Source organism: Microplitis mediator, chromosome 10 (assembly GCF_029852145.1).
Source record: "Microplitis mediator isolate UGA2020A chromosome 10, iyMicMedi2.1, whole genome shotgun sequence".
Classification (NCBI taxonomy): domain Eukaryota; kingdom Metazoa; phylum Arthropoda; class Insecta; order Hymenoptera; family Braconidae; genus Microplitis; species Microplitis mediator.
In genome coordinates, this window is record NC_079978.1 from 16,602,209 (window position 1) to 16,743,415 (window position 141,207).

The following is a 141,207-nucleotide window of genomic DNA, read 5'->3' on the forward strand; positions in this document are numbered from 1 at the left end:
ACAGATAAACATATCGCGATGCTGGGATTCGCATTTAAAAAAAATACTGGAGACACCAGAGAAAGTCCTGCTATCGCTGTGGCCAAAAATCTACTTGACGAAGGTGCCGTTCTTCATATTTACGATCCTAAGGTATTTCATTTACGTAATTTATAATTATTAAAAATTCCAACAACTTTAGAATAGAAAAGATATATCTTAATAAATTTTGTTTTTATGGTTCCACAGGTAGAAGAAACTCAAAATTTAAGTCCGGCAAATTGCTTGACTGGGACATGTTGAGAGTAATGCACAACCTCAAACGCTTCGCGTTATGAGGCGTGCAATAATTGATAATTTATCAGCTGTAGATATCGATGACGTTAAAAATCGCGTTAATATTTTTGACAATGCGTACAGTGCTACCAAGAACACTCATGCCATTGTCGTATGTACAGAGTGGGATGAATTTATTGTAAGTACACCTCATCAAGTGTACAAAAGCGTATTCTTCTATTGTCTAACATTTATTTATTTCCAGGAACTGGATTTCGAACGTATCTATGCAGAAATGACCAAACTGGCGTACATATTCGATGGTCGTAAAATTCTAGACCATGAAAAATTACAAAAGATTGGTTTCAATGTCCAAACGATTGGCAAACGTGTATCGCGGATCGCCACTTCTAGGACTTGGGGCAGCCCCACACAGATGTGAATTTTTTATAACTGATAATAATTTCAAGTATTAATCGCATTTAAATTCAGTATTCATTGGTAAACTACTGATGACGCAAGTCAATAAAAAGCAATATTTAATGCAATTTTGCAGCAGTATTTTGAATTGTGATGTATATTTTTGTTATTTTTATCAGTATGTTAGTATTTGATCAACTAATCACTATTATTGTAATTAAACATTTGTAATATTTTTATAATATAAATTAATTGATTGGTATTGAATAAACAATCAAATATTTTATTTTTAATTCACATATTTTTTTTATTTAAATTTCATTAGAGCGGCGTTTCATATTACCACCAGAATCACTGGCGCCAAAATTCGAAATATGAAACATTTTCTTTCTTTGAACTAAACGAATTTTCAGGCTTTCAGGCAAAATCCCCACATCACATTCTGACCAGTGTATATTTTGCCTCAATAAGTTTCCATGAAGCAACAAAATGCCCAAATCACAAATAGCCAAAGTGACAAAATGTTGAAATCACAAAATGCAAATGTTTCAATACGTTGGAATAAAAACACGCCCAAGTAACAATTCGACCAATTGAAAAAATGTCAAAGTTAAAAAATCCTGAAATCATACATCGCAGAATTCACGATTCGTCCAAGTGACAATTCGTCAAAATTATAAAATGCCCAGAAAAAAAAGGGAGGATAACCTCAGTCAATAATCTAGAATTCTACAGTACAATGAGTATTATCATAACAGTAACCAGATAATAGATAAAAAAAATCAGCGGTTAGTGTAAATACAAGATAATTGTATATCATAATAATGAATAGTTTTTTTTGGAATTAAACAAGAAGTAAATTTATTATCTTTTATATTTAATAAAAAATAAATAAATTAAAACTGATTATAGTTATTTAAGTAAAAATAATCATTAAAAAAACAAAAAAAAATTTTCTTTGAAATTAGAAACGAATTACTTAAAGTAATTACTAACTCCAAATAAGACATTAATATAGAATATACATATAATTACAACTTGACTAATTTCTATACATTATTTTTACGTACATGTAAATTTTCAAGTCATAAATATATCGTTAAAATTATTTTTTTATTGTTCGTAAATCAATCAATTTTAAAAAATATTAATTCTAAAGATAACTACACTTATCCAAAAAATTAAAGGAACAAAATAATTTTATAAATTTTTTAGTGATTTTTGGAAGGCTGTATTTCCGTAACAAATAATCGTATCGAAAAAACAAATAAAAAGGCCATTCGGCAGCCGAAATGGAAGTAGATTTCTCATTGTTTAATTTTTTTCACTGTTCAAATAAAAGTTAATAATGAAATAAAATTTTTTTTTACATTTTCTTAAAAATTCTCGAGATAATAAAACAAAAAAAATCCAAAAATTGTGAGTATAATGCCAAAAATTGAAGCTAACTAAATGATTTTCAGAAGAATTTTTGATGATAATACACTATATTCTTTGATTTGACGTTATTTAAAGATACGTATGCATATATTCAAACTATCGGACCAATGGTATTCCGGACCCTATTCGAAAAATTATGATAGATTATGGTTTTAATGTTCGAGAATTCTACCATAAGGACAAAGGCGATAATTGGCTTTCAATAAAATCTACTAATAAAATATTCTAAAATTAAAAATTGATTGCGATACATCAAAGTGTCATACTTGAAATTAGTACTAATATTTAAAATAAATAGCCTATTAGAATATTAAACGACGAGTAGATATAGAGAAGATTATCATCATAACTAATGTTAATCTTGTTATTGATATATCATATCATTTATACACTGTCGATAAAACAAAATTGTATATACCCACTAAATTGAGATGTATGGATTTTATAAGTGTCACACTGCGATAATATGAATTTAAGTAGCTCCATGAATGTACTAAAATGTAGGAGAACTAATGCAATAGCAAAATTTCATTGAATGAATGGTAAAATAAGTGATTTCAGTGGACTAGGCATATATATAGGCATAAAAATTAAAGCTTATTCGAAGACCTTTCCGATGAATTTGATATAAAGTCGATAAGTTATCACATTCAAAAGATATTGAAGGAAGAATAAGTAAAAATATATGAATTTTGGACATTTTGAAAATTTGGAAATGCTATAACTTCTAAACTAATCGATCGATTGAGCTCATTTTCAAACTTGAACAAGGTAGTCACCCACAAAATACGTATACTAAGTTTCAAGGTTATCGGTGTGAAATTGTGGCTATAATCAAAGTGAAAACCCGCATAAAATTAGTTTTTATAATATTTTGTAAATGTTCAAAACCATTTATCTACTAGAAAAAATGGTCAAATTAATGAGCTGTATAGTCAAAATTGTAGGCAATCGGACGAGCTTTCACATAGAACAAACGAAAATAAGCTATCTCTTTCCGTTTAGAAGTTACATCCAGTTAAAGCAGCAAACAAATTTTTTTTGAAAATTTTGCAAAATTTCAATTAACCATAACTTCTAAACTTATTGGCCGAATTGGCTCATCTTCGAACTCATCCAAGGTAATCGTCCATAGAATAAGTATACTGTTTCATTAAGATCGGTGTAGAATTGCGGACGCTATCGTTGGAGAACGGCGCGTTATATTATATATATATATATATATATATATATATATATATATATATATATATAAATACATATATAAACTTTTGAACTGAATGTATTTCCTGACTCAGCTCGTCGAGCTGAGTTTAGGGGTAGCAAAATTTTTCCAAAATTCCATCATGAGGACAAATACAATAGTTAGATTGTTATGAAATCTACTAAAAAAAGAAAATTGAAGCATGTAATCTCTAGTTTGAAGATATTCCAGCAAAATATTTATTCGAGCCACGGTTTTTGCGGAATTATAAGAAACAGGTCGAGACAAAATTTTTGTAAATTTTTTAGTTTTGTTTTTAAGGTCTACGGGGCCGGGAAAAATTTTTTCCGAAAAACGAAAAAAAAAATAATAAATAAAACTCAATAAAATGTGAAAAAAAAATTTTTAAAAATCTTGTTTTTCGGAAAAATTTTTTTTTTTTCTCTGTACCTCACATTTACTGAATAACTAACACAAAAATGAAAGGAAATCCGAAAAAAATTGATTTTTTCATTTTGATAACGATTAGACAATTTACGGAACAAAACTTGTTCCTTTAATTGTTTTGCACAACTTTGAGCAATCGGACCAGACAAACGGTTCAATGGATCAATCTGAAAATTTCCAGAGTTTTTAAGGATACATTAAGCTGTAAAATTACCTGGCAACATTATTTTTTTTATCAATATTTGCAGAGTAGCGATGAATCGATTAAAAAACCAGAAAATGGCCATTTTTTAAGGATTATTCAAATGGATATCACGGATAAAAAAAAATTTTTTTTGGAAAAAATCGAAAATGGAGCTTGTAGGGCATTTATTTAAGTTTCTTAAACTGCTCTTTAAATCACAGTGCGGTCTTTATTTGCTGAGATATCAATAATCAAAGTGAAAAGGATACTTTTTCATTTGAAGGCTGATATCTCAGCAGAAAATTGACGTACAGAGAAACAAAAAATTGCAGATTGTAGCTGAATAAATTTCTTAAACGAGTCATGAATTCGTTTTTTTGAAAAATTTTTCCCGGCCCCGTAGACCTTAAAAACAAAACCAAAAAATTAACAAAAATTTTGTCTCGACCTGTTTCTTATAATTCCGCAAAAACCGTGGCACGAAAAAATATTTTGCTGGAATATCTTCAAACTAGAGATTTCAAGCTTCAATTTGCTTTTTTTTTGTTTTTTTGATACGATTATTTTTCACGAAAATACAGCTTTCCAAAAATCACTAAAAAATTTATAAAATTATTTTGTTCCTTTAATTTTTTGGATAAGTGTAATTATCTTTAAAATTAATATTTTTGAAAATTGATTGATTTACGAAAAATAAAAAAATAATTTTAACGATATATTTATGACTTGAAAATTTACATGTACGTAAAAATAATGTATAGAAATTAGTCAAGTTGTAATTATATTTATATTCTATATTAATGTCTTATTTTGACTTGGTAATTACTTTAAGTAATTCGTTTCAAATTTCAAAGAAAATTTTTTTTTGTTTTTTTAATAATTATTTTTATTTAAATTACTATAATTAGTTTTAATTTATTTATTTTTTATTAAATATAAAAGATAATAAATTTACTTCTCGTTCAATTCCAAAAAGTACTATTTATTATTATGATATACAATTATCTTGTTTTTAAATTTACCGCTGATTTTTTTTATCTATTATCTGGTTACTGTTATGATAATACTAATTTTACTGTAGAATTCAAGATTATTGACTGAAGTTATCCTCCCTTTTTTTTCTGGGCATTTTATAATTTTGACGAATTGTCACTTGGACGAATCGTAAATTCTGCGATGTATGATTTCAGGATTTTTTAACTTTGACATTTTTTCAATTGGTTGAATTGTTACTTGGGCGTGTTTTTGTTCCAACGTATTGGAACATTTGCATTTTGTGACTTCAACATTTTGTCACTTTGGCTATTTGTGATTTGGGCATTTTGTTGCTTCATGGAAACTTATTTAGGCGAAATATACACTGGTCAGAATGTGATGTGGGGATTTTGCCTGCAAGCCGATCAAAGACTAACATACTGATAAAAATAACAAAAATATACATCAAAAGTCAAAATACTGCTGCAAAATTGCATTTAATATTGCTTTTTAATGACTTGCGTCATCAGTAGTTTATCAATGAATACTGCATTTAAATGCGATTAATACTTGAAATTATTATTAGTTATAAAAAATTCACATCTGTGTGAGGCTGCCCCAAGTCCTAGAAATGGCGATCCGCGACACACGTTTACCAATCGTTTGGACATTGAAACCAATCTTTTGTAATTTTTCATGGTCTAGAATTTTACGACCATCGAATATATACGCCGGCTTGGTCATTTCTGCATAGATACGTTCGAAATCCAATTCCTGGAAATAAATGAATGTTAGACAATAGAAGAATACGTTTTTGTACACTTGATGAGGTGTACTTACAATAAATTCATCCCACTCTGTACATACGACAATGGCATGAGTGTTCTTGGTAGCACTGTACGCATTGTCAAAAATATTAACGCGATTTTTAACGTCATCGATATCTACAGCTGATAAATTATCAATTATTTGAGTTTCTTCTACCTGTGGAACCATAAAAACAAAATTTATTAAGATCTATCTTTTCTATTCTAAAGTTGTTGGAATTTTTAATAATTATAAATTACGTAAATGAAATACCTTGGGATCGTAAATATGAAGAACGGCCCCTTCGTCAAGTAGATTTTTGGCCACAGCGATAGCAGGACTTTCTATGGTGTCTCCAGTATTTTTTTTAAATGCGAATCCTAGCATCGCGATATGTTTATCTGTGACAGTATTGAAAAGACTCTCAATGATCTTGTTCAAGAATCTAGACTTCTGGTACTCATTCATATCAATCACTTGTTGCCAATAAGCAGCGACTTCTGGTAAAATGAGACACTCGCATATGTATACAAGATTGAGTAGATCTTTTTGGAAGCAAGAGCCACCGAAACCCACTGAGGCTTGAAGGAATTTTGAACCAAGTCGCGAGTCCAAACCAACGGCTCTTGCGACTTCAGATACATCAGCTCCAGTAGCTTCACATACTGCCGACAGCGAATTGCTACTGGATATTCGCTGAGCCAAAATTGCATTAGCCGCTAGCTTAGACAGTTCGGAACTCCACGTGTTGGTGGTGAAGATTTTTTCACGTGGAATCCAGTGCTCGTACATATTACAGAGCTTTTCGATAGCTTCGCGTCCCTTCGGAGAATCTTCACCTCCAATTAAAACACGATCTGGATTCACTAAATTATCAATTGCTGTTCCTTCAGCTAGAAACTCAGGATTTGAATAAATCTACAACGACAACAAAGAAATTAATGATAAGTTTAACAATTATTATTTTTATTAACAATAAACTAAACAAAACAATAAGCAATACCTGATGAGAAACGCCTGGTTTATGATTAGCTCGTAAAATATTCATGATACTTTCAGCAGCTCTAACAGGCACCGTGCTCTTTTCAACGACAATTTTATCATCAGTTGCCACCTCAGCAATCATTCTCGCTGTGTTTTCAACGTACGTTAAATCAGCGGCACGGCCTTTACCATTTCCAAATGTCTTGGTCGGTGTATTTACAGACAAATTTACAGAAAAATTAAATCAGCCTCCTGTATCGCAGCTTCAATGTCCGTAGAGAAGAATAAATTCTTTCCTCGGCATTTCTTGAGCACTTCATCCAAACCCGGCTCATGAATCCGCAGTTTCTCTGAGTTCCACTGAGCTATCTTCTCATTACTCTTATCAACAACCGTCACACGGATATCCGGACACTTCAGTGCTATTACACTACATGTTGGACCACCTACATACCCACCACCAATGCCACTAATTTTTTTGATTGTCATTTTCAAGTCTGAAACATCAAATCGATTATTAAATACCTTCAATTAAAACATTTAGAATTAAAATCATTAAAAAAAAATTAACATTTAAATAAAATATAATTATTTAAATAATTATGTATTTACTCAGGTCAGATCCAACGTCGTTTTTAAAATTGTTTAATTATAAATTCAATGATCAGCCCAGTTAGCTGATAAATTCGAGAATGTCTCCAACTGACAGTACCCGATAATTTATAACAATGAATGCACCAACTACTTGGTTAATATGATTTTAAAGTCTGGCGTTTCAGAAATAATATTCTTCGAATTACAGTTTAATTTAACTTGTATTTTATCACAGATACCTCATAAATTTCAGCTCTTCATAAATAAACACTAGCGCATATTAATTACAATCAAGTTCCGCTCGCAATCCAATAAGAAATGCTCTTAATCCGACTAGTTGGAGTAAAGTTAAAATTAATTTAAAAAAATTATATATAAATAATTCGAGATGAATTATTTACGAACACGATTAGTTATTAATTTGTTACTGCAAAAGCACGATTACAAATTTATTGATTCATAAATAATTGCAATTAATGGACACGTGTTTTAAAAACCCGGGAAAAAATGATTTTGTCTGATCAGACATGATCATATATAATTATACATCAGATTATATATAATCATATATGATTATATATGCGATTATATATAGTTATGCATGAACAGATATAGGATTATATATAATCATACATGATTATATATGGACCTGTATGAGTATGTATATAGATATAGATATAGTTAGATCTGATCGGACATGAGTAACATACGTTCATGTCTAATCATATATAGGTCTATATATAATCAGACCTGATCATATATAACTGTATATGCCCATGTCTAATCATATATGAGATATTATATATAATCAGGTCTGATCAGACATAATTGATTCTAAGTCCATATATAATCAGACCTGACCATATATAACTGTATATGCCCATGTCTAATCATACATAAGATATTATATATAATCAGATCTGATCAGTCATAATTGATTATAAGTCCATGTCTAATCTCATATAGGTCCATATATAATCAGACCTGACCATATATAACTGTATATGCCTATGTCTAATCATATATAGTCAAATCTGACTAAGACATAACTGCGGTACAAGTTTATATCTGATCATATATAGATCTACATATAATTAGATCTGGTCAGACCTGACGTTTGTATGAGAGCCTGTAGTTTGTTATTTATAGATATTTGTTTAAATTTATTTATAAAAAGCTTAATTAAAATAATCAAAGGTTCATTAACAAAAGATTTATTAATAGTTTCAATATATTTTTCACAAATTATAACTATTATTATTATTATTATTATTATTATTATTATTATTATTATTGTTATTATTATTATTATTATTATTATTAATTGTTTTAATGTAAGTTGTCAAAAGTCATAGCAATTTATTACCAAACTTTTTTTATATTGTTTGGTGTTTTACATAAATAATTACCGACCCTTACAAGTTGCATTATCAATTTAATATTATTATATTTGATAAGCAATAGATTATTGGTCAATGATTGGATCTGACCATATATACTTACCTATACATAATCATGTATGATCAGATCTGACCATATCTATTTATATATAATCATATATGATTAGATCTGGCCAATTTTTGGATCTGACCATATATAACTAATTATATATGATCATGTCTGATCAGACAAAATCATTTTTTCCCGGGAAGAAAGAGACTAACCAGGGGCCAGTTCATTCAATGCAAGACAATGAAAATGATAGTTGATATTTATAGTTCATACTACAACATACAGAAGTATACGGCTTGCAGGGAAAATCCCCACATCACATTCTGACCAGTCTATATTTCGCCTAAATACGTTTCCATGAAGCAACAAAATGCCCAAATCACAAAAGTAACAATTCGACCAATTGAAAAAATGTCAAAGTTAAAAAATCCTGAAATCATACATGGCAGAATTCACGATTCGTCCAAGTGACAGTTCGTCAAAATTATAAAATGCCCAGAAATAAAAGGGAGGATAACTTCAGTCAATAATCTAGAATTCTAGGCTTGCAGGTAAAATCCCCACATCACATTCTGACCAGTGTATATTTCGCCTAAATAAGTTTCCATGAAGCAACAAAATGCCCAAATCACAAATAGCCAAAGTGACAAAATGTTGAAATCACAAAAATGCAAATGTTTCAATACGTTGGAATAAAAACACGCCCAAGTAACAATTCGACCAATTGAAAAAATGTCAAAGTTAAAAAATCCTGAAATCATGCATGGCAGAATTCACGATTCGTCCAAGTGACAGTTCGTCAAAATTATAAAATGCCTAGAAAAAAAAGGAAGGATAACTTCAGTCAATAATCTAGAATTCTACAGTAAAATGAGTATTATCATAATCGTAACCAGATAATAGATAAAAAAAATCAGCGGTAAATTTAAAAACAAGATAATTGTATGTCATAATAATAAATAGTAGTTTTTGGAATTGAACAACAAGTAAATTTATTATCTTTTATATTTAATAAAAAACAAATAAATTAAAACTAATTATAGTAATTTAAATAAAAATAATTATTAAAAAAACAAAAAAAAATTTCTTTGAAATTTGAAACGAATTACTTAAAGTAATTACCAAGTTCAAATAAGACATTGATATAGAATATAAATATAATTACAACTTGACTAATTTCTATTCATTATTTTTACGTACATGTAAATTTTCAAGTCATAAATATATCGTTAAAATTATTTTTTTATTTTTCGTAAATCAATCAATTTCAAAAAATATTAATTTTAAAGATAACTACACTTATCCAAAAAATTAAAGGAACAAAAAAATTTTATAAATTTGTTATTGATTTTTGGAAGGCTGTATTTTCATGAAAAATGATCGTATCGAAGAAACAAAAGAGCAAATTGAAGCTTGAAATCTCTAATTCGAAGATATTCCAGCAAAATATTTTTTCGAGCCACGGTTTTTGCGGGATCATAAGAAAAAGGTCGAGACAAAATTTTTCTTAATTTTTTGGTTTTGTTTTTAAGGTCTACGGGGCCGGGAAAATTTTTTTAAAAAAACCAATTCATGACTCGCTTAGGAAATTTATTCAGCTACAATCTGCATTTTTTTTTCTCTGTAAATCAATTTGCTGCTGAGATATCAGCCTTCAAATGAAAAAGGATCCTTTTGTCTTTGATTATTGATATCTCAGCAAATAATGGCCGCACAGTAATTAAAAGGGCAGTTTAAGAAACTTAAATAAAGTCCCTACAAGCTCCATTTTCGATTTTTTCCAAAACAAATTTTTTTTTATCCGTGATATCCATTTGAAAAATCCTTAATAAATGGCCATTATCTGGTTTTTTAGTCGACTCATCGCTACTCTGCAAATATTAATAAAAAAAATAATGTTGCCAGGTAATTTTACAGCTAAATGTATCTCCAAAAACTCTGGAAACTTTCAGATTGATCCATTGAACCGTTTGTCTGGTCCGATTGCTCAAAGTTTTGCAAAACAATTAAAAGAACAAGTTTTGTTCCTTAAATTGTCTAATCGTTATCAAAATAAAAAAATCAATTTTTTCGGATTTCCTTTCATTTTTGTGTTGGTTATTCAGTAAATGTAAGGTGAAGAGAAAAAAAAAAATTTTTTCTAAAAAACGAGATAAAACAAGAATTTTTTTACGTTTTATTCAGTTTTATTAGTAGATTTCATGAAAATCTAACTATTGTATTTGTCCTCATGATGGAATTTTTGAAAAATTTTGCTACCTCTAAACTCAGCTCGACGAGGTGAGTCAGGAAATACATTCAGTTCAAAAGTTTATATATGTATTATATATATATATATATATATATATATATATATATATATATATATATATATATATATATATATATATATAATATAACGCGCCGTTCTCCAACGATAGCGTCCGGAATTCTACACCGATCTTAATGAAACAGTATACTTATTCTATGGACGATTACCTTGGATGAGTTCGAAGATGAGCCAATTCGGCCAATAAGTTTAGAAGTTATGGTTAATTGAAATTTTGCAAAATTTTCAAAAAAAATTTGTTTGCTGCTTTAACTGGATGTAACTTCTAAACGGAAAGAGATAGCTTATTTTCGTTTGTTCTATGTGAAAGCTCGTCCGATTGCCTACAATTTTGACTATACAGCTCATTAATTTGACCATTTTTTCTAGTAGATAAATGGTTTTGAACATTTACAAAATATTATAAAAACTAATTTTATGCGGGTTTTCACTTTGATTATAGCCACAATTTCACACCGATAACCTTGAAACTTAGTATACGTATTTTGTGGGTGACTACCTTGTTCAAGTTTGAAAATGAGCTCAATCGATCGATTAGTTTAGAAGTTATAGCATTTCTAAATTTTCAAAATGTCCAAAACTCATATATTTTTACTTATTCTTCCTTCAATATCTTTTGAATGTGATAACTTATCGACTTTATATCGAATTCATCGGAAACGTCTTCGAATAAGCTTTAATTTCCATACCTATATATATGCCTAGACCACTGAAATCACTTATTTTACCATTCATTCAATGAAATTTTGCTATTGCATTAGTTCTCCTACTTCTCAGTACATTCATGAAGCTACTTAAATTCATATTATCGCAGTGTGACACTTATTAAATCCATACATCTCAATTCAGTGGGTATATACAATTTTGTTTTATCGACAGTGTATAAATGATATGATATATCAATAACAAGATTAACATTAGTTATGATGATAATATTCTCTATATCTACTCGTCGTTTGATATTCTAATAGGCTATTTATTTCAAATATTAGTACTAATTCCAAGTATGACACTTTGATGTATCGCCATCAATTTTTAATTTTAGAATATTTTATTAGTAGATTTTATTGAAAGCCAATTATCGCCTTTGTCCTTATGGTAGAATTCTCGAGCATTAAAACCATAATCTATCATAATTTTTCGAATAGGGTCCGGAATACCATTGGTCCGATAGTTTGAATATATGCATACGTATCTTTAAATAACGTCAAATCAAAACATATAGTGTACTATCATCAAAAATTCTTCTGAAAATCATTTAGTTAGCTTCAATTTTTGGCATTATACTTATAATTTTTGGATTTTTTTTGTTTTATTATCTCGAGAATTTTTAACAAAATGTAAAAAAAAATTTTATTTCATTATTAACTTTTATTTGAACAGTGAAAAAAATTAAACAATGAGAAATCTACTTCCATTTCGGCTGCCGAATGGCCTTTTTTTTTTTTTTTTTTTTCGTTTTTCGGAAAAAAATTTTTTTTTCTCTTTACCTCAAATTTACTGAATAACTAACACAAAAATGAAAGAAAATCCGAAAAAAATTGATTTTTTCATTTTGATAACGATTAGACAATTTACGGAACAAAACTTGTTCCTTTAATTGTTTTGCACAACTTTGAGCAATCGGACCAGACAAACGGTTCAATGGATCAATCTGAAAATTCCCAGAGTTTTTGAGGATACATTAAGCTGTAAAATTACCTGGCAACATTATTTTTTTTATCTATATTTGCAGAGTAGCGATGAGTCTACTAAAAAACCAGAAAATGGCCATTTTTTAAGGATTATTCGAATGGATATCACGGATGAAAAAAATTTTTTTTTGGAAAAAATCGAAAATGGAGCTTGTAGGGACTTTATTTAAGTTTCCTCAACTGCCCTTTAAATTACTGTGCGGTCAATATTTGCTGAGATATCAATAATCAAAGACAAAAGGATCCTTTTTCATTTGAAGGCTGATATCTCAGCAGAAAATTGACGTACAGAGAACCAAAAAAATGCAGATTGTAGCTGAATAAATTTCCTAAGAGTCATGAATTCGTTTTCTTGAAAAAATTTTCCCGGCCCCGTAGACCTTAAAAACAAAACCAAAAAATTTACAAAAATTTTGTCTCGACCTGTTTCTTATAATTCCGCAAAAACCGTGGCTCGAAAAAATATTTTGCTGGAATATCTTCAAACTAGACATTTCAAGCTTCAATTTGCTTTGCTTTGTTTTTTCGATACGATCATTTTTCACGAAAATACAGCCTTCCAAAAATCACTAAAAAATTTATAAATTTATTTTGTTCCTTTAATTTTTTGGATAAGTGTAGTTATCTTTAAAATTAATATTTTTGAAAATTGATTGATTTACGAAAAATAAAAAAATAATTTTAACGATATATTTATGACTTGAAAATTTACATGTACGTAAAAATAATGTATAGAAATTAGTCAAGTTGTAATTATATTTATATTCTATATTGATGTCTTTTGTCTTGGTTTGAAATTATTTTGACTTGGTAATTTCTTTAAGTAATTCGTTTCAAATTTCGAAGAAAATTTTTTTTTGTTTTTCCAATAATTATTTATATTTAAATTACTATAATTAGTTTTAATTTATTTATTTTTTATTAAATATAAAAGATAATAAATTTACTTGTTGTTCAATTTCAAAAAGTACTATTTATTATTATGATATACAATTATCTTGTTTTTAAATTTACCGCTGATTTTTTTTATCTATTATCTGGTTACTGTTATGATAATACTCATTTTACTGTAGAATTCTATATTATTGACTGAAGTTATCCTCCCTTTTATTTATGGGCATTTTATAATTTTGACGAACTGTCACTTGGACGAATCGTGAATTCTGCCATGTATGATTTCAGGATTTTTTAACTTTGACATTTTTTCAATTGGTCGAATTGTTACTTTTGTGATTTGGGCATTTTGTTGCTTCATGGAAACGTATTTAGGCGAAATATACACTGGTCAGAATGTGATGGGGGGATTTTCCCTGCAAGCCGTATACTTCTGTATGTTGTAGTATGAACTATTAATATCAACTATCATTTTCATTGTCTTGCATTGAATGAACTGGCCCCTGGTTAGTCTCTTTCTTTTTAAAACACGTATCCATTAATTGCAATTATTTATGAATCAATAAATTTGTAATCGTGCTTTTGCAGTAATAAATTAATAACTAATCGTGTTCGTAAATAATTCATCTCGAATTATTTGTATATAATTTTTTTAAATTAATTTTAACTTTACTCCAACTAGTCGGATCAAGAGAATTTCTTATTGGATTGCGAGCGGAACTTGATTGTAATTAATATGCGCTAGTGTTTATTTATGAAGAGCTGAAATTTATGAGGTATCTGTGATAAAATACAAGTTAAATTAAACTGTAATTCGAAGAATATTATTTCTGAAACGCCAGACTTTGAACCAATTAGTTGGTGCATTCATTGTTATAAATTATTGGGTACTGTCAGTTGGAGACATTCTCGAATTTTTTAGCTAACTGGGCTGATCATTGAATTTATAATTAAACAATTTTAAAAACGACGTCGGATCTGACCTGAGTAAATACATAATTATTTAAATAATTATATTTTATTTAAATGTTAATTTTTTTTTAATGATTTTAATTCTAAATGTTTTAATTGGAGGTATTTAATAATCGATTTGATGTTTCAGACTTGAAAATGACAATCAAAAAAATTAGTGGCATTGGTGGTGGGTATGTAGGTGGTCCAACACGTAGTGTAATAGCACTGAAGCGTCCGGATATCCGTGTGACGGTTGTTGATAAGAGTAATGAGAAGATAACTAAGTGGAACTCTTAGAAACTGCCGATTTATGAGCCGGGTTTGGATGAAGTGGTCAAGAAATGCCGAGGAAAGAATTCATTATTCTCTACGGACATTGAAGCTGCGATACAGGAGGTTGATTTAATTTTTATTTCTGTAAATACACCGACCAAGACATTTGGAAATGGTAAAGGCCGTGCCGCTGATTTAACGTACGTTGAAAACACAGCGAGAATGATTGCTGAGGTGGCAACTGATGATAAAATTGTCGTTGAAAAGAGCACGGTGCCTGTTAGAGCTGCTGAAAGTATCATGAATATTTTACGAGCTAATCATAAACCAGGCGTTTCTCATCAGGTATTGCTTATTGTTTTGTTTAGTTTATTGTTAATAAAAATAATAATTGTTAAACTTATCATTAATTTCTTTGTTGTCGTTGTAGATTTATTCAAATCCTGAGTTTCTAGCTGAAGGAACAGCAATTGATAATTTAGTGAATCCAGATCGTGTTTTAATTGGAGGTGAAGATTCTCCGAAGGGACGCGAAGCTATCGAAAAGCTCTGTAATATGTACGAGCACTGGATTCCACGTGAAAAAATCTTCACCACCAACACGTGGAGTTCCGAACTGTCTAAGCTAGCGGCTAATGCAATTTTGGCTCAGCGAATATCCAGTATCAATTCGCTGTCGGCAGTATGTGAAGCTACTGGAGCTGATGTATCTGAAGTCGCAAGAGCCGTTGGTTTGGACTCGCGACTTGGTTCAAAATTCCTTCAAGCCTCAGTGGGTTTCGGTGGCTCTTGCTTCCGAAAAGATCTACTCAATCTTGTATACATATGCGAGTATCTCAATTTACCAGAAGTCGATGCTTATTGGCAACAAGTGATTGATATGAATGAGTACCAGAAGTCTAGATTCTCAAACAAGATCATTGAGAGTCTTTTCAATACTGTCACAGATAAACATATCGCGATGCTAGGATTCGCATTTAAAAAAAATACTGGAGACACCAGAGAAAGTCCTGCTATCGCTGTGGCCAAAAATCTACTTGACGAAGGGGCCGTTCTTCATATTTACGATCCCAAGGTATTCCATTTACGTAATTTATAATTATTAAAAATTCCAACAACTTTAGAATAGAAAAGATATATCTTAATAAATTTTGTTTTTATGGTTCCACAGGTAGAAGAAACTCAAATAATTGATAATTTATCAGCTGTAGATGTCGATGACGTTACAAATCGCATTAATATTTTTGACAATGCGTACAGTGCTACCAAGAACACTCATGCCATTGTCGTATGTACAGAGTGGGATGAATTTATTGTAAGTACACCTCATCAAGTGTACAAAAACGTATTCTTCTATTGTCTAACATTCATTTATTTCCAGGAATTGGATTTCGAACGTATCTATGCAGAAATGACCAAGCCGGCGTATATATTCGATGGTCGTAAAATTCTAGACCATGAAAAATTACAAAAGATTGGTTTGAATGTCCAAACGATTGGTAAACGTGTGTCGCGGATCGCCATTTCTAGGACTTGGGGCAGCCTCACACAGATGTGAATTATTTATAACTAATAATAATTTCAAGTATTAATTGAATTTAAATGCAGTATTCATTGTTAAACTACTGATGACGCAAGTCATTAAAAAGCAATATTTAATGCAATTTAGCAGCAGTATTTTGAATTTTGATGTATATTTTTGTTATTTTTATCAGTATGTTAGTCTTTGATCAACTAATCACTATTATTGTAATTAAACATTTGTAATATTTTTATAATATAAATTTATTAATTAGTATTGAATAAACAATCAAATATTTTATTTTTAATTCACATATTTTTTTTATTTGAATTTCATAAGAGCGGCGTTTCATATCACCACCGGAATCACTGGCGCCAAAATTCGAAATATAAAACATTTTCTTTCTTTGAACTAAACGAATTTTCATAATTAATTTAAATTTCTCACTTTATTTAATAAAACTTCTCCGCGGGAAACGTATTTTTAGAATGGCCGCCTAGAGCGCATCACTCTGTGGCCCAGGAATTTACGGCTTGCAGGCAAAATCCTCACATCACATTCTGACCAGTGTACATTTCGCCTATGGAGACTATATACAGGAGACCGAACTCGTATGGCTCTGGTAGCTCGAATCCGAGACAGAAACGGTCATTGTCGCTTATTCGTCCAGTGGCCTGAAGATGTCTCTCACGTTTGCTTTTATTTAGAAAAATATTTAAAAGAGAGAGAGAGGTAAAATTTCATCATAAGGAGTAAATATCTAAACCTTTGAAAGTGGTGCCCTCAGCAGAAGCCTTGTGAACTTTTTCGAAATAACTTTCACATATAATTCACAAGATATATTTTAATATTAGTTTATTTGTCTTTTTTCCATGTGAACTAATAGAGAAAAAGTATTCTTAATCGTATTTTGGTTGAATAACAAGTTTGATGGTTTATTAATTTTTTTTCAGGCTCACTTGTTGAAATAATCCCAAATTATTGATTAAATTAAACTTAATTAATTTAACATCGCAGTTTTTTCGAATTTTTGTTTAAACTACATTAAGGAAAAAAAAAAAATTATGTTCTGCCTTTATAATAATTGAAAACTTTATTGATAACAGTGATATATAAATATATTGTTTTTTTTTAACATGTGAATTTTATACATATATACATATATATTACATACAGCGATTATCTTATGATCTATTGCATCTTTGCCATCTTGCGATACTTTCTCGATTCATTACTTGACACTCTATTTTCGGTATTGAATCGTTTCGCAATGAAATGCATGCGGATTATAAAGAAATAATCGATTATCGATTTAGTGAATTCTTTTTGATGTTTTTGGCATCCAACTACCTGTATCGCTTCTTTGCTATCAAGAACGGTATAACAACTTTGAAATAATGTATCCTTATTAATTTTATTACTCTGCGTCACTTGCCGAATCTCTTGCTCAATGCAATCTAATAAATTTATTAGTTTGAGTATATAGTTGTGGAGTATATAGTCTCCATAATTTCGGCTAAATAAGTTTCCATGAAGCAACAAAATGCCCAAATCACAAATAGCCAAAGTGACAAAATGTTGAAATCACAAAATGCAAATGTTTCAATACGTTGGAATAAAAACACGCCCAAGTAACAATTCGACCAATTGAAAAAATGTCAAAGTTAAAAAATCCTGAAATCATGCATACATCGCAGAATTCACGATTCGTCCAAGTGACAATTCGTCAAAATTATAAAATGCCCAGAAAAAAAAGGGAGGATAACTTCAGTCAATAATCTAGAATTCTACAGTAAAATTAGTATTATCATAACAGTAACCAGATAATAGATAAAAAAAATCAGCGGTAAATTTAAAAACAAGAGAATTGTATATCATAATGATAAATAGTACTTTTTGGAATTGATCAAGAAGTAAATTTATTATCTTTTATATTTAATAAAAAATAAATAAATTAAAACTAATTATAGTAATTAAAATAAAAATAATTATCGAAAAAACAAAAAAAAATTTTCTTCGAAATTTGAAACGAATTACTTAAAGAAATTACCAAGTCAAAATAAGACATTAATATAGAATATAAATATAATTACAACTTGACTAATTTCTATACATTATTTTTACGTACATGTAAATTTTCAAGTCATAAATATATCGTTAAAATTATTTTTTTATTTTTCGTAAATCAATTAATTTTAAAAAATATTAATTTTAAAGATAACTACACGTATCCAAAAAATTAAAGGAACGAAATAATTTTATAAATTTTTTATTGATTTTTGGAAGGCTGTATTTTCGTGAAAAAAAATCCTATCGAAAAAACAAAAAAAAGCAAATTGAAGCTTGAAATGTCTAGTTTGAAGATATTCCAGCAAAATATTTTTTCGAGCCACGGTTTTTGCGGAATTATAAGAAACAGGTCGAGACAAAATTTTTGTAAATTTTTTGGTTTTGTTTTTAAGGTCTACGGGGCCGGGAAAAATTTTTTAAAAAAAACGAATTCATGACTCTTAGGAAATTTATTCAGCTACAATCTGCATTTTTTTGTTTCTCTGTACGTCAATTTTCTGCTGAGATATCAGCCTTCAAATGAAAAAGGACCCTTTTGTCTTTGATTATTGATATTTCAGCAAATAAAGACCGCACAGTAATTTAAAGGGCAGTTTAAGAAACTAAAATAAATGCCCTACAAGCTCCATTTTCGATTTTTTCCAAAAAAAAATTTTTTTCATCTGTGATATCCATTTGAATAATCCTTAAAAAATGGCCATTTTCTGGTTTTTTAGTCGATTCATCGCTACTCTCCAAATATTGATAACAAAAAATAATGTTGCCAGGTAATTTTACAGCTTAATGTACCCTTAAAAACTCTGAAAATTTTCAGATTGATCCATTGAACCGTTTGTCTGGTCCGATTGCTCAAAGTTTTGCAAAACAATTAAAGGAACAAGTTTTGTTCCTTAAATTGTCTAATGGTTATCTAAATGAAAAAATCAATTTTTTTCGGATTTCCTTTCATTTTTGTGTTAGTTATTCAGTAAATGTGAGGTACAGAGAAAAAAAAAAAATTTTTCCGAAAAACAAGATTTTTAAAAATTTTTTTTTCACATTTTATTGAGTTTTATTTATTTTTTTTTTTTTTTCGTTTTTCGGAAAAAATTTTCCCCGTAGACCTTAAAAACAAAACCATAAAATTTACAAAAATTTTGTCTCGACCTGTTTCTTATAATTCCGCAAAAACCGTGGCTCGAATAAATATTTTGCTGGAATATCTTCAAACTAGAGATTTCAAGCTTCAATTTTCTTTTTTTTGTTTTTTCGATACGATTATTTGTTACGGAAATACAGCCTTCCAAAAATCTCTAAAAAATTTATGAAATTATTTTGTTCCTTTAATTTTTTGGATAAGTGAAGTTATCTTTAGAATTAATATTTTTGAGAATTGATTGATTTACGAACAATAAAAAAATAATTTTAACGATATATTTATGACTTGAAAATTTACATGTACGTGAAAATAATGTATAGAAATTAGTCAAGTTGTAATTATATGTATATTCTATATTAATGTCTTATTTGGAGTTGGTAATTACTTTAAGTAATTCGTTTCTAATTTCAAAGAAAATTTTTTTTTGTTTTTTTAATGATTATTTTTACTTAAATAACTATAATCAGTTTTAATTTATTTATTTTTTATTAAATATAAAAGATAATAAATTTACTTCTTGTTTAATTCCAAAAAAAACTATTCATTATTATGATATACAATTATCTTGTATTTACACTAACCGCTGATTTTTTTTAATCTATTATCTGGTTACTGTTATGATAATACTCATTGTACTGTAGAATTCTAGATTATTGACTGAGGTTATCCTCCCTTTTTTTTCTGGGCATTTTATAATTTTGACGAATTGTCGCTTGGACGAATCGTGAATTCTGCGATGTATGATTTCAGGATTTTTTAACTTTGACATTTTTTCAATTGGTCGAATCATTACTTGGGGGATTTCAACATTTTGTCACTTTGGCTATTTGTGATTTGGGCATTTTGTTGCTTCATGGAAACTTATTGAGGCAAAATATACACTGGTCAGAATGTGATGTGGGGATTTTGCCTGAAAGCCTGAAAATTCGTTTAGTTCAAAGAAAGAAAATGTTTTATATTTCGAATTTTGGCACCAGTGATTCCGGTGGTAATATGAAACGCCGCTCTAATGAAATTTAAATAAAAACAATATGTGAATTAAAAATAAAATATTTGATTGTTTATTCAATACCAATCAATTAATTTATATTATAAAAATATTACAAATGTTTAATTACAATCATAGTGATTAGTTGATTAAAGACTAACATACTGATACAAATAACAAAAATATACATCAAAATTCAAAATACTGCTGCAAAATTGCATTAAATATTGCTTTTCAATGACTTACGTCATCAGTGGTTTACCAATGAATACTGCATTTAAATGCGATTAATACTTGAAATTATTATTAGTTATAAAAAATTCACATCTGTGTGGGGCTGCCCCAAGTCCTAGAAGTGGCGATCCGCGATACACGTTTACCAATCGTTTGGACATTGAAACCAATCTTTTGTAATTTTTCATGGTCTAGAATTTTACGACCATCGAATATGTACACCGGTTTGGTCATTTCTGCATAGATACGTTCGAAATCCAGTTCCTGGAAATAAACAAATGTTAGACAATAGAAGAATACGTTTTTGTACACTTGATGAGGTGTACTTACAATAAATTCATCCCACTCTGTACATACGACAATGGCATGAGTGTTCTTGGTAGCACTGTACGCATTGTCAAAAATATTAATGCGATTTGTAACGTCATCGATATCTACAGCTGATAAATTATCAATTATTTGAGTTTCTTCTACCTGTGGAACCATAAAAACAAAATTTATTAAGATATATCTTTTCTATTCTAAAGTTGTTGGAATTTTTAATAATTATAAATTACGTAAATGGAATACCTTGGGATCGTAAATATGAAGAACGGCCCCTTCGTCAAGTAGATTTTTGGCCACAGCGATAGCAGGACTTTCTCTGGTGTCTCCAGTATTTTTTTTAAATGCGAATCCTAGCATCGCGATATGTTTATCTGTGACAGTATTGAAAAGACTCTCAATGATCTTGTTCGAGAATCTAGACTTCTGGTACTCATTCATATCAATTACTTGTTGCCAATAAGCAGCGACTTCTGGTAAATTGAGATACTCGCATATGTATACAAGATTGAGTAGATCTTTTCGGAAGCAAGAGCCACCGAAACCCACTGAGGCTTGAAGGAATTTTGAACCAAGTCGCGAGTCCAAACCAACGGCTCTTGCGACTTCAGATACATCAGCTCCAGTAGCTTCACATACTGCCGACAGCGAATTGATACTGGATATTCGCTGAGCCAAAAATGCATTAGCCGCTAGCTTAGACAGTTCGGAACTCCACGTGTTGGTGGTAAAGATTTTTTCACGTGGAATCCAGTGATCGTACATATTACAGAGCTTTTCGATAGCTTCGCGTCCCTTCGGAAAATCTTCACCTCCAATTAAAACACGATCTGGATTCACTAAATTATCAATTGCTGTTCCTTCAGCTAAAAACTCAGGATTTGAAAAAATCTACAACGACAACAAACAAATTAATGATAAGTTTAACAATTATTATTTTTATTAACAATAAACTAAACAAAACAATAAGCAATACCTGATAAGAAACGCCTGGTTTATGATTAGCTCGTAAAATATTCATGATACTTTCAGCAGCTCTAACAGGCACCGTGCTCTTTTCAACGACAATTTTATCATCAGTTGCCACCTCAGCAATCATTCTCGCTGTGTTTTCAACGTACGTTAAATCAGCGGCACGTCCTTTACCATTTCCAAATGTCTTGGTCGGTGTAATTACAGAAATAAAAATTAAATCAGCCTCCTGTATCGCAGCTTCAATGTCCGTAGAGAAAAATAAATTCTTTCCTCGGCATTTCTTGAGCACTTCATCCAAACCCGGCTCATGAATCCGCAGTTTCTCTGAGTTCCACTGAGCTATCTTCTCATTACTCTTATCAACAACCGTCACACGGATATCCGGACACTTCAGTGCTATTACACTACATGTTGGACCACCTACATACCCACCACCAATGCCACTAATTTTTTTGATTGTCATTTTCAAGTCTGAAACATCAAATCGATTATTAAATACCTCCAATTAAAACATTTAGAATTAAAATCATTAAAAAAAAATTAACATTTAAATAAAATATAATTATTTAAATAATTATGTATTTACTCAGGTCAGATCCAACGTCGTTTTTAAAATTGTTTAATTATAAATTCAATGATCAGCCCAGTTAGCTGATAAATTCGAGAATGTCTCCAACTGACAGTACCCGATAATTTATAACAATGAATGCACCAACTAATTGTTTGATATGATTTTAAAGTCTGGCGTTTCAGAAATAATATTCTTCGAATTACAGTTTAATTTAACTTGTATTTTATCACAGATACCTCATAAATTTTAGCTCTTCATAAATAAACACTAGCGCATATTAATTACAATCAAATTCCGCTCGTAATCCAATAAGAAATTCTCTTGATCCGACTAGTTGGAGTAAAGTTTAAAATTAATTTTAAAAAATTATCTATAAATAATTCGAGATGAATTATTTACGAACACGATTAGTTATTAATTTATTACTACAAAAGCACGATTACAAATTTATTGATTCATAAATAATTGCAATCAATGGACACGTGTTTTAAAAAGAAAGAGACTAACCAGGGGCCAGTTCATTCAATGCAAGACAATGAAAATGATAGTTGATATTATTAGTTCATACTACAACATACAGAAGTATACGGCTTGCAGGGAAAATCCCCCCATCACATTCTGACCAGTGTATATTTCGCCTCAATACGTTTCCGTGAAGCAACAAAATGCCCAAATCACAAAAGTAACAATTCGACCAATTGAAAAAATGTCAAAGTTAAAAAATCCTGAAATCATACATGGCAGAATTCACGATTCGTCCAAGTGACAGTGCGTCAAAATTATAAAATGCCCAGAAATAAAAGGGAGGATAACTTCAGTCAATAATCTAGAATTCTACAGTAAACCTAGTATTATCATAACAGTAACCAGATAATAAATAAAAAAAATCAGCGGTAAATTTAAAAACAAGATAATTGTATATCATAATAATAAATAGTACTTTTTGGAATTGAACAACAAGTAAATTTATTATCTTTTATATTTAATAAAAAACAAATAAATTAAAACTAATTATAGTAATTTAAATAAAAATAATTATTAAAAAAACAAAAAAAAATTTTCTTTGAAATTTGAATCGAATTACTTAAAGTAATTACCAAGTTAAAATAAGACATTGATATAGAATATAAATATAATTACAACTTGACTAATTTCTATACATTATTTTTACGTACATGTAAATTTTCAAGTCATAAATATATCGTTAAAATTATTTTTTTATTTTTCGTAAATCAATCAATTTTAAAAAATATTAATTTTAAAGATAACTACACTTATCCAAAAAATTAAAGGAACAAAAAAATTTTATAAATTTGTTATTGATTTTTGGAAGGCTGTATTTTCGTGAAAAATGATCGTATCGAAGAAACAAAAGAGCAAATTGAAGTTTGAAATCTCTAATTCGAAGATATTCCAGCAAAATATTTTTTCGAGCCACGGTTTTTGCGGGATCATAAGAAAAAGGTCGAGACAAAATTTTTCTTAATTTTTTGGTTTTGTTTTTAAGGTCTACGGGGCCGGGAAAATTTTTTTAAAAAAACCAATTCATGACTCGCTTAGGAAATTTATTCAGCTACAATCTGCATTTTTTTGTTTCTCTGTACGTCAATTTTCTGCTGAGATATCAGCCTTCAAATGAAAAAGGATCCTTTTGTCTTTGATTATTGATATTTCAGCAAATAAAGACTGCACAGTAATTTAAAGGGCAGTTTAAGAAACTTAAATAAATGCCCTACAAGCTCCATTTTCGATTTTTTCCAAAAAAAATTTTTTTTCATCTGTGATATCCATTTGAATAATCCTTAATAAATGGCCATTTTCTGGTTTTTTAGTCGACTCATCGCTACTCTGCAAATATTAATAAAAAAAATAATGTTGCCAGGTAATTTTACAGCTAAATGTATCTTCAAAAACTCTGGAAATTTTCAGATTGATCCATTGAACCGTTTGTCTGGTCCGATTGCTCAAAGTTTTGCAAAACAATTAAAAGAACAAGTTTTGTTCCTTAAATTGTCTAATCGTTATCAAAATAAAAAAATCAATTTTTTCGGATTTCCTTTCATTTTTGTGTTGGTTATTCAGTAAATGTAAGGTGAAGAGAAAAAAAAAAATTTTTCCGAAAAACGAGATAAAACAAGAATTTTTTTACTTTTTTTTTTAACGTTTTATTCAGTTTTTTTTTTTTTTTTTTTTTCGTTTTTCGGAAAAAAATTTTTTTTTTCTCTTTACCTCAAATTTACTGAATAACTAACACAAAAATGAAAGAAAATCCGAAAAAATTGATTTTTTCATTTTGATAACGATTAGACAATTTACGGAACAAAACTTGTTCCTTTAATTGTTTTGCACAACTTTGAGCAATCGGACCAGACAAACGGTTCAATGGATCAATCTGAAAATTTCCAGAGTTTTTAAGGATACATTAAGCTGTAAAATTACCTGGCAACATTATTTTTTTTATCAATATTTGCAGAGTAGCGATGAGTCGACTAAAAAACCAGAAAATGGCCATTTTTTAAGGATTATTCGAATGGATATCACGGATGAAAAAAAATTTTTTTTGGGAAAAATCGAAAATGGAGCTTGTAGGGCATTTATTTAAGTTTCCTAAACTGCCCTTTAAATTACTGTGCGGTCATTATTTGCTGAGATATCAATAATCAAAGACAAAAGGATCCTTTTTCATTTGAAAGCTGATATCTCAGCAGAAAATTGACGTACAGAGAACCAAAAAAATGCAGATTGTAGCTGAATAAATTTCCTAAGAGTCATGAATTCGTTTTTTTGAAAAAATTTTCCCGGCCCCGTAGACCTTAAAAACAAAACCAAAAAATTTACAAAAATTTTGTCTTGACCTGTTTCTTATAATTCCGCAAAAACCCTGGCTCGAAAAAATATTTTGCTGGAATATCTTCAAACTAGACATTTCAAGCTTCAATTTGCTTTTTTTTGTTTATTCGATACGATTATTTTTCACGAAAATACAGCCTTCCAAAAATCACTAAAAAATTTATAAAATTATTTTGTTCCTTTAATTTTTTGGATAAGTGTAGTTATCTTTAAAATTAATATTTTTTAAAATTGATTGATTTACGAAAAATAAAAAAATAATTTTAACGATATATTTATGACTTGAAAATTTACATGTACGTAAAAATAATGTATAGAAATTAGTCAAGTTGTAATTATATTTATATTCTATATTAATGTCTTATTTGGAGTTGGTAATTACTTTAAGTAATTCGTTTCAAATTTCAAAAAAAATTTTTTTTTGTTCGTTTAATAATTATTTTTATTTAAATTACTATAATTAGTTTTAATTTATTTATTTTTTATTAAATATAAAAGATAATAAATTTACTTCTTGTTCAATTCCAAAAAGTACTATTTATTATTATGATATACAATTATCTTGTTTTTAAATTTACTGCTGATTTTTTTTATTTATTATCTGGTTACTGTTATGATCATACTAATTGTACTGTAGAATTCTAGATTATTGACTGAGGTTATCCTCCCTTTTTATTTCTGGGCATTTTATAATTTTGACGAATTGTCACTTGGACGAATCGTGAATTCTGCGATGTATGCATAATTTCAGGATTTTTTAACTTTGACCTTTTTTCAATTGGTCGAATTGTTACTTGGGCGTGTTTTTATTCCAACGTATTGAAACATTTGCATTTTGTGATTTCAACATTTTGTCACTTTGGCTATTTGTGATTTGGGCATTTTGTTGCTTCATGGAAACTTATTTGGGCGAAATATATACCGGTCAGAATGTGATGTGGGGATTTTGCCTGCAAGCCGTTAAAATTTGTTGACAGTCGAACGTGAAAGTAAGACCTTGACAATTTTTCTGGAACTGTCATCTAGTGTAGTCGAGAAGTGAGTTTTCTGCGAAAAATTGTAAAAACACTCTTAAAAATATGGCGATTGGTGCATTGGATTCAGAATTTAATGCTGAGAAATGGGAATTTTTTAATTTATCCGCCATTAAAAATTTCATTTGTTATAAACAAAAAGGCCATTCGGCAGCCGAAATGGAAGGTAGATTTTCCAATTAATCTATATAAAAAGTTTCATACATACATATCTTGTGATTCATGTTAGTGTATAGTCATGATATGAAATTAGGCTTGTTTTCTAAGAGTGAGGGTAAAAAAAAGACAACGACTATTTCCGATACAGAACTTCAGATAGTTGATTTGACAAAACATTATATAGGTAATGTACCAAACTAACCTTCACGTAAACAAAGTATATAGAAAATTTACTTAATATGATCATAATTGTAATCGCTATTACGATGGCAAGACCAGTTATAATTATAGGACGCACAGGTACGTTTGAAACAACATAAGTGATAAAAGAAATCCTTTTAAAATATAAAATAGCTGTGAAATTTACAGGTTATTTTCTTCACAATAAAATACAACTGACGAAATTGAATTATGATGGGAAATGCTTAAGTTATGTGGAATAAGAAACCATATTCCCAACATTTTTAGATTTCATTAAAAATTTCAAGGCTATCAAATTATTGGAAGAAATAGTCAAAACATAAAGCTTAAGGTTATAAATTAAAGATTATTAGACAAGCTTTCAGATAACTTCTATAGAAATTTTCTATGAGTTTTAGTTTTAAAGTTATATGAACTTTAATAGTGATTAAAAACTAATTTTTTAAAATAATCGAGGAAATTTCAAACATCCACAACTTCTAAACTAATCTACCACTTTAGCCCATCTTTGAACTTGATCAAGATAATTACCTATAACATAAGAAAAAAAAATTTTATCAAGATCTGATAAGAACTATGGGCGCTATCATAATGACAAGACCAGTGATAATCATAGGTCGTGGAGGTACATTTGATACATCATAAATAATAAAAGAAATACTTTTAAAATATAAAATAGCTGTGAAATTTACAGATTATTTTGTGCACAATATAATACAACTGACAAAACTGGATTATAATGGGACAAGCATAAGTTATGTGGAATGAAAACCATATTTTCAACATTTCTTAGTTCCATTAAAATTTTCAAGGCTATCAAATTATTGGAAGAAATGGTCAAAATATAAACTTTTAGGTCATAAATTAAAGCTTATTAGTCAAGCTTTCAAATCCTTTTTACGGAAATTATCTATGAGTTGTAGTTTTAAAGTTAAATGAACTTGAAAGTGGATAAAAATTTTTTTTTTTGAAAAATCGTGGAAATTTGAAACAGCCATATCTTCTAAACTAATCGAACGATTTAGCCCATCTTCGAACTTGACCGTGATAATCGCAAGTAGAATAAGTGTGAAAAATTTCATTAAGATCCGATAAGGACTCTAGGCGCAATCGTGTTCTCAAAACTTGGTTCTATTGCATATATATATATATATATATATATATATATATATATATATATATATATATATATATATATATATATATATATATATTAGGGTGGTCCGTTTGGAACGACTATTTTTTTTTTTTTCGCCCCCACTGAAAAATATTGTTGTAGACATTGAAAAAAAAATTCTCTGAAAGTTTTAGCTCTTAATTTTAATTCTAAGTACTTTACATTTGATTTTGAAATTTTCCCATTTAAAATACATAGGAAAGTTGGGATTTTTTTTTTAATTCTCTATAACTCAGCCGCATTTTAAGTTATCGAGTCGCCGTTTGCGGCATTTTTTAGGTAATTTGATACTCTTCAAAAGTCTCCTTAATAGTTTTACTCGGACTCTAATTGTTTTTTCTGTATTGGTTCTGAAAATAATTTTTTTAATAATAATTCGGGTTTTTAGTTGATATTAACTAAATAACGAAATTTGAAGAAAAAGTGCAGATAACGATTCTTTAGGAAATTTTATTCGCTACAAAAAAGGTCCTTTTAGTTAAGTGGCTCAAGTTCTTCGTTCACGTGATATAGAGATTTCAGTATTTTTGTAAATAAAATATTTGTCAAAAAATTCCACCAAATGCTATTTCATTTCAATTTTAAATCAGTAAATAATTTTCCTTTCATTAATTTAATCCAGTCATTAAAATCAGAAGGGGTCAAATTGATGAACTTCGGAAAAATTTTTGACAAATATTTTATTTACAAAATTACTAAAATCCCTATATCACGTGAACGGAGAACTTAAGCTACTTAACTAAGAGGACCTTTTTTGTAGCGAATAAAATTTCCTAAAAAATCGTTATCTGCACTTTTTCTGTAAATTTCGTTATTTAGTTAATATCAACTAAAAACCCAAATTATTATTAAAAAAATTATTTTCATTACCAATACAGAAAAAACAATTAGAGTCCGAGTAAAACTATTAAGGAGACTTTTGAAGAGTATCAAATTACCTAAAAAATGCCGCAAACGGCGACCCGATAACTTAAAATGCGGCTGAGTTATAGAGAATTAAAAAAAAAATCCCAACTTTCCCATGTATTTTAAATGAGACAATTTCAAAATCAAATGTAAAGTACTTAGAATTAAAATTAAGAGCTAAAACTTTCAGAGAATTTTTTTTTCAATGTCTACAACAATATTTTTCAGTGGGAGCGAAAAAAAAAAAATAGTCGTTCCAAACGGACCACCCTAATATATATACATACATATATAAATTTTTCAACGAATGGTATTTTCGGACTCTACTCAACTAATTATGATCGGTTGTGACAAAATTCCTTGAAAAATCGACCATGAGGACAAATACAATACCTAGATTTTTAAAAAAATCTACCTAAAAAACGAAGAGACAAAAAGGGAGTCTCCGTTTTGTAGCTATAACTTAAAAAATATTAAAGATATCTGAAATTTAAAAAAAGATTCTAAAAGATGAGAAAATTTTAGTTAAGTAAGCCTCGACTCCCCGAGTTGTAGCTCCATTATTTATAATTTTAATTTAACGCCGCAATGCAAAGTATGCAACACAAAACTCAAGTCTCCGAAAAATTTGTTAATTAACAATTAAATAACGTAATCAAAAATCTAGCTAAAAAATTATTCTTTTGCGGGGCTATATTCCTTCAAGTGTCTAGATGACACTATAATTTATTCAGATTTTTAAATTAATATTGAATGTTATAAAAAAATTATTTTGTGTTGCATACTTTGCTTTGCGGCGACGCCTAGGCACCGAAACGGCCGCGCGGAGCCCAACTTTCAACGTTTAATTAAAATAATAAATAATGGAGCTACAACTCGGGGAGTCAAGACTTATTTTACTAAAATTTTCTCCTCTTTTAGAATCTTTTTTTTAAATTTCAGATATCTTTAATATTTTTGAAGTTATAGCTACAAAACGGAGACTCCATTTTTGTCTCTTCGTTTTTTGTTTGTAACAAATGAAATTTGTAATGGCGGATAAATAAAAAACCACCCATTTCCCAGAATTAAATTCTGAATCCAATGCACCAACCGCCATATTTTTAAGAGTGTCTTAACGATTTTTCGCAGAAAACTCACTTCTCGACTAGCCTATTTGTCTATCTGACATTTTTAAGAGGGATAGCCACTGTGAGATTTCAAAAAAAAAAATTTTTTTTTTTTTTATTAAATCAAAGTGTATATTCTTAAATAATCTAAATTTTGTTGCTTAAAATTAATTATATTAAATTTTCAATTAATTGCGAATAACTTACGACTTGTGAGAAATATCAAACATTTTCTCTGAGATAAGTTGTAGGAAATAAAAGGCTCTGCAAAAAATGTCCTCTAAAATTTTCGGATAAAGTTAATGGTTGCGTCAAAAAATTTAAAAAATGTAGAAATTTATCTTCAATATAACTTAAACTTTGAATAACTTTTGAAGAAATAAAAATATCGAAAAATTATAAGAGACCTTTTTTGTAGAGCGTCAAATTTCCTGCAAGAATATGTCTCGAACATTTGAAAGTATTGGTCCCACCGAGAGCTACAAAATTCCAAAGCTTGAAAAATAAATTTTCCCATGTTATTTAAACGGGAAATAGAAAATTGCGATGCGGCAGTTGTTAATATTAATATTAAGAGCTCAAACTTTCACAGTTTTTTTTTCGTCATTTCCAACAATATTTTCGATATAATGCAGAAAAAAAAAATCGGACCGAAACCAATAACTTCCCGAATTTTTGAAAATTTACAATTTTCTTAGCGGGAAGTTAAAAATTAGTCGATTTTTTTGAATCAGTCTAGTGTCTATATTCAAAAATATGTATCTAGAGTTTTATATGAAAATTCCGAATATTTTCCAAGTTATAGTCATTTTTGTGACAGTGCGTCAACTGACCGTTGCATCGACTAAAAACTTTAAACGCGTTTTTCTCGAAACTACTCTTTTTGAACTGGTGGCATCTGTAATTTGCATAAATATGAACCGATTCGCAACTTTTTTTTATGCCGTATTCGTCTATTCAGTAGCTAAAGTTGCACGTGAATTTTGAAAATTTTGATTTTTAAGATTTTTTAGGGCTGTTTGAATCCAAAAAAATGAGAAAAAAAAAAACGAAAAAATTTTTAATATGTCGCCATTATTTTTCAAATCTAAATTTTCAAAATCCCCTACGTGGAACGATAACCACATGCATACACATTACAACGCCGTTTGGTTTTTTTGTTTCTGATAATCCGTTTTTGGGTTAGAGATTTCGACGTGGTGGGGAAAATTTTTTTGTTGCTCCACAAAAATGCTTATAACTTTGTAACAACATATTATTTTTTGATGAAAATTTAGGAGAATTATCTTCAATGTATACATTATAAAACAAGAAAAAAACCCGATCCCCGAATTCCTTTATTATTCCAGTCAAAAAAATTTTCGAAAATCATCTATTTTTTCGATCCTCACAGTGGTTATCTCCCTTAATATTTATATTTTAACAAAGTTCAATAGTTTGTAGTTTTTAAATAAATAAATGCATGCCTTTAAACTTAATTACTTTCACAGTCATTCAATTTTTCGTGCTTAGTAAATTATTTTACTAAAAAAATATGATATCATCAAAATGATTGCAAAAGCTATAATTTTACTAGATGTTTTCTATTTACACTCTGTATTAAAATAATTTTTTTTCTCTCAATTATTTTTGAGTCATATTATAATCGTATTGAAATTTTTCAACTTCGGCTATCGGTAATCTAGAATTTTGAGTTAATCGGTAAAAAAAATTTCCTACTTAGCCTATATCAACGTGTCGCATTGAATCGCATTGATTCGGATTGACAAGACGGCCATTGCAAAAACAGGATTGAATCGGATAGAAAACTGAATGCGATTCAATGCGATCCCGTTTGCTGGGATATACTTATATAAATGATTATAAATTTACTGTTTTATAAAAAAATCAATTACTACTATTGAAACATCGTTTTTAAAAATGTTTTTTTTCAAACGTTTATGTTCAAATTCAATATTTCTTTAATAACTCTTCAATCCTCTATATAATTTTAGTTATTTTCAATGATAATTTTATAGATCACTTCAATTCGTTGTGATTTAATAATAATGAAGACATGTTAGATTACATTTACAAGTAAATAATAACTTTTAATTTAATTTTAAAATAATTATGATCATTCTTCTGCATACCGGTCGTTCACTGGTGAGTGGTCACAGACCGGACTAGTTACCCTATATATATAGAGAGAGATTGACTTACTTGTGTCTTGCATGAGCTTTGTTGCTTTCTTGATGTTATTTTGTTTTTTTTTTTAGATTCAACTTGTACATTAACTACCGCATTTTTTCAACTTAAATGAATTTTTTTTATTTTATTTCACACGTATTAAGTGGCTACCAGCCTACACTAATTTGAACCTGATTTTAACTTATTATTATTAGGTGGCTACCAGCCTACACTAATTTGAAGCTGATTAAAACATTATTATTAGGTGGCTAACAGCCTACGCTAAGTTTTAACTTTATTTTAAAATTGTGACCACTTACTCGAGAATCTTCCACATACTAACACTAATCTAACTTAGGTATAAGTTTGCGGGTGTATAAGATGTGACTCTACCTGATGAGAGTAGTGGGGGTCGTGCCGTAACTGCGTACATATATCTTCGTTGTTCTCTAGCCCCACTATTCCAGCTGGTCTATGGGGGTGCGATTGACGTCACTCTGACGTCAGAGATATGAGTCCCAAGTACCTGAAACTACGAGCCTGGGCTATGAGGATTGTCACTGCTTACAACATATTCTATTTTAACAATCCTCAAAAATAATATTTTTACCTGCATGTTCAAATCTGTTATACTTGGTTTAAAATTTGATTTAAATATTTTGGTATAATTATGATTCTAGTAATGGATATATATGCAAGTTCAGATTTAAACTCTGTACTTTTTATGTTTCTTTTGCCATTTAAATTTGTTATTTTAACATTTAAAATGGTCGTGTTAAAATTTTAGTTTTATAATTTTTGTATTTGTTACTTGAACTGAATATTCCAAATTATAGTAAGTAAATTTTATTTTTCATATGGCGTTCAGTAAAAGTTGGAAATATCTGGTTTGGTTTTATTTTCCGAAAGAAACTTCTATCGCCAAAGAGTGACTCACGCTTAATATACTTAAAATAGTTGCCGAAGTGAGGTAAAACAAATTTTTCGATCGTAAAGCACACTCTGATGCTTCGCATCATGAGTCGTGCAATATTTCTATTACTATTTGCTAAGGCCCGGTTGCATGCAGCCTCATAGCGTGTCGGCTGCACTCCAACCTTGAACAGGTTTTAACTTATCCCCTTTAATTGCTTTTGAAGTACTTTTAACCGACTGGCAAACAAATATGTTCGTTTAAAATAATTTTAAAATAATATTTGGAAGAGAATTAATAAAAGAATATGTTCAAATTTTCAGACATAACATTAATATTTCTTCTTCATTACGGTCACATTTTTTTTCAACAATAATAAAGCATTGTATTATGTATTATGAGTTGATATTCGAAATGTTTAAAAGGGGGGGGGGGGGGTAGGGTTTTAAAATTATTATTTTTTTATTTTTTTTCTGAATGAGCAATCCTACCAAAAACAGATTCTCTGTATAAAATCGCGCCAAGTACACGTTTAAAATTTTTTACAATTAAGACAAGATTTTTTTTTTTAAAAAATGAATCAAATCGAAAAAATACTAAGTACCTAATATAATTCGAAATCATGGAAAACATTTTCATAGAATTGAACAAAAAATTGAAAAAAAAAAAAATTTCAATGTACTTGGTGTGCGTTACTAAATTTATTCAAGCAAAATTTTTAGAATTGATTTCGCATATAAATTATTTTCCAATTAAATTGAATGATATTCTTTTTTTCCAGTTTATAGGCACACCAAGTACATTGAAATTTTTTTTTTTCAATTTTTTGTTCAATTCTATGAAAATGTTTTCCATGATTTCGAATTATATTAGGTACTTGGTATTTTTTCGATTTGATTCATTTTTTTGTAAAAAGAATCTTGTCTTAATTGTAAAAAATTTTAAACGTGTACTTGGCGCGATTTTATACAGAGAATCTGTTTTTGGTAGGATTTGTCTTTTTTTTGTCGTGTTGATTGAGAATGATTTTAATCTACACTATTAGAAATCGAGTTATAATTTAAGTATAGAGGGTAGAGGTAAGGAGCACTCTCTCTGTATATTAAAAGTGTCCATAAAATCAGAGAAATTTATGGTGGCGCTGCTTAAGAGAATGACTTAATTTAAAAGAAAGCGCCTAAAACTGTTAGAGTAGGACAGAATTAAACGAAGAAAGATGTAAATCCGGTTCGCAAGCGCGCGACTTTCAAAAAATTATAATATCAAATTTTAGAATATCAAGAAAATAATATTATTTCTGTCGTTGATTCAATATATAACAATGATATTTAAAATTTTAATACTCTTTTCAGTAAAAAGAACTCAAATACAATGTATAAAAACTAATAAATCAGAAAAAAAAATTTTTTTGCGGAGAGTTTGATTGCTAGGAATAATTAAAATTACAATCGAGTACATAAATTTATTTCGAAACATTGTTATAAATTTTGAACAATGATATAACGTATAAGAAGCATATGAAACGAAACAAATAATATAGCTTAAATAAACTTAAAGAAAAAATAATAATTATGTAAAAGAATAATGACAAGCTTTTAACCTATTAACTTAAAAGTTATTTGTTAATCTAAGTATCGCTTTGTATAAGATTTGCAGCACTTTTCACTGATTCATTTCAACAGAGCAGCGAAACTATCAGACTGATCACAAAATGTTAGAAGATCTTTTTTGTAGACAATTTTATTTCCTACAAATTATCTCTGACAAAATTTTTTTAAATTCCGCATTGTTTTATAGTTATTACCATTTTAATATCAATATCTTAAAAAAAATATAGTATTCGGATCAATTGGAAGATCTTGATATTAAAATGATAATAACTAGAAAACAATGCAGAATTTTAAAAAATTTTATCTAAGATAATTTGTAGGAAATTAAATTGTCTACAATAAAGATTTTCTAACATTTTGTAATAAGTCTGGTAGTTTCGATGGAAAAGGAAAAAGATCTTGATATTTACTATAAATTTGACTTCAATCTCAAATAACTTTTAAACAGATGGATTTATCAAAAAATCATAAGAGTCCTTTTTTATAGAACATTAAATTTTCTAGTAAAATATATCCTGGGCTTATTTGTACAATAAGCCATTATCGAGGTATACAATTCCGAACTTAAAAAATTTTTTTCCCATGTTATTCAAATGGGAAATAAAAAATCACAATCAGCGAGTACTTAATATTAATGTTAAGGGCTCAAATTTTAACTGGTGACTTCTTTTACCCTATTGAAACTTCGGAGTCTGTGTCCTTGATAAAAAAAAATAGTTGATTTTTTTAAATCAGTCTATTGTTTATATATAATTTAAGACTTAAATTGACATGTTGAGAGTAATGCACTACCTCAAACGCAAAAAAAATTAATTTAAAAAATAATTTAAATTGTTCTTAAAAATATTTAGAATTTTCACTTGACTATATTATCAATTGAATATTCATTTATATTACTTTTATCAACTACTCTATTCAGTACAACTACTTCTGTACTCTACTATTGACCTGTGGCATACTTCACTTCATCAATAATCGCCACGTTCCCATCTAACCATTCTTCGCATCAGCGCCTTTGTAGTTGGTTTCAGAACTATACGTTTCCAGCTTTTCGTGGACACTTTTGAGAGTGAAGCCCCATATGAGAGAGTGCTCCTTACCTCTACCCTCCATTGAGGTGACTATCAGGGTAAATTTCATATCAAACTATAGTAAAAAATATAGTAAGACATAAAAAATAGAAACACAGTAAAAAGGAAAGGTAGACAAGCTGCTAGGGAAAAACCCATGGGTTTGGGAAAAACCCATGGGTCGGAGGGAAAAAACTCGGGGTTACAATATTTACAAAATGTTTACAACTGAATCCTACCTAAATAGATTTCTTAATAAAAACTAAAAATACTTTACAACAATATTTCCTACGTCTACTGTTACTATAAAATAAATGCTAAAAAATATTACATGTACTTATGTTAGACTATTTTTTACTGCTTTAAAATATAAATGATTTTAGAAAATAAAATATTAAGAAAAAACTACAATCAATAATTATTAACTAATTAATTATTTACGTGACCGCCACAAATTTATCATTTTTTGGAAAGGGGCCTTCTTGCCCAGAGAATAAAATTTTTTGTTTCAAAGTTTCGGCGAAATATACATGAATTTGATCGAATTATGACAGAACTCAAGACACATGAACTCTTTTAGGTAACACAAAGATATCCTGCATTTAATATCCGCGGAGCAAAAATTATAAACAATAGTTTACCTGAACAGGTTAACAAAAAAAAACAAAATTTTCAAAGTTTTTTCAGTCTAGTGACCGGTAGCATGCTCGGAAAATTATGAAATTTGCTACAGGACCTTCCTAGGATATTTCAAAGATATTCTGTATTTAATATAGGCGGAGCAAAAATTATAAACAGTAGTATACCTGAACTGGTCAACAAAGAAAACGAAATTTTCAAACTTCAAACATTTTTCGCATATTTTTCGAACACATTTCGTACATGAAATTTCTTGGATTTCGAGTCTATTTTTTCTCAAGATACTAAAGAAACTTTTCGAACATTTTTCGCATATTTTTCAAACAGATTTCGCATATAAAAGTACTCGGTTTTAAGTTAATTTTTTCTCAAAACACTAAGGAAACTTTTCGAATGAATTGCGAACAGATTTCGTACATGAAATTTCTCTGATTTTGAGTCTATATTTTTTCAAAACACTAAGGGAACTTTTCGAACAAATTTCGAATATTTTTCGAACACATTTCTTACATAAAGTTTCTTGGAATTCGAGTCTATTTTTTCTCGAAATACTAAGGAAACTTTTCGATTATTCTACGAACATATATCGTACATGAAGTTTCCATAGTATTTTGAGGAAAAATAGACACAAAATCATAGAAATTTCATGTACGAAATTTGTTCGAAAAGTTTCCTTAGTGTTTTGAGAAAAAATTGACTCAAAAACCAGTACTTTTATATGCGAAATCTGTTTAAAAAATATGCGAAAAATGCTCAAAGTTTGTTCAAAAATTTTAGTAAGATTTTTAAGTGAAACTTTCAAAATCTCAGAAATTAAAAATTATAAAAATTTTCTTACTTATCTAGATTGAAAGAATTCAAAAATTTGAAAAACTACATGTCCGAAAAAAAAATACAAATAATATTTCATAAAAAATTTTTTGAACGAAAAACTCAAATCATTGAATGTTCGAAAAATATGCAAAATTGTGTCACGTTTCGATGTTCGAGCTTCGAACATTTTTCGTATATTTTTCGAACATTTTTTTTTTCACACTGGTTGGTATAAGAATTTCAAAATGATTTTATAAACTGTAATAATTAATTCCATAACAAAAAATATTAATACATTCACGCGTACCTTGTGATTTTTCTAAGCATATTTTCAATTTTGATATTAAAAGGACAGATGTTAGAATGCACCTTTTTGACTGCAGCATTTTTTTTTTTTTATTTTTAGACTTCAGATAAGCTTTTTAGTAAATTTTTCAGAAAAAAATTTATACGCCTTTTTAGTTTTTGGTCACAAAGTTTTCAAATTCCTAAAGCTGAAAGGGTGCATAATTAAAGACATACGCCCTTTTAGCTTTGGGAAAACAATGTTTGATTTTCAAGCATAGAAAATGTTTACTAATCAATTGGCGATGAAAAAAAAAATTTATGCGCCCTTTTACCTTTATGATATACTCTATTACATATGTTTTCACATATGAAGTTTTTTCATGCGGGCAACCATTAATTTTTAAATAAAGCGAGAATTCAAAATAACAAGTAAATAATATTTTGAAGATTTATTTAACTAAAATTACATTATTAACCGTTACAGTTGCTACTTAAAATTGTATTTACATTATTACTATAACAAATTTCTATAATTACAGATAAAGAATTAATTTAAAAATTTTTTTAATTATTGTCTGATTTGACACACATTTATTTCTCAATATTTTGTAAAACAATCAGTGGTGAACATTATTTAAGCACCAACAAAGGGCACAAGAATAATTCCTGACTAAGAAAAACGATACAAAATGGTTGGTCATGTTAATGACCCATACGAAGGGTGATTCCAAATTATTCAGAAGCATCAAAATCTATTTAAAATTTTGTCTTTTTCTTATTCGTTTTGAATTGATTCTCCGAATAAGCCAGTAAATTTGTGATCAAAACAAGAATCACCCAGCGATGAATCAGGAGCGAATAAAAATTCAACCTTTACATTAAAATTCGCATCTTGAAACACTGGTACTGGAAGATCCATCGCTTGCCTTTGAGAGTCCACTTCAGATAATCTTCTATCCCGCTGAAGGTATTCCGGTAAAGGCGTTGGCTCAAGACCCAGTAATTTATAACTAAGGCCAAGAATTTGGTTTTTTTAAAAGGGAGAGATAAAAGATGGGAGGAGCTAAATTTCTGATTGGTTGAATTTTTATAGATTTGTATTTGTTTATTTGAATGGAGTGAAAAGAGCGATGGGACAAAAATAAGTTTAATCAATGCAAAATTAATGTACTAGTCACATACCCATGTATATTTGTAATCTTGATGTGGAATTTTGTTGGTTGAAACTCTTAAATATGCAGTCAACTATATTTTGAATGAATAGAAGCTGTCCAGCGTGCAAATCATGTTTCAATTAAACAAAAATTTTGTAATCCGACGGATAAAGTAATATCATCTAAAATATTTGCAAAATAATACCCTTAGTTTAAATTCATTCAAAATATAGTTGGGTACATATTTTAGAATTTCAACCAATAAAGTTCCACATCAAGATTACAAATATACATGGTTATGTGACTAATATATTTGTTTTGCATTGGTTAAACTTATTTGTGTTTCATCGCTCTTTTGAGTCCATTCAAATAAGCAAATACAAATCTATAAAAATTCAACCAATCAGAAATTCAGCTCCTCCCATCTTTTATCTCTCCCTTTTAAAAAAAACAAAATCCTTCGCCTTATTTATCACATTTTAAGTCAATATGTGATATGTAGGGAAAAATAAACCACTTGAAAAAAAAAAGTTGTAACGAAAAAATTGTTTTTTTTTTATTTTCGGTCAAGTTAATTTTTTCGTTACAATTTTTTTTTTTTTGAGTGGTCCATTTTACCCCACACATCACATATTGGCCTAAAATGTGAGAAAAACATTAGAGAGGTCATAACTTGACGGAAAAAAAAACAAAATTTTTTTTATAATTTTTTGGGGAAGGGGCCTTTGTGTCCCAGAGAAAAAAAATTTTTGTTTTCGATTTTTTGCAAAATTTCGACTGATTTTTTCGAAATAGACGGAATATAAACGAATTTGATGGTCAAGCCACAAGAAGAAAAAACCGGCTTAAGGGGGCCTTCGTGCCCCGGCCCCCCCTATATTGTTCCTTAAAATTCAGGGGTGCTGAACAAAAGTTTTACTCAAATTCATTTTTATTCATTGAACTAAATAGTTGGCTCTATGTTAGCAACGACTTTGAACTGAATTATACTGTAGGCGCCAGACGAACTATAGAACCGAATTGAGTATAATGTATAGCTAGAAAACTACCTGGGCTCTGATCCTAAAATCCACAAACTTAAATACTTAACTATATGAGTGAACTGACCAAAGCTTCGAAGACACCGCTCTATTCATGAATACTATACCTAGCATCTACGCTGTTCACACTATATACAATTCAAAAACTCTTGAGGCCTACTCTTGAACAAAACCTCAGTGATTTAAACTCTTGAACAAAACTGTCTGAATAATACTGCCACTCATACCATTGAATCATTCAACTCCATGAAATGTAGTCCCACTAGATGGTGCTACTAGTAATATCATATTTTAATATATGTCACCAGAAAAATTCATACAACCGTACATGAGTCGATATAATTAATTCTCAATTTCTTAGAACTCTTTGAATTTTATAATATTTGGCATTATTGATTTGTTTTCAAACTACTTTTTTGACTCTCTTTTCTTTTGGATTTCATAGAAAAATAAAATATGGTAAATTCAGCTTAAAGGAATGCTGAGGTAGAAAAATTTGGAACGTTTTGAAATTTTAATTAATTTAATATTAATAACGAAAAAAAAGTTATCTACAGAAAACCCTGCACGACTATTTTTTATAAACGAATAGTGCATTTCGTAAACGGATATACATATTTTTTTTTGGAAAATACTAAAAAAAAAAATAAGGAAAAAAGTTGACATAAATTTGGAGGGTGATCATTTTTTTTTTATACGAAAATTAGATGTAAAATGAAATATTTCATAAACTATTGAGAAGTTATCGGGACAAACTAGTAACATTGTTTTTTAGATTTAATAACGAACAAAATGAATTCTGAACGAAGTCTCTACGACGAATAGTTGCTGTGATAAAAATTATTAAAGCGCGAAAGCCGAAAAAGCGCGTCATTTTGTCCGCGCCCGGATAAACAAAAGAGTGTAACTCGGCCACAAATCGATGATTTTACAAATTTTTTTTTTATTCCCTTAGTAAATAATATATCAACCATAAAAAAAATTGGTAACTTCCAAAATAATTTTTTCGAATTTTAAATTTAAAAAAAGTGAAAATCACTTTTTGTTAAATAAAAAATAGAAAAAATGAAAAATAAATAAAATGAGCTAATAGATAACTTTCTTTGAACCATTACCCAAACAATTACGGGTCAGTACAGTTAAAAAAATTTTTTTTTTCATAAAAAAACACGACTTGAAAAGTTTTCGAAACGTATCAACAATTAAAAAAAAATTTATATACTTTTTTTTGATACGACAGAAATTCATCTCGCGAAATTCTGAATCGAATGGTATATAGGAATTTTGGACGTTTTTTTGAAATTTTTGTTTTATAATTTTCAGTACAAGAACTTATAAAAATTTCTTGCCGTGGAACTTAGAAAAAATTCGACTTCGGATATCTTCGGGAATTGCTAGAGAGAGAAAGTGGTCAAAAGACGTAGTGTCTTTCTCTAAAGGATTAAGTCCGTGCGTATCCCCACGGACAGATTGTGATCTTTTTTTTTTTTTTTTTTTCGTCACCAACGACTGAAATTCTCTTTTTCATCAATTCTCATTTCTCAATTTGTTATAAACAATGTCATCGAAACTTAAAAAAAACAACGTTTCTACGATATAGGTATCAAAAGATTGCAAATTTTCTGAATCGGAAAAATAACTCATCGTGTAGAGAACTTTTTTACAAATTTGTTAACTAATTTATTATAAATAATGACGAAAACTTTTTTAAAAAAAGTCCTCTACACGATAAGTTATTTTTCCGATTCAGAAAATTTGCCATCTTTTCATACCTATATTGTACGAACGATTTTTTTTAATTTGTTAATTAATTTTTTATAAACAAAAAAAAAGAAAAAAACATTGGAATTTGTCCGCGGGGATACGCACGGTCGTAATCCCTTACAGGGAGACACTTCGTCTTATGCCCACTTTCTCTGTCTAACAATTCCCAAAGATATCCGAAGTCGAATTTTTTCCAAGTCCCGCAGCAAGAAATTTTTTCAAGTCCTCATACTGAAAATTAGAAAGGAAAATTCAATTCCGAATTTCGCGAGATGAATTTCTGTCGTATCACAAAATTTTTTTTTTTTTTTTTAATTGTCGATAAATTTCGAAAAATTTCAAAACGCGTTTCTTTATGAAAACCAATTTTTTTTCTATCTGTCATTACTCGTAATTTTTTGGGTTATGGTTCAAACAAAATTATCAATTAGGTTATTCTATTTATTTTTTATTTTCTCTTATGTTTATTTAACAAAAAGTGATTTCTACTTTTTTAAAATTTATAATTTGAAAATATTTTTTTGGAAGTTACCAAACTTTTTTATGATTGATATAAGATTTACTAAGAGTATATAAAAAAAACTTGTTAAAATATCGATTTACTGCCAAATTACACTCTTTTGTTTATCCGCGCGCGGACAAAATGACGCGCTTTTTCGTTTTTCGCGCTTTAATAATTTTTATCTCAGCAACTATTCGTCGTAGAGACGTCATTCAGAATTCATTTTGTTCGTTATTAAACCTCAAAAGTGCATTTTACAGCAATTAAAAATTTGTTATACAAAACGAGTTTTTTCTTTCAAATCATTATCTTTATCAAAAATAAGATTCCTAAAATTTTTTTTTTTAATCTTATTAACAATGCATTTGTTTGTAACAATTAAAGTAAAAAATTTTTAAAACATATTGTTATGTAGCTTTTAATAATAAAAAAAAAACAATAACAACGACGAACAACCTGCAGTTACTACGTGACTGCCCAAATATCACTACTAAATTTATAAAATACTCAGAAAAAAATTATTTTTTGCGGCAAAAAATTTTAATTTGCACCAAGAAATTTTATGCATCATCAATGAGATACAAGAATTGTCTTGGGGCGAGAAAAGATTTTTTTGGTTAAGAAATAATTCCTTGCACCGAATAATTTTTTCTAGTTCTAAATAAATTTTTGTTTTCAATTGACAATGCAAAAAATTTCTTGGGGTAAGTAAAAATTTTTTTTAGGCGAGTAAAGATTTTTTGTGTCAATGATTCCTTTTTTTTCTATACACACTTTTTTGGCTTTGAGAAGCGTAATCACAAAAAATAGCTTGAGAAAAAAATTTTCTTAATTTTTTGGTTTTGTTTTTTGGGTCTACGGGCCCGGTAAATTTTTTTTTCAAGCAAACGAATGCATAGGTTACTTAGGAAATTTATTCAGCTACAATTATCTTCTTTGGTTGTATCTGTACGACGATTTGTTGCTAAGATATCAGCCTTCAAATGAAAAAGGATACTTTTGTCTTCTATTATTGATATCTTAGCGACTGATAGTTGCACGGTAATTTTAAGGGCAGTATTAAAAAAAATTAAATAGAAAAAATAAAAAATAAATAAAATGACCAAATGGATAATTTTGTTTGAACCATTACCCAAACAATTACGAGTAATGACAAATAAAAAAATTTTTTTTTCATAAAAAAACGCGTTTTGAAATTTTTCGAAATTTATCAACAATTAAAAAAAAAAAATACTTTTTTTTATACGACAGAAATTCATCTCGCGAAATTCTGAATCGAATGGTATATAGGAATTTTGGTCGTTTTTTCGAAATTTTTGCTTTATAATTTTCAGTACAAGAACTTATAAAAATTTCTTGCTGCGGGACTTAGAAGAAATTCAACTTCAGATATCTTCGGGAATCGCTAGAGAATTAAAGTGGGCAAAAGACGTAGTGTCTTTCTCCAAAGGAGTAAGTCCGTGCGTATCCCCACGGATAGATTGTGATCTTTTTTTTTGTTTTTTTCGTCTCCAACTACTGAATTTCTCTTTTTCATCAATTCTCATTTCTCATTTTGTTGTAAACAATGTCATCAAATTTAAAAAAAAAACGTTCTTACAATATAGGTATCAAAAGATTGCAAATTTACTGAATCGGAAAAATACCTTGTTCTGTAAAGAACTTTTTTAAAAAAAGTTTATCATTGTTTGTAAAGAAATTACTTAACAAATTTGAAAAAAAAAACTCAAATGATACGTACAGTGAGCATTATTATTTTGTATTCTCAAGTGTTTTTTTTTTATTTTAAGCTACACCAGATTTCATATTCTTGTTAGGTATTATATGATTACTTTTCAAATTTTTTCATGCCGTTTTATAAACTTTATAATCTTTTTATAAACAAATAAATTAATTAAATATTTTTGAAAAATTTTTTTTCACCATATTGTTAGCGTAAGGAAATAAAAATTAAAAAAAAAATTATTTTTCTTAAAAACGCATTTATAATTTTTATAAATAAATGCGTGTTGTCAGAGAACTATAACAGATAAACGTTAGGTTTAAAATTTTTAAGAAAGCTTAACTCATACTGTATAAAAACGACTTAAAGGTCGAAAACTGTATCTACAATAGTTGCAAAGTTACAGCAATTTGTTTGTTGACAAATTGAGTCAGTGCTTGGACTTTGTCGTACTCTAAAATCCAGATGTTTTTTTAAAAATAGAAAAAACATTTTTTTGCCATGTTGTTGCAGGTTACTGGTTTGGTAATTTTTTATGTTCTAGAAAAATATAAAAATAAATAACAAAATTGTTTATAACAAATTGTTCAACAAGTAAATGAATTAATTGTCGACAAAAAAAATTTTTTTTTTGCCATTATATTTATAAATGCAAATTATGATTAAAAAAAAACGATTCCTTCATTATTTATTCAAATAATCAAAATATGAAAAAAAACGATTATAAACAATAATATATTGTTTTTAAGAAAAATTTTTTTTTTAAATCACCATTTCTTTACGTTAACAATATGGTGAAAAAAAAATTTTCAAAAATACTTTATTAATCCATTTGTTTATAAAAAATTTCTACACGAATGGAAAGAAAAAATTTGAAAAGTAATCATATAATGCCTAACAAGAATATGAAATAAGTAATATCTTAAAATTGAAAAAAAAAAAAATGATTTAACATACATTATTAAAATTTTTAATTTTTTTGTTACTTCAAAAATTAATAATTAATGAAATAAAAATATTTTATAAGCTTTTATACCCATCTCGTTGAGTATGTTTACAAAAAGGGCTCCAAGAACCAACAAATTTATAGATAAATTATTTAAAGTTTTAGACGCCTTTTATGACAACATAAACCCGTAAAAAAAATGTTGATTAACAATTGAATAACTTTTTGAAAAATGATGATACAACTTTTATTACCGTGGAATCATATTTTTTGAAGTGTTTAGATGACACCAGAACGTTTTCAAATTTTTTTATTGATATTTAATTGCATGAAAAAATTATTTAAAAATTACACTCCCTAGAGTGGCGGCGCGTGCATGTCGAAACTGCCGCGCAATAGCCGATTTTCAATGTTAAATTAAAATTATAAACATTGGAGCTACAATTCGGGGAGTTAAGAACTTTTTTACTAAAATTTTCTGCTCTTTCCGAAACTTTTTTCATATTTGAGCTATCACTTATACTTTTTGAGATTTTGCCAAAAAACTGGACGGCTAATTTTTCTAACGGTTTTTTGTTAATAACAATTGTAATTTTATTTTTCCACCTAAAATCCAAAAAACGTCTTTCTCTAGACGCCATTCCGAATCATTCGAGCCATCAAGCATATTTTTAAGAGACCTGTAACTATTTTTTGCAGGAAATCAACTTCTCGACTAGTCTAAAATAGAATAAAAAGACATTATTTAGGTATCTTCATTGATTCGTTTATTTACCATTTGATATGGTATTAGTCTTTTTCTTAGACTAGTACTTAAGCCTTTTTTAGGTCTATTTAGACAGTCGATCTGGAGGAGTAAACTCCGATCGTGGTCGGAGCTGACACACACACTTCTTTTTTAAAAGTTTTTTTTTGTTTATAAAAAATTAATTAACAAATTAAAAAAAATCGTTCGTACAATATAGGTATGAAAAGATTGCAAATTTTCTGAATCGGAAAAATAACTTATCGTGTAGAGGACTTTTTTTAAAAAAGTTTTCGTCATTATTTATAATAAATTAGTTAACAAATTTGTAAAAAAGTTCTCTACATGATGAGTTATTTTTCCTATTCAGAAAATTTGCAATCTTTTGATACCTATATTGTAGAAACGTTGTTTTTTTTAAGTTTCGATGACATTGTTTATAACAAATTGAAAAATGAGAATTGATGAAAAAGAGAATTTCAGTCGTTGGTGACGAAAAAAAAAAAAAAAAAAAAAGATCACAATCTGTCCGTGGGGATACGCACGGACTTAATCCTTTAGAGAAAGACACTACGTCTTTTGACCACTTTCTCTCTCTAGCAATTCCCGAAGATATCCGAAGTCGAATTTTTTGTAAGTTTCACGGCAAGAAATTTTTATAAGTTCTTGTACTGAAAATTATAAAACAAAAATTTCAAAAAAACGTCCAAAATTCCTATATACCCTTCGATTCAGAATTTCGCGAAATGAATTTCTGTCGTATCGAAAAAAAAGCATATAAATTTTGTTTTAATTGTTGATACGTTTCGAAAACTTTTCAAGTCGTGTTTTTTTATGAAAAAAAAAATTTTTTCAACTGTACTGACCCGTAATTGTTCGGGTAATGGTTCAAAGAAAGTTATCTATTAGCTCATTTTATTTATTTTTCATTTTTTCTATTTTTTATTTAACAAAAAGTGATTTTCACTTTTTATAAATTTAAAATTCGAAAAAATTATTTTGGAAGTTACCAATTTTTTTTATAAATATACTTGTGCTGAAGTATAATAAGATTTTACTAAAATTTTATAAAATTGTATACAATAATTTTCTTACGGGCAATTTCAACTAGTTTGTATTTTTAACTTTACAAATAGCTTAAATTACCCCCCCCCCCCATCTTAAGCGTCTCCTCCCAATGTCTCTTACTCAATAATATTCAGAAGCTTCATAAGCATATTTTATTGAATGGTCATTTTTTGAATAACACTATTCATGTCAATATTATTATTAGCACCATCTAGCGGAATACTGGCTCGTGCAGTTGAATGATTCAAACGCTGTGAACTAAACGTTTTACTCACGAGGTTTTGTTCAGAAGTTTAATTCAAAGGTTGTTTTGAGTTATTCCTAACATAAGTATTTCGTTCAGTTCAAGTCATGATGTGGTGGGGATAAAATTCACACCTTTCCACTCACGTCTTTTCGTTGACCCGATTGAACACGAAGATTTTTACTCATCGGCTTAAAACAACAGACTGAATTTTTTTAAGATCGGAACGAAAAGATAGTGTCCTAAGCCGATTACGTATAGTATCGTCATACGGTCGGTCTTCACAAAAGGTTTTCTTCAACTGTCTAAGTTTTGGTCAGTGAACTAAATGTATTTTGTTCATGAATTTTACTTGATTGAATCACAGCCGTGATTCAATCAGCACCCCTGAGTGTATTTTAAATTACCTGATTTACGGATTCTATCATAACCTTATTCACTAAATTTTACATAAATAACATAGCAAATATTGCTAGGTAAAATTGTAATCTCGTCCATTTACATAGTCCGCTCGTCAATGTAAAATGGTAATCATTCCTATGCTAGCATAGCCAACGTTACCATTTAGAATGGGCGGGATTACTTTGCCACTTGACTCTCATCGCTAAAAAATCCTCGTTCCTATGTAACATAGGAATTATTACCATTCTACATTGGAATCAGATCTATTCTTTTCTCTCCGTGTAGTCACGGATGCGCCTGTCTATTTATTTATCATATCATAACCATAAATTTAATTGAAATTTGAAAAGTCTTGAGACTGAAACTTTGTTATCAGTAAAGAAAATAACGCATGAAGTAAGAGAAAAAGTAAGAAAATATACGAGAGATGATAATACATTCTTACTATTGTGTATTGTTGTAGTTAGTGTTTGGGCTTATAAAAAAGTCTAAAATATATTACTAAAGAGAGAAATAAAATACCTAGTTTCAACTAAAATTGAATCGATAATTTTCTTTTTCAATCATTTAATGTTTTTGATGCCCGCCCCGACCAGCAAAAACTTCGGCTTCGCCTCAGTTCTGCAAAAGTCGGGTAGGCCCAACCCCCCTTTACCGCTCGGCTTCGCCTCGCAATGTTAATTAATTCAACGTACTTTCGACTGGGGAACAAGAAAAATAGTATTCGACCCCCGGTCAGAATGCTGAATTCTCTGACGTATGTGATATCAAATTCAACTTTCTGACCTAGTGTCGTAATGTACTATTTGATACCCCCGAGGCCTCGAAACCCTAACGGACGTCTTAGTTTTGGTCGAGATCGTCGTCTAAGAAATTCTACAAAGGAATTCTATATAGAAAATCGATCGAAAATCTAGACTCAGCTTTCTGAGCTCGATAATAGCGGGAAGTTTTAGGGTTTTCCCGGAGAGTCAACGGTTTTCCAGATTTTTTTTGTCTGATCCTTGGTATTTTACGTCAGAATCTCGTTCTGTATGAGTCTGCATATTCAAAAGATTAACAAAAAAGTCTTTGAAGGCATTGAAAATTTCGTAATAAAGTAAATTAATTATTTATCGATATGTATTACAAACAAAAAAGAAGATGAATAATAATGTTTATATTAATTTTTTACATCGACGTAATCTTGACGAAATTCTTGATGGATCATTTCAATTACTCAAAAATTCAGGCCGTTTGAGTAAACTCGAATAATATTCATCCCTAAACAATAAATAAAATAACGTAAATATGCTAAGTTTATTTATCCATGAAGATTTTATAAATAAAAGATCATCAGTCTAAATTTGATGTGTCATTGAATTTTATAATTTATAAACTTGTAGATAGATTTACCTAAAAGTTTCTTGTAACGCCTCCTTTGAACATTCTGACCAATCGTATGAGTTTGAATTACGATATCCGGTTTCACTCATGATATACCCGTCTTGACATTTTGAAGAATTATCATGACCGATATTGAGCCTATAAACATAAATAAATTACATTCAGAAAAAAATGATTTTTGATTCTTCCCGACTAGAATTTTTCATAAGGGTCTGACGAGGTCCTTATCGGGTTAACCTTATTTCAAATAAGATCCCGATCAGGGTATCCTGACGAGGATCCTGGTATGGATGTAACGCTTAAGACCCATGAGGTCCTTATCAGGATTACATTATTAGTAATTATTTTTAAAAAAATATTAAATTGCAAAAAAAAAAAATAATAGAATTTGAAATCGATCGAGAATGTTATCTATTCCCGGGAAAAAATGTTCAGGCCTGATCAGACATGAGTAGGCATGAGTCTTCAGGCCTGATCAGACATGAAAAATGACCATGCCTGACCAGGCCTGGTCAGGCATGTTCAGGTCTGATCAGGTCTGTTCATGCCTGTTCATGCCCATTCTGGTAAAACAATTATATATAAAAAATGGTCCTATATAATTATATATAATTATGCATATCTATATACAATTATATGTAATTATTTCTATAAAAATGAAAAAAAAAATAAAAAATATGGGAGTGTCTAGGATTCGAACCGTGGACCTTACGCTTGAAAGTTCGCCTCGTTACCTGTTGACCTGAGAGATTGAGTTGAAAAGTAGGTCTCGTACAAACTTCAAGTACTGAAAGTCTTAAGATTCATGCCTGTTCATGTCTGATCAGGTCTGATCCTTTTTTCCCGGGTTATACATGATAGAATCTTGGTCAAAAAAATTTTATATCTATGAACAGACATGAACAGACATAACCAGGCATGAACAGGCCTGATCAGGCCTGAGCTTATTCAACGCTTCAGACATGAACAGACATGAACAGACATGGACAGGCATGGACAGGTATGATCAGGCCTGAACGCATATAACGCTTCAGACATGAACAGACATGGTCAGGCAGGAACAGCCATGAACAGGCCTGAGTGTATTTAACGCCTCAGACATGAACAGGCATGGACAGGTATGATCAGGCCTGATCATGTCTAATTTCAGGCCTGATCATACATGAACAGGCATGATCAGGTCTAATTTCAGGCCTGATCATACATGAACAGGCATGGTCAGGCCTGATCATTTTTTCCCGGGTTGTATTGAGAGCATTAATTAGAGGAAGTAAACTATATTTTTTATTGATGAAAAAATCCCGATAACTGCTGGGCTTGAACCTGCGTCTTTTCGATTCAAAGTCCTCGATGCTATCCACTGGGCTAACATACACATGTGATCCTGAAAGTGTAAATATAATATTCAATATGATGTCAAAGAATAACTGATGAAGAAGTAAAAAATCTGTGCTACAATAATTGACGTGATTTTTATATAATATTCTTTTGTACTTTTTTTAATTTTTAGCCTGTAAATGAAATATTTAAAAGGATAGGATAACTTTTTTTGAATAAGGATATCCAGATAAGGTCCTGATCAGGAACTCGTCAGGTTGACCCGATGGCAAATAACTTTTTTTTTTAATAGAGATATCCTGGCGAGGTCCTGATCAGGAACTTGTCAGGTTGACCCGATGGCAAATAACTTTTTTTTGAATCAGGATATCCTGACGAGGTCCTGATCAAGAACTTGTTCGGTTGACTCGATGGCAAATAACTTTTTTTTGAATAAGGATAACCTGACGAGGTCCTGATCAGGAACTCGTCAGGTTGACCTGATGGCAAATAACTTTTTTTTGAATAAGGATATCCTGATGAGGTCCTGACAAGGAATTTGTCAGGTTTGCCCTAATAAGGCAAACCTTATATTAACCTGATAAGGTCCTTATGGTACTTCAGGCAAATCAGGAAGAAATTCTAGTCGGGTTAATATAAACGATAAGTTTACACACATATGAGCAGTTTCGTGGGCACCTGTATCTTGATAAATGTCTAGTGGTTCATCAACAATTGCTCCAAGTGGAATTTTTGATGGTTTTCTATGTTCTAAAAAAATGGATGCAAAATCCGTCATACCGAGCACTCTGCTCAAATAAGGCGGTCTCCCAGTATATAAGTGTCGACTATTGTATAAAAAGCAATGATTTTGATGTCAAATATATATTTAGAGTCTCATAAATTATATATATCACTTACGATGCCAAGATTAAATAACGATCATATTCGCTATGATTAAAAATGTTTCTATATTGAAATAAAAATCCGTTCATTTTGTGCAATACTTCGTCAGCATGAAAACTATCTAATGGGATAACATCAACAAATTGTTCAAATGTAGTAGCTGAATATTCCATTACTTTTAGACTCGCGTCATCAGATAACTTCAATGGTTTCAGAAATTTAATTGCATCTGGATGCTACAGAGTGACAAAATAAATAAATATATAAGTATGAAGAAAACGTAGATCCTACCATAATAGGCGCGGAAAGTTCAAATTCTTGTCTTGTTTGAGGGGAAAAAATGGATACCCGGGTCAAAAATAAAACTTGATTTAGACTTGGTTTACCAAGTCGAAATTGGGAGCCGTTTTTCACAAGACAAACTCGACTTTTTTTACGGAGGTATGAAATAAATTGAGTTTTCGCCTTGGTTTAGACTTAACTGGCTTACTTAGTCACGATTTAAGACGAAAAAGTTGAAATCAAGTCGAAATTGACTTGGTTTAGACTTATTTGACTTAAATTATAAGACGAAAAGGTCAAAACTAAGGTAAAATAATTTTTGCACATAAAGGCGGAAGTAAGGCGAATAAATAACTTTTTTTCGACTTGGTTCAGCAAGTCAAATGTAAGGTGAATGTGTTATGACCAGAGTAGAGATCACAAAAAAATTAATAATAATAATGATAATGAGATAAAGACGAAATTATTCATAAATATAAAAGAACGTAGAAACAACTAATAAAAATACTGAGATCCCTCGGATAAAGATATGTATATGTATATATATATATATATATATATATATATATATATATATATTTATTGGTTGACAATTCGTACAACAAGTAACTTAAAAACAATAAATTAAAACAGTATGCCTGTATATATGTGTATGCGTATTAAGGCTTATCATGTTATGACCAGAGATGGAGAACACAGAAGTCTTAATATCAAATTTCATCGTACTCCGATATAAGAAACAATCGCGGCACATAAGCAGTGGTATTGTCACCACAGTAGCCCACTCCTGGAAGGAGGACAATACGCGAAACGATGAGATCTAGAGCGGTGAGAGCTGTGTGTGTTCTTCTATATTCAAATGTAATTTGTTTATTGAGAGTAACGATACGGTATTATTATTACAGTAACAAACACAGCGAACACATCAAAATTACAATTATAACTTGTATCACGTAACGAGGTAAACTCTGAAAACACTTCACACAAAAACCGATTCCCCATAAATACATTCATCACGTTTAATAAAACACTAAACCGTAGTCGCAACTGAGCTAAGGTTCTGATAATTAAATACTACTAATATACTAAATCTATCGGTAGGAAACTATATATATCAATAAGAACCAGTGCCCGAGTGCCTGCATATACACATAAAAGAAACACATACACATGTTCTCTTGACTATCTGAAAAACAATTTCATAAAGATATAATATAATAGTTAACTCAACATGCACATGTATATTCATATATATGCATGCTTAATTGAGATTATCAAAAACCCTAGAGAAAAGGACCTTTAAACGGTTATTATACTACAAATTGCATTTATCATTAGAGGATCATTATTATTAATAATATAATAGTAAGAATAACTTAACAAGTAAATTCTTTTAAAAAAATATATAATAAATTAAATAAGGATAGTTTGAATAATAACTCGATAAGAGAAAAATAAATTCATATACATCTATTGATATGTGCAAGTGTGCTCCATGTCGGCACTTCCGTTTGCAGAAGGGGAAAGGGGGCAAGAGTCCCAAGTCAACGAGTAAGATTAATAAACATCAGTATTAGTTCTTGATTTCTTATTTCTTTATTACCGCAGCCGAGTGATTCATAAGCTTAAACCTTCGGTTCTGACATCGCGCTTGTTTATTTTACCAAGCGACTCCCCTACCACCTCTGGTGATAAGTAGTACTCCTCAAGGTGTCACCCTTCCATCCGTGACCCAAGGGTCAAGCTTCAATGACGCGTGCCGTGGTACCAGTACGGATGAGGCTATTACTTGACCAATCAAGTGCCCTCATTTTAATCACCAACGACTCTTTTTCTTTTTCTGCTCCCGACCACGATCGGTGGTCGCCCTACCACCTAGAACTCTTTTCCTTCTTTTCTTTTTCACGATATTACTCCTCGGACCCACTATTTTGGGTACTCTCGTAGGGGTCTAATAATTCTTTTACCACCTTTGGTACCAAGCGGTGTCTCCTAGATGACACCCTTTCATCTATCAATTTGGAAGTTAAACCAAGATAACTTATGTCATCAAGGACAAATCTATATTTAATTGACCAAGGTGATCGTTTCCAGAACCTTCTTACGCCAAATTATACAATTTCTCACTTCTCAGAGGGATGTCAATTCCTTCAAGTAACTGTTATTCAAATTAGAGATATGAAAAGGACAACTCGAATTTAAATAATTAAAAGGATAAATTAAATATCAATTATACTTCTTTTTCTGTTTTTTTTTCTCCTTGAGTTAATCTCTATTTATCCTTGGCTACTGTACGTACAGGAAATGAATCACTAGCGGAGAAGTGCTCAGAAGTCACCAGAGACCCAAAAAGAAAACTAAATGCTGATAAGACTTGCAGTTTCTTTTATTACAAGAGCAGAGGGGGCAGTCACAGCGTATGACATTTCCCCTCGATTTTAGTCTATATAAACTCGCGGTTTTTCAGTCCAGCGGGTGTTGTTCTCGGTTCGGTCCAGTCGAGTCTAAGCTTCTGTCGCGATTTAATATCTTCGCTCGCCTCTTTTAAAATGTTATTCTGTAAACCCCTCAACGATTTAAATATTATTAATCCACGCAATCAACCAAGAGGTACTAATCAAACAGAATTTAAACGTGGAATCTCTATCTCGGTTTTCATACGGTCGGCAATAACTGAACGCTCTTCCAACCAACAACAACTTAATTGTACAACAGAATCTGAATAAACTTCATATAATCAACTGTAAGTTCTCAAGCTTGTTTATTATTTTTAAAACAATTCTTCATACTGATTACTATTTCATACTCATTACCGTAACGACGAGGTCTCCGTCGCCCGAGTAAAGGACTTAAGTGTCTTGACTCAAAATAAGAGACTGTGTTGTATGTTAGACGTAACATAAACAATAAATTTTGGTGTCAGAAGTGGGATTTCAATTATGAAACGCCCGCGGTAATCGAGTATGTCCGGAAAAAGAAATAACGATAATAAAAAAGGTAATCCAGGTAATAATAAACTTGAATGGGAGAATTTGCCTTCCAATCCAAATTTACTAACGCCTGAACAAAAGGCACATTTGTTGGGAGTTGTTCCTAGGAATCTACATCGAGAAAATCATCCTGTCAACCAAGAAGCTGAGGGAGAACGACTACATCGGGAGACTGAGGACCGCAGACGTCAAGAAGCTGAGAGAGAACGGATACAACGGGAGAACGAGGACCGCATTCGCCAGGAAGCCGAAAGGGAAAGAATACAACGGGAGACTGAAGATCGCATACATCAGGAAGCTGAGAGAGAACGGCTACAACGGGAGAACGAGGAACGCATACGCCAAGAAGCTGAGCGAGACAGAGTACAACGAGAAAACGAGGAACTTCGTGTACAGGAAGAGTTACGCCGTCAACAATTATTGAGAACAGGGCAAATCAACGCTGCAGGTGGGGCCGACGGTCAACTTCAGGTACGTGGTTTGCACATAAATCAACCTAACGTTATAATGTCTACCCCAATTAAGTATGCATTGGAAGCAGTTCCTTATTTCAATGGGAGCAATATTCCACTTGCTCATTTTATTGATGGATGTAGAGAAGCACAAGCTATGGTGCCGGCGGATCATAATCAAAATTTGGTAATGCTGTTGAGAAACAGATTAAGAGGGGAGGCACGACGAACAATACAAGGTACGGTTTTTGCAAATGTTGATGAATTTGTTAATCATTTAAAGGAATTGTACGAGCCAACAAAATCGATATATCAACTCCAAGGCGAAATGGGAAGAATTTTCCAACGTGACGATGAATCTGCATTGTCATACACAAACCGTGCTCGCGAACTCAGTAACCAAATTTTAGATCTGATTGAAGCCCAGAACAACGTAGCACTTACACCAGCCGAGAAGACCAGGTATGGAAACGAATTCCGAGACTGCCTTATACGAGGATTCAAACCAGAGATCGAGCAGAAAATCCGAAGAGATGACACGTTCCAGAACACTCTGCTTGAAGCGGTAATAATAGAAAAAGAATTAAAAGCCAAGGAATTACTAAGAGGTAAGATCTCAACAAGAAGAGATTTTAATTATCCGAATCAACCTTATAATTACGACATGCCACATAAAGATGGTAAACGGGTAACATTTGTAAAAGGGCAACCAATAATTTGTCAAATTTGTAATAAAACCGGGCACAGCGCTGTTGATTGTTTCCAACGAAACCCGAGCCGCAATAATAATAACTATAACAACTATAATAATAGTAATTATAACACAAATTCAAATAGCGATAGATTCAGAAATAATTTTAACCGCCCATCGTCATCCAACGAATCACCGTTACAAAGAAATAATAATAATTACAACAACCATAATAATAGTAATTATAACACAAATTCAAATAACGATAGATTCAGAAGCAATTTTAACCGCCCATCATTATCCAGCGAACCACCGTTTCAAGGAAATAATAATAATTATAACAATCGTAATAATAATAATTATAATGCAAATTCAAATAACGATAGATTCAGAAGCAACTTTAACCGCCCACTGTCATCCAGCGAACCTCCGGCTCCAAGAAATAATTTGACATCTGAAAAGGTTTGTTATTATTGTAAGGCACCTGGTCATTTTATGTCAGATTGCAGGAAAAGAATGGAAAATAATCGAGGAAATTACACGGAATGGCCTCAACCAGGTTCTGCAGGTGCGAATCAAGAATTGGCGAAGGAAAACCGGACGGGAAACTACCAACAACCTCCACGACAGGGTGCGACGCGGGAGGTTGTCAGGACCGAGCGCCCAGTAATGCAGGTACAAGCGGAGGAGGAGGACGAAGAGTATCAGGAAGAAGCACTCGAGTGGCCATAGTGGAACTCAACCACGATTGTGAAGCTCCGACCATCAAACTATCTTCAATGGAGCTCTTGGACCCGGTAATTTTAATGATCGACACGGGTTGTGAGTTGAATCTTTTAAAATATAACATGGTTGGTACAGATATTTGGATTGATCGTACTGATATTTTAAAATTAAAAGGTATCACTAAAGAATATGTATTTACATTGGGAAAAATTTATACAAAATTTTATGGCTTCCCGATAACATTTCACTTAGTTCCGAATGACTTTCCGATTAAGAGAAATGGTATTTTGGGGTCCAAATTTTTAAAAGACAATTGTATTGATGTACTGTATTCTCAGGGATGTTTGAAACTACACGACAAGGTGATAAAATTTGAGCATGAAGAAACTATTATGGTGCCGGCACGGACCAAGACAGGATTTTACGTTCGTAATGCGAACACAGAGATGCAAACGGGGTATGTACGACGCCTCAAGATGGGCAAGGGGATTTATTTGGGAGACGCACTGGTTACAAACTGTAACGGAAAGGCGCATTTATTTATTATCAACACCACTCGAGAAGAAGTGGAAATTGCAGTACCAGTAGTTACGCTGGAACCCTATGAGGTATGTTCAGATAATTTTTATAATATGTGTGTTGACAAGAAGTTCAACAATAATTCAGAGGTTGGCGAGAGTGCCGACGGAAGCCAAGTTTTCAGTTTTATGCATGAAGATTTTGTGATAAATAATTTTGATAATAAGGTTGATAAAAAATTCAATAATAGTCCGAGACTTGGCGAAAACGCCGATGAAAGTCAAGTTATAAGTTTCTTGCATGAAGATTGTACGAGAAATAATGTTGATAAAAGGTTCATTAATAATCCGAGAATTGACGAGAATGCCGACGGATGTCAAGTTTCAAGTTTGGTGCATGAAGATTCCATGACAAATGATGTTTATAATAAGTGTGTTGACGAAAGATTTGACAACAATTCAAGAATTAGCGAGAATGCCGACGGAAGTCCAGTTTCAAATTGTGACATAAAGATTTCATTGCAAATGGTGTTTATCATATGTCTGTTGACGAAAAATTCAGCAATAACTCAAGAATTGGTGAAGATACCGTCCACGGTTTTATTGGCGGCGAGAATGCCGTTCATAGTTTTATTGGCGGTGAAGATACCGTTCATGGTTTTATTGGCGGTGAGAATGCCGTTCATGGTTTTATTGGCAGCAAGGATGCCAATTGTGTTTTGAAAGGCGGTGAAGATACCGTCCTTGGTTTTATTGGCGGCGAAGATGCCGTTCATGGTTTTATTGGCGGCGACAATGCCGTTCATGGTTTTATTGGCGGCGAGGATGCCGTTCATGGTTTTATTGGCAGCGAGGATGCCATTCATGGTTTTATTAGCAACGAGGATGCCGTTCATGGTTTTATTGGCAGCGAGGATGCCATTCATGGTTTTATTAGCAGCGAGGATGCCATTCATGGTTTTATTGGCAACGAGGATGCCGTTCGTGTTTTGAAAGGCGGTGAAGATACCGTTCTTGGTTTTATTGGCGGCGAGGATGCCGTTCATGGTTTTATTGGCAGCGAGGATGCCATTCATGGTTTTATTAGCGGCGAGGATGCCGATCGTGTTTTTATTGGCAACGAGGATGCCGTTCGTGTTTTGAAGGGCGGTGAAGATACCGTTTTTGGTTTTATTGGCGGCGAGGATGCCGATCGTGTTTTGAAAGGCGGTGAAGATACTGTTTTTGGTTTTATTGGCGGCGAGGATGCCGTTCATGGTTTTATTGGTGGCAAAAATGCCGTTCGTGTTTTTAATGGCGGTGAAGATACCGTTTTTGGTTTCATTGGCGGCGAGGATGCCGTTCGTGTTTTGAAAGGCGGTGAAGATAGCGTTTTTTGTTTTATTGGCGGCGAGGATGCCGTTCATGGTTTTATTGGTGGCAAAAATGCCGTTCGTGTTTTTAATGGCGGTGAAGATACCGTTTTTGGTTTTATTGGCGGCGAGGATGCCATTCATGGTTTTATTAGCGGCGAGGATGCCGATCGTGTTTTTATTGGCGGCGAGGATGCCGTTCGTATTTTTAATGGCGGCGAGGTTGCCGTTCATAGTTTTACCGGTGGCAAGCAGGCCCGGCCCGTTGAAAACTTCAAAATTATTAATGATACTCGAAGCAAAAGGAAATGCCTGTTCGATTCAAACAGCGACGGGGATAGTGGTTGGGATTCTGAAGAAAATGGTAATGATGTTGTTATTTTAAATAAGGATGGGAATAACGAAAAAAATTTGAGAAATAACAAAAAGGTTCGTATTCGAGATCCGAAAAATATTCAGAATACTCTTATGACTTCGGATAGCGACGGAGAGATCAATCAAGTGTTAAAGGAGAATAAAAATATTACGGACAGTAGTAGAAATGTTGATCAAGTTTTTAACAATATCGAAAAGATGAACCAGTATATCAGTGACCACAAAAGTACCATTAGAAATTTTGCGAAGAAAGAAAATATTTTCATAAGTGGTGGAGAAACCGTTCGTGATTTTGAAGAATTTATAAACAATGAGGAGGCCGTCGAGAATGCAAGTTTCAATATGAGTAATAATTGCGATAAAGGAATCGCTCGTGAGTTACAAGAGAGCAAAAATATTTGTGATTTTCAAGATGTTTCATGGGCCTCAATTAGCAGAAGAAGTACAATTCAAGATCTGGAAAGAACTAATAGTGGCAAGAACGATTTTCAAGAATATAAAAATGTTTCCGATAGCCTAAGGGACTACAAAAATTCAGAAATCGAAGAAATGATTGATATTCCAAATGAAGAAGCTTTCAAAGATGATTGGTGTGTCTTTAATAATAAAACTGATTACCTCAATCCTAAGATAAACGGTCTGGGGTCTCATGGTGGATACCGAGGAAAAAAAAAAAAAAATGTAAACTTAAATGCAAGAAGGGAAGTATGAATTATGGGAACAATAACGATACAAATAACAATAATTCTAAAATGAATAATGGACTGAATAAAATAAAAAGTAATGACCACTATAATAACAGAAATACTGTCGTGGAAATAAAGGTGAGTGAATATTATACAAAGAACATGCAACTCTGGAATAACCATATTGATAAAAGCGGAATCAATAATCCGATGAGTCGAATATTAACGGGTATAAATATAATCTTGTCAGGTTTTCAAGAAATGGGAGCTTTTGTCCATGGGGACAATGTGATGACATGTATGAGTTCATTGGCAGAATATGCTTTAAAATTTGAATGCTTAGTGAATCAGTTTATAAATACAACTTTTAAGCTTCGGTCAGATAATTATAATTTTTTTTCTCGTAGGAGACACTGCAATATGAACGCCATGAATTGGATGGTCACCCTACTCATCAGCTATCTGGTAACAAATATTGACAGTAGTGCAGTTAACATTGAACAATTCAACGTAAGGGCTGGACTTTACTACGAACCCTTAGGAAAGGTACGTTTTACACAAGAGGAATGGAAACTGGTAACTAGAATCGACCTCAACACCATTCAGCTTCGGCGACCATCCATTCATGAGCTGGAAATCGAAGAAGTTCATAAGGAATGCCATGGAATAATAAACGCAGCTGATTGTCAACTTCATATAAAAATAGATGTCTATCGACGAATGAGTCAAGAAATAGAAGACCTCCTTCAAGTACTTCATCAGATGCTCAATCTAGGACCAATCGTCATTGACCAATTCAAACCAAGTTCCTCCAACAATAAAGGACTACTTGACCACTACATAAAAAGGTTTAAGGATTTCGAAGCTGCACCGTGGTTATCCACCATGCAGTTAAGAAACAACACTCAGATAGTTAATTCTGATCTGCATGCGGTTCGACATCAATCAAAGAGACAAGTCAGCTTACAATTAAAGAGTAGGGGCCCAAAGCAAAATTTTACGGGTCCTATATTGAAAGGTAATATGACCTATTTAATATACCTCGAACAATCAAACGCTTGTAATAACATTACACAGTCTTTTTTTTGGAAATTTTATATCTCACTTAAGAACTGTTACAAGTACAATAAACTTAGCACTTTTAGGACAGCTATCGCCAAATCTTCTTGGATTCAGAACCATACGAAGAGCAGCTTTGGACTACGCAGCTAATAATCAAAAATATTTAATACCATTGAAAACCAGGGAGATATATTCCGGAGAAATATATAGAATTTTACACGTTCATCTTACACGTTCCACTAGTTCAGCAAGATATCTACAGCCTTTATAAAATGAGTCCATATCCGGTTGAACAACACATCGGGGATGCCTTGGTGGGATCTGCATACATCCAGCCCAAAGAGGACTACTTGTTAATTTCACAGGACACGAGGCGGTACTCTCTATGGAACCAAAAAGGATTAACTCAGTGCAAAAAGATGAATAGCCTATTCATTTGTCCACCAATCTCCGTCGTCTACAATAGGAGCCTTCAATCATCATGTGAATCTGACCTGCTTATCTATTCGGATTCCACTGCTTTCAAAAATTGCAACGTTAAATTAAGTAAAGTTCACAATGTATATTGGAAACCACTTGAAGCAACGAAAGGGTGGTTGTATTCCCTACTTCACCCAAAACAGCCACAAGCTAGATGGAGGACGAAGCCATTAGAAAGCATGAAAATATCAGGAGCAGGGATATTCACTCTCGAATTAAGATATACAGCGCGGATCAACGACATCAACTTGATCGGTTATTACAACGCGAAACAATCCGATCAGTCTTATCATCGACCGAACGTAACCTTGAATGTTACAAATATCTTACCAGGAATTATTAACTTTAAATCTCTGTACTCTTCTAAAAATGCAAATTATTCCCGTCAACCAGCAGCATTTACTTGTAATTATGGTCATTTAATTTACGATTTCACCTTGCGTTTAATTGAAGAAGAACTCAAGAAAGTTGAACCTGTTGACATGGAAGACACGAAGATTCAGCCCATATTGTAAGCGAAAAAGACCTTCTCGACTGACTCCCGAAATAAAATTAATTTAATAAAGGCTGGTATATCACATTCGCAAGAGAAACAACTGTACAAGAACGAAGACCTCTACTATCCAAATTAATTGATAAAAAAAGGGGGAAAAAATGATTTCATTCATAACTATAAAATCCAAGGATCATGCAGTCACTGTGGTAAGAAGTAAGGAGAATCAAGCATCACGGGCCCGAAGAAGATCTCCCTTATCTCCTTTTCCCTAGTATTCAAGGTCGTATATAACTTTCTTTATAATTATGCTTATCACTCATATCTCAAATTTCTGGTCTATGAAATTTTTTTTTAATTAGTGTTTACAATAACTTATTCATATGACGAAAAAAATAATTTTTTTTATTTTTTAGAGTGCAACCAATGAATAAGCTAGATCTCAAAACTTGTGATTTTTTTTTATTTACTAAGATTTTTCTATTTATAAAAAAAAACAATAATAATTAATTTCTTTTATTATTATGATCACAGGTATACAAAAATAAAAAAAAATATATAATAACCTGATGACTAGTAAATCAGGCTACGATATTAAAGGTCTTACTTGTGTCCAACCATTACTGCTAGAATTTTAATAATTATCGGGAATTTCAATTGGGTAGTAGCAAGTTCATTGGGGTTTCGCTATAAAATTTCTTGGAAAAGAAAATGTTATACGAAAAAGATAAGGAAAAATTCAAACTTCAATAATGATGTTATAAACAAAAAAAAATCTTTTCGGCTTTGCTGATCTATTGCTTCAACGCTGTAATTTGTTTTATTTTTGTTTTTAGTTATAAATGTCACTTCGTAATCATAAACTGATTACGTCATCAGATTCTGCAAATTTTTCAAAATTCAAAAGGGCTTTACAATTTTTTTTTGTTTTTTTGAACAATTGATGATAAAAACATATTATCTTATATTAATTATGCATCAATTATAACAAGATCGAAAAGTTTTCTAAACTGTCAAAAATTACCAATTTCATATACATGTAATAATAATGAATGTATTATTAGTAGAGTTAGATGACAAAATTTTATTCTCATCAGTTACGCATAATTATATTTCTGAAAGACAAATTGTAATCAGAATTTAAGTTTATAACAATTTCGTAATAAATTATGACTCTTTTTCGGCAAAACAATAGCTACTTCTAATACAAAAAAAAAAATACAAAAGATTTAGTTATAAGGAACTGAAAATAACGCATAATGTAATGTTGGTTGGAAAAGTCATACGTAAATACACGAGTTGCAACTTGTGTACTCGCGTCGCGATCATTTGACCCCGACGCTCGTTTTTAACGAGGGAGGTATGTTATGACCAGAGTAGAGATCACAAAAAAATTAATAATAATAATGATAATGAGATAAAGACGAAATTATTCATAAATATAAAAGAACGTAGAAACAACTAATAAAAATACTGAGATCCCTCGGATAAAGATATGTATATGTATATATATATATATATATATATATATATATATATATATTTATTGGTTGACAATTCGTACAACAAGTAACTTAAAAACAATAAATTAAAACAGTATGCCTGTATATATGTGTATGCGTATTAAGGCTTATCATGTTATGACCAGAGATGGAGAACACAGAAGTCTTAATATCAAATTTCATCGTACTCCGATATAAGAAACAATCGCGGCACATAAGCAGTGGTATTGTCACCACAGTAGCCCACTCCTGGAAGGAGGACAATACGCGAAACGATGAGATCTAGAGCGGTGAGAGCTGTGTGTGTTCTTCTATATTCAAATGTAATTTGTTTATTGAGAGTAACGATACGGTATTATTATTACAGTAACAAACACAGCGAACACATCAAAATTACAATTATAACTTGTATCACGTAACGAGGTAAACTCTGAAAACACTTCACACAAAAACCGATTCCCCATAAATACATTCATCACGTTTAATAAAACACTAAACCGTAGTCGCAACTGAGCTAAGGTTCTGATAATTAAATACTACTAATATACTAAATCTATCGGTAGGAAACTATATATATCAATAAGAACCAGTGCCCGAGTGCCTGCATATACACATAAAAGAAACACATACACATGTTCTCTTGACTATCTGAAAAACAATTTCATAAAGATATAATATAATAGTTAACTCAACATGCACATGTATATTCATATATATGCATGCTTAATTGAGATTATCAAAAACCCTAGAGAAAAGGACCTTTAAACGGTTATTATACTACAAATTGCATTTATCATTAGAGGATCATTATTATTAATAATATAATAGTAAGAATAACTTAACAAGTAAATTCTTTTAAAAAAATATATAATAAATTAAATAAGGATAGTTTGAATAATAACTCGATAAGAGAAAAATAAATTCATATACATCTATTGATATGTGCAAGTGTGCTCCATGTCGGCACTTCCGTTTGCAGAAGGGGAAAGGGGGCAAGAGTCCCAAGTCAACGAGTAAGATTAATAAACATCAGTATTAGTTCTTGATTTCTTATTTCTTTATTACCGCAGCCGAGTGATTCATAAGCTTAAACCTTCGGTTCTGACATCGCGCTTGTTTATTTTACCAAGCGACTCCCCTACCACCTCTGGTGATAAGTAGTACTCCTCAAGGTGTCACCCTTCCATCCGTGACCCAAGGGTCAAGCTTCAATGACGCGTGCCGTGGTACCAGTACGGATGAGGCTATTACTTGACCAATCAAGTGCCCTCATTTTAATCACCAACGACTCTTTTTCTTTTTCTGCTCCCGACCACGATCGGTGGTCGCCCTACCACCTAGAACTCTTTTCCTTCTTTTCTTTTTCACGATATTACTCCTCGGACCCACTATTTTGGGTACTCTCGTAGGGGTCTAATAATTCTTTTACCACCTTTGGTACCAAGCGGTGTCTCCTAGATGACACCCTTTCATCTATCAATTTGGAAGTTAAACCAAGATAACTTATGTCATCAAGGACAAATCTATATTTAATTGACCAAGGTGATCGTTTCCAGAACCTTCTTACGCCAAATTATACAATTTCTCACTTCTCAGAGGGATGTCAATTCCTTCAAGTAACTGTTATTCAAATTAGAGATATGAAAAGGACAACTCGAATTTAAATAATTAAAAGGATAAATTAAATATCAATTATACTTCTTTTTCTGTTTTTTTTTCTCCTTGAGTTAATCTCTATTTATCCTTGGCTACTGTACGTACAGGAAATGAATCACTAGCGGAGAAGTGCTCAGAAGTCACCAGAGACCCAAAAAGAAAACTAAATGCTGATAAGACTTGCAGTTTCTTTTATTACAAGAGCAGAGGGGGCAGTCACAGCGTATGACATTTCCCCTCGATTTTAGTCTATATAAACTCGCGGTTTTTCAGTCCAGCGGGTGTTGTTCTCGGTTCGGTCCAGTCGAGTCTAAGCTTCTGTCGCGATTTAATATCTTCGCTCGCCTCTTTTAAAATGTTATTCTGTAAACCCCTCAACGATTTAAATATTATTAATCCACGCAATCAACCAAGAGGTACTAATCAAACAGAATTTAAACGTGGAATCTCTATCTCGGTTTTCATACGGTCGGCAATAACTGAACGCTCTTCCAACCAACAACAACTTAATTGTACAACAGAATCTGAATAAACTTCATATAATCAACTGTAAGTTCTCAAGCTTGTTTATTATTTTTAAAACAATTCTTCATACTGATTACTATTTCATACTCATTACCGTAACGACGAGGTCTCCGTCGCCCGAGTAAAGGACTTAAGTGTCTTGACTCAAAATAAGAGACTGTGTTGTATGTTAGACGTAACAGAATGACTATCGTGCTCGAAGCAAAGGCGAATAAGTTCAAACTAAGATCAAAAAATCTGTCTATCCGTTGACCCTGCAGGCCAGCCCCAAAACGTCCCGCTGTTTTCGAGCTCCTTGAAATCGAAAACATTGTCGTGAGTACATTTTTGAGCTCTTCGAGCTCGAAAATACTATTGTATCCCATTCTTTTCGAAAAAAACCGTTTTTAGCATTTCTTTCTCCCACGATATCTCACGAACGAATCGACCGATTTCAATGGTTGAGGCGGCAATCGACGTGTTTTATTGAGTTCTAGAGCTGATCAAATTTTGAAATTGTTTGGTAAAGTCGTTTCAAAGATATTCGCAAAAAACCGTTTTTTGGCATTTCTTTTGCCCACGATATCTCACGAACGAATGAACCGATTTTGATAGTTGAGGCGGCAATCGACGCGTTTTATTGAGTTTTAGAGCTGATTAGATTTTGAAGTCAATCGTTCGAGTCGTTTCTGAGAAATCAATAAAAAACTGAAAAAAAAAAAAAATTTGTTTTACGTAATTCGCCAATATTTTCGAATCTACTTGATCAAATGATCTGAAATTTTCAGAAAAGTTGATGGCCAACAAGCTCTTTCGATTGCCGCCTTAACCATCCAAATCGGTTCATTAGTTAAAAAGTTATAAGCCGGTCACACACACACACACACACACACACACACACACACACACACGCACGCACGCACGCACACACACACACACACACACACGCACACACACACGCACGCACACACACACACACACACACACACACACACACACACACACACACACACACACACACACACACACACACACACACACACACACACACACACATACATACAGGCACTCGGACATCATTCTAAAAATAGTCAGAATAGCTTCCTAGGACCTCAGAACGTCGACATCTGATGAAATTTTGATTTTCGCAAATCGGGGTGAAAACAATAACTTCCCAATTTTTCGAAAATCGTCGATTTTTTTAGCGGGAAGTTAAAAATATGAATAAGTTGCAATAAGTTGAAACTAAGATGAAAAAAGTTCAAAAAGTTGAAAAAAATTAAATTTAAGTCGAAAAAGTCGAGATCTTATCGAAAAATTGTCAGCAAATCGATAACTTCAAAAGAAAATAAGGTGAAGCGAGCCTGAATCAAGTTTTAGTTTTGACCCGGGTATTCTTCTCCTTTATGGAGTAACAGATAATAAATGTGCGCATACGTATATTTTCCCTCGGAAAATCACAGAAATTTGTACTTTCCGTTGCAGGATATTATAAAACTTTACTGTAGCTATGACTATTCCTGCTAGAACTATTTTAACTGACGGATAATCAAATGGCAAGAAATACTCGTCGACTCCACTCATGTACTTTACTACGTAATCAATTATTCCTTGCTCTTCATTTTTACGGTATAATTCATAATCGACAATAACTAGAATCCTTAAAAACATTGTATCTGAAACGATAATTAAGTTTTGGTTTATACCATATTTATTTCTTCTTTAGAATTAAATTCAAATTCACAAAAACTTACTATTATTAAAATTGTAAGGACTTTTGTAATAACTGACGGAACGTGAAACTTTCAATACCTAAGCAGTAACATCATGTATATAAGATTAAGATAAAAATAGTTGAGATTGGAAACTATGCAAAAGTTTTTTACTTACATCTGTTTTCTTCTCAATTGTCAAATTTTCGTGTCCATTTCTAAGATAGTAAACAGGAGTATTTGGGCCTACTAGTACACCTTTTCTGGCTGCATCAATAGGCATTTTTCCTGAACTCTATTATAAAATTATAAATAATTACCATAGGGAACCGTTTATTTTTATTTTTTCTTTCACTTACCGAACAAGAAGTTCCCAGAGAAACGGCGTTAAAAATTACAAAAATTAATATCAACTTCATGGTAAAGTTCTTTGAGAACAAGTAAAGAAATAAAAGACTATTTGAACTCTTTGACGAACAAATTATTATTTGATTACATTTAATGTGGTCGACGTGTCAAATCACCAGTATATAATTAGCTTTAAATTCAATTATCTTATCATCAAAAAATCTCACTAAAAGTCTATTTAAAAGCTAATTAAATTTATCTAATGTCTTCGACGATTTATTTTATTTTTAGAAGACAATGAACGTCAGTAGCCAAATTTTTTACGTAATATTTCAATTAAAACCCAAAGAAAGTTTGGTAAATCCAAAAGTGCACGGCTCTTAATGTTCATTTGCAATAAAAAAAAAAATGGACGATAAAAGTTTCAAGGACAATTTTTTTTTTCCTTTCGATTATACTAGAAATTTAAAATTCGCTCTCCAAGATACTCAGATGTCTTTTTTCGCGTAGACGCGACTGGGTGGTCGAAAGTATATGTAAAAAATCCTTATTATAAATTCTTTATCCGATAATGTATAACTTAGTTAAGCTCCGTGGACTAACAAGAGTAAAACAATAAAAACAGTAGCGAAAAAGAGGCGAACTGAATTTTTCGATCGTACAGTTTACTAATGCTTCGCATTAAGAGTCGTGCAATAATTATCGCGAAAAAAAACTGAGTCATTAAAATTATCAGACAATAGATATTTTTACATACAAATTTTACAGAAATGATTTTTTAAAAGTTATTTTATGTTTTTGGTTGATCTAAAAAAAATTAATGACACCGATAATTTTTATCTTTGGAGAAAAATAGAAGAAAATGAATCACAGAAAATTTTAAAAAATTGTGCACGGAGAAAAATGTTGGCTCAAAACCTAGCAATTTTTAACTTCCTGCTAAGAAAATTGTAAATTTTCAAAAATTTGGGAAGTTATTAGTTTCGGTCCGATTTACGAAAATCGAATTTTCATCAGATGTCGACGTTTTGAGGTCCTAGGAAGCTATTCTGACTAATTTCAAGATAATGTCCGAGTGTATGTATGTATGTATGTATGTACGTACGTACGTACGTATGTAAATACCTTTATCTTTTGAACGGATGAACCGATTTTGAACTTTAAGGTGTCATTCGACGCGGCTTGTCAATATCTTGAAGCTGTAAGAAAATTGAGCTTGATGGGTAGGGCTCGTTCAGAGATATTCCAAAATTAAAATTTTTTCAAAAATGTTTTTTTTGGATAACTTTTAATGTGCTCGATGGATTGATTCCAAAATGGACTGGGCTCTAGAGTTTTATAAGCCGCGTCGAATGCCACCTCAACCATCAAAATCGGTTCACTCGTTCAAGAGAAACCGTTGTCGAAAGAATTAAAAAAAAAAATTTTTTTTATTTTTTCCGAAATATCTCAAAAACGACTCGATAAATCGAATTCGAAATTTGATCAGCTTTAGAACTTAATGAATCGCGTCAATTGCCACCTCAACCGTCTCAATCGGTTTATTCGTTTCAGAGATATCGTTGGAGAAAAAATGGTAAAGAACTATATTTTTCGAAAAGAACGGTGTTATGTCCGCCGCTTGGATTTAAATTAATTATCCGGGATTTCTCCCTCTGGTAGCGATAGAAAAATTTAACGAGCAATTTGGAGGATGCGGAAAACAGTAAAGAATACGAGGAAGGTTTTCACTTCCTATATTTATTATTTAATGTGGGTTTTTCGAAGAGTACGAACCCAAACGCCTTCGAGCTTGGTCACGTTGCATTTATATATCGATCAATAGAGAGAAAATATTTTAAATGTCTCTCACTTACCTTTAGATGAGTCTTTCTTCTAGTACGGCAGGTTGTATCCCTCCAGAACTTTGCAGCTCACTCGGCCTCTTCCTGAAGGAGTTGGTTGAATGGGCGCGGCTGGGGTAGTAGGATAGAATCTTATGTGCTATTCTCGAATGAACTCACTAAGTTAAAATTATGATCTTTTGTCTTTTTATTTAATTTTTCAATTACAGCACTTATACACTATAACTGTTACAATGGTTTGCACTTATAAAAGATATAAAACCATTTAATTTGATTATTATTAATTTTAGTTATTTTTAAATTGCGTCCTTATGTAGCCTTATGGCTTTTTATGCAAAGATTTTCTCGACCCGAGATCGGACTGCAATTACACTTGATTTTTGTGTCACTATTCGATCGAGTCGGAGTGATTTTTATAATAATTGTAAATAACAAAAGAATACCGCTACACGATATGAAAATATCGGCCAAGTACCTTAATCAATTTACAATTTAACTGAATCTAAATATAAGATAAACCGCTGTTAATAAAATAATACCGCTACACGATAGGAACTATCGGCCTAGTACCTTTTATTAAGGACGGTTACTTATTGCCTCGTCTAGGACAGATTTTTGCAATCCCGGGTCAAAAATAAAACTTGATTTAGACTTGGTTTACCAAGTCGAAATTGGGAGCCGTTTTTCACAAGACAAACTCGACTTTTTTTTACGAAGATATGAAATACATTGAGTTTTTGCCTTGGTTTAGACTTAACTGGCTTACTTAGTCACGATTTAAGACGAAAAAGTTGAAATCAAGTCGAAATTGACTTGGTTTAGACTTATTCGACTTAAATCTTAAGGGGTTAGGGGTACTCAGGGGTATGAAAAAATGATGATTTTCAATAATTTTTTTTTTGTAGTTAATTACTTTATTTGACAAAAATAAAAACATAGCTTTATTAGAACACGTTTCGATTTGACTTCACGAAAATTTCAAAAAAAAAAATTAATAATTCAAAAAGTTATCGCTGTTTTTGTAGAGCCCGTTCCTCCCGAAGTCCTTTGCGGTGATCATCATAAGTCCTTGGAGATTCATCTAAAATCAATCGGACAAGAAAAATTAGTTTTATTAATAGATAATCTTGTGCCTGATCGAAGCTTTTTTTTTTTTTTTCGAAATTAACAAAATGGCGGCCTCAGGAAATTTTTTTCAAATTTTCGAGAAAAAAACCGACAGTTTATTGTTAAAAAAAAATCGAAATTTTGAAAAAAAAAAAAAATCCTTCGATCAGGCACGAGTTTTTAATGTATTTCAAAAGTACAATAAATTTTATTGAAATCTACCGAGCAGTTTTTAAGTTACAGTGATCACCAGTTCAGAAAACATAGTTTTGAGAAAAACGCATTTAAAGTTTTGCTATGGATTTATGTCGAATTATAAGAATTATTTAATAACTTACACTGAGTCATCTATTCCTGGACCATATAATAGCTCTTCAGCCGACATAGCAGCTTCCAAAATATCGATTTGCTGGTGCCTACGTTGCAATCGACCTTCTCGGGTGTTATCATTAGCGCGCTTATCTGCTACTTTGATACGTGCAGCATCCATTCTTTCTGCATACCGATGAGAATTAGGCCCACAATTAAGTCCTAGTGTATTCATCAAGACTAATAATGAATTTATACCCTCATTAAATATACATAAGCAACGTATGCAGCTATTTGTACGATGGTAAAACTAGTATTTACCGTTTTTGGGCATATTTTCCATACTAGTTGGTTAAAGCTTTCATTATTATTCTGATTGAATCCACCTACACATCTTGAAAGTAAATTTTCATTACTAAGATCTTCGTATATAGGCTTGATAGCTTTTAAAACATCAGAAGGTAAAGGAGAATAATCGTGAGAAAAGGTATCAAGCTCTCCTCTTGCTTCAGCGCGCTGGTAAGAGCACCAAGATTCTTCGCCTTTTGGACACATATCATGATTCGGTTTTTCATCACTCGAGCCGTAGTGATAAAAGGTTGCCATTATAGCAGATTTCATATTTTCAATAGAATCACAATGCCGGCGTATTGCTAAACCATAGTACACAGTTAGTTTGTCTATTAATTTTCCTGTGAGCTTACCTCGACCACCAAGACCTTTTTGTTTACTCTTCAGCGTACGTAATCGACTCCCCATCCGCTTTTGGACATGCCCTATACATTCCTTTTTATTTACAGTTGTATTTTCGTAAGGATCTGATTTTATAATTCCTGAATAGGTCTTGGAGTCACCATCACCAATATAGTTGGCATACTTAACTCCATATTTAGTTTCAGAATACGAAAACATTTCGACCATCGCATCCACCTCCATTTTCCCAGAAGACCCTTGATGATTAGCAGAACACACATCTTCATGCGATTGATACCATTCCTCGAACTCAACAGTATTTGTTTTTTTTTTCCAATACTCACATAGCTTACAATATGCACTTTTAATGTTTATGTCAAGAATCTTTCCAGTAAAATAGCCAATTATAGAAGAAACTCCAAATGACGATGTATATCCCCGTTTTTGCCAGGTTCCATCTCCCGATACAGTTAGATGATTTATATCTTCATTTTCAGTTGTTGGCATTGCTTGCTTTTCTTCATTCACAGCTTTCGTCATGAAGGTTTCTGCGACGGCTTTACTACAATTCAAAATCTGTTTCAGTAAAATTGTATGCGTAGATTTATCTAAAAAAGACGGCATGTCCATCAGGCCGCAAAACTTGCACAATCCTTCGTATCCTATTCCTAGTATTCTCATTACAAAAATGAAACGTCTGTTTATTTCATAAGAATGCCCAACGAAAGAACAGGAAGGAATATATTCATTTCCACAGTTATTACATGCAACTACAATTTTGAATCCCAGCCCACGTGTACTTGCTGTTTGAAACACTACATTTCCATCACATTTTTTACATTTTATAAGAGCAGAAATTGCAGTGAATACCTGAATAAAATTTATTATTCGAAATTCAGTACTGCTGTCTTCAGGTACATCATCTTCAGTGTTTTGTTTTAATTTTTTAGAAGATGTACTCTGAATACTTTCATCACGTTCGGCTGTTTTCGGATTAAAAACATTCTTTCTTTTGACTGAACGCGACTTATTAATTTTTTCAGAACTCCGAAGTTCTCTTGAAACCTTTCTAGAATCACGTCCCATGGTTAATAATTTAATTCACTTGAGAAATAATTTATCACAAAACTATCGACTGATCAGTGCAACGACTACAGGTATACTGGCAACCAAAAATTATTTTTCAGTTCTTGTACTACCTACAAATTGTGAATATATGTAGAAGGATATATATATATATATATATATATATATATATATATATATATATATATATATATATATATATATAATTATAAATACATTAAAATGGGGAGATATTCATGACAATGAAACCCGAAAGGTCGGTTGCTTGCAGCTGTTTCTAGCTACCTGCTCTCGAATGCCACGTAGCACCCGAGCGTCCTTTGGTCATTGTTAAATAACTCGAAAAGAATTTGTCGGATTCACTTCAAATTTTCACACAATATTTTTAAAATATTATACTTTAAGAAAATGCAAAAAAAAAAAAATCGATTTTTTGAAAATTCTGACTACCCCTAACCCCTTAAGACGAAAAAGTCAAGATCAAGTCGAAATTGACTTGATTTAGACTTATTCGACTTAAAATATAAGGCGATAAAGTCTAAATCAAGTCGAAAATGACTTGATTTAGACTTATTCGACTTAAATTATAAGACGAAAAAGTCAAAACTAAGGTGAAATAATTTTTGTATATAAAGGCGGAAGTAAGGCGAATAAATGACTTTTTTTCGACTTGGTTCAGCAAGTCGAAAGTAAGGTGAATGACTATCGTGCTCGAAGTAAAGACGAATAAGTTCAAACTAAGATCAAAAAACACGAATAAGTTGAAATAAGTTGAAACTAAGATGAAAAAAGTTCAAAAAGTTGAAATAAATTAAATTTAAGTCGAAAAAGTCGAGATCTTATCGAAAAATTGTCGGCAAATCGATCACTTCAAAAGAAAATAAGGCGAAACGAGCCTGAATCAAGTTTTATTTTTGACCCGGGATAAGATTACGGGCTATCGACGCCGTTTACGTGGACCGTAGGACTCGAAATTTAAAGATCTGATCAACAACCACGACACCGTTTATACGATACCGTAGGACTCAAGATCTGAAAATTTGATCAACAACTAAGGCCCTGAGCCATGGTGCTCAGGCTATTTAAAACTTTTTGATTGACGTTTGATGGGAGTAATTAAATTGTTGTCATTGGTGGAAAATGACCACAAGTTTTTATTTATTCGTCAATCATTATTGCAGAAATCGTCGCGCTATTTTTATACGCATAAGTGATGGTAGAACTGACGCTGCGTTTTCGCGTGCTTTTGTAAAGAGGAGTTTCGTAAATTTATTTATAAAATAAAATAAATTGAATAAAAAAATTTATTGGACATAACAACGGCATACAAAAGTATTTTCGAGCTCGAAGAGCTCGAAAATGTATTCACAATAATGTTTTCGAGCTCAAGGAGCTCGAAAACAGCGGGAAGTTTTGGGGCTGGCCCGCAGGGTTAACCGATAGACCGATTTTTTTAAATGGCAGTGAAAATAATTCCGAATTTTTCAAAATTTTTTAATTTTCATAGCGAGAAGTCAAAAATTCTTGAAAAGAACTGTATAAAAATCTGTGTGACACACGGTAAGAAAAGAATGGTAATAATTACCATTCTATATGGTAACCATGCTGCGCAGAAATAATGGTACAGGAATTCTTAGAATTATATTTCTCTACAACCCTGTAGGCGGACTCATAACGCGATTCGACTGGACTTTAAGGTTCTGCCGAGCTCAAAGAGCTCGATCATGTATTGACAATAACGTTTTAGAGCTTCTTGATCTCAAAACGTCGACATCTGATGAAAACTCGATTTTTTTACATTGCAGTAAAAACAATTTCGAATTATTAAAAATTTTTTGATTTTTTTGGCGGAAAGTCAAAAATCCATATAAGGAACAGTACGTAAATTTATAAGAATCCGTGTGACACGTAAAATATATCAAAAACTTACAAATACCAAATTGTTTAATAAAAAAATTTTATTATTGGACGGCATTTATGAGTACATTTGTTCATTATTTATAAATACTGTTATATATTTCATCTTAAATTAATGATAATTAATTGTACGGTTTTATAAACAATACTATAAAAAGTAATAATTATAAAAATTTATATTTAAATTAGTAAAAAATTTTCTCAATGGACGGATTGAAATTTTTGGCTTTTGTTTTAAAGAGTGTAAAATTAATATAAAATCATTATAATATTAATTAAAGTGAGGTAAAATGAACACTATAAATATTCAAAAATTAATAAAATATCATCTCATTATTTTAAAAACAATATATCATAACATCAATAAAACTTATAAAAAATTTCTATGGCTCATTTTACCCCACTTACGTTGTACGTTTTCTATACTACTTGTACTTTTATTATTTACATGGACGAGTCTTAGAATTTAAAGAAGGCTACAAAAAAATCTTATAATATTTCTATAAAAAACATTGCGGGGACGGATTGTTTTTCTAATTTCCGGCAGTTTTCTAACGAATAAGAGTAAAGTAATTTCGTTTTTTCGGTCCTTTTTATAAAGAAATATTCATAGAAATTTTTCAGTCCTGGTCATAATCTCTAGCCGAAACAGTTCCCAAGAAAACTTAACTAGAATTCAATTTCAGCATCTAGGCACACGGAGAGAAATCTACCGTAAATATTCCTATTGCGATGAAAACAGTATTCGTGATGTACCTTAAACAGCCTAGTAATAATTCCTACACGGAGAGAAATTTATGGTAACCGTTCCTAGTACGTTTATGAAATATCATCCCATGCCGTTATGGTAATGGTTGCTTGGAATTATGGAATATAGGCCCATACTTTCGGGTAAAAGTTCCCATAAGTATGGGAATAATTCCTATAATCATGGTAACAGTTCCCATATCGTATGTGAAAGAATTATGGTTATGATTACCATAATATTATGGTAATGATTACCATAATATTATGGTAATCGTTCCCATAATACTATAGTAAACGTTACTATAATATTATGGTAATGGTTACCATAATACATGGTAACCGTTACCATAATATTATCGTAATCATTACCATAATGTATGGTAACCATTGCTATAATGTATGGTAACCATTACTATATATTATGGTCATGGTTACCATAATATTATGGTGACGATTATTATGATATTATGGTAATGGTTACCACATATTATGGTAACCGTTACCATATATATGGTGATAGTTACCATAATGTTATGGTAATGGTTACCATACATCATGGTAATGGTTACCATAATATTATGGTAACGATTACTATAATATTATAGTAATGATAACTACAATATATGGGTGCCGTTGCTATAATTAACATTTCAAGAAAACCGGTTACCATTCATTATGGGAACCATTCCCATAATATATTGTAATTATTACCATACATTTCTCTCCATGTATGCGATATAGTAATGAAAATTTGTGTTTGATGGCGCTTCCAATATACTGTGAAAATGTCTGTACGAGCACAGTAAATATTACTGTGCTGCTCTAGAGTATTTGAACATTTAAAAAAGTATCCGTGTCTGTTGTGATAAGTTGTAAGTTTTACTTTATTGAGTAATAAATCATAATACTCGTAACCTAATAACTGTCTTAATTTTAACTAAGAAATTAAAACATTAATTAAAAAAAAAGGCAAGATATTTACATTCTCGTCAGGATATATAGATTTTAAAAAAATAACTCACAGTTATTTCGAATCACCTGTTTCACGAAATTTGATAAAAAAATTGTAGCCTTAAAAATTTGACATTTCGACTTATTATTTTGACAAGAAGATTTTACCGAAATTTATTTAACGAATTTTGTTAAACAGATAACGTAAAAAAACTATAAGTAATTTGTTAAAAACATATATCCCGGTGAATTTATAATTACGTTTTTATTTTTTAAATTATTGCTCGAATTTTGTTTTTAATTAATAAATGAAGTTTCTAAAATAGTTATAAAAATTCATGATCATTAAAAATTTTAAAAAAGTGGGAGTATCGTCGAAGAATTGTCTTGAGTAATTCACCGCCATAGCTACGACTTATGACTGCTAGCAGCACTGGCGTCACTGCAGAAAGACAACAGCTACTCAGCAGAGTAATTCTTACCGTGCTGTTCAAAAAACTACTCTCATACAGGGAAGGTAAATCTACATAAAGCAAAATAAACTTTACTTGAAAATCTCTTGACAACACAGGAGCCCTTCCTATCCGTAACGTAAATCTCACCATACAACATAGTAAAATTTCAGATGCTTATTTTTTTCGTGGACTTAGTACTAGATAGCAAAGTAATATTTACTAAACTTTTTTATCGCAATAGGAGTATTTACGAAACATTTCTCTCCGTGCACGATATCTAAACAATTTTAACCTCAGGATTTCTGATAACGGCTTGAGTTCTCTCTACCTGTCCCCTTGAACACTAAAAAGTCTATCTACTAAGAAGTAAAGCTACTCCAACGCTCAATAAAGCGAGTATCGAGTACTCAATAGTACTGGCACCGGCAGCACAGTCGACAATTCTCCTAGCTCGCATGAAATCTGGTCCTAAATACCTACTGTACTCTCTCATTTCACTAGGAATAATAACTAACTGCTGTGTGGCATCTTGGAATATAAGCTTCGTATAGGGTGGAATGCTGGAGAACATGCTGAAGCTGAACTCATCAGCTTCTTTGCGTCCGTAGAACTGCTGGGCGTATACAAACAAATTGATGTACGCATTAATCTCGGTATGATTGAAGCCATACTCTCCACCCCGTGCTACAATGGCGTTGGATTTGACCTTGCCCAGATTACAGGTCTCATACTCCAACGTTGTCTTTCGCGTTCCATCTGGACAGAGGAGTTCAAAGTCCTTTGTAAAAGTGTTTCGGGCCCAGAACTCCTTGCGTTTGCCATCGGTATTCTCGAATACTGTGGTATGTTTTACGAATGCAACTTCTCCACCACCTTCTACTAGACACCGAAGAGCACCAGTGTGACCAAAATAGTCTTCAGTTGCGTCACGACGGCAGTAATGGGAACTCAATCCATGGCAGAGATCACACATGTTGTCATAGGGCACTCCGATGTTGTACTCCGTGCTCAAAGCACCAGGGACGCAGGACTTGGTGAAGTACTCAGCGGCTGCGCGGATCGAATCGCATCCGTAACCACGGATCCATTGGTTGGAGATCATGTAGGCTAAGGGGTAGATCCAACCGGCGGCGGTGTTGATTCCCGTGTGGCAGGTATATTTGTTTTTCAAGTAAGTTATGTCAGTGCTTGGATCGTTTTCTTTGGCTACTGCTACCACGTAGTACTCGGGAGTTGGTAAGTTGTAGACTTCGGCCATAAAAGGCACTAGATTGTACATCAAACCGGCTGTGTAGACATCCCCGGCATCGAGAACCGCAACATCTGCAATGCTGTAATTCACAAGTAATTATTAGTCTTTTATTGCGGTGCCATTTTGTCGAAGCTAGAAGTACCCTAGTATCATTGTCATAAGCAATTTATTTGACTGAAGTCCTTCAGTATTTCTCTTGCAGAGGATTTAAACAAAACTGAGGGATGTGTTTCGTAAGTATACTTTCTGTGAATTTCCCGGGTCAAAAAATTCGATCCGATTTTAGTCTAACCAGACTACATTTGGACTAATTAATCGGTATTTGAACCACTTGATCTGTTTTTAATCTTTTATAAAAATCTTAAGCTGTTTTTGTTTGGTTGTTTTAAAAAACAATTACGTTATAATATCAAAAAAATTAAAATAAATTTATAAATCTAGATTTTTATTGTCATTACTTATTATGGTGTTTCATATTTAGGCGATATTTTTTTTTCTGTCCTACCTGAAAAACTAACAATTTATAGTACAAAAAAATATCCCCGCTTGAAAAAAAATTCTAAGTCAATTAGGGGCTTAGCGCATCGAAAAATTCGATTTTCGGCAAAACTATCGAACTTATCATAAAATGTCATAGAATCTTTTTTGTAAACATTTTTATTTCCTACAAATTATTTCTTATAAATTTTTGTTTAATTCTACATTGTTTTCTAGTTATTTCCATTTTAATGCCAAGCTCCTAAAAAACTAGTGTTCTGATCGATTTTAAGAGCTTGGCATTAAAATGAAAAGAACTAGAAAACAATGCAGAATTAAACAAAAATTTATCAGAAATAATTTGTAGGAAATAAAAATGTCTACAAAAAAGAGTCTATGACATTTTATGATAAATTCGATAGTTTCGCTGAAAAAGTAAAAATATCTCGAAATTTACTCTAACTTGACTTCGAGGTCCAATAACTTTTAAACAGATGGAATTATCAAAAAATGATAAGAGACTTTTTTTGTAGAGCGTTGAATTCCCTATAAAAATGTATGCTGGGCTTATTCATGCAATGAGCCATTTCTGAGGTAAAAATTCCGAACTAAAAAAAATTTTTTTTCCCATGTTATTTAAATGGGAAATCGAATTTTTCGATGCGCTAAGCCCCTAATTGACTTTGAATTTTTTTTTAACAGGGAATATTTATTTTGTTTTATAAATTATTAGTTATTTAGTTATTACTATTTTAATGGCAAGCTCTTAGCAAAAATAGTGTTCCGATCGATTCAAAGAGGTTGACATCAAAATGGAAACAACTAGAGAGCAATGTCGAATTTTGAATAATTTCGTTTTGAATAGGAAATTTGTAGGAAATAATATTGTCTACAAAAAAGTTTTCATGACATTTTGTGATAAGTCTGATAATTTCGCTGGAGAAGTAAAAAGATCTCGAAATTTACTATAAATTTGATTTCAAGCTCAAATAATTTTTGAACAGATAGACTTACCAAAAATTGATAAGAGACCTTTTTTGTAGAGCGTTAAATCCCCTAGAAAAATAAGCCCTGGGCTTTATTGTACCAACGCCATTTCTGAGGTAAAAAATTCCAAACTTAAAAATTCTTTTTTCCCATTTGATTTAAATGGGAAATAGAAAATTGCAATCAGAGAGTATTTAATATTGATATTAAGGGCTCAAATTTTAACAAGTGTCTTTTTTTATCCTATTGAAACTTCTGAGTGTGTCCTTAAAAAAAAAAGTCGATTTTTTTGAATCGGTCTAATGCAGACTTTGCCTAAGACTCAAAATACAGATTTACATGAAACTTCCTTAAGAATGCTACTAGGATACGGAGATGAATTATTCGAAATCATCACTTAGTTCGAACCTAACTTATCAAAACTTACCCATTCTCAATAGCTTGCATGCATTTGATCTGACTGTGTTGAAGAACGCAGTCAAGCTCCGGTTTTAACAACTGCGCCTTCATCGCAACCTGAAAAACGATCTCTATTAGTTGCATTCTTAAACGCTTCAATGGTTACTGATTTTTCCTCTATTTTATACCCGATTTCTTACCTTCATCTTAACACACTTATCAATTTCAGGTTTCGAAGTGACACAAAGTTCCATCCTCTCGATCGGGCAGCTCCTCACTCCCAAAATAGCATCTTCGGATTTCTTTCCTAAATAAGACGCATAAGTCTGGTCCTTTTCGGGCAATGATATGATATCTCTTGCACTATCCGAGAACAATAGGTTATGAGTATTTCCAAATTTAGGAGCGCTTTCGAATAAATCGAAGACCTCCAACGGCCTGACTGCCAACGGGTCGTTCCAGTTGCTGTTACTGTTGGCATCATAATTTGAATTTGAATTCACTTGCTCTCTATTCTCGTCATGGAATCCTCGGTTTGTTTCATTTCCAAACACTCCGTATCCTTCGTTATTGTAATTATTATTATTGAACCGGTTATCAAATCGATTATTTCCAATGGGTAAGTTATCTCCAGATCGGGTTGAATTGGCAACGAAGCCCCTGCTGAATAATTTAGCAGCTTTTTCAAAGAACTTCTGGTATAATCGCCTGGTTTCTAGTTTTATGGCACTGGAGGCCACGATTGCACGCGTAGGAACCTGATCCCAGTGACAGTTCCGATAATTATCAATATCCGAGCGACTGCCACCCGGACAAAGGAGTTCGAAGTCAGACTTTTTTACGGAGTTGTAATTAAAATTTGATGTCAAAACTTCGTCAATAGTAGAGTGCAGTAAGAAAGCTATTTCACCAGCTTCGATCAAACATCTGAAGGCTCCTTCGTACCCAGCATAAGGATCTGCGTTGGTACATCTTCCTCCAGGAATCTCTCCTATACAAAGCTTGCAAAATTTGGTCCGAATTGTCACCCAATGGGTTGTAGCGATCGACCAGGGAGTTGACTGCGCATGAAGGTCCGAAATAGTTTATCGTCGATTTAACGTGATTGTTGCAGTCGATTACTTCGAGACCACCGTGCTTCATCAACGTGTGAAGAGGAATTATCCAACCAGCTAGAGTCTCAGTTCCGGCAAAGCAGGCCTTTTTGCCTCGAAGATCATGCAGGGATGACACGTCACTTAAAGTCCCTTTCTTGATAACCGCGACTGCACATTGGATCTGAAGGCGATTCAGATCTACTTCCTGCATTATTGGGACTAAGCTGTGGTAGCGACCAGCGATGAATACTTCTCCAGCGTCCAATGTCGTCAAGTGTACGGTCTCATAGTCCAGAAGAGTCATGCATTTTTCTTTCTTAGAGGCTGCGTAACAGCTTACCGCAACGTAATGACGGCCGAATTGACCGATGTCTCGATCGACTGCCACAGAGAAAGCGTTACATTTTGCGTATTCTGCTTTGGAGGTTGTACAAAAGACCAAAGTATTATTTCGATTGACGCCAGTGTTGACAGATCGGTTGGGGCTTAGTATTGAGGGATCAAGGTTGGGGTAAAAGCTGTCAAAATTATTTAAATTCGTGTTATAGTTGTAGTTTTGATTGTTTTTGTTCTTTGAATCATAGTTGTTGAGGTATTGACCTGGAAAATAAATTATAATTGACATGAAATATCGAATTACTTTTAATTATCGCGGTCATTTATTCAAAGGAAAATATTCTCATAAAATGAAATCTAATAACTGTTATCATTCATATTTTATAATAAAATAAAGTTATATCGTCAATCCAAAGAGATTATTTTGCGGTCAATTTTAAAAAAAATATTAGATTACAAGTAAAAAATAAATTTTTTACAATAATTTCATTTAAAATAAATAATAATTTATCGCATAGTAATTTTTTAATTAAACTTAACCGCGTAAATTTTAGAGAAGACAATTTTAAAAATGTTAAAATTTGTTGACAGTCGAACGTCAAAGTAAGACCTTGACAATTTTTCTGGAACTGTCATCTAGTGTAGTTGAGAAGTGAGTTTTCTGCGAAAAATTTTAAAAACACTCTTAAAAATATGGCGATTGGTGCATTGGATTCAGAATTTAATTCTGAGAAATGGGAATTTTTTAATTTATCCGCCATTAAAAATTTCATTTGTTATAAACAAGAAACGAAGAGACAAAAAGGGAGTCTCCGTTTTGTAGCTATAACTCAAAAAATATTAAAGATATCTGAAATTTAAAAAAAGATTCTAAAAGATGAGAAAATTTCAGTTAAGTAAGCCTCGACTCCCCGAGTTGTAGCTCCATTATTTATAATTTTAATTTAACGCCGCAAAGCAAAGTATGCAACACAAAACTCAAGTCTCCGAAAAATTTGTTAATTAACAATTGAATAACGTAAACAAAAATCTAGCTAAAAAATTATTCTTTTGCGGGACTATATTCCTTCAAGCGTCTAGATGACACTATAATTTATTCAGATTTTTAAATTAATATTGAATGTTATAAAAAAATTATTTTGTGTTGCATACTTTGCTTTGCGGCGACGCCTAGGCACCGAAACGGCCGCGCGGAGCCCAACTTTCAACGTTTAATTAAAATAATAAATAATGGAGCTACAACTCGGGGAGTCAAGACTTATTTTACTAAAATTTTCTCCTCTTTTAGAATCTTTTTTTTAAATTTCAGATATCTTTAATATTTTTGAAGTTATAGCTACAAAACGGAGACTCCATTTTTGTCTCTTCGTTTTTTGTTTGTAACAAATGAAATTTGTAATGGCGGATAAATAAAAAACCACCCATTTCCCAGAATTAAATTCTGAATCCAATGCACCAACCGCCATATTTTTAAGAGTGTCTTAACGATTTTTCGCAGAAAACTCACTTCTCGACTAGCCTATTTGTCTATCTGACATTTTTAAGAGGGATAGCCACTGTGAGATTTCAAAAAAAAAAATTTTTTTTTCTTTTTTTAAATCAAAGTGTACATTCTTAAATAATCTAAATTTTGTTGCTTAAAATTAATTATATTAAATTTTCAATTAATTGCGAATAACTTACGACTTGTGAGAAATATCAAACATTTTCTCTGAGATAAGTTGTAGGAAATAAAAGGCTCTGCAAAAAATGTCCTCTAAAATTTTCGGATAAAGTTAATGGTTGCGTCAAAAAATTTAAAAAATGTAGAAATTTATCTTCAATATAACTTAAACTTTGAATAACTTTTGAAGAAATAAAAATATCGAAAAATTATAAGAGACCTTTTTTGTAGAGCGTCAAATTTCCTGCAAGAATATGTCTTGAACATTTGAAAGTATTGGTCCCACCGAGAGCTACAAAATTCCAAAGCTTGAAAAATAAATTTTCCCATGTTATTTAAACGGGAAATAGAAAATTGCGATGCGGCAGTTGTTAATATTAATATTAAGAGCTCAAACTTTCACAGTTTTTTTTTCGTCATTTCCAACAATATTTTCGATATAATGCAGAAAAAAAAATCTGTCTATCGGTTGATCCTGCGGGCCAGCCCCAAAACTTCCCGCTGTTTTCGAGCTCCTCGAGCTTAAAAACATTGTTGTGGATACATTTTCGAGCTCTTCGAGCTCGAAAATACTTTTGTGTGCCATTGTTTTCGAAAAAAACCGATATTAGCATTTCTGTCTCCCACGATATCTCAGGAACGAATTGACCGATTTTGATGGTTGAGGTAGCAATCGGCGTATTTTATTGAGTTCTAGAGCTGATAAAATTTTGAAGTTGTTTGGTTCAGTTGTTTCGAAGATATTCGCAAAAAACCGTTTTGTACCATTTCAATCCTCAAAAATAATATTTTTACCTGCATGTTCAAATCTGTTATACTTGGTTTAAAATTTAATTTAAATATTTTGGTATAATTATGATTCTAGTAATGGATATATATGCAAGTTCAGATTTAAACTCTGTACTTTTTATGTTTCTTTTGCCATTTAAATTTGTTATTTTAACATTTAAAATGGTCGTGTTAAAATTTTAGTTTTATAATTTTTGTATTTGTTACTTGAACTGAATATTCCAAATTATAGTAAGTAAATTTTATTTTTCATATGGCGTTCAGTAAAAGTTGGAAATATCTGGTTTGGTTTTATTTTCCGAAAGAAACTTCTATCGCCAAAGAGTGACTCACGCTTAATATACTTAAAATAGTTGCCGAAGTGAGGTAAAACAAATTTTTCGATCGTAAAGCACACTCTGATGCTTCGCATCATGAGTCGTGCAATATTTCTATTACTATTTGCTAAGGCCCGGTTGCATGCAGCCTCATAGCGTGTCGGCTGCACTCCAACCTTGAACAGGTTTTAACTTATCCCCTTTAATTGCTTTTGAAGTACTTTTAACCGACTGGCAAACAAATATGTTCGTTTAAAATAATTTTAAAATAATATTTGGAAGAGAATTAATAAAAGAATATGTTCAAATTTTCAGACATAACATTAATATTTCTTCTTCATTACGGTCACATTTTTTTTCAACAATAATAAAGCATTGTATTATGTATTATGAGTTGATATTCGAAATGTTTAAAAGGGGGGGGGGTAGGGTTTTAAAATTATTATTTTTTTATTTTTTTTCTGAATGAGCAATCCTACCAAAAACAGATTCTCTGTATAAAATCGCGCCAAGTACACGTTTAAAATTTTTTACAATTAAGACAAGATTCTTTTTACAAATCAAATCGAAAAAATACCAAGTACCTAATATAATTCGAAATCATGGAAAACATTTTCATAGAATTGAACAAAAAATTGAAAAAAAAAAATTTCAATGTACTTGGTGTGCGTTACTAAATTTATTCAAGCAAAATTTTTAGAATTGATTTCGCATATAAATTATTTTCCAATAAAATTGAATGATATTCTTTTTTTCCAGTTTATAGGCACACCAAGTACATTGAAATTTTTTTTTTTCAATTTTTTGTTCAATTCTATGAAAATGTTTTCCATGATTTCGAATTATATTAGGTACTTGGTATTTTTTCGATTTGATTCATTTTTTTGTAAAAAGAATCTTGTCTTAATTGTAAAAAATTTTAAACGTGTACTTGGCGCGATTTTATACAGAGAATCTGTTTTTGGTAGGATTTGTCTTTTTTTTGTCGTGTTGATTGAGAATGATTTTAACCTACACTATTAGAAATCGAGTTATAATTTAAAACACGTGAGCCTATATTGTTTATAGTATTATTTTGTAGAAACAATAAAATTGTTTGTTAACAACTATAGTAATTTTGTACTGCTAAATATCATAATCTGATTAATCAATTTTTATGAAACAAGGAGCTGCAGTTGTTTAACGACAGTTCCCTTTAAAGTTAACGTCAAATATATACATCAACGTCGGACTTTTTCCCTAATAGCACAGTTTGCTTGAGCAAAAGCTTACTGTACAAAAGTTTCGTTGAATTTTTCGTCAAATTTCCGTCACTTTCGGACTTTTCCGTTTTTGACGACAATTTATACACAACTTGCTATACAATTTGAGGTAAATTTACTACCCGAATTAGAATGCAAATTCAATTCAAAAGGTTACTAGAAAAAATTTTTCGTCAATTTTCAGGCTAATTTTTGCATCAATTTATTGTTAATTTGACTTAAAAAATTGTAAAGTAATTTTTTACCGTAAAATTGTAGACAATTTACTAGAAAAAAAAAGTCGCTAATGTTCGTTCTTATCATTTCAGAAGGAAATCAAATTTATACATAAATATGTCTACAATTTGAGGGAAAAAAAAATCTTAACAATTTTTGAGTCAAATTAACAATAAATTGATGTAAAACTTTGCCTCAAAATTGACGAAAAATTTTTTTTAGTCAGCTTTGGAAGTGAATTTGCATTCTAATTCGGGTAGTAAATTTACGTCATATTGTACAGCAAGTTGTATAGACATTTTATGTATAATTTGCTTATCATCTGAAATGCAAAGAACGAACGTTACCAACAATTATTTTCTATAAAAGATTACCTCTAAATCGAGCAAAAATTAACCGCAAATTTTTCTTTTCAACTTTTACTGTTAAATTATTGGCAAATTCGGGCAGGAAATTTCAATGACGTTAAATTACAGTCAATTTCAAGCTAAAGTGGCTATTAGAGGAGTTAATTTGCAGTTGAGGTGACTATCAGGGTAAATTTCATATCAAACTATAGTAAAAAATATAGACTGGAGCTCCGCTGGTGGCGAAAAAATAAATTATTACTATAGAAAAATTATTTATCATTTACTGAATCATGGCATTTCTTATAAGTTTTTATTCTCTGGCAGTGCCCTTTTCGCATAAAAAAATTTGTAAAATTATTAAAAATGGGGGTGCTATAGTATATGCTGGCCTAATTTCATTATTTAAATTAGTTCTCATTACTAAAATGAGTAAAGTTTCATAATTTTATGACGAACAATCAATCATCTTTCGACTGAAAAAAAAATTTTCTAAAAATTTTGTTATTTAAAAAGTTTTTAAAAAATTGGAGCTAAATACCGTTCGGTCTACGGTATAGAGACACGGCAGGCTCGCGCCATGACACTTCACACATATACATGTGTGTTTAAACGTGTACTTGGCGCGAGACACTACCGTGTCTCCTGATTATAAAATTTTCTTACTTATCTAGATTGAAAGAATTCAAAAATTTGAAAAACTACATGTCCGAAAAAAAAATGCAAATAATATTTCATAAAAAATTTTCTGAACGAAAAACTCAAATCATTGAATGTTCGAAAAATATGCAAAATTGTGTCACGTTTCGATGTTCGAGCTTCGAACATTTTTCGTATAAATTTCGAACATTTTTTTTTTACACGGGTTAGTATAAGAATTTCAAAATGATTTTATAAACTGTAATAATTGTTACGTCCAAAAATTTGGTACGTAATTATTTAAGTTGTGAGTATTTGGCCCAAGCCGAAGCCTATAGACCGGGAACTCCAGAGGTTTTTGTCTTAATAATATTGTTGGTGAAGGTTAAATTAAATGATAAATTCTCGGTTTAAATTTAATACATATATTGTAAAACCGTACAAATATTATTGTTTGCTAAATAACTATTACAAAAATTTAGTTATTAAAAATTATTTAATTACAATTTTAAACGCAAAATTAAATGTTAAACAACACTTAATAAAATTAACTATTCAAATACAATATTAAATATAAAAATTCGTGACCAGACTATTTCTTAGTCTCTTACAAAGTTAATTATTCCCATATAAATTCAAATATAATAATTCGTGACCAGACTATTTTTCAGTCTCTTACAAAAGTTAATTATTCCCATATAAATTCAAATATAATAATTTGTGACCAGACTATTTCTTAGTCTCTTACAAAATTTAATTATTCCATATAAATTCAAGTATAATAATTTGTGACCAGACTATTTCTTAAAGTCTCTTACAAAATTTAATTATTCCCATATAAATTCAAATATAATAATTCGTGACCAGACTATTTCTTAGTCTCTTACAAAGTTAATTATTCAAAATGAATTCAAGTATAAAATTTGTGACCAGACTATTTCTTAAAGTCTCTTACAAAATTTAATTATTTCCATATAATTCAAGTATAATAATTTGTGACCAGACTATTCCTTAGTCTCTTACAAAAGTTAATTATTCCCATATAAATTCAAATATAATAATTTGTGACCAGACTATTTCTTAGTCTCTTACAAAGTTAATTATTCAAAATGAATTCAAGTATAAAATTTAGTGACCAGACTCTTTCTCAAAGTCTCTTACAAAATTTTATCTGTGGTATTTTATATTAAATATTTATTGACATACCTGGGTTTCCACCTTGCAGTATTTACCGTTGCGAAAATATTTAAATAAAAGGATATAATAGAGAACACTTAGTATAACGCTCACTGACTCTAATTAAAAATATACTTGTCCATTCTACGTGGAGGGACCCGGGGGAACCCGGCCACTGAACCTAAGTTTTATTTACGATCCGCATACTTGGAGATCCTGGTCAAGAGAGAGAGTTCACACGACCAATTTTTTGGGTCTCGATTTTCGGGGCGTTCCAGTTGACCTCAATTGGGGGAAAAAGCGTGACCAATTAAGTGTCCGAATTCCTGGGCCCTTACCCTCACTCTTAGATTTTCCAGAGAGTGTCGTATGAACTCCCACTACAAGTGGATGCCCTCGTATGAGTATGTGTACATATGTGTGCGTATATGTGTCCACCCACACGCAAGCACATTTACACGTGAGCAAAACACACACACGCATACATACACATACTCATGTACATCATATACTCATGTACATCATGTACTCATGTACACCATGTACCCATGTACATCATTTTACTATTATGAATTATTATTTATTTATTAAATAATAATTTATTACTATTTATTATTTATCAAATATTATTTATTATTAGTTATTATTTATCATGCCTGGCGAGCTGCCTAGAACCTTTGATTATTAATTATTATTAATAACCTATAAAATATTATATTATTTACCAGGTCTAGTGTTCTCACTTAGAACCTTTTACTATTATTTATTATTTATAAAAAATATGAAATGTTATTTTTTATCAGACTATGAAATAATTTTTTATGAATTATTATTATGAAATATTTTTAGTTAAAGCATTTTAAAATGAGTTTAAAATGTGTTCAGCTCTTATCTAGTACACGGAAAAAAAATTCTACCAAAATTTACGATGTTAACATCGTAATCTCGGACTAGACTTTTATTAACGTCAATTTTTAAATGTTTTATTTCAAAATTTATTATGTGGGTTATATTTTTTACTATTTAACATCGTAATTTTAACAAAGACTTTTAGGATTAAAAATTACTGCAAAAATTACAATTTAACATCGTAAAAAAAAATAAATAAAAATTACACTTTAAAAACTATATTTATTCGTACATTTAATATTTCTATTTACTTTTTAACAAAATAAATATTACAGTGCTGCCTCTGTTATAATACGATGGAAGCTATAAAAAGTACGATGTTACATCGTACTTTTTAAATAGTAACTGGGTCCTCCGCAAGTCGTTTATATGGATCTTAAAAACATCATATAGTGTAGGCCTTTCAGTGGCCGAGTGGTCCAAGGCGTCGGACACTTCGCACTCGAAAGGACTCGGGTTCGAATCCAACTGCCGAACGATTTTTATTTTAATCTTTTATTTAAAATTTCTCTTCAAATTTTACGATGTTACATCGTAATTTATATTAAAGAGCTCAAGACTTCGTATTGTTTGTCTGAAGTATTATTTCTTAAATGAAATTTCCAACCCTACATCGTAAAAATTACGATGTGAAAAGTCTAGTCCACCAATACAATAATTAATAGGACAAATTACGATGTTAGCATTGTAAATTTAACTAGAATTTTTTTTCCGTGTACTCGAAACTGATAAAATTTCAATTTGTTTGTTTGTTTTGGTTTTAAGCCGTTAAAACCTTTTGTGACGCACCAAAACGATTTCTAAAACTGACCATCGAGGCACTTAATGTATACTCTCATTATTCAGTTTTACTTATTTAAAAATTATAAAATTAAAATAAAATCGTCTGATTTTTGCCAGACGTAACATAATCAATTCCATAACAAAAAATATTAATACAATCACGCGTACCTTGTGATTTTTCTAAGCATATTTTCAATTTTGATATTAAAAGGACAGATGTTAGAATACACCTTTTTGACAGCAGCATTTTTTTTATATGTTATTTTTAGACTTCAGATAAGCTTTTTAATAAATTTTTCCGAAAAAAATTTATACGCCCTTTTTGCTTTGGGAAAACAATGTTTGATTTTCAAGCGTAGAAAATGTTTACTAATCAATTGGCGATGAAAAAAAAAATTTATGCGCCCTTTCACCTTTATGATATACTCTATTATGTATGTTTTCACATATGAAGTTTTTTCATGCGGGCAACCATTAATTTTTAAATAAAGCGAGAATTCAAAATAACAAGTAAATAATATTTTGAAGATTTATTTAACTAAAATTAAGTTTTAACCGTTACAGTTGCTACTTAAAATTGTATTTACATTATTACTATAACAAATTTCTTTAATCACAGATAAAGAATTAATTTAAAAATTTTTTTAATTATTGTCTGATTTGACACACATTTATTTGTCAATATTTTGTAAAACAATCGGTGGTGAACATTATTTAAGCACCAACAAAGGGCACAAGAATAATTCCTGACTAAGAAAAACGATACAAAATGGTTGGTCATGTTAATGACCCATACGAAGGGTGATTCCAAATTATTCAGAAGCATTAAAATCTATTTAAAATTTTGTCTTTTTCTTATTCGTTTTAAATTGATTCTCTGAATAAACCAGTATATTTGTGATCAAAACAAGAATCACCCAGCGATGAATCAGGAGCGAATAAAAATTCAACCTTTACATTATAATTCGCATCTTGAAACACTGGTACTGGAAGATCCATCACTTGCCTTTGAGAGTTCACTTCAGATAATCTTCTATCCCGCTGAAGGTATTCCGGTAAAGGCGTTGGCTCAAGACCCAGTAATTTATAACTTTTCGGTGATCTTGGCAGGGACTCTAGATATTTTACAAGCTCTTTAACCATATAACAAAATGGCAGAAGGCAATTAGATCCTTTGTGACAACGTTCCACATGAAAACAACACAGCGACATGAAATCTTGGCAGATTAAACAATTAACCCTTGTTCTTTTATCACATTCCTTGCAGTGTTTTATAACTTCACGCATGTGTTGACAGTTTGATAATGTGCAGTCATCATTTTTACATTGGCTAAGCGCGTGCAACAGCCATTGCATGCAGAATTCTGCAGTTAATTCCTTGTTTTCTGTTGAAGTTGAGATAATTGGCTCCATTTTCTTCTTATAATCGAATTCTTATGCAACGTCACTAATACAAAGCTCGAAATCCTGAAAAATAAAATGATTATTTTATAGACTGAACAAATTGCACAAATGTTTTATCACTTATAAAATTAAATTTTAAGGAACAAGTAGTTACTAGGGTATAATCCCCGCCGCTATTGTTCTCGAACAATAGCGTCTGGGGCCCTCGTCCCCCTCGGGTGGAGGGGGACTGGGCCAGACGCTATCGCTCGGAAAAGCGGCGTGGGAGAATACCCCAGTGACTTTTATGTTAATTTTGTTAATTTTGTTAGTTGTTAGTTTTTTAGTAATTTTTTATATTTTAATTTCTACAATTTTATATTTTTATCATTTTGTAGAACTTTCAAAATTAACGTTGCTATTTTAATATTTTTTTGTAGTTTATATCATAAATTTTTATATGTTACTGAATTATCGGAGTCAAAATGATAATTTTGATAGGATGATGTTTGGGCGTTGGTTGAAGTACTGAGGTTGTTCATTGAAACATACACTGGTGTCGATGGTCGTTTAGGTTGCAGATATCCGTTGGATGAGTCATTATTGGTACTATGAACGTTAGAAAGTGGCAGCAGAAAACTTGTATTTGGTACACATCTTTCTTTGATGAATTTTTTAACGCGAATCGTGATGTTGAATGCACAATCAAAATTTCGATGAGGATTTGTATAACGTTTAAGAGTATGAAGAAAACACATACCACTTTTAGGTGGGAGTAGGTCTGATGAAGTACCGCCAATATCTGATTCGATATTAATAATTTCCCGATTAAGTAAACTTGTGAGAAAGTTAGTAGAGTAAAAACCAACAGTATAAATTTTATTTGATAGTTTCACTAGCTGTCTGATATTATTGTACACACACTCTCTTTCTGTATCACCATCAAACCACTCGATTCCATGTTGCGTCAATGTAAGAGTATTATTTGCTGATCGCCAAGTTTTAGTTAGATCTTCGTAATTTTCTGATGGTTTAATAATCCAATGAGCAATAAATGAGGCTTCTCGAATAGACACAGCACAAATTTCTTTAGGTATAAATGTACCTTTGTTCCCCCAAAAACCTTGTATTGTAATGACGATATCCATGACTCACAAGTTATAAAAGATGGCAGCGGACGGTTAACAATGAAATGACACAATAGACCTACGAATGGCGGCTACTGCAGCAATGGCGACTGCGGCGACAAAAAAATTAACTATCGAAGCAATGTAAATCGATATTTGAATAATAATAATAATATATTGAAAAATTATTATTAAACAAGTAGTTCACATGAAAATGTAGAAATACTGAATAAAAAACTTGTTTCAATAGATGCTATTGTATATAAAAACTTTCTCACAGTTAAAAATTTAATTTGTAATAAAATAGAAATATTTAAACTTTGATGTTGAACATATTGATCGTGGTAGTACCAACTATGATAACTTGAAGTTTTATAAATTTTTTTTTTTTTTTTTTATTCGAATGTTGTAAAAGTTGGAGTTCTCACTTCAAACTGTTGACTTGTGTATGAATTTTCGCTATTTGATTCTGATCTCCAGCGAAATTTCAAAGTAGGTATAATTGCCAAAGCTTCCCGTGATAATTTAAAAACGTAAAAAGTAAGAAGCTCACTAAAGAAATCATAAAATTTCAGAGTACTGACATTTTGAGTATCTAGTTTTGTGGCACTTGTGGTGTATGAAGGCTTGAAATTATCCGTCATACAACAGGCTATTGTTTTAGGCTCCGGCAGCCTATCCATGTCGTGTTTCATTATATTTTTCCAGGTGCCCTCAGCAACAGCGTCTACAATATCACTTTTATATTTATCAGTTGGTACTTTATTTAAACTGTCTATTTTTAAAGAAACCCAACTGCTTATATGTTTAAGTGTCTAATAGTAATAAACATCATATAAATTTTAGCGTTATTGTTTTTACTAGATATTAGAACTGATTGAGTGTCATAACTCGTGGTAAATGAAACTAATATTTTCACTAATTTTTAGAGGTTCAAGTTTTGGACGTTGAGAAGGCGCGATTAAACTGTTAGTATGATAAAAATAATTTAAAATAATGCCTAAACTATCACACAATATTTTCCATTCACCGATACTTAATGTGATAACTGACCGTGGAGAGGTAGCAACTAGTTGTACAACTAGATAAAATTCTTTTGTCTGTGGTTGCCACTCGTAGCCAACGCCCAAAGTCTTGGTATAAGACTTATTCAACGGGTAAGATACTGAGAGCACAAGTTCTTTATTTAAAGTAGCCATGTTGACGCTTCAGACGGTCGATTATAACTAATTCAAATGGGGCCCGATCAGTGACTTTTATTATTTGAAGTATATTTCTGTTACAAAATGGAAGGGATGAATTAATTTAAATAATAGTGGAGGGGTTAACGTTGTTTATAAAAAATCAATAACAGGTAAGTAAGACGGAAAATTATTCTTCACTGTTAAAATAAAACATGGCGTCACACACGGCAGTAACAAAGGGCAAGTATAAAATTTTTGTTTCCATTAGCTTTCTCTAATTTCCAAGAATCACATGTAGGTGCACATGAGTTGAGTGGTCTCTAGTTTTAAGAAGAAAATCGAAGAAAGATTACCGCTCCTATGCTTAGATTCTTAAATGGGAACGGATACATAAATTTTAAAAGTACGTTAAGTAAAAATGATGAAATTTAAAGGAAAAAGAAATCGATAATACGCGTGGTCCATTAGTACAATACGACTTAATTGTAAAGCGTTGACAACGCTCAGGTAGGTATATTTGTCCGGTACGACTGCTGGCGTCAGTAAGTCGGACGTCATAAAAAGGGTCTAAGTGCAAAAGATCTTAGTGTGTACTTATTTGGAAAGAAAAATAATAAAATTTTTGAATGTAGCAGCCGTGACACCTCCCCACCTAAAAATAATCATCGTCCCGATGATTTACAATTTATGCAATTATTTGCTTAAATAGTGACTGAAATCAAGCTTAATTTAAAAATTTTTGTTATTTTACGTTCGTCTTAATCAAAAGGAGTGGAATTCAGGAGAGTGAGGGAAATCACGCACATCATTTTACTTATCTCAATTCGTAGTTATGACTGTTTCTTAAATTTTGGTAAGGCTAATTTCCAAAATCTTGTCAATTACGTAAGTTGCAATCATGTGATGTGTTTGTACTTAAGATGATTGGTGAGATGATTATGTGGTTAAACAGACGTTGGTGATCAAAGAAACTCTGCTGATGATTCTATTTCATGTGTCTCAATAACTGTTATCTCGAGTCTCCAAACGAAGTCTTCAATGAACGTTATCATGGACCTCTGGCAGCGTTTTTGTTGATGTTCCATGCAGTAATTGATGCTTGTATTGTTTCTTATTCGTTTTGATCTATGTAGATAGATGATTTATCGGTGATGCTATTCATCATTTTCGTGTAGATGATCTTGAAATGGTGTTTTGATCGAGTTTCTAGAGATGACTAAATTAATGTTAGTATTTATTTTCTTCTTTTTCAAATTTTCTTTATGTATTTTTGTGTGTATCCTGAAGGAGATAGGATGAGGTTTAGGTACATCAGTTAGGTGAAGACTGCTAGGGGGTCAACGAACTTTTGTGTTTAATTTACCTGTACTCTAGTATTTTGTTCAATTCTTAAGACTGAAATTTTCCTTTTTTTCGAAATAACTGCAAAACTGTAAGTCACCTCAGATAGTATTTCGATGAGTTATTTTGACAAAACATTTGTTCTATTCTTATTTCTAAATGATATGTAACTTAACTTATTTACCGATATATGTTGAAGCAAAAAAAAACTTGTTTTTCCTCCTTTCTTTTGAACGGTAGTTTTGTGTTCCTCCAACATCTCTAATATTTTACTAGTATTCCTGAGGGTTAATAAAAAGAAAATAAAAAACAAAAGGAAAGAGGAAAAAAAACTTGACGATCAAAAGTTTTAACAAGATGTTTGCGTTTACAAATTTTAACACTCAGAAATCTAGTATTTTAAGCTAGACATTGTATGATCGGACTATTACGTAGTTCAATGAATGGTGTATCGTAGTTATTAATTTTAAAATCTTCTAAGTCCGATGATGGATAATTATATGAAGCTGATAGGTTTATTGTTCCTTGTAGATGAAGTATGTTGAGTAAGATGAGTGTAAGTAATTGATAGTTACGTCCAACATTGTTGTGTAGATTCTCAGTTTCGATATTTGAGTTTAAGGATCCTATCTCTCGGTTTGAAGATGGTGAGATAGGAAGAATGGAAAATGCTTCCTGGTTGTCCCATGACGATTTTAATACAGTAGACAAGTCGACGGCCTCCTCACCTGAAGTAAACATCTCTTTAGGTGGTAAACTCACTGTAGGTAGTGGTCTGGCTTCTGAAGGTAATGACTCGGTCTTGAATGGAAAAATTGTTTTCCCAGCTAATGACGATACGTAATCGGGTGGTTCAGGACTTTGTATATTGGTCTCGAGGTGTAAACAATACGAGGGCTTCTTTTTAGCATAAAATACAGAAGACAATATGATGTCTGGCTGTAATTTAAACATGGAAGGATTTAAAACGACTTTGAGATCAGAATCATGATAATAATATTCTAGATTGGGGTATCGTTCGATTGTACGATAAAGTTTTGCAAAATCTTGAACAGAATAATTGTTAAAATTTTTATTTTCTTTGAACAGCTTAAATAAATGTATCGTTGAGTATTTCTTCTCAGTAATTGATTTTAAAAATTTATAGTTAAAGTCTTCCTTTATCGATTGAGGTTGTAACATTTTTGATGTTGTTCTTGTTTTACTTGAGATTTGGACGGGCGAAATATTGATGTTATTTTTACTAGTCTCTTTTGATTTAGATACAAGAGCTACGTTGAATTCTTCCTTTTTGGTATCGAGTACTGAGCTAGTAGATGTGTTTATTTGAGCTTCCTTGAGTTGTTTCCCTGCCTCAGGTAGATGTTGACTTAATGGTACATTATCTTCTTTTAGTTTAACTGAAGGTTGTAATGTCGATAGTTTTACAGTACTCTCAACGACGGGGTTCTTTGTGTTGACCCGTGGCTGGTGTAATAATTGAATGTCGGCTTTTTCAAAGTTGACTTGTTTGTCTCTTGATTTTGTGTGTAAAGTGACTGATAATATCTTGGCTTCTAATTCATTATGTGGTGTAGAGTAGGTTTTTGTATTTTCTGTGTTGATGTCGTTGTTTGTTTTATTATGTATGTGGTTTATTAAAAAGTTAGTTTCATGCAAATTCGTAATTTGACTAGCTGGATTTTGAACTTCTGAATTCGTATTTGAAAAATCGTTTCGACTGTTAGTATTTCGTGTTGTTAGTTCGATAGGTTTTTCCGAATTATCATGGAAATTTTCAAAATTGAAAGATTGTGAACCGATAGTTAATTTGTAGTCTTGATATGAAATTTTCGCGATTTTATTTTGAAAGATGTCCATTCCGATGACTCCGTCAGTTGTTAAACCCAATTTATCGTTGTTGAGAACTTGGAATTGTTCGCGATTGGAAAAGAGACAGATATTCGTAGATCCTTCAGTAATTAATTTATTAGATGTTATTTCAGTTAGTATTATAGCTTCATGCGTAGCTATTATGCAATTTGAATTTAGTGCCGACAGTTTTATTAGGTTTACATCGGTACCGGTATCGATAATAAAACGAGCACTGCCGTTCTTAAATTCGGGTGCATGGAAAGTAACGATAGGATGATTTCCTCGAACTGTAGTGAGTCGTGAAAATTTTTCAACACGAGGGTATGACTTTTGATTATCTGTATTACTTGAAGTTACACTAGGCTGATTGTTTTCCTGAAACTCATAATAATCTCTTTCATTAGTAAAAGTAGAGTATTGATCATAATTTGGCTCAGGTAGATCGTCATGCATGTAAATGTTATGATAAAAGTTAGAATAATGTGGTGGAAAGTATTCCGGAGGATAATTTAAATAAGGTATTGGTTGTGGAGGATACGGCGGATAATACCTTCCCGAAGATCTGTTTCTATCATAATCGTGTCTGTTGTAATTATTTCTATCATAGTTATTTCTGTCATAATTATTTTTATCATAATAGTAATTATTTCTGTCACAATTGCTTCTATTGTAATGGTTTGATCTATCATGAGATCTAGAATAATTGCTATAAGAATTGAATTTATTTTTATCATTGTTAATTGGACGCGACGCGTCGTCTCTGTTTATTTTAAAAGGTATTGTACCTCTTCGTTCCTCGTCTTGAGAACTGACGAAGCGAGGTGCACAAGCGATTATAGTCTCATTTTCTTCGGCTTGAGCGAGCCTCAGGTAGTTAGAATTTCGGGTAGTACTGCCTTTTAAATCTTCTTCTATGCGTAAAGCTATCTTATACGCGTCTTCTAATGTTTGAGGGTCTTGAACAGAAACCCCATAAATTAAATCGTCCGGTAGCCCGCGGTTAAATGACTCTAGAGCTAAACCGTTTAATAATTTTTTCATACCGGTAACTTCGGCAGGATTATCAAAATAACCCTCTAAAATTGATAAGGCGTTTGCGACAAGAACTTTGATTCTATTATAGTAACTAAGAACTGATTCACCCTGACGTAATCTAACAGATTGTATGTCAGCGCAATACTGTGGATATGATTTCTTACAAGAAAAATATTCTGTTAAAATCGTTTTGAATTCTTTAAAAGTATTTATAGTTTTACCTGATACATCATCACGTGCTGAATTTTTAAGTTTGGAAATGACCTTTTAAGAAAAGAGGCTGAGAGGTTTGCAGGTATGACGTCTACACCGTTTTGGACGTCTTCTAAAAATGATTTTAGTGGCAGATTTTTGCCGTCAAAGGGAGGTACTTGAAGCAATGCCCGGTGTAGCAGCATTGTTTCTCCCATAGTAATTAAAATTGCATCAGTTATATTCTGATGAATGGTGAGGTTACGAATTTCCTCATCCATTTTGGAATGATCTTTATTTTTGTTTTGTTTTGTTTTTGTTTTTGTTTTTTTTTTTTTTTTTTTGTTTGTTTTTAAGTTTAAAATAATTTATATCAAAATTTAATTTATTTATATCAAATTCATATTTGAAGAAAAAAAAAAAATTTTATTTATTTTTTTCAAATCGTAGTGATTTTGTCTTTGTCAAAATTACAGACAATTCGAGTCTTCTATAAAATTTCGTAATTTCAAATATATATATATCTCTTTCAAAAGAAAATTATCTTGTATGAAAGTTTTTGTATATTTTTTTTTTTTTTTTTTTTTTTTTTTGCAAATATGAGACAATTTTGAATTTAACAATAAAATGATCAGCGGGATCCCACTTCTGACACCAAAATTGTCACGATTGGAGATCGTAATGGGCGTAGGTACGAATTTCGTATAAAGATATGAAATAAAAGGGTACTTACGATGGTCAAGGACCAATCTTATGACCTGGGCTCACGTGACCAAATGCTCAATTTATTCTACTTTATATTCAACTCGCGCCTACACAATATTGTTGAAGACAATATTAATAAAACTCAAAACGATTTCCAATTTATTAATGTGACTTATTTAAATTTCACAATCAAACGTCGAGCGGTAAACGTAAGATAGTGTACCCCCCCCCCCACTGTTAACTATCTGTCTGAGCAGCTAAACAGGTAGAAAATAAGGGATAAAGGAAGGTGGGCTGCCGAAAAGCCTCGAGAAGCTAGTATCTTATTGCTAAAGTAAAATTATCTCAAAAATAATGTTTCTCAAATTATTATGTTCACGAGTAATTATTTATTTAGGATCAAATATACTCAAAATACAAAAGGGTTACAAATATTTAAAATAGTCAATGTAAGTAAAGTGTGTCATGCATATGTTTTATAATCAGTTTCAAAATATATAAAATAATAGAAATATTAAATAATGATTACAATAGTTAAAAACTTACTCTAAACAGGTTTAGGTGAGGTGTCAGGCCTTTCAGCAGTAACACAGGACACTTTTACACTACGCGTTCTCGCGGCTAATTAATGTGATTTTAATTTATCAATTTATTTAGTTTATTTGTTGTAATTATTTATGCGTTTCAAAATCTTCGTATATAAAATGTAAATTGATTGCGTATTTTCGCGGTAAAATAAAATATAAATTTCTTTTAAAATCTTCGCGTATTTTCGCGGTAAAATAATTCTTTAAATTCTTCGCATTTCTCGCGGTAAAATATTCTTTGATTTTTCACGTTTTCGTGGTACAATTCAATATTAAAATAAAAATGAAATTAAATGGATTAAAATGAGATGAAGACAATCAATGCTGTACCGGTGCTAAACGGTTGATATTAGTTCACGACTTACAACGATCAAGGACCAATCGTACGATCTGGGCTCACGTGATCGGATGCTATACACTAATATCGCGTTGATTATGCTTCTGAAGCTAGTAGAAAATAATATGCCGATTATACGAGTGCTTACGACGATCAAGGACCGATCCAATGATCTGGGCTCACGTGACCGAATCCTCAATCGAGATATCAATCCTCTAGCCACGAACACCGTCAAGTATCCGGAGTTCAGTATGGTTCAGAGTTTGATTCCCAAAAGAACTGATGAGCTAAAGTCCATTGTCTTTTTATATGGTCTTCACCTATGAAAAGTGGTGGTAACTTGTTTCCCATACGAAAAGACTCGGACCCCCTCGAAAGTTCTAGACCCATGCACACGTGTGATCCCTGGGAAATCGATTTTGACTTTCAAGTAGGCCGATGACCTGGCGCCACTCTGCCGCCGAGGAAATCATAAATTTTGGTAGTTTCCTCGGCGGCAGAGTGGCACCAGGTCATCGGCCTACTTGAAAGTCAAAATCGATTTCCCAGGGATCACACGTGTGCATGGGTCTAGAACTTTCGAGGGGGTCCGAGTCTTTTCGTATGGGAAACAAGTTACCACCACTTTTCATAGGTGAAGACCATATAAAAAGACAATGGACTTTAGCTCATCAGTTCTTTTGGGAATCAAACTCTGAACCATACTGAACTCCGGATACTTGACGGTGTTCGTGGCTAGAGGATTGATATCTCGATTGAGGATTCGGTCACGTGAGCCCAGATCATTGGATCGGTCCTTGATCGTCGTAAGCACTCGTATAATCGGCATATTATTTTCTACTAGCTTCAGAAGCATAATCAACGCGATATTAGTGTATAGCATCCGATCACGTGAGCCCAGATCGTACGATTGGTCCTTGATCGTTGTAAGTCGTGAACTAATATCAACCGTTTAGCACCGGTACAGCATTGATTGTCTTCATCTCATTTTAATCCATTTAATTTCATTTTTATTTTAATATTGAATTGTACCACGAAAACGTGAAAAATCAAAGAATATTTTACCGCGAGAAATGCGAAGAATTTAAAGAATTATTTTACCGCGAAAATACGCGAAGATTTTAAAAGAAATTTATATTTTATTTTACCGCGAAAATACGCAATCAATTTACATTTTATATACGAAGATTTTGAAACGCATAAATAATTACAACAAATAAACTAAATAAATTGATAAATTAAAATCACATTAATTAGCCGCGAGAACGCGTAGTGTAAAAGTGTCCTGTGTTACTGCTGAAAGGCCTGACACCTCACCTAAACCTGTTTAGAGTAAGTTTTTAACTATTGTAATCATTATTTAATATTTCTATTATTTTATATATTTTGAAACTGATTATAAAACATATGCATGACACACTTTACTTACATTGACTATTTTAAATATTTGTAACCCTTTTGTATTTTGAGTATATTTGATCCTAAATAAATAATTACTCGTGAACATAATAATTTGAGAAACATTATTTTTGAGATAATTTTACTTTAGCAATAAGATACTAGCTTCTCGAGGCTTTTCGGCAGCCCACCTTCCTTTATCCCTTATTTTCTACCTGTTTAGCCGCTCAGACAGATAGTTAACAGTGGGGGGGGGGGGGGGGTACACTATCTTACGTTTACCGCTCGACGTTTGATTGTGAAATTTAAATAAGTCACATTAATAAATTGGAAATCGTTTTGAGTTTTATTAATATTGTCTTCAACAATATTGTGTAGGCGCGAGTTGAATATAAAGTAGAATAAATTGAGCATTTGGTCACGTGAGCCCAGGTCATAAGATTGGTCCTTGACCATCGTAAGTACCCTTTTATTTCATATCTTTATACGAAATTCGTACCTACGCCCATTACGATCTCCAATCGTGACAATTTTGGTGTCAGAAGTGGGATCCCGCTGATCATTTTATTGTTAAATTCAAAATTGTCTCATATTTGCAAAAAAAAAAAAAAAAAAAAAAAAAAATATACAAAAACTTTCATACAAGATAATTTTCTTTTGAAAGAGATATATATATATTTGAAATTACGAAATTTTATAGAAGACTCGAATTGTCTGTAATTTTGACAAAGACAAAATCACTACGATTTGAAAAAAATAAATAAAATTTTTTTTTTTTCTTCAAATATGAATTTGATATAAATAAATTAAATTTTGATATAAATTATTTTAAACTTAAAAACAAACAAAAAAAAAAAAAAAAAAACAAAAACAAAAACAAAACAAAACAAAAATAAAGATCATTCCAAAATGGATGAGGAAATTCGTAACCTCACCATTCATCAGAATATAACTGATGCAATTTTAATTACTATGGGAGAAACAATGCTGCTACACCGGGCATTGCTTCAAGTACCTCCCTTTGACGGCAAAAATCTGCCACTAAAATCATTTTTAGAAGACGTCCAAAACGGTGTAGACGTCATACCTGCAAACCTCTCAGCCTCTTTTCTTAAAAGGTCATTTCCAAACTTAAAAATTCAGCACGTGATGATGTATCAGGTAAAACTATAAATACTTTTAAAGAATTCAAAACGATTTTAACAGAATATTTTTCTTGTAAGAAATCATATCCACAGTATTGCGCTGACATACAATCTGTTAGATTACGTCAGGGTGAATCAGTTCTTAGTTACTATAATAGAATCAAAGTTCTTGTCGCAAACGCCTTATCAATTTTAGAGGGTTATTTTGATAATCCTGCCGAAGTTACCGGTATGAAAAAATTATTAAACGGTTTAGCTCTAGAGTCATTTAACCGCGGGCTACCGGACGATTTAATTTATGGGGTTTCTGTTCAAGACCCTCAAACATTAGAAGACGCGTATAAGATAGCTTTACGCATAGAAGAAGATTTAAAAGGCAGTACTACCCGAAATTCTAACTACCTGAGGCTCGCTCAAGCCGAAGAAAATGAGACTATAATCGCTTGTGCACCTCGCTTCGTCAGTTCTCAAGACGAGGAACGAAGAGGTACAATACCTTTTAAAATAAACAGAGACGACGCGTCGCGTCCAATTAACAATGATAAAAATAAATTCAATTCTTATAGCAATTATTCTAGATCTCATGATAGATCAAACCATTACAATAGAAGCAATTGTGACAGAAATAATTACTATTATGATAAAAATAATTATGACAGAAATAACTATGATAGAAATAATTACAACAGACACGATTATGATAGAAACAGATCTTCGGGAAGGTATTATCCGCCGTATCCTCCACAACCAATACCTTATTTAAATTATCCTCCGGAATACTTTCCACCACATTATTCTAACTTTTATCATAACATTTACATGCATGACGATCTACCTGAGCCAAATTATGATCAATACTCTACTTTTACTAATGAAAGAGATTATTATGAGTTTCAGGAAAACAATCAGCCTAGTGTAACTTCAAGTAATACAGATAATCAAAAGTCATACCCTCGTGTTGAAAAATTTTCACGACTCACTACAGTTCGAGGAAATCATCCTATCGTTACTTTCCATGCACCCGAATTTAAGAACGGCAGTGCTCGTTTTATTATCGATACCGGTACCGATGTAAACCTAATAAAACTGTCGGCACTAAATTCAAATTGCATAATAGCTACGCATGAAGCTATAATACTAACTGAAATAACATCTAATAAATTAATTACTGAAGGATCTACGAATATCTGTCTCTTTTCCAATCGCGAACAATTCCAAGTTCTCAACAACGATAAATTGGGTTTAACAACTGACGGAGTCATCGGAATGGACATCTTTCAAAATAAAATCGCGAAAATTTCATATCAAGACTACAAATTAACTATCGGTTCACAATCTTTCAATTTTGAAAATTTCCATGATAATTCGGAAAAACCTATCGAACTAACAACACGAAATACTAACAGTCGAAACGATTTTTCAAATACGAATTCAGAAGTTCAAAATCCAGCTAGTCAAATTACGAATTTGCATGAAACTAACTTTTTAATAAACCACATACATAATAAAACAAACAACGACATCAACACAGAAAATACAAAAACCTACTCTACACCACATAATGAATTAGAAGCCAAGATATTATCAGTCACTTTACACACAAAATCAAGAGACAAACAAGTCAACTTTGAAAAAGCCGACATTCAATTATTACACCAGCCACGGGTCAACACAAAGAACCCCGTCGTTGAGAGTACTGTAAAACTATCGACATTACAACCTTCAGTTAAACTAAAAGAAGATAATGTACCATTAAGTCAACATCTACCTGAGGCAGGGAAACAACTCAAGGAAGCTCAAATAAACACATCTACTAGCTCAGTACTCGATACCAGTAGTTGAATAAGAGGGTTATTGGCCCCAAAATCAAAACAGCGACCTACTTTACCGACCTACGATAAGTACCCGATGTCGGCAATGTAGATTTGTTTTATCGACATTTAAGCCTGATGTTGGTAATGTAGATTTCTTTTTATCGATATTTGGGGACCTTTTTTCATTATTTGTCGATATTTTTGGGGCCTTTTTCATTATTTATGGTAATGTAGATTTGTTTTATCGATATTGGGCACAGTTATAGGTAATGTTGATTTATTTTATCGATATTTGAGACCTTTTTTCATTATTTATCGATATTTTTGGGGCCTTTTCTCTTATTAATGATAATGCAGACTTGGTTGAGACCCAACCATGGTAATGCAGACTTGGTTGAGACCCAACCATGGTAATGCAGACTTGGTTGAGACCCAACCATGGTAATGCAGATTTGGCTGGAACCTGATCATGGTAATGCAGGTTTTGATTGGGAGTCTGTTTCCTCTTATCGATAAAGAAGATTTTGGGACTTAGCAGATAAATAAGGACTTCTTTTATTATAAATTTTTAAATTTTACTGTTTTATGCAGGATTGGGAGGGGGACTTGGTGGGAGGTCGAACGTTCGAGAATGTTCTCGAGTTTTCTATGCACATATTGGTGGGGTTTTTTTTTTTTCAATCCTGATTATTCTGAATTTTTAAACAGATGTAAGGGGGGCGGGTTACGGACAAAAATTTGAAAGTTTTTTCCAAGAATATTTTTTTATTAGAAGTAGGGGATTTAACGGTTGATTTAACCGGTTTTAAACCAATCATTTTTTACTTTGTATCCCCAAATTATTTTTTTTTTCTGTAGAAATCCCCAACACGAAGCATTTGTTAGAGGGGATAACCATTATAAAAACTCTAGCTTTCTTGGTCAATCCTCGTAGTTATAGCTGTGCTAAATGGAGGAACTTAGTGATAGTGAAAAACATTTTTTACGTATTAGTCATCCTGGTATGATAGACACCGATGAAATAGTAGAAAATCATTTTGGTGATATATGTCCTGAGTTTATTGATTCTTTTCTAAGTGATCTATTTTCTTATTATAAAAATTTGGATATAATAAGAAGTAAACGAGACACATCGTGCGCAAGTTGTTTTGCTCTTAAAGTTTCAATAAAAAACTTGTATAAAATCATTCAAAATCTTGAAAAATTGGAGAGTCGTATAGTCGATAAATAAATCACAATGGAGTATATAGTGGATTTTGTTGGTTATATAGTTCCTAATGGAAAATTTATCATTAAGGAACTCTGTGTAGTTGATATTAATAACTTAAATAATGCAAATGGTGTTTATCAGTGCAAAATTTGTGTATTCAAACCACCCATTCAGTACACCGACACTGTGATTGTACAACAAAGTGAAGATCAAGATGGGAATCGTCATGGTATTCACTGGGATACTGGTGATCAACCTTATGAATCATTGAAACCTATGGTAAAACAACTAGTTCAGAATGCACGATATTTTTATGTACAAGGACCAACGATGCAAAAACGACTCGAAGAAATGATTGATTATGCAGTCCCAGTTATTGATTTAGAACTAATGAGATTCTTTTCGATTGATAATCTCGAAAATATAAATAGACCTCGATGCGAATTCAGATTTAACCACACTAAACTCGGACATTATGCCTGTTCATATGGAACTGTTCAGCAGCTGAAACAATGGTTTTTGAAATATTGGGGCTGTAAGCCATCATATGAGAAGTCAGTACAGTTATTCTACCAACTATCAGATTTGAGAAAAATGGATGCGGCTGACATTGCTTGTCTTGATGATGTGTTCATTCTTCAATTTGCTCGATTACAAATACGATTTGTCTGGGATAAACTACCAATTAATTTAAAACAGAACTTTAAAATTATGGACTATAAGTTTTGCATTGAACATAATTCAATTACAAGTCCCGATTATGATGTTCCGGGAATTTATCTTTATCCTTACAAAAAAGATTGTACTAAGTGTAAAAAACTAAAAGATGCATTAAAATAATTATAAATTCATACTTAACATTTTTTCAACTTGTATATAATTATATGTACTTATCATGCTATATTAATTAATTAATTAACTATGTGTATTAGATATAAGCAAAATAAATGATTGAAACATATTTTAATAGTGAAAATTTATTTATTTTTTCTCAACCTTGTTTTCTAATACAATTATAATTAAGTTAATTTTCTTACAGTACTGCTTAATGGATTATATTCAATAATACGATCGTGCAGAATTAAGCAGTATGCTGATGTCTGATCGGGAAACTGGTCATTTGATTCAAATTCAACACGAATGTCAACTGGTCCAGATTTGATTGATTCATTTTGTTTTGAACAATCGATAATGTAGAATGGTGCTTCCTCCAAAAATCCTGCTTTAGTCAACAATGGTTCCGGCTCTTTATTATAGTATGACGTTTGAAAATTAGTATACATATCATACAATAAAGCATACTGGTTGCGATTAATGTTTAAATTCAAATTTCCATATGGATAACTTTGAGAATTGAGGAAAACTTTTACATCTCGGATATTACAATGATCAAAGTGACTGGAATTTTTCGTCACAACATTTTTTCTTGCAGTTTGAAATCCTAGAACCAGATATCGTGGTTTCTCCAATTGTGTTGAAGTTTTGATAGGCCAAATATGTTTTGTTGTTTTAGGAAGTAGTGGATATTCATATAATTGCCATGTACGATAGCTCAATGGAATAGCTGGATCATTTGAGATGAAACTTAGTGCTTGAATCTTCTGCTTATCCGACATTGTAATGTATGGTACATTCCATTCAACTTTATTGAGAACTATTTTAACTTTTTCAGCAGCCTCTCTAGCAGCAGCAGGTGTATGTAGATATGCATTAATATCAGTGTTTGATCTGATGAGAATTAACTCATGCTTAGCATTCATAATAATTCGATTATAATCTTCAGCGAATCCAAGTAATAAACTCAGCGGTATAGAAATATCAAAATATCCGTCGCCATTAGTCAATTTATCATCAGTTTGTAACCACCCAGCGTTTTCCATTAAATTAGCCTGCCCGGGGGTTAAAGATATATAATTCTTCATAAGACTTGTAATTCCAACATTCTTACATCTATCAATTTCAATGGCGTTCAATTCGTAGCGTATTTCTTCAAACATGTGACAAATGGCCATGTTAACCAACTCCATAGTTTCACTAACAGCAGTGCCATCTTCTTTCGTAAATCTTCCACAAATGTGTAAGGCACTCTTACTCGGTAGAATGCATAAATCCTGATGTTGAATACTGATTCTTATTTCATCACTATTATTAAATGTTGTTGAAGCATAAGGTTGATGTGAATGAACCTCATAGTGAGAAATTGATTCATCGAAGATTATTGGTTTTTGGATGTTCAAGATTTCCGCCATGGTAGTATAATACAGCACAAATTGATTTTTCTTATTTTACCGATTTTCCACGTAATTTTAATCCCAGGCTTTTGAGAAATTGGGCGTTCTGAGATGTTAGCACCCTGACAGGGACACGACGACTGATGGGCTTTCGGCATGATGCTTCACTTTTATAACTGCCACCAATTTTTTTATCAAAGACAATCCCCATTATTTGACTGATTTAATATGCAATCTTATTGTTATCGTTTCACTACGAAAATTCACCAACTCCCCGTCTTGATCTACAATTCGTAGCTGCAGATTGTGTATTGACTGTACGGCGACTGGTAAATAAATGATGTGGGATGGTACTTCGATGATCTTATATCCTGGTGCAACACTTGGAAAAAACTCATGAATTGTATGTACTTTCCGGTTATTCATATATGCACCAGTAGTAATATTGCACTCAACTCGCAATGCATTAATTTTGAGGATTTTTATTGGTAAATCAGATTTGTGGAGAAGCTTTGGTGCAAGTCGGCGATTTCCGAATCCCAATAATGATGCGATTAAATCTTTCGGTTCAAAATTTACAATTTGATTACAGTTGATTTCACTATGTAATTCATTGTTATTTGCTTTGATGCTCAGTTCTACACCCTCAGGTAATTCCTTTATTAAATATTTTTCAATATCGCGAAGTTCATAACTTCCAGTAGGTATTGTTATAACCTTATCCGCTTCCTTCCCATTTATGCTGGATAAATAGAACTTATTACAACCCTCATCAATATTAGGTATAGAATTGAATGTTAACAATTCCACAAGACCCAAGACATAACTTTTTCCAGGCGATAATTCAATTGGTGGAAAATATTGAGCTTCCAATGTGGATGTAGCTCCAGATAGTGTTAACGTCAACGAATCAGCGATGACTAAGCATATCAATCAAACCACACACCCATTTATAGTTCATTATTGAGGAATTTTAGACACAAATGTCCACATATGACGGTATCATAATCTTGATATTTCTGATGATTATATTTTACGCTACCAACATCGAGATATTTCATGAGTTCTTCTGGTGGTTGGAGGTTACCAAAACTGTCAAAATAAATGACATCATCACCATTTTTCTTGTATGCAACCCAATGAGTTCCACCACCATTTTTATCATCTAGATTTATGATTGCTGATTCCTTTTTCCATGGACCAGATTTTGGTAAATCATTTCTCATGAAAACACCTCGGAAATATGCAATCGTTAAATCCTTTGCATATTTGATTAAATCAAAATTGGTCAGAGCTCGATGAGGTAGCGTTACATGTTTTTTGGAGGAGGAGAACCTAAATATAGTCCCATCCCAGATTTATGTGGTGACAAGTATAATCCTTTGCCCAGAGCTATAGCTTCCATTGTTGAATTATGTCGCTTGGATTCCTCTAATTCACGCTTAGCATCCTTAGCAGCAATTACAGCTTTAGCGATACCAGCAGCGCCCCCAGCTAATGCGCCAGTAGCGCTTAAGCCAGCGAATAATGGTATCAAAAGTGGTAATATTCCACCAACTTTTGATATTTTTTCACCATTATTTTGTGGTATTGATGCTGGTACTGGTATCCTACGAGATTTAGATATTAGAGGTACATCTAACATATGGCGAGGTACCCGAATATTCTTTTTCCCACCAGCTATTTTTACAGCTTCGCGTGCACCGTCTAATGCAGACCTTATTGGTTCAGTACTTTTACGCATAGCTTTTTTAGCGGAACTTATAATATGCCGAATAGGAACGAGTCGTTTTTTTCCTTTCTTTACTATCTTCTTCTTCTTCTTTTTACTATTTCTTTTAGACTTCCTACTCTTTATTTTCAACTTCTTTTTAACTGTAGCCATCTTTTTCAGGCCCATACCAAAACTTCTCTTCACTCTCATAGTTTTATTGACCCCCCAAGCCACAGCTTTTTCACCAAGACTAGCATCTTTTGCATGAAGACGTTGTAAAGCTTTTTCAGCAAGTTCTTTATCGGCTGCATGACGTGCCGCCATATTGTCAGGATTTTTAGAATAAGCAATATCGTGAGCTTTACAAGCTCTGTCTAGAGGATTTATCCCCGGATCACCACGAGCTAATCTTTTTACTAATTTTGTACCGGGCCCACAATATTGATATCCTGGCACGTGTAATTCAATTGGTAGCTTATTTATAATACCGTTGACAAAACCTCTGCCTTGCTTGGGCTTAGTTTTATTTAAACGTGTGCTCTTCGTCATTGTAGATTCACGACTAATCGCAGTGTTATAAATACTCAGTATTTATAGGTGAATTGTTGAGTTATCGTTTATCCACCATCCGATCAACTTGATAATCAGTTTCTCTGAAAATAATGAAAGATGAAGTTTGAAAAACAGACAGCTAAATTACCTGTGATCAATTTTGACCAAGTTATTCAAGGTGATGATAAAAAAATTCAAAAACGTCATGGTGCACTGCTACCAAATACTGTTCGAGCAGTTCTTTGTGGACCATCAAATTGTGGGAAAACGAATGCACTTCTTGCACTGATTACTCATCCTAATGGTTTGAGATTTGAGAACATTTATGTATACTCTAAATCACTGAATCAGCCTAAATATAAATTCTTAGAGTCAGCACTACAGCCTATTGAAGGAGTTGGATACTTCCCATTTAATGATCATGAATCAGTTGTAAATCCGGATGACGCACAACCGAATTCTCTCATGATATTCGATGATGTAGCTTGTGAGAAGCAAGATCATGTCAGAGCATATTTTTGTATGGGGCGACACAAAAATGTTGATAGCTTTTATCTCTGTCAAACCTATACACGTATACCAAAACATCTGATACGTGACAATGCCAATTTTCTTGTACTTTTTCGTCAAGATGAAATGAATTTGAAGCACATATATGATGATCATGTGAATACAGATATGCCATACAATGAATTTAAAGAATTATGTTCAGCATGCTGGAATGATAAGAAAAGTGATAATAAATACGAATTTGTTGTTATTGATAAGGATAGTGAATTGAATAATGGACGTTATAGAAAAGGTTTTGACTGTTTTATAAGTATAAATTAATCATCCCTATACAAATTGACACAGTCATAAAGAACATTCAAGTGTGCAAACATGGAGTGTAGAAATATTTCTCAGCAGAAAGATAGGCTGCTACAAATATCCAAAATTAGTGATGCCATAAGACAAAAGCATAAAATATTAAAAGTTGATAAAGACACTTCGGAACAAACTGCAAATGAAATGTTTAAACCTATAGTGACACCGTTGAGGGCATTAGTTGAAAATTCTAAGGCTTTGAAACATGAAATTAAAAAAGAAGAAGAATCAGTGCAAAATTTTTTTCTGAAAAAACGTGAACATAGTGACTATCAAACTATTAATGATAATAGTGGCATACATCATGGTCAGAATACTTATAATGATTTAAATGTGAACAGTACTAGTAGCAACAACTTGGATGAAACCATTATATCTCACCCTCCAACCTCTACAAGCACACCACTGAAATATCACAACTCTATATCTAAATATATTGAGATGTTGAATAAAAAAAATCCTAAAGGTTTGGATACAAGATTCGGTATTCGTAAAAAAAATAATCAATTATTTTTTGGTAATTCACCTGTTCAATTTAGAGATAATATAATTTCAGTGAATGATCAAAATCATGTTTTATCTCCGGGACTTATAGAATTGTTATTTAAAAGTGATCCGAATGAAAATTCTATTACGACAAGTGATTTAGATGAGTACCATAAACTCATTGTTTCAACGAATACTCATAGAAAAAATTATGAACCCGAAAGAAGTCTTTACGTTGAAAAGAGTGCCAAATACAATAAATATATCGCTGAATTTGTTGGATCACCAATGAAAAAAGGTAAAGGACTACCGAACTTTATGACTGTTTCAAAGAAACGAAAATATATGGATTATATTTATTGGGATGATCCTAATGAACTCGTAGATCGCCTTCGTCTGTTGATGGCATCTCAAACAGCTGGCAACTCTAGTCATTCAAATGAGATAATTTCAATTATTGAAGAGCTGCGTGAAGCTGAAATTATTTATTAAGAGAGACATTAGCAATAATTCATCATTTATAAAATAACATTCAAGTAGAGAAGATCATCAAAATGGGTATCGATATATTTGGACGTGTATCTTCCCAATCGAATCAGACACAATTTAAAGGCTGCAGTAGTGGTGTTGGACCACCTGGAAAAGGTTTCAAGTTAACAAATGATGGACAGTTCGACTTAGACCAAAAGAGGTTATGTAATGTTGCTGAACCTAAGAATGAAAGTGATGCAGTCACATATAATGCTATGAAAGCTGCAATAAACCATATGGATGATAAATACAAAACTCATCCAGACCTCATTGTTGAATTGAAAACCAAAGTGAGTGCATTAGAAGGGAGTCTTAGTGATCTGATTCTATATAGTCAACAGCAATCGAATCGTATATCAACGCTTACGAGATCTGTAATACGTAATGGTGGAATATTAGCTGATTTTGAACGTAGAGTATCTAAACTTGAAAAACATGGAAAATAAGAAGAAAGTCATAGCTCAAGAGCTTCACAAACCAGCACGAAAAAATTATACTCGTCGTCATGTTGACATTCGAGGACTTGATGAAACTTGGCAAGCTGATTTAGTGGAAATGATACCATATAGTTCTGTAAATAGTGGATTTAAATATCTACTGACAGTTATAGACATATTCTCAAAGTATGCTTGGGCAGTTCCTATTAAAAGCAAAAAGGCTGGTGACGTCAGAAATGCTATGAAGTCTGTATTACAACAAGGTCGACATCCTAAAAATCTTCACGTTGACCAAGGCAAGGAGTTCTACGATAAAGAATTTAAAGATCTCATGAAAAGTCACAAAATTCATTTGTACTCAACATTTAGTAACCTAAAAGCATCCATATGTGAACGTTTCAATCGAACTCTAAAAAATAAAATGTGGCAAGGATTCACAGCTCAAGGTAGTTACCGATGGATTGATATGCTCAGAAATTTGGTTGATACTTACAACAATACCAAACATCGAACGATCAAAATGAAGCCCATTGATGTAACAGTTGAAAATGAAAAAGAACTATTCAAGAAGATTTACAAACCCCTTCAAATCAATCAACCGTTGAATAAAAAGAAAAGCAAGTTTAAAGTTGGCGATAAAGTGCGAATAAACAAATACAAGCACGTTTTCGAAAAAGGTTATACACCAAACTGGACTACAGAAATATTCACAATAAAAAGCGTGCAAAATACTAATCCAACAACGTATAAGCTTATTGATTATCAAAACCAATCTATCGAAGGTGGATTTTACAACGAAGAGCTTAGTAAAGTCAAATACCCTGATGTCTACCTTGTAGAAAAAATAGTAAAAAGGCGTGGGGGTAAATATTTTGTAAAGTGGTTAGGATTTGATAGCTCACATAATAGCTGGGTAGACGAATCAGATTTATGAAAAAACTTCATTTTTTTTAAGATAATTTTTATATGCGATGTACTTTAATGAATAAATAAATAAAAATCCTTTTTCAATATAAATGTATTATTTATTATTATTATAATTATTATTACAAATTCATTTTTTATTATTTTACAAATTTTTTTAATTTATTATTTTTACAAATTTTCTTAATTTATGAGTATTAATATTAATGATTATACATTATTTTTATCTACTTCCATATACCCCCATGGTAGGGTATCTGTCGAATTCTCAAGTAGACGTCTTTTATCATCATTCCAACTTAATGCTAATTTTTGTTGTAAAACTGTCTTAACAACATGTTTATCACTTTTGATTAGCCATTCTTTTTCTACAACGTTACAATGTTCTAAAAGGCATTTTTTAAAATCATCAAACTCAATCCTTCTTAAAGTTGAACCTTTAACCCCTTTGGCTCTTTTTTCAACTCTATTATCTTTATATTTTCTATATGTATAAAGCTTAGCTCTTAATCCTATGAATTCCTCCATAATTTTACCATTATTTTCATCTTTCATAAGACCTATTACTTTTTTATTTTTTAATGGGATATTGTATACATTATTTGGAGAATAATCAGATGTATCAAATTTATGAATGTCGCGTTTAATAATTTCGTAGATATTAGGTACTGTAAAATGATAAATGAGACTATCAGTATCTGTATACATTAATTTTGAGGCCTCATTATCAAAATTTTTCTTTACATAATTATAATGGAAATCATAGATGAATGTCTTAGCTAAGTCAAGTATACTGAATCCAATATAGATAGGCTTTGTAAAATGTACATGAACGTTTTTTAATTCAATTATCACCATGTCTTCGCCAAAAACAGTTAAACTATGAAAGTTAGGTTTAGAAATTAGAGATTTTGCACCAAAACGTCCTGTCCATTTTGTCACTATTCTAATTTCTTTATGTTTTCTAACATTTTCCATTGTTTTCCCGAATACAGCATTATTCATAAGCTTAAAAAAGTTTTTCTCAAATTCATTCTTCGCATTTTTACGACAATCAGTATTTTTATCAATGTATGACTGTAACCAAGCTGATTGCTCGAAGCCTAGAACACGATGAACTCTTACGAGTTTCATACCTAACTGAATACACTGCTGTAAATTCTTATAATGAATAACATATCTTTCTTTAGAATATAAAGTAGTAATTAATTTAGATTGCTTGCGGTTTGGTGGTACAAAATGCTCAGGACATAATGGTAGATCTTTATGCAGATCATGAAGCTCTATTGGATATTCTAAATCTACCTCTAGTATAAAACCTTTCGATTCATTCGAATTAAAAATAATATCTACATTGTCTGCAGTTATATTGTCAAGCCATTTGAATGACTCATACGGTAAGGGCATACTCATTGCAGCTCCGTATAAATTATTCACATCAAAATACATTAAATAGGATTCAGGTTTATTTGAATTAAAGTTATCGCTCATAAATCGATTATTAGCCACTGTGATACACCACCTCTTATGCCTTTTTCTATAAATAATACCATTTCAGCATCATCTAGCAGTTCTAATTGAATACCAGTGAGCTTTAACATAGCATCAAAGGCTAATCCTGGTGCTGTATAATAATGAAGGGGGTCTAAATTATAAGTATTGTAACAACTACTTCGAAAATTTTCAAAAATATCAGCTAATAATAACACATCGGTTTTTAAATACAAATCAGAATATTCACCAAGTGTTTTTATGTTAAATTTACTCCAAACTAATTTTGCGTGATCATAGTCTTCATCAGATATATTATTATCATTCAGTTTAGAATAAAAAAATGATTTTTGAGGTAATTTATCATCATTCAACTTTACTATTGAATCTATGTACTCATACGGAAATACTCCTTTACGAGTGGCTAAACTAAACTGCTCATGATCAGAGTAATACATTCGTGTAATTTGTTTATCATCATCTGTAAGATATGATGCTAGTTTCTCGAGACCAGATGCCATAAATCGAAATGAGTCAATAAAACGCAATTCAACTAACGTATTTTTAATAGACTTTGTAAAAGATATATAACGTTCTTTATTAATGGGTAAGACAGTAACTGAACCTTCAAAACCTGTCACTAATGATTTAATAATAAAATGTGAATCGTAACCTGTTAAATTATGAAAGATAATAGGTATTTTATGAGATTGTTTGTAATTTAAATTGCATGAATTATGTGCAGGCCCGCGATATTTTCCGGTGAAATGACAATGATCACGACATTTATTAGCATTAGAATCAATTATTTTCCCGCAAATATGACAATCTTTTGTTTCATTATGATATCTTTTTTCATCAGTATCGAGTGGCTTCATAGGTATAGGGTTTTTGAGTTTAAAATCAACTTTTCTTCCTAAAATTTCCATCTCCTTAATAAACCATTCAATACAATCAGAAGAGCGTTTGAGTTCAAACTTTGATAATGAAGAATCATAATTACATAAGACATAATAAGCTATACTATACGGGACGTGTTTTTGAGTCCCATTATCAGATTCAAGAGTGCATTCTAAATCAGCATAGACAGCGAAAGGAACAGGATCTTTATATTTAAAATTTTTAAATTTCAATATTTTATTATCCTTGTCAGGCAAGCTCATTCTAATCTTATTATATTTAATACAGTCTAATTTATGTTTTTCTAGAGAATTTTCAAATCTAAAATGACACAAGCATCTCTCACAAAACCATAATTTATTTTTACTTTTTGATATTTGACTTTTTACTAAACGTGATAAATTTTTTATTAAAGTGAAATGGAAAATTGGTCTATAGTTCTTAAGATTATCATTATTAAGATTATTATTAATATTATTATTATTATTATTATTAGCTTCAATCATTAATAAATAAATTATAGGTTTCTCACATTGATAATTAGTACTCAAGTACAATGGCGCTATTACACTAGATGCTCCATCTTCTTCATTCTTAGTGAACTGTGATTCAAGTCCGTAAACATTTATCTTCAAGTTGTTCAACTTTTCAAATTTTGGAATGTCTTTGAGAGTTATAGGAAAGTCAATTCCCTTATAATTAAAAAGTGTACTAAAATGTGGATATGATGATATCCTTTCTGGGTGAGTAGTTTCAGCACCATATACTGCAGCAGTTACGCACCAAAGAAAACAAAATTCATCGTTATTTTGGATGTTGATGACAGCTTTTTTATACTGTATATCTTTAGGTAAGGTTACAAACGTTGATAAGCCAGCTCTCAATGGGGCATATCTAGCGATGTTAATAGTTAAGTTTATCACTTCCACTAAACTCCACCCTGAATCTTTTTGATTAAACTCTTCAACTTTTTTCAATAAAACATCATACACACTACTAGCGAACCACTTGTCGAGATCTGTCGTTGTTAATATCTCAGTACTTTGAGTTTGAAATGTCTTTGTTTCCTCAACGGTTAATTCACTCTTAACATTTTCAAATTTGCACATTAAAGTTGTGCTGACTTTAAGATTTCCAATCCTCTGCATATTTTCTCGAATTTTATTAATTGTTAAACTTTTTGCATCATTCAGAAATGTTCTTAAATCAATATGCCCAATATTTACAATGCAGCCAGTTGTTATGCGATTCTGGAACGCGTTTTCCATATCGCGCCACTGAATTAAATTTCCCGAATTCAGATCTCCACCAAGCACTTGCCCACTTAATCGTAGAAACTTCTCATAATAGGAATGTAATAGTGTAATATTTGCCTGTATACACCGCCTCTCTTGAACACTTACTCGCGGATTTAATAGGATACTATTAAATGATTTGATAGTATCACTACAAACATTACAAGCTCTAATACTCATATCTTTACTTATAGGGTTGTGTGTTAAAAGATCTTCATATGTTTGAGCAATTGTATTCACTAGGTTAGAATATAATTGTATCGCCATAGTTGAAGAATAAAGATTTTTTTTCGTAAAATATAGAATTATACCAAATTCGTTTATGACGAGCAGAGATGAACTGATGCATCATCTCCAAAAACACCTCTTTTTATATAAAATGCATCAAAGGAAAACCGACTATGAAAAGATAAATATTTTTTCTTAAATTTTTAAGATTTACAATCATTTTTCTGAGAAAAAATTTCAATAGGCCCGTGTGAGCCCAAAAATTATGCTAATTAAAATATAAATTTTAAAATAATTTTAGTTTTTTCAGCTGAGTAAATATAAAAATTTTGAAAACTTTTAAAAATAACAAATATATATTTAGGTTTATTATTGCATAATGTATTTTACAGATTGCATAACTAGATAGCGGTGGTTTTCAAAAGTATCTTAATCCTTTTATGGTGGTAATAAACAAAATTAGAATAAATATATAAAATTTTCCAAGATAAAGTCTTGAGTAAATACGTATATTTTTTCAAAAATTTATCTAAGATCCTTTAAAATAATAAATACATATATAAAGGTCTGCTATTGAATAATGTATTTTACAGATTGCATAAACAGGCGGCAGAAGTTTTCAAAAATATCTTAATCCTTTCATGGTGGTAATAAAAAATTATAATAAATAAATATATAAAATTTTCCAAGATAAAGTCTTGAGCAAATACATATATTTTTTTCGAAATTTATCTAAGATCTCTTAAAATAATAAATACATACATATATAAAAGGTCTATTATTGCATAAACAGGTGGCAGAAGTTTTCAAAAATATTTTAAATCTTTTAAGTTGGTGATAAACAAAATTTGAATAAAATGTATAAAATTTTTCTAAGGTAAAGTTTTGAGTAAATATAAGTTTTCAAAAGGGTGTTGAAAAGAGTAAATCTGTGAGGTTAAAACATTTATGGATAAATGTAAATTTTTTTTTACTACTGCGAGATTAAACAATTTTTATAAAATATTCAAAACTTGTGCAGCTGAAAGAATCTATTAACGGATAAACGAATGCAAATTACAGCTAAGCAGTTTAGGAAGAACATTTTTGAAGCAGGTAATATTCGTATTAGGATAAATCTATCGCAACTACAAGTAAATGTAAAATCTTCTAGAGACAAAATTTTCTTGTTCGACCGCAAAAAATATCCGATGCGCAAATAGATGATGAATACGGGGCCCCCTGGTTTTGGAGAAAAACAAGTAAAACACTTGTATTAGTATTAACTCCCAGCTGTTATGAATAAATATAAATTTATCCTTAAGACAAAATTTAGGTCTGTAAATAAATGGATTTATTTTTTTAAATGCGTTAAAGGTTTTAAAGAAAAACTTCTTATAACATTTAAAATAAAGAATAATTTTAACTATTTCATAAAATAATATTTTTTCGTTAAAAATTTTTAATTATTTATACGAGATATATTTTTTATACCAGTGAACGTTTAATATGAAAAAATTTCATATATAAAAAACCTCCATAATTATTTTTTCATAATGATTTTGATTTTATATCTATGAAAATAATTTCTATTTATTAAAGATTTACATATATTAAAGTACTTATAGACATTTTCAAAATTTTTTAAGTGTATGTAGTAGGGTTCAAAAGGAAAAAATATGCTCCGAAAAGTTTGAGACACAACCCCTAGAAATAGTACTAACGAATACATGGAATGGGGTTGAAAAGATGTGTACTAAAAATGTATAAGTGAAACCTTCTTTCAGGTATGTAAAGTGCATAGCGTGGGTAGGTGAGAACCCCCTACTTAGATATGGATAAGAAACTGTTGCTCCACCCGTTTTCATGGCCAAAATATTAGCAATAGGGCATCGTCCTAATGAGATGGGATGGTCAAAATTTTACAACCTTTTTAGAGATTTCCAATGTACAAGTTTATGGCGGGGGGCGGACTAAGGGTATTACTTAGAAAATAGATAAGAAAACTGATGCTCCACCCGTTTTATGGTCAAAAATTTAAGTGATAGGTTATTGTTCTAATGAGGTGGGTTGGCTAAAATTTTGCTTCTTGCTACTGACCATATAAATATCAGCTACAAACACTGCAGAGTTCAGTACAAAGCATTTTGTAAAAACTACTTGCGCTTTGATTCTTCTGACATTGTGTTCGTGCATAGATTTTTCATATATCTATACGCAAAAATTTTTTATTGTAAAAGTAATAATTGTGTTTGGGAATACGTTGACGTTTTTAATAAGAAGTTTTTATTAAGAAAAAAAGCAAAAATGGATATTAACAATGTAAGTATAATATTATTATTATAATTTTTTTTTTTTTTTTTTTTTAGTTTGATTTATAGCATACATTTTAACCAATCTGTGTATTTCCTTTCTTTTCAGATTTTCAATGACTCATGCTACTTGCCACTGAAATGGGTGGAAAAATATGGGTTGGCCATACTATGGCAAACGATGATGGCGCAAGTTTGGCGACAGATAGAGTCGGGTGAAGATTGGTCGGAAGTGATTTATTTAATTGATGACCAGAAGACCAGGCTGCTCAAATTGGGGGCGAATATTTGGTGCTACTTTATGGTGACCGACAATGATGATGAAGAAATTCTACGTGCAGACCTGCGGCAAATCGCTCATGATTCAGAATATTTCTACATTGATGCCGTAACAGCTCGCTGCATAAGATCTGCAGCCAGTAGCGAAGGATGGCCAGTCGATATAGTGAATTTTCTGAGACCCGGTGAAGAGCTGATGATTGTGGATGAAAACGTTGAAGTCATCACCATTGATGATGAAGATGATTATGATGATGATGAAATCATCATTGATGATGATGATGATGAGGACGAGGATGATGATGACGATATTGATTTCTATCCACCAAGAACACCATCACCACCACCACCATATTCTCCACCACCTTCATACTCATCATTGTTTCCAGTTGATCCACTACCGCAAACAGTGTATGCACCATCGACATCATCATATGCACCATCGACATCATCATATGCATCGTTTTTGCCGCCACAACCGTCATCATCAGGCATATCATATGCATCACCACCATTATCACCATCACCGCCTTCATATCTACCACCACAACCATCATCACAGCGGCTACCATATCTGTTGCCACCACCTTCGCAACAGCCATCATATTTGCCGCCACCATCATCACCACCACCGACATATTTACTACCTCAACCACCGACATATTTACCACCACAACCACTGATGCCCTGGATAGATGATAATAATATTTATACTAATAATCCAAATGAATTGGGGTGGATACTAGCTCCGCCAGAACCATATCAGCAACAAGCTCCACATCACCAAGAAAATTATGATGATTATGATCATCAGCATTTTCAACAGCAGCAACAACACCAACAACAACAACAACAACAACACCAACAACAACAACAACAACAACAACAACAACAGCAATATGATGATGGGCATTATTATTATTTTCACAATCAGCAGCAATTCATTCAAAACAATTTTTTTAATTCGTTTAGTGATGATGGTATGGACTATCATTTTTAAAAATAATTATAAATAATCATAATAATTATTATTATTATTTTTCATTATTATTATTATTATTATTATTATTATTATTATTATTATTATTATTACTATTATGATTATGATTATTGTAAGTGATTTTCATATTAGACTAAGTATATTTACAATCAAGCGTTTCTTGAAAATTGTATAATTATTATGTAATATTATTTTTCTTTTATATCATTTTAATTAAACTATTACTAAATAGTAAATAATTTTAAGTTTTTATTTTTATTTTATACATACATTTTTTGTTAAGTATATCAAGATTTTTTGATTAAATAAAAAAAAATATATATATACTTTAATTAATGTTGTTTTTTATTTCATTGTTCATTGATAGATATTTATTTATTCTAAGGCGATAATGGCCGGATGGCAAACAAAATTACATTTTTATTAATATATATATATATATATACAGTACAGAAAATAACTATATACATTATCAATGTAGCTATTTATTTTGATATTACATACATACATATCGTAAAAGTACATTAAGTATTTTGTTTCATAATTCATACATACATACAGTTCGTAAAAGTACATTAGGATATTTTTGATCGAATACAACATATATATTTGCAGCATTGCTATGTTTTAATAGTGTAAATGATCTACAGAAATAGATGTTAACTATCTTATTTATGTAATATTGAGAAATAATGATAATACAGCTGATATATTAATCATGATATGTCATTTCAAAGTCGTTATATTTACCACCGAAATAAGTAAGGTAAAGCTTATGATATGGTATTGGGTTGAGTAACTCTTCGAAATAATTAGGATTCTTCGTTATCAATATCGACGTCCTTTTTGGTAAAAAAACATTGAATTCGTTATTAATTGTAGCAACAACTCTTAATCCAAATTTCGTATTGACATTTTTGAAAGCGGTTATTTGATAATCACCATCTCTTTCCAATTCGTTCAGCTTTTTGGTTGGTAAAAATACAGGTAATTTGATGGCCTCATTAACTTTTGAAAGGTCCATTATTCGCTGTGCAAATATTCCAAATATTAATTTTAAGTTATCATATTTTGAATATATTTAATAGTTTTTACAATTTAAAAAAATCTTACCTGTTGAACACGACTTTATAGTGCACTACTCACAGAAAAAATTTTTAGATAACTGTGAGGATTATGACAAAAACTCGAGTTTTTATATTGATGATCCCCACTTAAAAAATGCTCTTTGTGGGGATTTCTGCAGAAAATATAATTTGGGAGTACAAATTTAAAAAAATGATTGGTTCAAAACCGGTCAGCCGATGAATCCCCTACTTCTAATGAAATGAAAATATTCCTGGGAAAACTTTCAAATTTTTGGCCAAAACCCACCCCCCTTACAGCCGTTAAAAGATTTGAAATAATCAGGATTGAAAAATAAACCCCCACCTTTATGTGTATAAAAAATTCGTGAACATTCTCGAATGTTCGACCTCCCACCAAGCCCCCTCCCGCCAAGCCTCCCTCCCAATCCTGCATAAAACAGTAAAAATTTGAAAATATATATTAAAAAGTTCTTATTTATCTGCTAAGTCCCAAAATCTTCTTTTATCGATAAAAGAAAACAGACCCCCAATCAAAACCTGCATTACCATGATCAGGTCCCAGTCAAATCTGCATTACCATGGCTGGGCCTTAAACAAGTCTGCATTATCATGAGCAAGTCCCCCACCAAATCTACATTATCATTAATGAGAAAATAGGTCCCAATATATTGATTAATAATGAAAAAAAGGTCTCACATATCGCTAAATTAAATCTACATTGCCGATAACAGCCCCCCAGATATCGATAAAAATAAATCTGCATTACCATAAATATGAAAAAGGTCCCCAAATATCGATAAAAAGAAATCTACATTACCAACATCAGGCTTAAATGTCGATAAAACAAATCTACATTGCCGACATCGGGTACTTATCGTAGGTCGGTAAAGTAGGTCGCTGTTTTGATTTTGGGGCCAATAACCCTCTTATTCAACTACTGATACCAAAAAGGAAGAATTCAACGTAGCTCTTGTATCTAAATCAAAAGAGACTAGTAAAAATAACATCAATATTTCGCCCGTCCAAATCTCAAGTAAAACAAGAACAACATCAAAAATGTTACAACCTCAATCGATAAAGGAAGACTTTAACTATAAATTTTTAAAATCAATTACTGAGAAGAAATACTCAACGATACATTTATTTAAGCTGTTCAAAGAAAATAAAAATTTTAACAATTATTCTGTTCAAGATTTTGCAAAACTTTATCGTACAATCGAACGATACCCCAATCTAGAATATTATTATCATGATTCTGATCTCAAAGTCGTTTTAAATCCTTCCATGTTTAAATTACAGCCAGACATCATATTGTCTTCTGTATTTTATGCTAAAAAGAAGCCCTCGTATTGTTTACACCTCGAGACCAATATACAAAGTCCTGAACCACCCGATTACGTATCGTCATTAGCTGGGAAAACAATTTTTCCATTCAAGACCGAGTCATTACCTTCAGAAGCCAGACCACTACCTACAGTGAGTTTACCACCTAAAGAGATGTTTACTTCAGGTGAGGAGGCCGTCGACTTGTCTACTGTATTAAAATCGTCATGGGACAACCAGGAAGCATTTTCCATTCTTCCTATCTCACCATCTTCAAACCGAGAGATAGGATCCTTAAACTCAAATATCGAAACTGAGAATCTACACAACAATGTTGGACGTAACTATCAATTACTTACACTCATCTTACTCAACATACTTCATCTACAAGGAACAATAAACCTATCAGCTTCATATAATTATCCATCATCGGACTTAGAAGATTTTAAAATTAATAACTACGATACACCATTCATTGAACTACGTAATAGTCCGATCATACAATGTCTAGCTTAAAATACTAGATTTCTGAGTGTTAAAATTTGTAAACGCAAACATCTTGTTAAAACTTTTGATCGTCAAGTTTTTTTTCCTCTTTCCTTTTGTTTTTTATTTTCTTTTTATTAACCCTCAGGAATACTAGTAAAATATTAGAGATGTTGGAGGAACACAAAACTACCGTTCAAAAGAAAGGAGGAAAAACAAGTTTTTTTTTGCTTCAACATATATCGGTAAATAAGTTAAGTTACATATCATTTAGAAATAAGAATAGAACAAATGTTTTGTCAAAATAACTCATCGAAATACTATCTGAGGTGACTTACAGTTTTGCAGTTATTTCGAAAAAAAGGAAAATTTCAGTCTTAAGAATTGAACAAAATACTAGAGTACAGGTAAATTAAACACAAAAGTTCGTTGACCCCCTAGCAGTCTTCACCTAACTGATGTACCTAAACCTCATCCTATCTCCTTCAGGATACACACAAAAATACATAAAGAAAATTTGAAAAAGAAGAAAATAAATACTAACATTAATTTAGTCATCTCTAGAAACTCGATCAAAACACCATTTCAAGATCATCTACACGAAAATGATGAATAGCATCACCGATAAATCATCTATCTACATAGATCAAAACGAATAAGAAACAATACAAGCATCAATTACTGCATGGAACATCAACAAAAACGCTGCCAGAGGTCCATGATAACGTTCATTGAAGACTTCGTTTGGAGACTCGAGATAACAGTTATTGAGACACATGAAATAGAATCATCAGCAGAGTTTCTTTGATCACCAACGTCTGTTTAACCACATAATCATCTCACCAATCATCTTAAGTACAAACACATCACATGATTGCAACTTACGTAATTGACAAGATTTTGGAAATTAGCCTTACCAAAATTTAAGAAACAGTCATAACTACGAATTGAGATAAGTAAAATGATGTGCGTGATTTCCCTCACTCTCCTGAATTCCACTCCTTTTGATTAAGACGAACGTAAAATAACAAAAATTTTTAAATTAAGCTTGATTTCAGTCACTATTTAAGCAAATAATTGCATAAATTGTAAATCATCGGGACGATGATTATTTTTAGGTGGGGAGGTGTCACGGCTGCTACATTCAAAAATTTTATTATTTTTCTTTCCAAATAAGTACACACTAAGATCTTTTGCACTTAGACCCTTTTTATGACGTCCGACTTACTGACGCCAGCAGTCGTACCGGACAAATATACCTACCTGAGCGTTGTCAACGCTTTACAATTAAGTCGTATTGTACTAATGGACCACGCGTATTATCGATTTCTTTTTCCTTTAAATTTCATCATTTTTACTTAACGTACTTTTAAAATTTATGTATCCGTTCCCATTTAAGAATCTAAGCATAGGAGCGGTAATCTTTCTTCGATTTTCTTCTTAAAACTAGAGACCACTCAACTCATGTGCACCTACATGTGATTCTTGGAAATTAGAGAAAGCTAATGGAAACAAAAATTTTATACTTGCCCTTTGTTACTGCCGTGTGTGACGCCATGTTTTATTTTAACAGTGAAGAATAATTTTCCGTCTTACTTACCTGTTATTGATTTTTTATAAACAACGTTAACCCCTCCACTATTATTTAAATTAATTCATCCCTTCCATTTTGTAACAGAAATATACTTCAAATAATAAAAGTCACTGATCGGGCCCCATTTGAATTAGTTATAATCGACCGTCTGAAGCGTCAACATGGCTACTTTAAATAAAGAACTTGTGCTCTCAGTATCTTACCCGTTGAATAAGTCTTATACCAAGACTTTGGGCGTTGGCTACGAGTGGCAACCACAGACAAAAGAATTTTATCTAGTTGTACAACTAGTTGCTACCTCTCCACGGTCAGTTATCACATTAAGTATCGGTGAATGGAAAATATTGTGTGATAGTTTAGGCATTATTTTAAATTATTTTTATCATACTAACAGTTTAATCGCGCCTTCTCAACGTCCAAAACTTGAACCTCTAAAAATTAGTGAAAATATTAGTTTCATTTACCACGAGTTATGACACTCAATCAGTTCTAATATCTAGTAAAAACAATAACGCTAAAATTTATATGATGTTTATTACTATTAGACACTTAAACATATAAGCAGTTGGGTTTCTTTAAAAATAGACAGTTTAAATAAAGTACCAACTGATAAATATAAAAGTGATATTGTAGACGCTGTTGCTGAGGGCACCTGGAAAAATATAATGAAACACGACATGGATAGGCTGCCGGAGCCTAAAACAATAGCCTGTTGTATGACGGATAATTTCAAGCCTTCATACACCACAAGTGCCACAAAACTAGATACTCAAAATGTCAGTACTCTGAAATTTTATGATTTCTTTAGTGAGCTTCTTACTTTTTACGTTTTTAAATTATCACGGGAAGCTTTGGCAATTATACCTACTTTGAAATTTCGCTGGAGATCAGAATCAAATAGCGAAAATTCATACACAAGTCAACAGTTTGAAGTGAGAACTCCAACTTTTACAACATTCGAATAAAAAAAAAAAAAAAAAATTTATAAAACTTCAAGTTATCATAGTTGGTACTACCACGATCAATATGTTCAACATCAAAGTTTAAATATTTCTATTTTATTACAAATTAAATTTTTAACTGTGAGAAAGTTTTTATATACAATAGCATCTATTGAAACAAGTTTTTTATTCAGTATTTCTACATTTTCATGTGAACTACTTGTTTAATAATAATTTTTCAATATATTATTATTATTATTCAAATATCGATTTACATTGCTTCGATAGTTAATTTTTTTGTCGCCGCAGTCGCCATTGCTGCAGTAGCCGCCATTCGTAGGTCTATTGTGTCATTTCATTGTTAACCGTCCGCTGCCATCTTTTATAACTTGTGAGTCATGGATATCGTCATTACAATACAAGGTTTTTGGGGGAACAAAGGTACATTTATACCTAAAGAAATTTGTGCTGTGTCTATTCGAGAAGCCTCATTTATTGCTCATTGGATTATTAAACCATCAGAAAATTACGAAGATCTAACTAAAACTTGGCGATCAGCAAATAATACTCTTACATTGACGCAACATGGAATCGAGTGGTTTGATGGTGATACAGAAAGAGAGTGTGTGTACAATAATATCAGACAGCTAGTGAAACTATCAAATAAAATTTATACTGTTGGTTTTTACTCTACTAACTTTCTCACAAGTTTACTTAATCGGGAAATTATTAATATCGAATCAGATATTGGCGGTACTTCATCAGACCTACTCCCACCTAAAAGTGGTATGTGTTTTCTTCATACTCTTAAACGTTATACAAATCCTCATCGAAATTTTGATTGTGCATTCAACATCACGATTCGCGTTAAAAAATTCATCAAAGAAAGATGTGTACCAAATACAAGTTTTCTGCTGCCACTTTCTAACGTTCATAGTACCAATAATGACTCATCCAACGGATATCTGCAACCTAAACGACCATCGACACCAGTGTATGTTTCAATGAACAACCTCAGTACTTCAACCAACGCCCAAACATCATCCTATCAAAATTATCATTTTGACTCCGATAATTCAGTAACATATAAAAATTTATGATATAAACTACAAAAAAATATTAAAATAGCAACGTTAATTTTGAAAGTTCTACAAAATGATAAAAATATAAAATTGTAGAAATTAAAATATAAAAAATTACTAAAAAACTAACAACTAACAAAATTAACAAAATTAACATAAAAGTCACTGGGGTATTCTCCCACGCCGCTTTTCCGAGCGATAGCGTCTGGCCCAGTCCCCCTCCACCCGAGGGGGACGAGGGCCCCAGACGCTATTGTTCGAGAACAATAGCGGCGGGGATTATACCCTAGTAACTACTTGTTCCTTAAAATTTAATTTTATAAGTGATAAAACATTTGTGCAATTTGTTCAGTCTATAAAATAATCATTTTATTTTTCAGGATTTCGAGCTTTGTATTAGTGACGTTGCATAAGAATTCGATTATAAGAAGAAAATGGAGCCAATTATCTCAACTTCAACAGAAAACAAGGAATTAACTGCAGAATTCTGCATGCAATGGCTGTTGCACGCGCTTAGCCAATGTAAAAATGATGACTGCACATTATCAAACTGTCAACACATGCGTGAAGTTATAAAACACTGCAAGGAATGTGATAAAAGAACAAGGGTTAATTGTTTAATCTGCCAAGATTTCATGTCGCTGTGTTGTTTTCATGTGGAACGTTGTCACAAAGGATCTAATTGCCTTCTGCCATTTTGTTATATGGTTAAAGAGCTTGTAAAATATCTAGAGTCCCTGCCAAGATCACCGAAAAGTTATAAATTACTGGGTCTTGAGCCAACGCCTTTACCGGAATACCTTCAGCGGGATAGAAGATTATCTGAAGTGAACTCTCAAAGGCAAGTGATGGATCTTCCAGTACCAGTGTTTCAAGATGCGAATTATAATGTAAAGGTTGAATTTTTATTCGCTCCTGATTCATCGCTGGGTGATTCTTGTTTTGATCACAAATATACTGGTTTATTCAGAGAATCAATTTAAAACGAATAAGAAAAAGACAAAATTTTAAATAGATTTTAATGCTTCTGAATAATTTGGAATCACCCTTCGTATGGGTCATTAACATGACCAACCATTTTGTATCGTTTTTCTTAGTCAGGAATTATTCTTGTGCCCTTTGTTGGTGCTTAAATAATGTTCACCACCGATTGTTTTACAAAATATTGACAAATAAATGTGTGTCAAATCAGACAATAATTAAAAAAATTTTTAAATTAATTCTTTATCTGTGATTAAAGAAATTTGTTATAGTAATAATGTAAATACAATTTTAAGTAGCAACTGTAACGGTTAAAACTTAATTTTAGTTAAATAAATCTTCAAAATATTATTTACTTGTTATTTTGAATTCTCGCTTTATTTAAAAATTAATGGTTGCCCGCATGAAAAAACTTCATATGTGAAAACATACATAATAGAGTATATCATAAAGGTGAAAGGGCGCATAAATTTTTTTTTTCATCGCCAATTGATTAGTAAACATTTTCTACGCTTGAAAATCAAACATTGTTTTCCCAAAGCAAAAAGGGCGTATAAATTTTTTTCGGAAAAATTTATTAAAAAGCTTATCTGAAGTCTAAAAATAACATATAAAAAAAATGCTGCTGTCAAAAAGGTGTATTCTAACATCTGTCCTTTTAATATCAAAATTGAAAATATGCTTAGAAAAATCACAAGGTACGCGTGATTGTATTAATATTTTTTGTTATGGAATTGATTATGTTACGTCTGGCAAAAATCAGACGATTTTATTTTAATTTTATAATTTTTAAATAAGTAAAACTGAATAATGAGAGTATACATTAAGTGCCTCGATGGTCAGTTTTAGAAATCGTTTTGGTGCGTCACAAAAGGTTTTAACGGCTTAAAACCAAAACAAACAAACAAATTGAAATTTTATCAGTTTCGAGTACACGGAAAAAAAATTCTAGTTAAATTTACAATGCTAACATCGTAATTTGTCCTATTAATTATTGTATTGGTGGACTAGACTTTTCACATCGTAATTTTTACGATGTAGGGTTGGAAATTTCATTTAAGAAATAATACTTCAGACAAACAATACGAAGTCTTGAGCTCTTTAATATAAATTACGATGTAACATCGTAAAATTTGAAGAGAAATTTTAAATAAAAGATTAAAATAAAAATCGTTCGGCAGTTGGATTCGAACCCGAGTCCTTTCGAGTGCGAAGTGTCCGACGCCTTGGACCACTCGGCCACTGAAAGGCCTACACTATATGATGTTTTTAAGATCCATATAAACGACTTGCGGAGGACCCAGTTACTATTTAAAAAGTACGATGTAACATCGTACTTTTTATAGCTTCCATCGTATTATAACAGAGGCAGCACTGTAATATTTATTTTGTTAAAAAGTAAATAGAAATATTAAATGTACGAATAAATATAGTTTTTAAAGTGTAATTTTTATTTATTTTTTTTTACGATGTTAAATTGTAATTTTTGCAGTAATTTTTAATCCTAAAAGTCTTTGTTAAAATTACGATGTTAAATAGTAAAAAATATAACCCACATAATAAATTTTGAAATAAAACATTTAAAAATTGACGTTAATAAAAGTCTAGTCCGAGATTACGATGTTAACATCGTAAATTTTGGTAGAATTTTTTTTCCGTGTACTAGATAAGAGCTGAACACATTTTAAACTCATTTTAAAATGCTTTAACTAAAAATATTTCATAATAATAATTCATAAAAAATTATTTCATAGTCTGATAAAAAATAACATTTCATATTTTTTATAAATAATAAATAATAGTAAAAGGTTCTAAGTGAGAACACTAGACCTGGTAAATAATATAATATTTTATAGGTTATTAATAATAATTAATAATCAAAGGTTCTAGGCAGCTCGCCAGGCATGATAAATAATAACTAATAATAAATAATATTTGATAAATAATAAATAGTAATAAATTATTATTTAATAAATAAATAATAATTCATAATAGTAAAATGATGTACATGGGTACATGGTGTACATGAGTACATGATGTACATGAGTATATGATGTACATGAGTATGTGTATGTATGCGTGTGTGTGTTTTGCTCACGTGTAAATGTGCTTGCGTGTGGGTGGACACATATACGCACACATATGTACACATACTCATACGAGGGCATCCACTTGTAGTGGGAGTTCATACGACACTCTCTGGAAAATCTAAGAGTGAGGGTAAGGGCCCAGGAATTCGGACACTTAATTGGTCACGCTTTTTCCCCCAATTGAGGTCAACTGGAACGCCCCGAAAATCGAGACCCAAAAAATTGGTCGTGTGAACTCTCTCTCTTGACCAGGATCTCCAAGTATGCGGATCGTAAATAAAACTTAGGTTCAGTGGCCGGGTTCCCCCGGGTCCCTCCACGTAGAATGGACAAGTATATTTTTAATTAGAGTCAGTGAGCGTTATACTAAGTGTTCTCTATTATATCCTTTTATTTAAATATTTTCGCAACGGTAAATACTGCAAGGTGGAAACCCAGGTATGTCAATAAATATTTAATATAAAATACCACAGATAAAATTTTGTAAGAGACTTTGAGAAAGAGTCTGGTCACTAAATTTTATACTTGAATTCATTTTGAATAATTAACTTTGTAAGAGACTAAGAAATAGTCTGGTCACAAATTATTATATTTGAATTTATATGGGAATAATTAACTTTTGTAAGAGACTAAGGAATAGTCTGGTCACAAATTATTATACTTGAATTATATGGAAATAATTAAATTTTGTAAGAGACTTTAAGAAATAGTCTGGTCACAAATTTTATACTTGAATTCATTTTGAATAATTAACTTTGTAAGAGACTAAGAAATAGTCTGGTCACGAATTATTATATTTGAATTTATATGGGAATAATTAAATTTTGTAAGAGACTTTAAGAAATAGTCTGGTCACAAATTATTATACTTGAATTTATATGGAATAATTAAATTTTGTAAGAGACTAAGAAATAGTCTGGTCACAAATTATTATATTTGAATTTATATGGGAATAATTAACTTTTGTAAGAGACTGAAAAATAGTCTGGTCACGAATTATTATATTTGAATTTATATGGGAATAATTAACTTTGTAAGAGACTAAGAAATAGTCTGGTCACGAATTTTTATATTTAATATTGTATTTGAATAGTTAATTTTATTAAGTGTTGTTTAACATTTAATTTTGCGTTTAAAATTGTAATTAAATAATTTTTAATAACTAAATTTTTGTAATAGTTATTTAGCAAACAATAATATTTGTACGGTTTTACAATATATGTATTAAATTTAAACCGAGAATTTATCATTTAATTTAACCTTCACCAACAATATTATTAAGACAAAAACCTCTGGAGTTCCCGGTCTATAGGCTTCGGCTTGGGCCAAATACTCACAACTTAAATAATTACGTACCAAATTTTTGGACGTAACAATTATTACAGTTTATAAAATCATTTTGAAATTCTTATACTAACCCGTGTAAAAAAAAAATGTTCGAAATTTATACGAAAAATGTTCGAAGCTCGAACATCGAAACGTGACACAATTTTGCATATTTTTCGAACATTCAATGATTTGAGTTTTTCGTTCAGAAAATTTTTTATGAAATATTATTTGCATTTTTTTTTCGGACATGTAGTTTTTCAAATTTTTGAATTCTTTCAATCTAGATAAGTAAGAAAATTTTATAATCAGGAGACACGGTAGTGTCTCGCGCCAAGTACACGTTTAAACACACATGTATATGTGTGAAGTGTCATGGCGCGAGCCTGCCGTGTCTCTATACCGTAGACCGAACGGTATTTAGCTCCAATTTTTTAAAAACTTTTTAAATAACAAAATTTTTAGAAAATTTTTTTTTCAGTCGAAAGATGATTGATTGTTCGTCATAAAATTATGAAACTTTACTCATTTTAGTAATGAGAACTAATTTAAATAATGAAATTAGGCCAGCATATACTATAGCACCCCCATTTTTAATAATTTTACAAATTTTTTTATGCGAAAAGGGCACTGCCAGAGAATAAAAACTTATAAGAAATGCCATGATTCAGTAAATGATAAATAATTTTTCTATAGTAATAATTTATTTTTTCGCCACCAGCGGAGCTCCAGTCTATATTTTTTACTATAGTTTGATATGAAATTTACCCTGATAGTCACCTCAACTGCAAATTAACTCCTCTAATAGCCACTTTAGCTTGAAATTGACTGTAATTTAACGTCATTGAAATTTCCTGCCCGAATTTGCCAATAATTTAACAGTAAAAGTTGAAAAGAAAAATTTGCGGTTAATTTTTGCTCGATTTAGAGGTAATCTTTTATAGAAAATAATTGTTGGTAACGTTCGTTCTTTGCATTTCAGATGATAAGCAAATTATACATAAAATGTCTATACAACTTGCTGTACAATATGACGTAAATTTACTACCCGAATTAGAATGCAAATTCACTTCCAAAGCTGACTAAAAAAAATTTTTCGTCAATTTTGAGGCAAAGTTTTACATCAATTTATTGTTAATTTGACTCAAAAATTGTTAAGATTTTTTTTTCCCTCAAATTGTAGACATATTTATGTATAAATTTGATTTCCTTCTGAAATGATAAGAACGAACATTAGCGACTTTTTTTTTCTAGTAAATTGTCTACAATTTTACGGTAAAAAATTACTTTACAATTTTTTAAGTCAAATTAACAATAAATTGATGCAAAAATTAGCCTGAAAATTGACGAAAAATTTTTTCTAGTAACCTTTTGAATTGAATTTGCATTCTAATTCGGGTAGTAAATTTACCTCAAATTGTATAGCAAGTTGTGTATAAATTGTCGTCAAAAACGGAAAAGTCCGAAAGTGACGGAAATTTGACGAAAAATTCAACGAAACTTTTGTACAGTAAGCTTTTGCTCAAGCAAACTGCCCTGATTAAACAAAAGTATTTGAAAGGATTAAAAAAATTTATATCCTTATGAATGCTATCGAATCCTGAAAATATGATTCAGAAGGATTTAACATGATTCAAATTTTTTAATTCTGTTAAATACTATTTAATCCTGAAAACATGATTTAACAGGATTTGAAATGATTTAAACTGTTAAATACTTTTAAATACTTTTTAATCCTAAAAAGATAACGAAATAAAAATATTATTTCAGGATTAAAAAGTATTCAATAGTATTAGAAATTTTAAATGCTAGCTGAATCCTTTTATATCCTAAAAAGATAACGAAATATAAAAATTATTTCAGGACCCTCGCGGAATTGCCATAACGGTATTTCTACGGTATTTTCCGAGTATTTTTTGGGTACAAGTATTATTACGGTATACCCTAGGTATAAATGCGGTATGTTTGTGAAATTTTATTACCGTACACAGAAAAAAAGGATTTCTTGGCGCAAAAAATTTTTTCTTGTTCTAAGAAAATTTGTACTTGACTCAAGAAATTTTTTATATCATAAAGTGAAAACAAAACTTTTCTTGGAATAAGAAAAAATTTTCTCGGAACAAGAAAAAAATTTTTTAGGCGAGAAAAAAATTCTTGAGCCAAGAAAAATTTTTGTCTTCAATTCATAATACAAAATATTTCTTGCGCCAAGAAATTCTTTTTTTCTGTGTATTAATACCGTAAATATATTGTGTTGATACCAAATTTATATAGGGACTGTACCGTTATAAGTTCGTATAAGTATAAGCTTCGTATAAACGCAGTATAAGCTCTGTAGGAATACCGTAATTAAATTTCACAAACATACCGTATAAATACGGTAAAACTACTTGTTATCGACTACGTGTATGCTCTTTTAGTACAGTGTTCAAACCGTATCATGAAAACCGCGAGGGGATTAAAAAGTATTCGGTAGCATAAAAAATTTTAAATACTGGTGAAATTCTTCTATATCCTAAAAAGGTTATGAAATAAAAATATTATTTCAGGATTAAAAAGTATTCGGTAGCATTAGAAATTTCAAATGCTAGTTGAATCCTTTTATATCCTAAAAAGATATTAAAATAAAAACTGTATATCAGGATTAAAAAGTATTCGATAGCATTAAAAATTTTAAATACTGGTTGAATCCTTTTAAATCCTAAAAAGATAACGAAATAAAAACTTTATATCAGGATTAAAAAGTATTCGATAGCATTAAAAATTTTAAATGCTAGTTGAATCCTTTTATATCCTAAAAAGATAACGAAATAAAAACATTATTTCAGGATTAAAAAGTATTCGGTAGCATTAGAAATTTCAAATGCTAGTTGAATCCTTTTATATCCTAAAAAGATAACGAAATAAAAATATTATTTCAGGATTAAAAAGTATTCAATAGCATTAGAAATTTTAAATGCTAGTTGAATCCTTTTATATCCTAAAAAGATAACGAAATAAAAATATTATTTCAGGATTAAAAAGTATTCAATAGCATTAGAAATTTTAAATGCTAGTTGAATCCTTTTATATCCTAAAAAGATAACGAAATAAAAATATTATTTCAGGATTAAAAAGTATTTAATAGCATTAGAAATTTTGAATGCTAGTTGAATCCTTTTATATCCTAAAAAGATAACGAAATAAAAATATTATTTCAGGATTAAAAAGTATTCAATAGCATTAGAAATTTTAAATGCTAGTTAAATCCTTTCAAATCCTTCTACTCCTTTCGATTATTTTAGTATTAAAAAGTATTTAATATGATTAATCGTGAATTTTAAAAAAGGATTTACAGTATTTAGAAGGATTTGAAAGTATTAAAATTTTAATCCTTTTTAATCCTGTCAAATACATTTTTTTAATCAGGGTAAGCAAAATAATTTGAAATATGCTAAAAAGGACACGGGTCCATTTAATTTAAATGGGTAACGGACGGTTGATTCACCCCTGCTATAGGGGGTGGACCTCAACTTCGTTTCAGTGGCGCCCAACGTGGGGCCCACATGGCCTTATTATTAAAAAAAATCGGTCTGTCAGTTGACCCTGCGGGCCAGCCCCAAAACTTCCCGCTGTTTTCGAGCTCAAGAACCTCGAAAACATTATTGTGAATACATTTTCGAGCTCGAAAATACGTTTGTATGCTGTTGTTTTCGAAAAAAAAACGTTTTTCACCATTTTTTCTCCAACGATATCTCTCAAACGAATAAACCGATTGAGTTTCTTTCGACAACGGTTTCTCTTGAACGAATGAACCGATTTTGATGGTTGAGGTGGCATTTGACGCGGCTTATAAAGCTCTAGAGCCCAGTTCATTTTGGAATCAATCCATCGAGCACATTAAAAGTTATCCAAAAAAAACATTTTTGAAAAAATTTTATTTTTGGAATATCTCTGAACGAGCCCTACCGATCAAGCTCAATTTTCTTTCAGCTTCAAGGTATTGACAAGCCGCGTCGAATGACACCTTAAAGTTCAAAATCGGTTCATCCGTTCAAAAGATACAGGTATTTACATACGTACGTACGTACGTACATACATACATTCATACACTCGGACATCATCGTGAAATTAGTCTGAATAGCTTCCTAGGACCTCAAAACGTCGACATCTGGTGAAAACTTGATTTTCGAAAATTGGACCGAAACCATTAACTTCCGAATTGTTAAAAATTTTGAATTTTCTTAGTGGGAAGTTAAAAATATAAAAAATTAATATTCAAATAATTATTTATGTTATACGTGATTTATTAAAAATTTTCACAATTTTAGGCCCAGGATTTCAATCACTAATAATTTAATTAATTAATAAAAACACTGTCAAACCCTAGTGATAGAGTAAGTGAAAATATTCACAAAGTTAAATATTTTCAACACCGGAAAATTTTTTCAACACCGGTAAAGAATATTTACACCGGCGGCGGTGTTATTTCAACACCACTTCCGATGTTGAAATTTAAAACCGAAAGTTTTAACATCTACACCGCCTGGACTTACCCCAGTTTTTTTTACAATGTATAAGAGGGGGATAACGCGCCTTGTGCTGATCATAACGTTTTTAATTCTTAATGCATCCAAATGAAACTTAACATACTTATTTCTTGGTCGAAAATCAAGGTTAAGTTCGAAGATATGCTCTGTTGGTCAGATTTTCGAAAATTAAGTTTTCATCAGACGGACGCACGCGCGTGCGTTCGTGTGTGTTTAAACTTTTGTTGTCCGACGATATCTTTGGAACTCGTCAAAACTGAGAGCTGATTAGATTTTGAAATCGATCGGCCGAGCAGTTTACAAGTTATACGAAAAATAAAAATCAGAAAAAAACTTATTTTCAAGTTTTTGTTGCATAACTCTTAAATCACCGCAGGGTCAACCATTTTTCAGATTTTATTTTAATTTTCTTAGCGGGAAATTAAGAATGATTACGTTATTTATCAATATTCCATTTAAATCTAAATTTATTTTATTTTCATAACAAATGAAATATTTTCAATTAGCGTCACATCATTATTTATTATTTTTTTAATTAATATTTGTTTTGTTTTGTACAAAGTAAACGCTATTTTTTTAATAATGCGCAATTAATAAAAAATTGAAATAAAATATTATGTAAGTATCGGTAATAGAAATTGATTTATTTTATTCACTTTCTTCTTTAGATCTTTCACGATCAGTCCGTCGTGATTTTTTCTTACGGCGACTGGGACTACGAGATCTTGATTTATGTCGCCTTGAACGTGATCGTGATCGATGCCTGTGTCTAAAGTTAAAAAAAGATATTAAATTATCCATATACTTTTTTGATTAATGACGAGTTTAGATTTAAATAATTAAATATAAAATTACCTTTCTTTATGACGGTATTGTGACCTTGAACGATCACGATCTTTGTCATCATCTCGCGTTACAGAGTCACGTTCACGTTCTCTGACAGATGAATCTTTGTCACGTTCTGAACGATCACGTTCACGTTCTCTTTCTCTTTCTCTACCCATTGAATCAATTTCTCTTTCATTACGAGGAATGTCACCTCTAGGTGGTGGCTCACGCTGAGGTGGAGCAGAAGCAATCAACGGAGGAATTGTCAGCGGCGGTACCATTGTTGGAATTGATTTAGGACCTAGATCTTTATTGTCTTCAGGTGTTGATAATGGAACGGCTAAATTTGTTGGCTGCCAAGTCTATTAATTAAAATAAATTAATATAATTAATAGGGTGGTCCGTTTGGAATGACTATTTTTTTTTCACTCTCACTTGAAAATATTGTTCTAGACATTGAAAACAATTTCCCTTAAAGTTTCAACTCTTACTTTTAATTTTAAGTATTTTATTTCCGATTTTAAAGTTTTCCCGTTTAAAATACATAGGAAAGTTAGGATTCTTTTTCAATTTTCTATAGCTCAGCCGCATGGCAGTTTATCATGTCGCCGTTTGCGGCATTTTGTAGGTAATTTATTGCTCTTCAAAAGTCTCCTTATTAATTTTACTAATATTCTAACTGTCTTTTCTGTATTGGTTCTGATATCATTTCTTTAAGGACGTTTTTGCGTGACTCGTGAGTCAAATGAGGACTAACTGTTTCAAATTTAATTACGAGGCTATAAAATTTTTGAAAATATCTCAAAAATTTTTAAATAATTTATTAATTTTTTTGAACTATCGAAAATATTTATATAACAGTGTAAAAGTGCGTTCTGATTTTCAACTTGATCGGGCGCAAAAAAGTAAATGATTCAACAGCCATCTGTTATGCTAATTTGTATATTAATTGGACACTTCTTAGTCACCCGGGGCCAGGTCAGAACTCATTACAGTCATTTGAGTCTTGGACTAAATTAGTCTAATACGTTTCATTTTCGCATTATTATGTTACAATTTTATAGCACAGTGAATGAATTAAAATCGATATAAAACACCAAAATTGGTTACTGCATAAAATGAGGCGCAACAAAATGTTAAGTATTGAAGAAATTAATAAAATTAATTTTTTACTTAATCAAAATTTATCTCATCATGAAATCGCGAGAAGAGTGAATAGAAGTGTTAAAGTTATTAATAATTTCGTGAAAAACAATGGAAAGTACGGAAAAAATCATAAAGGTCGAACGAAATTCGCAAAAATATAAAATTTGAATTTTTATCTAATAGTAAGCCTCACGCAAGAACGTCCTTAATAATAATTTGGGCTTTTAGTGGATATTGACTAAATAACGAAATTTACAGTAATGATGCAGAAAACGATTTTTTAGGAAATGTGATTCTCTACAAAAAATTTTCTCTTAGTTAAGTGACTCAAGTTCATCGTTTGTGAGATATAGGGATTTTATTAATTTTGTAAATAAAATATTTTTTTAAAAATTCGACTAAATGCCTTTTAAGTTCAACTTTAAATAAGTAAATAATTTTCTTTTCATAAATTTAGCCTATTAATGAAAATACGAAGGATTAAATTTTTAAGCTTCGGAAAAATTATTGACAAATATTTTATTTACAAGATTAATAAAACCGCTACATCACGTAATTGAAGAACTTGAGCCACTTAACTAAGAGAACCTTTTTTGTAGAGAATAAAATTTCCTAAAAATTGTTATCTGCATTTTTACTGTAAATTTCGTTATCTAGTCAATATCCACTAAAACCCCAAATTATTATTAAAGAAATGATTTTTAGAACCAATACAGAAAAAACAATTAGACTCTTAGTAAAATTACTAAGGAGACTTTTGGAGTATTATATTACCCACAAAATGCCGCAAACGCCGACCCAATAATTTGAAATACGTGTGAGCTTTAGAGAATTGAGAAAAAAAAAATGCTATGCATTTTACATTTTACATGGGAAAACTTCAAAATCAAATGTAAAATATTTTAAATTAAAATTAAGATCTGAAACTTTCAGGGAATTTTTTTTCAATGTCTTGAACAATATTTTGAAATGAGTGAAAAAAAAAAATAGTCGTTCCCAACGGACCACCCTAATAATGAATGAATGAATTAATTAGAAAAATAAATTATAGATTATAAATTAACAAAAAAATATTTACCGGATCGTTTCCCCATTGACTGTCTTGTGTAGGCTCGTAGCTTTGATAATAAGGATCAGGTTCTGATACATAAAAAGGTGGAGGTTCTTGGTAAGGAGCAGGAGGAGGAGGTAAATCAAATGGTGGTGGTGCCATTCCAGGAGCTGGTGGCGGTACGCTCATGTCAGGAAACCCGGGTTTTCTTGAGTACTCTCGTCTGTCAGCTGTCATAACTTGTATAACATTTTCTTTAGGCGGTGATTTATCAAGATTCCTACGTGATGCTAAACCAGAACTGCCAATGACGTCAATTGTCCCAGCCATCTTTCTTCCAGGTGGTGGTCCAGCTCTTTTAGGTCCCGAAATACCAGAGTATTTGCTGTTGTCATTAGTAATAGCAACTTGTGACACACGTGTGTTTATTAAATTGGGTCCACCGGATCCAGCATTTAGAACAAGTCCAACACCCGATTCACTTCTCATTCTTTTTTGACGTTCGCAATAAGCCCGCCAAGTTTCTTCATTAAAACCGTAATTAAAGTAATCCGTAATATCGGCACCTGGTTGCCTCCATGGCTTATCTTCCAACTGATCGAGATTAAACTCGTGTGCTTGGATACCATTTATGACTCCAATTGTTTCAAATTCATCAATACTAAATTTACCAGGCTGTTTATTTAATTTATCTGATATTCCAGACGCATTTGTCAAAAGCCCGGAGCGTTTAATATTTAAATTATTGTAAGCTGGTGTTGATTTGATGTCACCAATGACAACATGAACGTCATCGTCTGAATCAGAATCACTTGAAGCATCAGCATCTTCTTGACTTGGTTCTTTAGTACCATTTTCATTTGTTTGTTCAGAAGCTTCATCCTCTGGTTCTACTGCCGATGGTTCTTCTAATTCTGACGTATCCGCTACCTTTTGATTAAATTAATGGTATGTATATTTATATATAATAAATTATTAATTTTTACACCGGTATATATATTTCCGGAGGTTATGTTTACAACTTACCCCAGTAGATTCATCAGCGTTAATTTCCGCGTTATTCTCTTCAATGTTTTGTAACTCATCTTGGCTTATTGTTGGCGTTGGATCTTTGTCATTTTCAGAAGGCTCGTCTTTTGTAAAACTGTCTTTTCCATCATTTGAATCGCCGTATAGCCACTGGTCTTCATTGTCATCCGCCATTTTTACTCTTTATGTATTTTTTTTTTTTTTTTTTTTTTTGAGTACATGCTCGGTGCAAAGTGCAAAGAAAACAGAGCAGAAGAGAAACTGAAATGGAAAAAGTAGAACGGCGCCTTTTTCCCGTGAGTATTTCATGAAATACTTTTTAAAACTGTCAGCTGTAGCGCTTTCATATAAAAACATTAGATGGAGCGCAATGAGCGTTTTGACGTTAAGATTTCAAATTTATATCCTTGGTTCGGTTCTGAGATTCGTCCCGTCACCGACCGACCTTTGAATTTAAATTTGATTTGGTTTAAAAATTGGAAAAATTTGAATTTGAATACGAATTCGACTAAGTTGACTGGATATGGGATTGCCCGAGTCTTACTAATATATATAGGGGCAAAACGGGGTACTTGAGAAAATAGAAAATTTTCGGGAATTTATATACGTTAAATATTTTTTTTTTTTCTAATGATTTCAAAGTGAATAGAAAAAATTTTCAGGTGACGTTAAAGAAATAATTTTCTTTTTTGCAGGCAAAATGGGGTACTCCCTAAAAAAGGTAAAAAAAAAAATTTTTGGATATTAAATAAATTTGATTAAATTAAATCTTTGTGTTAGTAATTTCCATAAAGAAAAATGACATTTCACTGAATTAAGATGCCAAGGAAGAAAAAAAAATTTTAATAGTTTTCATCATCAAACAAGTCATTAATAATTTTCGACTGACATTATCGATTTTTGAAATTTTTTTAACAAAATAATGCTCAATTATATTTACAAAAGTGATTTGGAAATGTTTAAAAAAAAAACTTTTTTTTATAAAAATTTAGGGGTATCTCATTTTGCCTCTCTCTCCCTTATACCTTAAAAAAAAAAATTCAATACTTAGTAATTGTTTAGTTTCAGGACCTCGAAACTCCACACATTTCAAAGTTTTAATGCAGCTAATAACCATAATATCCATAATTGAATTAATTGAATACGTTCAATTTTATGTTGGATTGAGAAAAATCAAAGCAATATCGAAGAAGGGGGGTAAAACGGGGTACTTAAGGAAATACTAAGTTTTCGAGGGCTCAAATACGCTAAATCTTTTTTTTTTTTATGATATTCAATGTAAATAAAAAAAAAATTCAGTTGCCGTTAAAACAAAAATATTTTCACTTTTGCGGGCAAAATGGGGTACCCCCTAAAAAAGATAAAAAAAAATATTTCTGGAAATTAAATAGATTTGATTAAATTAAATTTTTTCTAAGTAATTTACATAAAGAAAAATTACATTTCACTTAATTATTGGATCACGGAAAAAAATAAACTTTAAAAATTACTATTTGAAATTATAACCCGGAACCCGGTTGTCAATATGGGGAATTTTAACATTCAAATAGTAAATTTTATAATACGTGTCGTCTATTTTCTAAGTATCAGTTACGATTTTTAAAGTTCAAATAGTAATTTTTCTTTCACAGACAATAAATTTTCATACTTATCCTGTAATTATTCACGTTTGAATCATAAATGAAAAAATTACTATTTAGAATGATAGTATTTACTGATCACTTTACCATTATATTACTTTTCATTCTCAATTTATGTAGTTCATTTTTTTCCGTGATGCCAAGGAAGGAAAAAAAATAATTTTAATAGTTTTTATCATAAAACAAAAGTCATTAATATTTTTCGACTGACGTTTTCGATTTAAGAAAAGTTTTAACAAAAAAAAAATTCAAAACAATGCTCAATTATATTTACAAAAGTGATTTGGAATGTTTAAAAAACATTAAAAAAATAAAAATTTTTTTTATAAAATTTGGGATACCTCGTTTTACTCCCCCCCCCCTCTCCCTTCCTTCCTCTATAATTAAAATTATAACTAGTGAGTTGAATTTTGTATCTTTACTGAAAAATAAGGTTGATAAGTTGTTATGTAATATAATTATTAATTGCCGTAAAATAGGCCGATATGGATGAAGAATCTACCTAAAATTTGAAAAATAAATTGTAAATTTTTAATAGATTAAATCGAGATATTTCTGATACTTTATCATTGTAGTTTAGTTTAGAATTATTATCGATCATAGAAAAATGCTCCTTTTGATAACAACAGTTTCTGTATTAATGAATTTAAATTGTATACAATAGTTATACATATTAATATTAATATTAACTTTCAATTTAAAAAATTTTTAGACGAGATATAAATTGTCTGCCTTTAAGTAAATGCATAGAGATGAGTTACTATCCGCCTCTAGTTGCGGCCGGACAAGAGCATTTATTTATTTATTCAAATAAACAGCTTTTGCCAATCATAGGGCCAATAAAAAAAATTTGCAGAAGTAATAATTACAATTTAGAAAATAGACATAAAACTATGCAGATGCAATAATACCAGCTAGCTGACAATAACAAGGAATTTAATAAGCATCAGTATAAATTATTAAGTGATTAATGAGTCATTATCGATAGGATTGTATCTATGACTTAATTAATTAGGACACATTAATTTTTAGTCCTACTTTCAACCGCTACCTTTGCGAATGTGGCTGCTGTATTAACGTCAAAA

General features: G+C 31.2%; 9 protein-coding genes and 3 pseudogenes across 12 annotated transcripts; 4 read left to right on the top strand and 8 right to left on the bottom strand.

Moving 5' to 3' along the window:
• The first annotated feature begins 240 nt into the window (after positions 1–240).
• LOC130676384 (UDP-glucose 6-dehydrogenase-like) lies at positions 241–697 on the top strand. The gene is made up of 2 exons (XM_057482536.1): positions 241–454; positions 521–697. Exons 1-2 carry the CDS (start codon positions 314–316, stop codon positions 695–697), a joined length of 318 nt encoding a protein of 105 aa, XP_057338519.1. The 5' UTR covers positions 241–313.
• A 4,825-nt stretch (positions 698–5,522) lies between these two features.
• Positions 5,523–7,214, bottom strand: LOC130676028 (UDP-glucose 6-dehydrogenase-like; annotated as a pseudogene).
• Positions 7,215–14,780: 7,566 nt separating this feature from the next.
• Positions 14,781–16,464, top strand: LOC130676029 (UDP-glucose 6-dehydrogenase-like; annotated as a pseudogene).
• Positions 16,465–20,820: 4,356 nt separating this feature from the next.
• LOC130676027 (UDP-glucose 6-dehydrogenase-like) lies at positions 20,821–32,647 on the bottom strand. Of its 2 annotated transcripts, none has more exons than XM_057481981.1 (5): positions 32,367–32,647; positions 22,159–22,628; positions 21,429–22,073; positions 21,189–21,332; positions 20,821–21,122 (listed from the first exon to the last, which is right to left on the bottom strand). In XM_057481981.1, exons 1-5 carry the CDS (start codon positions 32,377–32,379, stop codon positions 20,946–20,948), a joined length of 1,449 nt encoding a protein of 482 aa, XP_057337964.1. In that variant the 5' UTR covers positions 32,380–32,647; the 3' UTR covers positions 20,821–20,945. The 2 variants fall into 2 exon arrangements, with proteins under 2 accessions (XP_057337964.1, XP_057337965.1); XM_057481982.1 differs by lacking the exon at positions 32,367–32,647 and adding an exon at positions 22,744–23,005.
• Positions 32,648–48,369: 15,722 nt separating this feature from the next.
• LOC130676203 (uncharacterized) lies at positions 48,370–67,341 on the bottom strand. The gene is made up of 8 exons (XM_057482269.1): positions 66,704–67,341; positions 66,523–66,639; positions 66,387–66,444; positions 66,136–66,308; positions 50,879–51,099; positions 50,635–50,805; positions 48,650–48,778; positions 48,370–48,517 (listed from the first exon to the last, which is right to left on the bottom strand). The coding sequence occupies exons 1-8, from the start codon at positions 66,761–66,763 to the stop codon at positions 48,466–48,468; spliced, it is 981 nt and encodes a 326-aa protein (XP_057338252.1). The 5' UTR covers positions 66,764–67,341; the 3' UTR covers positions 48,370–48,465.
• A 2,052-nt stretch (positions 67,342–69,393) lies between these two features.
• LOC130675612 (uncharacterized) lies at positions 69,394–71,832 on the bottom strand. 3 transcript variants are annotated; one of them, XR_008991317.1, is made up of 3 exons: positions 70,274–71,832; positions 69,982–70,174; positions 69,394–69,617 (listed from the first exon to the last, which is right to left on the bottom strand). XR_008991317.1 is itself a non-coding variant. In XM_057481392.1 (2 exons), exons 1-2 carry the CDS (start codon positions 71,729–71,731, stop codon positions 70,109–70,111), a joined length of 1,524 nt encoding a protein of 507 aa, XP_057337375.1. In that variant the 5' UTR covers positions 71,732–71,832; the 3' UTR covers positions 69,394–70,108. The 3 variants fall into 3 exon arrangements, 1 of the variants encoding a protein (XP_057337375.1); XR_008991318.1 differs by having other exon boundaries at positions 69,982–70,192; XM_057481392.1 differs by having other exon boundaries at positions 69,394–70,174.
• A 4,243-nt stretch (positions 71,833–76,075) lies between these two features.
• LOC130676385 (melanotransferrin-like) lies at positions 76,076–89,737 on the bottom strand (annotated as a pseudogene).
• LOC130675991 (uncharacterized) lies at positions 88,860–91,025 on the bottom strand. The gene is made up of 2 exons (XM_057481934.1): positions 90,386–91,025; positions 88,860–89,917 (listed from the first exon to the last, which is right to left on the bottom strand). Exons 1-2 carry the CDS (start codon positions 90,979–90,981, stop codon positions 89,821–89,823), a joined length of 693 nt encoding a protein of 230 aa, XP_057337917.1. The 5' UTR covers positions 90,982–91,025; the 3' UTR covers positions 88,860–89,820.
• Positions 91,026–104,781: 13,756 nt separating this feature from the next.
• Positions 104,782–106,011, bottom strand: LOC130676386 (uncharacterized). The gene has a single exon (XM_057482538.1). The coding sequence runs from the start codon at positions 106,009–106,011 to the stop codon at positions 104,782–104,784; it is 1,230 nt and encodes a 409-aa protein (XP_057338521.1).
• A 4,155-nt stretch (positions 106,012–110,166) lies between these two features.
• LOC130676387 (uncharacterized) lies at positions 110,167–111,514 on the top strand. Its single transcript, XM_057482539.1, has 2 exons — positions 110,167–110,494; positions 110,559–111,514. Exons 1-2 carry the CDS (start codon positions 110,167–110,169, stop codon positions 111,512–111,514), a joined length of 1,284 nt encoding a protein of 427 aa, XP_057338522.1.
• A 13,260-nt stretch (positions 111,515–124,774) lies between these two features.
• LOC130675339 (uncharacterized) lies at positions 124,775–126,940 on the top strand. Its single transcript, XM_057480934.1, has 2 exons — positions 124,775–125,414; positions 125,883–126,940. The coding sequence occupies exons 1-2, from the start codon at positions 124,819–124,821 to the stop codon at positions 125,977–125,979; spliced, it is 693 nt and encodes a 230-aa protein (XP_057336917.1). The 5' UTR covers positions 124,775–124,818; the 3' UTR covers positions 125,980–126,940.
• A 7,983-nt stretch (positions 126,941–134,923) lies between these two features.
• On the bottom strand, positions 134,924–138,695 carry LOC130675340 (pre-mRNA 3'-end-processing factor FIP1). The gene is made up of 4 exons (XM_057480935.1): positions 138,480–138,695; positions 137,481–138,383; positions 135,284–135,618; positions 134,924–135,197 (listed from the first exon to the last, which is right to left on the bottom strand). Exons 1-4 carry the CDS (start codon positions 138,654–138,656, stop codon positions 135,077–135,079), a joined length of 1,536 nt encoding a protein of 511 aa, XP_057336918.1. The 5' UTR covers positions 138,657–138,695; the 3' UTR covers positions 134,924–135,076.
• Positions 138,696–141,207: the final 2,512 nt, after the last annotated feature.

Excerpts from the sequence above, each read along its gene's own strand:
- LOC130676384 (XM_057482536.1), top strand. The coding sequence starts at position 314 with ATGAGGCGTGCAATAATTGATAATTTATCAGCTGTAGATATCGATGAC. Across the intron at positions 455-520 it reads CAGAGTGGGATGAATTTATT|GAACTGGATTTCGAACGTAT; the intron begins GTAAGTACACCT and ends ATTTATTTCCAG.
- LOC130676027 (XM_057481981.1), bottom strand. Across the intron at positions 21,333-21,428 it reads TTCATATTTACGATCCCAAG|GTAGAAGAAACTCAAATAAT; the intron begins GTATTCCATTTA and ends ATGGTTCCACAG. Across the intron at positions 21,123-21,188 it reads CAGAGTGGGATGAATTTATT|GAACTGGATTTCGAACGTAT; the intron begins GTAAGTACACCT and ends GTTTATTTCCAG.
- LOC130676203 (XM_057482269.1), bottom strand. The coding sequence starts at position 66,763 with ATGAAGTTGATATTAATTTTTGTAATTTTTAACGCCGTTTCTCTGGGA. Across the intron at positions 66,445-66,522 it reads CAATTGAGAAGAAAACAGAT|GTATTGAAAGTTTCACGTTC; the intron begins GTAAGTAAAAAA and ends GTTACTGCTTAG. Across the intron at positions 48,518-48,649 it reads GCGTTACAAGAAACTTTTAG|GGATGAATATTATTCGAGTT; the intron begins GTAAATCTATCT and ends TTTATTGTTTAG.
- LOC130675612 (XM_057481392.1), bottom strand. The coding sequence starts at position 71,731 with ATGGGACGTGATTCTAGAAAGGTTTCAAGAGAACTTCGGAGTTCTGAA. Across the intron at positions 70,175-70,273 it reads GGAAAATATGCCCAAAAACG|GACTTAATTGTGGGCCTAAT; the intron begins GTAAATACTAGT and ends TGAATACACTAG.
- LOC130675991 (XM_057481934.1), bottom strand. The coding sequence starts at position 90,981 with ATGGATATCGTCATTACAATACAAGGTTTTTGGGGGAACAAAGGTACA. Across the intron at positions 89,918-90,385 it reads AAACGACCATCGACACCAGT|GATTTCGAGCTTTGTATTAG; the intron begins GTATGTTTCAAT and ends TTTATTTTTCAG.
- LOC130676386 (XM_057482538.1), bottom strand. The coding sequence starts at position 106,011 with ATGGCGGAAATCTTGAACATCCAAAAACCAATAATCTTCGATGAATCA.
- LOC130676387 (XM_057482539.1), top strand. The coding sequence starts at position 110,167 with ATGGGTATCGATATATTTGGACGTGTATCTTCCCAATCGAATCAGACA. Across the intron at positions 110,495-110,558 it reads TAGTCAACAGCAATCGAATC|AGTATCTAAACTTGAAAAAC; the intron begins GTATATCAACGC and ends TTTTGAACGTAG.
- LOC130675339 (XM_057480934.1), top strand. The coding sequence starts at position 124,819 with ATGGATATCGTCATTACAATACAAGGTTTTTGGGGGAACAAAGGTACA. Across the intron at positions 125,415-125,882 it reads AAACGACCATCGACACCAGT|GATTTCGAGCTTTGTATTAG; the intron begins GTATGTTTCAAT and ends TTTATTTTTCAG.
- LOC130675340 (XM_057480935.1), bottom strand. The coding sequence starts at position 138,656 with ATGGCGGATGACAATGAAGACCAGTGGCTATACGGCGATTCAAATGAT. Across the intron at positions 138,384-138,479 it reads ACGCTGATGAATCTACTGGG|GTAGCGGATACGTCAGAATT; the intron begins GTAAGTTGTAAA and ends TTTAATCAAAAG. Across the intron at positions 135,198-135,283 it reads CAATACCGTCATAAAGAAAG|ACACAGGCATCGATCACGAT; the intron begins GTAATTTTATAT and ends TTTTAACTTTAG.